Source organism: Leucoraja erinacea, chromosome 27, assembly GCF_028641065.1.
Source record: "Leucoraja erinacea ecotype New England chromosome 27, Leri_hhj_1, whole genome shotgun sequence".
Classification (NCBI taxonomy): domain Eukaryota; kingdom Metazoa; phylum Chordata; class Chondrichthyes; order Rajiformes; family Rajidae; genus Leucoraja; species Leucoraja erinaceus.
In genome coordinates, this window is record NC_073403.1 from 12,070,297 (window position 1) to 12,214,475 (window position 144,179).

Sequence of the window (144,179 nt, forward strand, 5' to 3'; positions counted from 1 at the left end):
GCTCACTGATCAGATGAGGAACTGGACAGATGCCCGCAACATGCAGCCTGAATTATCAGTTGAAAGTAAAAGTGACCATGAATAAAAATAGGTGAGAAACTATTATCATCTAATACATAAAGCAGAGTGAGTTTATTGATTAAAATCTTAATTCTGCAGATAGAATTTCCTCTCATGATATCTGCAGAATAAATATAAATGCTGCTCTTATCTCACTCACCACCATCTGCTATTCATTGATGATGTCCTGAGGTGTTTATTATTGACCTTCAGTGCTGTCTGTGTGGAGTGCGCATGTTCTCTGTGTAGCTCCATGGGTTTCTCTGGTCCCCCCCCACATCCAAAGGTGAGTAGGTTGGAAGGTTAATTGGCGGCTTGAAATTGTAGGTGAGTGGAATAATATGGAAGGATTTGATGGGAATGTGGAGAAAATAAAAAGTATTGGCGAAGAATTAGTGTAAAAACAATGGGTGCATGAAATGACGAGGGCTCAGTGGGCCGAAGAGCCTGTTTCATTTCTGTATGTCGTTATAACTCGAAGCAGATTGATACTGCTGCTGTGTAGGTGTATTCCCATATTTCATCCCACTACTCTTCATCAATAACAAAATCAGTGTGACCAGTGATCAATCATATCTAAAATGCTAATATTTCTCAGCAACACCTGATCGACAGTATCAGTACAAATAGTCATAGAGTTCACCAGGGCACAATGAGCTGATGATCAATTATAAGGTCTAAGATCTGGGTCTCAGAGGTTACCAGGAGCTGTTAACGCATGTGACTTCCATAAGGCTACACCACTTGACTCTTTATGTCAATATAATAAGAATAAGGGGGTCCTGCAGTAGATCGCCTTCCGTTCATCTAGAATTAAAATCAAAATACTGTAAAATTGCAGATGTTGGAAATCTGAAATCAAAGCAGAAAATGCTAGAACACTCAGCAGGTCACAGAAACAAAGTTAATGTCTCAGGTCTGAGACGCTACATGAGTAATATTGGACAATACCTTTTAAGCATTCATCTTGTTTTCGAAGGAAGCATTCGAACAAATGTGGAGGCTGTTTCTGTGGCATGGTGTTGGATAATACCCTTTGCAGTATCATTACTGTGAACAAAACCTTCCTAAAACTGTCTTTGTAGAATAAAAGCAAGATCAAGATGAAAATAATCATTGTTACATGGAAAGGAAGGTTTCTAAGTGTACGGCATTTGTAGCCTTACATCTGACTGCCTGCCCTTTGTTAGTGCCCCACAGCCAGCACTACAATTCTAACTTCTCTACCCATGCTGACTACACCTCTTCACTCTGTGACACATGCAGATGTTTTCGGGCAGGTGGCTGCTAAAGCTTCCTTTGTCTTGGATGGTCTGCGGTGTTTAAGCTGGACAGTCAGGATCACCAGTTATCCATGCTGGCTTCAGACTGCAGTAATGTGCTACATGGAACCACAGTATGGATGTCTAGCTGTGTGCTGAGTATAAGCCAATGGTGTACATAAACTGCAACGAGACACATTGGTCTGCTCAGTAAAAGGAGAGACACATTCATTACAAATGGGTAAACTAGGCAATGTTTACTGGTCTGACTATACCGGTTTGAGATTTCTGTTATGTTCATCCCTGGAGTGTGCATGTTGCACAACAGCTAGTGGAGAGGGAGGAGCAAACCAAAATTCCTGAGAGATGAGAGAATTGTCAAGCTGCACAATGCTAATAGACTTCTTAGGGATTGGGTAGACAATGCTGTTCTGATCTGCACTGATCCACCTTGCACTCTCATTGTTACAACATCCAGACTCTGCCAGGTCTGACAAACACATCCCACAGCCCAGCTGTCTGCTGACTGAATTTTTCAGAATACTCCTATGAATCAGCTCCCTGCTTTGGCTAAACAGCAAACTGCTTCTTGTCGAGACCAGCCATCACTCAGGGGAATGAGCAGGAGAGTTGAATTCACAGGCGACATCTCCCTGTTGTGGAGGACAGCAACCTGCTCGGAGCTTTATTTGGGTCACTCTGCATTGAGACCAGGGGCTCCCTCTGTGCCTCAACACCACAACTGCATAGCAGTCGTATGATGGGATTACTGCCAGATATTTGTGAGGAAAGGAGTGTCACCTCATGTGTGGACGAGTGCTACCTGACCTTGCACAAACTATGGGTTCCACCCATTCTAACTTCCAATGGCCAATCCCGAAGATGTCTCTTCCAATTCAGCATGCCCCCTCACCTGAGTTGCTCTTCTCTCACGATGGCAGCAGCTTCTTTCAAAACATTTCCATTTATGATGAATTGTCATCGACCTGAAGCATTAGCTCTGCTTTTCTCTCCTAGGTACTGTTGGATGTCTGAGCATTTCCAGTAATCTGTCTTTAGACTGGCACCTATTGATGTCAGGCATAGTGTACTTTTCTTCCACTATTTCTTCATCATCCCTTCGTCATTCTATGCCGCCTTCACCTCCTCCTGTGCCAATCGATGAACAAGGACTGGGAGACACAATGGAGGCTCTTCGAATATCCTGAAACAAAAAAAAATAACAGTAGAGAGTCAGCGGTAATCTATGCGCATTGTGCAGGAGGGAGCCACAACACAATCATTGATATAGATTGATTGTGGGACCCTCTTGTGAAAAATGGATATAAAAAACTTGCTTCCAGGGAGCCTTGAGGCCTCCTTGGCTTAGGCCTGCACTGTCTTCAGCTCTGCAAAGAGAATGCTGTCCTGCAGTTTGTGAGATGCTGAGCATAAGGTTTCCCTGTCTTCAACCACTTGTATCCTCAAGCAGAAAGGCAACACTTTATTATAACCAATTACAAATTTAGATCAGGGCTGCATCTATGGGGTTTAAGGGGAGGAGGGAATGGAGTTGACTGAAAGGGTTTCTGGGATGGTAATTATGGGGTTGATGGATAAGAGTATGAGGGTGACTGAGGATATGTAGGTAAAAGGACATAAAATGATGGAGTGACTCAGCAGCTCTGGAGAACATGGATAGTTGAAATTTCAGGTCGGGACCCTTCTTCATACTGGAGTCCGAAGAAGTCTCCCTTCTGAAGAAGGGTACCAACCCAAACCGTCACCTATCCACGTCCTCCGGCAATGCTGCCTGACCTGTGGAGTTACTCCAGCACTTGTGTCCTTTGGTGTAAATAAGCTTCTGCAGTTCCTTGTTTTTACATTCTGGAAAATGTGGGTAATTGTCATCGTGAGCGTTGGAGGTATTTAGGTGATTGAGGGGGGAATTTGAGGGGGTAATAGTGGAGGTGAAGGTAATAGTATGTGGGTGACTGAGGGGGATATATGGGTCAATAATTGTGGATGTGAGGAGTGGGGATATGTGGGTGACCTGGAGAAACTAGGTCAGTAAATGTGTGGGAGGAAGTGGTGAGGATATACGAGTGACTGATGGAGCATGTGGGTCAGTAATGGTGGAGGTAGAAGTGGGAGTTTGTGGGTGACTAACGGTGTACGTGGGTCAGTAATGGTGGGAGGTAGGGGTATGTGGGTGACTGATGGGGTATGTGGGTCCGTAATGGTCGGGGTAGATATGGGGGTATGTGGGTGACGATGGGGTATGTGGGTAAGTAACTGAAGGAAGAGGTTCTATGGTTACATGGGTGGTGATGGAGGTGGGGATAGGAGATTGCTGTAAGCAGCGTATTTGAGGAGGAGGTGCTAAAACCCTCACCTGAACTTCCTCATGGGGTCTCCGAGGGTCCCAACAGCACATAACAACCCCCTCCTGTTGTGGACTTCATCCAGTAATATCTCCTTATCCTTGTCTGTAAAATAAGGATATGGGGGGGGGGGGGGGGGGGGGGGGGGGGGGGGGGCACCACTGGCAGCTGCTGGAATGTCAGAGTTAACACCATGTTGGGAAATGCACTGTGCATTTGTACAATGATCATGATCCTGTTGCCATTGATGAAACACATCTATTTAATTTTGACATTGTATTTTCTAGGCACTGATTTCTTAAATTCTGAATAATAAAGAATTTAAAAGCATCACTGCTACCACTGAGCCAAGACTAATTCTGCATGACTGTTGCCAAAGCACCAGCTGTTTTATACCAGTCACTGCCTACTTCTCTTGCACAGTTGCTGGTTTTAAATTTGCAAACCAACCACGCAGATTCTGTTTTGGACTTCCACATGGTTATAAAAAGAGAATTTCCATTTATAAAAGGAATTTCATAACTCAAATATAAAACCTGAAGATGCTGGAAATACTCAGCGAGTCATGCAGCATCTGCAGAAAACAAAAAACAGTTAACGTTTCAGGTAAAAAATCATTTATGAGTTTGATCTAAATGTAAACTACATTCCCTCTCTACCACGCCTGCATTTTCTGTTTTAATTTCAGATTTCCAGCATTTCATGCAGTTTTTTCATTTTTTTCTTTCATGAATATGGTATATTTTACAACCAACAAAGAATGTTTGATGTATGCTCTCAATTATAAAAATGGCAGCCAAATTTCTCCCACCAAAATTCCACAGAAAACTATGTTTTTCTTAGTTGAGAGGCAAATTTGAAAATAAGGATGAATTATCTTGCTTTTCTTCAAATATTATCACAAGGGATCTTTAAGTTAATCTTGGAGTGAAGGAGATAGGACAGGTAAAATAATTCTTGGTTTTAAAAGGGTTCATTGAATGTTTATGATTTGTGGTTAATGTAGCTGGCCACAATGTAGAAATGTTGGCACCTGGCGACAGGGAAGGTATTCAGTCCAAAGAAACAGTCCAAAAAATACCAGGTCTAAGATGTTTAGAAGATTTCAAAAAATGTATTTCTCCCACTCCAATGGAAGATCATACATTTAAAGTAAAACCAACTCATGATTGATGTTATCTTAGGTTATTATGTTTACTAGGTCAGTCCAAGATCAGATCCAATGGTAAGGATTATATTTTGGGCACCAAATCTTAGCGAAGATATATTTGGGTTGATTACATTACAGAATTGTGTAGCTAAAAGATTTTGGCTGCAGTCCTATCTCCTCCCATCTCTCTCCCACCCAACCTGTCACCCGCTCCTCACCTGGATCCATCTTTTACTAGTTAGTTCTTGCCGCACCACTCCTTCTCTTTACCTCTCTCCACCAACCTTCTCTCTACAATATCAGTCCGAAGAAAGGTCCTGACCCGAAACGTTGTGTGTCCATTTCCCTCCATTGATGCTGTGTGACCCGCTGAGTTCTTTCAGCAGTTCAATTTTCAGTATTTTGCTGTAAAGTAACATTGGTCTCTAGGAGAACAAATTCTCAATAATAACAACATATTTACAATAAGTCTTAAGTATAATAAAACATCCAAAGGACTTAAATAGAGTGTTTTCACATGACAGTTAATATTGAACCACATAAGGGAATGTTAGGCTGGATAACGTTTAGGTAAATTTTAGGGAGCATGTTAAATGAAAGAGAGATTTAGTAAGTTTTAGAACTTGACAATTGAAGTCATGGCTGCAATATCAGAATCAAAATGATTAAATTTAAGGTAAGGTCAGAATTACTGGAAGACTGATATTGGAGGAGGATGGAGATATGTAGTGGAGAGACCATGAAGGACTTTGTAAACATTGGTGTGAATATTAAAATTGTTGTTGTTTTACTGAGAGCAGGAGAAGGGTTAGACCTTGAATGGCACATGGCGACAGAAGATGGGCAGTACTGTTGAATTAATGTAAGGTATTGGCGCATGGAAACTGGGTGGCTGGCTTATCAATATTTGGTGAAAATATGCATGGGTGAAGTATTTTAGTAGCAAATAAATGGAGGCACATTTATTTTGGAGATGGATGAAGTCAGGGATGGAATAGATACAGAGTCAAGAAGGGAGATCAAATCTCCAACTAAACTCTCCCTGGTTTAGGAGGAAAGAAGGATAGATTGGTGGCAAAGAAACAGTTTAATGCCAGGATGGAAAATAGCTCTTGCAGTCATCCAACTGCTCAACCGAAACACGGGTTTTCAGAGAAAGAATGGGCTAATTTATAGGCAATGGAAAAGTGGAAATATTGAGAGAAATTGTAGAGGTGAAACTAATGTGGGTAGTTTTGCACATAGGAATCTCTCTGCACCTATGGTGGAAAAAAAAATGTTTAGGGTGGTGGGTGGGGTACCAGCCATGTGGATTGCTTTTTCTTGGATGTTGTTGATCCTCTTGAGAGTTAATGGAGCTGAACACATCAGTCAAGTGAAGGGTAGATGGTGGAATGTCTACGAGGCATCAAGTGGTGAATCAGTAGCCATGGGATGCCCAGCCTTTGACCTATCGTAGTCACGGTATTTATGTACCTGGTCCAGTTTATGTCGATAGTGGGGGACATGATGATGGCAATGCTATTAAATGTCAAGGATAAGTTACAAATGGTATTTACGTCACTTATCATCTCATGCCAGAATGATACATAGGTCTTGCTGAATGTAGATGTGGGCTGGTTCATTTGCTTAACAGTTGCAAGTGGAATTAAGCATTCTGTAGCATATCCACTACTGACCTTATGGTGGAAGGAAGATGAACAATAAAGCAGCTGAAGATCATTGGGTCTAGGATATCATCCTGAGAACTTTCTGCAGTGATATCATGTCCATCACACACAACTATCTTCCTTTGTACAAAGTTATGACTCCAACCACAAGGCCATTTTCTCCTAGTTGTGATAGTGACAAGAAGACTATTACAAATTAATACCTAAGTGAGACCAAGTGCATACCAACAGGTTGTACCAGAAGGGCTACACACTCACATTACTCAATGTGAGTAATTAAGGGCATGCACATTTGATTATTTGGGTATAATATTTAAAGTGTCCCTTTGAAACAACCATTTCAATTCTTGTGAATACATCCAGGCAGATTTGAAATTTGGCATCTTCAATGGCAAAAGCCCCTTGCAATCTAATCCACTTCATGATAAGTCCATAGGTTGAAGTTGATTGCTCATGATATCTTCCTTCTTCAGTAAACAGGGTCTCAGTTTACTAACTTCAATATTTTTTGGATAACATGTTAAATGATTTAAGGTCTTTCTCAGGTAAATGTTAATGATCCAACAGCAAGAGTCACCCAATAGGTGCTCTCCCTCATGTTCAACCCAACATTTACCCTCAACCAACATTACTAAGGTATGGATCTGATCACTTATCACATTGCTGTTGGTTGTTCTTAGTTCATTAGTTGTTAAGCTCCTGAGGCATCCAGAAAGGTAGCAGAGATGTATATATAAATTTCTCTTTGAATTATCAAGTAATTTAACATAAATCTGAATGAGGAAGCAAGATTCATGGATGTACATTATGGAAAATTTCACTGGAAAACCAGACAATTTTGTTCAAGATGAAATGGATGTATTTCAAAGATTTGTATCCGAGTTAGTGTTGTTAAGGTATTTATAACACAAATTATGTGTCAAGCATATGTAACATAAACTGCTGAAAACACAAAAGCACTTCCAATTTCTGTCACAGATAACATTCAAAAATGAGTGTGATTGGAGAATCATCAATGTTCTTAGTAAAGATCCATTGAGAACTTCAGCCAACATTCTGTAGATTTTAAACCAAGAACCCAACTGCAATCTCAGGGTTATAAATGTCCCATGGAAATGTTTTCAAGAACTATTTCTATTCTGTTTATTCTTCAATCTACATTTGTAAAGTAGGTTATTTGGTCTTGTGGTTCACTGTGGTTTGGAAGACTTTGTATGCAAATTGACACAAAAGATACAAAGTGCTGGAGAAATGCAATGGGTCAGGCAGCATCTCAGGATGACATGGATAGACGACGATTCAGGGCAAGACCCTTCTTCAGAAGAGCCCAACGCTTTGATTTTATTTTGTAAATCGTCATCTGCAGTTCCATACGCCTGCAAATTAACACCGAGTTATCCACAATCGAACATTAAATATATACATATATATATATAAAGATGCAAAATGCTGGATTAGGCATCACTGGAGTACATGGATAGGTGACGTTTGGGGTTGAGGCCCTTCTTCAGAAGGGTCTGCTGAGTTACTTCAGCACTTTGGGTCCCTTTCTATTAACCAGCATCTGCAGTTCTTTGTTTCTACTAAAAATATATATATATAAATGGCTGCTAGGCCCTTTAGGATGTTTTAAATTGGTGGAGAGGCTACTGAAACCTAGCCTTCCTTTTTGAGGTAGAAAGAATATTGGGAGGGGGGTTCTCAGAAACACATTGTGCTGGGTTTGCACATTTTACCCCAAATGAAAAATAAACTGCCATAGATATCATGAGCCAGAAAATGCTGGAGTAACTCAGCGAGACAGGCAGCATCACTGGAGAGAATTAGCGATTTGGGTGGCAATCCCGATACCAAAAATTGTTAATTCAGTTGATAAATCTTATTTGTCCCGAAGAAGCACACAGATAGATCTGTGTCTATCGCAGATCGACATCCTCTCTTCCCTGGTGGTGGAGGAAATCAATTGCAGTAAGTTGTAATTTCAGCACACAAGGAGCAGAGAGTTGAGGACGAGCAGATGGCCGAACAGTGTGTAGGTGAGTGGAGCTGCTCCCCGGGTCAGGGCTACCGGGTGAGGAGAGGGGAGGGGGGTTGCTGCCTGCAATATCGCGAGAGAGAGATAGAGGAGGCACTCTGCTTTATTGTTGATTAACTTTTAATCGGCTCGGCGGCCGTTCTCCCCACCCCGAGAGGGGCAGGTCTGGGACATCCTCACATTAAGACCCTGGGCGGCGGGGGGGGTCTGTAAGTGAGTGAGTGGGGAGAGGGGAACGAGCCGGTCAGAGGGCAGGTGTAAGGTGGATGTGGTGCTCCATCCCCCGCCGCCAGCCCCGTTAAACCCTGACCTCCCTCCATCCTCGGGACACCATCGGGGACGGACCACGGACCGCGGCCCGCCTCCTGTCACAGCCCGGGCCACCCGCCCGCCCGCCCGCCAGCATCAAGGTAGGCAATCGCGGCGGCTGGAGAGGGCGGACGAGGCCTCGGGGGTAGCCGCCCCCTTCACCCCCCGGGGCGACCGCACTCACGGCGGCGGGAACAGCAGCAGCAGGTGTCTGTGTCTGTGTCCGCGCGCCCCCCCCCCCCCCGGGGCTGAGGGGGAAAAATCCGCCCAAAGGTGATGAGGTAGCTCAAGGCCTGAGGCCTGGCCGGGGACTGGGCTGAGGCGGCGGCTGGCTGGCAATTACGGGCTGGGAGAGGGGCCCTGCGACACCAACGGCTTCGGGGTGGGGGAGAGGGGTTATATTGTCCTCCCTCACCCGGTGAGGAGAATGATGAGGAGGGGGAAAGACTCGGTGCCATTTAACCATCTCCCTCCCCCCCCCCCCCCCCCCCCCCGGTCCATCCGCTGCCAAATAGTGGGCACGCACAGCGCACGCGCAGACATTGGGCGGCCGAGGGGCTGCGGGCACGGCGCACGCGCAGGGACGGCCCCGAGCTGACCGTTCGCCGCATGCGCAGTGGGCCGGTCTGGCGGGGCCGCGCGTGCGCAGTAGTCACGGTGGCCAAATCCCTGCGAAATAGTGAGTCCAGTGGGACCTGCTGCTGGGGTCTGGAGTGGGACTGGGGTAGCCTGAAGGTAAAAACCTCTAATACAGGTGTCAACAATGACCGCGGAGATGCTCTCCCTCCAAAACCCTGTGAAAAACTTATCAAACCCACTCCTCTGTGATGCCATCTCGCTCTCTGTCCCTACCCCTCACCTTTCCTGCGCTCCCTCCAGTCTGGTTCTGCTAAGTAATTTTATCTGTTGCGACATCAATATAGATGTAAAGTCTGGCCTATATATCGTTGGAAATCCATTCTTTTTATGCTTCCATACATTGTTTGAATAGAGTTTGACATATTAGTTTGCTTCAAGTACACTGCAGGTTATGCACAGTTCTGTTTTTTTTTTAAAGAATTTAAACGAGGAAAGCCGTGTCAACATTTCAAAACATACTTTCCCTGTTCCTATTTTTGGTTTGATTAAATCGATTCATAATTTGATGCTCAAATATCTTATAGTAATCAGATATGTGGTACACAGTTTGTTATTGTGATTTTCATTTACTGGAAAGGTGGAGGATTTAATCTGAACTTTACATGAACTGCATCTATATTTAGCAATGCCATGAAATCCTTTTTTATTTGCTCAATTATATATTGTACATGTTTCTTGGCTGATTTCACTGAATCAGACCTTATGCATTTGTGAAAGGTTCACCAACTGTTTATCGGTTACATTGTTGACATTAATCCCATCAGTAGAAATGGTGTAAGGATGAGAATTTGTGCAGAGCCAGTTCACTGATATTGTACATTAATAATTGTTATAGTTAACATTTCTAGAAAGAGAAAGACTATAATGCCTTGATGTATTTAAAACAATTGGTCCATGGGCACTACAAATGGTAGAGAACTAATTAGAGCAGTTGTATTTGCAGAGGTTTATTCAGCATTATCTTGTGGAATGAATGGAAAATAATTTTCATGTGAAGTTGTAACAGCTTTTTCCAGCCCTAGATAGATGAAATATTTCTCTCTCTCTTCCTTGTTTCAGTAGCTTGTATTATATGTTGCTTCTACTTGATCCACAACATATGTTGGATGCCTTTTATAATTTAGACTGACTCTGACCATAAGCAGCATCAGGTTTAATTGTCTATATATGAAGATTCCTTTACATTTCTATATAGTTAGTGTTTTAAATGGGGTTTTTTTCTTCCAGATGCTAAATACTATTCATTCAAGCTTCATGTTGTCGATACTTTTAACATAATGTGAGAAAACAAGTTATTTTTCATAAAGAAGTCATTGGACAAGATAATCTAATGGCCTTTTCCCAAGCATGACGGTCTTGTGGTTTTCTTTTTTTTGGGCATTTGCTGTTCCTTGGTATATAACCTATGCTTATTATTTCTTGAGGAAAAAAACTTCTGTAATTAGATTTCCACATTCTCTATGTTCTTGCGAAATATGTCCAAAAAAGTTGTTTTGGCATTTGTCACAAGATGAGGCCAGTGTTATTAAATTGATTGGGTGACAATGGACTGAAGTGAATTTTGATCTTGGAAGTTGTGCTTCATGTTTACAAGAAATTGAATCTATAAACTGGGTTCATACTGCACCATACATCCTGTATAAATCTGAAGAAGGGCCTCGACCCGAAACATCACCCATTCCTTTTCTTCACAGATGTTGCGTGTCCTGCTGAGTTACTCCAGCATTATGTGTCTATCCTGTATAAATCTCATCTATATTATGATATGATAGAACTTTATTTATCCCAGGAGGGAAATTGATCTGCCAACAATCATAAAAACACAAAATACAAGAAACATTAAATTAAAGTGACGAGTGGAAAGGATTGGGGATCTGCAAAGATTGGGGAGGAGGGGGGGGGGGTGGTGGGAGTCAGTCCCAGTCTCTGTCTACCCAATGACAGAAGGGGGAGGTGTTGTACAGTTTGATGGCCACAGGGAAGAAGGATCTCCTGTGGCGTTCTGTCCTACAAGTTTTAAAGAATTTTTTGGATACATTTGCTGGTGTTGATTGATATACTGGACCATTGTATTGAGGTTAGTTATGGTGTCTACTTGGAAAATGAATTTGGCTATTTATTAGACTAAGAGTAATTGTTAAAAACATCTTTAAAGGGTTTTGGCAGATCTTCAGTTGTAACATGCCATTTATTACTGTGTTATGTGAGGTGAGGTTTGCCAAATATAGTGTTGAGTCTCCAGGTTATGCTCCTCGACATTCAAATAACTTGATGTTTGTGCAAATATTTTCTTCTGAGACGAGATATGCTTTAATTCATTTAAATCCCATTTGTCCTCAATTTATGAGGGGTCCATTCAATAGTTGGGTAACAGTGAAGCTGTTCTTGAATCTGAGGAAATGTGTTTTCAAGCTTTAGTATCTTCTGCCTGACGGAAGAGGACTGAATGATGTGACGAATGTTGGAATAAACGTTGTCAAAATTTACCATGTGTTGGCACCATGAGTCATGTGATCATACACGATGTTCTAGCAACCATCATGGTCATGAATAAAATGTGTGAAATATTTTGAGATTTTTCTGAACATTTCCTGTAAAACTGTAAATTACATTTTCAGAATTATTACAGGTTGAGACCTTCAAGCTGGCAATCAGGGGTTCCTATTGTAATGCAGATTATAACATTTAGATTAGCGAAATTCTGCTCTACCATAATGCAAATATTCCTATTTCAAAAAAACATTTTATAACTGGTATTTTCTGGTTTTGGAGACAGCACTGAAGGACCGAAGCCCATTGTTCAAGGCGATGCCAAGGCTGTGGAGATAGGAAAGGAACATGATATTCCTTCCACTAACAGATCAGGTGGAGGGGGAAGGATGCTCTTGACTAAATCACCATGAGTGGAGCAAACCTGATGGATTGAAATACTTTTCCTCCCCTCCCCTCCCCCTTCATCTGAATTGTCTGATGTTCTTGATTGAAGTGAGAACAAAAGGGTGATGGAGTAGATACTGCTGTCAGGTAAAGCATAATCAAAGCGACTATTTTGATAAGCAGCAATAATGGAGACCAAGAATCCTCTGGAGATAATTATTTTTTTTAATATTTATATTTTGTAAACCTACTGCCCACTTCAACCTGTAGTAGGAAATAAAATAGCACTTTAAAACAATCTCTTGGAAGTGATGGGCTAATATAGGATTTTGAAGTTACCCAATGTACTGGATAGGCATATGGATGAGAAGGGAATGGAGGGTTATGGTATGAGTGCAGGCAGGTGGGACTAAGGGGAAAAAAGTTGTTCGGCACGGACTTGTAGGGCCGAGATGGCCTGTTTCCGTGCTGAAATTGTTATATGGTTATATGGTTATCTTCTGCTGGGAGAGGGAAAGTCCATGTAATTATTAACTGGTCTCTTAAATATCATTAATCATCACTATAGATCATACTTCTGGGTAAAATGTATATTTTCTAAAGAGCTGATTTAAGAACAGTCAGCTGATTTATGCCAAACAAATTGTGTCCAGTAGACTTTGTTGTAGAGCACAGTATATTGGCAAAGGATGTACTTACTGCTTGTGTGAGTATAAATTTTCCGAATGGATATGGGTTGTGAAAATGTGCTGCATGTGTCGAATGGTGATACCACCCTGGAACGGCATGGGTTAAAACATTTGTCAGAATACTGGTTAATAAATGTTATTAACAGGAGGTGCAAATATCCGAGTTCAGTGTCAGGATCATTGTTCACCTCAATGATCGGCACATGGCTTTAAGGGCATAACTGTACAGATGTGGCAAAAACAATTTGGATAACAGAAGGGTTGCTTGAAATACTTAGATGTCCGATGAAAGGGGAAATGGGTGTCGATGTTGAATAAGAATGTTGCCTTAACTGACACAACTTTTAAGAGATTGTGAAGTTAATGGACATAAAAATAGAATATGCTAGACTAAGTGGGACCCGTTGGTTCCCAGCATCACACAGGAGGGCTGGTCCCCCAGCGCAATATTCCACCTCTCCACCAATTCCAATATTGGTGGCTGTTGGGGGGGCTTTCTGGAACGTTAGTATGGGTGTTGTACGCTGAAGGGTCTGGTTTCCAGAGGGCTAGTATGGACATTGTGGGCCGAATTATTGGGCTGACGGCTCAGTCACTCAAGCCTGTTGTGCTGACAGCTCACTCACAGCTGGTGGGCTCGCAGTTGACTCACGGCTATTCCTTGAAATTCAATTTCAAGCAGGGTGCAAGGGCACCAAATTCAAGTGCAGTTTCATACCATTTCAAGCAGGGTGCAAGGCCATTAAAGACAGTGAGTCGTGACCTCTCCCTCCCCCATCTTGCAGAGACTGAACCACGCCCACACGTCTGGGTTTTATAGTCCCTCCCCCCAGAAGGGTGTGGCCTTCATGGCATGATTGACAGGAGAGAGAATCTCAACATTTTTAAAATACTAATAACTCTTATTTTTCATTGATGGGAAAAATCCTCGGCACCTGATGAGCGGAGGGGGACTGAGTAAGATGGCCAAAAATCACAGCCGTACGTGGTAGTGTTTTTTCTAAAATCAATATAAAGCGCAAACGGGAAGTGGTCAAGATTAGACTTTTAATTATATCTAATTAGGCAAGGCAACTCTAATTAGGCAAGGCAACTCTAATTAGGCAAGGCAACTCTAATTAGGCAAGGCAACTCTAATTAGGCAAGGCAGCTTGCTTCAGCACTTTCAAAAACAAAGACAAGGCAGCTTGCTTTAGCACTTTCAAAACCAAAGGCAATGCAGCTTCAGCACTTTCAAACCAAAACACACTTTTGCATTTTCAAACTACATTTTCAAACCACATTAAGGGCACTGATAGGTCAGTAAAACCACTCACAGTTTAGTAGACATGTGTTCGGTGTTATTCACAGCTCAGACTGAGAATTGCGACCTCTCGCTCCCCCCCCCATCTTGCAGAGAACTGAGGCACCTCTACACTTCCGGATTTTATAGTCCCTCAGGAAGGGGCGTGGCCTTCAGGAGAGAGAATCTCAACATTTTTTAAACACTAATAACTCTTATTTTTCATCAATGGGAAAAATTCTCTTGTCCTGCGCAACGAAGGGGGACTCTGAGTAAGATGGTCAAAAATCACAGCCGTAAGTGGCAGCGTATTTTCTAAAATCAATACAGGAAGTGGTCAAGATCAGACTTTTAGTAAAATAGATTTTACCTTTTGATGTAGGAGAGTTAAGTATTTGGGCTTACTGTTATAGAATATAGAACAGTACAGCCCAAGACCAGGCTCTTTGACCCACAATGTCGATACCGAACATGAAGCCAAGATGGGAAAGTGTCTCAACCCTAAACACCACCCATTCCTTCTATCCAGAGATGCTGCCCGTACCGCTGAGTTACTCCAGCATTTTATGTCCATCTATGACGCCAAGACCATCTTTTACCTACCCGCACATAATCCATATCCCTCCGTTCCCTGCATATCCATATGTCTATCCAAAAGTATCTTAAATGGCGCTATCATATCGGCTTCAACCACCACCTCCGGCAGTGCGCCCGAGACACTCACCACCCTCTGAGTGTAAAAAAACATTTTGCTGCAAATCTCCTTTAAACTTTGCCTCCCTCAACCTAAAACAATGTCCTCTATTATTTGATGGTCCAACCCTGGGAGAAAAGGTCTAACTGTCTACCCTATCTGTGCCTCATCATTTTTTCATAATCTACTAATGGCAGGCTTCCGTGAAAGAGCAGAGAGTTGACTAGATCAATCCAAATTATTAGTCAGGCCACTGTTTGAATGTGATGTCTTGTCTAGTTTTATGCACATTATGATAGGAATCATGTTAAGACCACAGCAGAAAATACTGATTTGAAGGAATTTTTATAGTGGAAATCTTCTTGTTAAAATAGTTTTCACTGCTAAACAAATTGGTACCCGAAGACAATAGGTTTAATAATTGGGAATAAAACAGAGTATAAATTTCCCCCTTTGCTCAAACCGGTTGCAAAATTGAAGAATAATTGACAATAAGCAGCAGCAAACAGGATTTATAACATCTCTTTTGAGAGAAATTGATAAATATTTAATAAAGGAGAATTTTTAAAGGGGCATCGAAGAAAAGATCAAATGAACAGGATTTGGTGGACTGCTCTTGTTTTAGTAGGCCCAGCAGCTTCGTTCTCCTGTAATATTCTCTGTGATTCTCCTTGGCCATGTTATATGACAGTGCAGACAGGAAGTGTGGCGTCTTAAGAAGAGGTAGGGCTCGACAGTGAAGGATGGTTAGACCAGTGCATGAAGTATTATTCGGTCCTGATTTTGTAATTATCCTTTAACTTTTGAAATGTCTTTGCTTTTCTTCCTCATAATCCTGAGTTTGAATCAATCAATGCAGACCTTCAGCTAAAACAAATGTATTTTACTCCCTGTCCTATTTCCCCTCCCCCCACCTCGCCCTCAGTGTCTTTTAAGGGATAAGGCTTTGAACCAGATTTTGTGTACGTACGTGGAATGTACACACATTAAACCATTGTAACAATCTCATGTGTATCTCTGCATCATATCTTTGCAAACCCGGTGGGAAATGAGCTTTCTTCTTTAAAAAAATCATTGCTCAAAATATGTACCTGATATATAATTTCAATGGTTGTTCTAAGATGGCATATATTCGCATAAAGGCAAATTCACAGGCACTTTTATGAAAGGCTACTTCCGATTAAGGCTGAAGGGCCTGATCCTTTTAAGGCGAGCCTGTGTTTTTGGTTCATAAATCTGAGCTCCAGTCCACTCTTCTGAAAACTGAATATGTCATTTCCAAAGTCTCCATTTTGATTAAATTTGAAGGTCTATTCTATAGAGCGTGAATTCAGAATTGGATGCTTGTCATGGCCACATGCAATTGTGATCTGTGTACTAATGGAGCTATTTCATGTAAATTTACTGTTTATTTCTTGAGAAGTAATATGCATTCCACAAAGCATTGCAAACATGTCTTCACTCTCTGGTACTTTGTTTGATACCTGCGAGTTCTGTTTGCAATTCTGCACTACCATTTCCAAGCTGACATGCAACATTTATTGTACTTTTTTCCCCTTGAAATGGCTCTGCTTAAAATTTGTTGTTGTTTTAAAAGTGAGTTTTGTTATTTTAGAAAATTGGTTTAAAACAAAAAAATAATTGCTATTTTATTTCTGTTTGAAGACCCCAATAGCCAGGTATTAGGTAACAAATGATTAGTATCATATTTTAATGTTTTACTATGTTGGCATATTAAAAATGTTTTATTAATAACTCCTTGCTGTCTGTTTTGCCTGAAACTTCTTTAAGTTGATACCTTTTCTTGTTCTACCTGTTCCCAGTGTAATTAACAGTACCTACATCTTGGAGAGGCAATGAAAAGCTAGCCATTCAGTTTGTGTACTGGTGCAAAAGTAAATTTGTTGCTCTTTTTTGGGTAAAAATCTCAAGTGTATTTTTTATTAATTTTAGTGCTATACACTGTTTTGCCTTTTGGACCCTAGCTCCTTTTGTAGTTGGAGTAAAGCTTCATCTAAACTTTTATGCTGTGCGGGATAATTTTCTTTTACAAATTCAATTTAACAGAAATAATAAATGTCCTTTTTTCTCTTTTCCCATGATGCAAATGTCTCAAGTGTGTTCATTATATTGAAATATTCTGCATGTGTGCTTACAAACCTTAACTTTAGGAAGGACATTTAAATTAGAGCTGCACGAGTCTAATTTTGAATTGCCATCTTACAATGGGGTTTTTTCTATTAATGAGCATCATTGCATTCTTCCTTAAAAGCTAGACCATGTGTATACTTTTTAATTTTGTTCCTTTTTGCTCATTATGTTTTTAAATCAATCAGCTGCTTTATTTGTACGTGGGGTCCTCCTGGACTTTTGTGATTTGCAGCAGTGAACACACTATTTGTTACTGTTTGGAAAGGTGCATAGTGGGAGCCTTGTTTCCTCCTGGAAAGGTGAGCTGCCCAGGTATGAATAGTACGGGAATTGTGGACTTGAGGATAAAAATGAGATTGTTGAAATTTAAACAGCTCCATTTAGGCTAAAAATAAACCTGGGCTGAAAATGCAAGCTGCCGTTATTTACTCATTTCATCTATAAGATGCTCTCCAATTTGTATACATGATGATTGTTGTTCAATTACGTCTGATACACTGACGTAATACTGCATTAACGCTGCTCCTAAGAATGCAGTTTGTTGATTTGGCTCATTATATGACCGGAAAACAAAACTCAAATCAGCAGGTTTCAGTTTAATCCAACAGTTGCTATGCCTGGCATGTTAAAACAAAGCAATATATTTTACTGATCTGCTTTAATAATGACAAAGGATGTGTTGTATTTTTAATTAGCAAGCAAGCACACTCCTGGGTTTGTGTTTACAACCCAGCCCAGTTGCAGAGACTAGTTCCAGAATTGCAACCCAAGGCGATGTGTTTTTTTTTGTTGGAGTATTGCAAAGGGGCTGGAGGAAAAAGTCTACCTTCAGAGGTTTGAAGTGAGGAGTTGAGAAATTTAGAATAAAAGGCCTAATTGTAGAATGGATGTAATGTATATCAAACATTTAACATTTTAATTGAATCCAAATGTTAGGATAGAATGAAATTGTGTTCCACTCAGCATGCAGTACATGTGCATTATGTTAAATGTGTAACGTAATACATTTACTCCATGCCAAAAATTGAGATGCTGTTTTAGGAAGTTCAGTATTCTGCCAATTGATTTTTGAATTAATACTTTAATCCAGTCCCTCAAATGCAACACTAGCTTGGACTGCGATTTCTCTGTGTAAATAAAACGTATATGATTTCCAGTTGTTCTCACTTTTTCTCCATATTCCGTCCTGAGTAGACATGCAGGTAAATATTATAGAAATTTTGAGTCATAAGCAAATGCTCTACTAAAAAACAAGATGTCATATCTTGCTTTTAAATAGAGAATTTTGGGGGATAAATATTATTTCTATTACACATGATTTCCTCTCTTATGACAATGTGCTAATTTCATTGAATTTATGCCAAATAATTTGGATGATTCATGGTGTCTGTTTTTTAATAAAAATCATACCGCAGGATTCATGGGTACTGCAGGTATCTTAGTGCATCACATATGAAGGAGTATGCTTGTGAACATTAACATTAATGAATATTTGGATAAGGGGAGAAACGATGAAAGACCAAAGTCCTTCTACATGTTTTATTTTGGATAGATTACCACGCCACTGATAATGTGCCTTTTAAATATTCCTTTAAGACCGCTCGGATTCTCCTTATGGTGGACTGAGAAACATTGCTCACCTGGAGAAAAGTAAGGTGATGTTTGTCAGTCTTGAAGCCTCATCCCTTGGTAGCCATGTATGAGGGCAACATCTTGTTAAAACAAAAAGCCAGTTTCTTCTGCACGAAACACTTGTTTACGAGTGTAGCCATCTTTTGCAATTTTAAATGGGTGGGCTTTAAATGTTGGCTGTTGAACTTTGGAATGGTGTACTGCAGATAGCAAGACTTGAGCATAATAATAACACCCTCATCCATGGGTTGCAATAATGACATGGTATTAAGGAGTAATAAGGTTAACAGGATCATCAAAATGTTATCAGATTGTTATCCTCTGTACATTTTTTGGTACAGGTGCACAACCTTTATCCGAAAGCCTTGGGACCAGCCATTGTCGGATTTCGGACTTTTCGTTTCAGAATGGAAGATTTTTAGCGTAGATTAGGTAGGTAGCCTTGAAAAGTCCACTGCCTCCTCCCTGACAAAGATTTTAGCATAGTTTGGAGGGATTTTTGAAAAACTGTCCTCAAATGGTCGTGAAGGTATGGGGGCGTCGCAGCATTCAGCGCGGCCCGCGGCCGGACGTCCCAGATGATATGGCCTGCAGCGCTGGGATTTTACTTGCGGCAAGCTCAAGTCCCTTCTTCCAACAGCGGAGCTCGCATTTTCACCACCGGCCGCGGGCGGCGCCGGTGGAGCTCCGACCCCGGCAACTCACCCCTGGCTCAAATCCAGCGACGCTCCGCGATGTTGTGTGTCGGCGGCCACAGCGCTCCGGAACATTACTGCACGGCGACCCGAAGGCATGCCGCTCCCCGCCTCTCCGACCAGGTAGGGGAACCAATTAAAGTTTACTTACCCCCCTCCATAAAAGCTTCCATTCTCAGACATTAAGGCACCTGCCTTTTAACATTGAGGACACTTTGTCAATGTTTTGCGCAGTACCAAGCTTTCGGTAACACCAGATTACCTGTACCAACTTTTATTATGTCTGCAATACTAAGGATTGCTGTCAGTGGTGCAAGATTGAACAAGTGGCAAATATACACTAAATGTTCACGTTATGTTAATTATATCCAGTTTGGTATTACTGATTATAGCATGCTGTCATTTCTTGGAGGATATGCAATCCTCAGCTGCTTTGCCTTTTGTGCATATCTTGAAGAATACGCAAACTAAAATGTGGTGAATCGTAATAACTGTGGGAGTAAGAAAGTCAAAACTGCTGGAGGAAGCGCAGAATCATGATGAATGGAGATTGGCATTATTTGTTTTAACGAAGAAATCTATTAATCAAGGGCTTGTACCCCAAAAATCCGATTGCCATATAGTGAAAATTTGTAAGTCCAAAATACCTGCATTTTCCGGGGTTTGAAACTGTAGCCTTTCGACTGTGCAATAAGATTGTTATTACCGCTACATTCTTCTAGTTCATGTGAGATTATATAGAATGCCCTGGTGATCACCTGGATTTTTTTTTGCAGAGGAGCACTGCTTATATCCTGGCTAGAATTTATTTTTGTTATCTTATTGTTGAGTTTCCTTTGTTTCATTTAGTTGTCAGGTTTTCCACATTACAGTAAATCCTTTTTATCATGGACATCGTTATAATGGCTCTCGGTTATTGCGGACCAAATTACCTACTTTAATCGCCAGGAGCACCACCGCCCTTGCTACTCTTAGGCTGGGCTGCTGAATCCACCTCTGCCCCTTCCAGGCTGGGCTGCCCAGGACCCGCAACGTCTCCCTGGCTGCTTCCAGGCCGCCGGCACACACAACTTCCTCGGCCGCTTTCCGGCCTCACCTGTCGCTTGACACTTGGTCCAACTGCCTGCGGACTATGACTAATGACTCCACCGATCCTCATCTCTCCCCCTCACCGCATGCAGTCATTTCAATGATAATCACTCACTCTGTTACAGCGGACAATCGGCAACAATGGACACCATTTTTCCCCATGGCCCACAGTGTTTACTCTATTGTAACAAGACTAGAAGCACCAGATCAGGTGGGAAAACATATGTGACATTCAAGAGCTGTAACTAGTGCACATTACAACCTTTTGTAATAATCTGATGCCTGCCTTTCTCCAAGATGGTTTATGCATGGCAAAACTTTTGTCAATTTTATGGCATGAGGGTTTAACTAAAGAGGACATAATTTGCTACCGTCGCACAGATAATTAGCTGTTACTTGAAAACACTTTAGTGTATCACTGACTCCCGCAGTACACGTACTGCCCCAGTCACAATGAATGTTTATCAATATATTTTCAATGTCTACTATCTGCCCAAGATCATAAGAAATTATAAAGAGTTGTGATCGCTGCTCAGTCCATCATATAACCCCCCCCCTCTCCCATCGATTCCATATACACTGCATGCTGTCTTGGAAAAGCAGCCAATTAATAAAGTAATTAAGGACCATTTATACCTCCGATCATTTTCCTTTCTCCTCTCTATCCGATTGGGTTGAATATACAAAAGCTTGGACATATGTATGACCAGATTAAAGAAAAGCTGCTTCTCTGTTATTATGTTCATGAATAGATCTCTTGAATGCTCAGAATGTATTCCTGATCCCCCAATCTACCACGTTGTGCCTCTTTTTATCTGCACTTTCTCTAGCTTTAATCATAATCTGCAGTGTTTCCTTTTTTCTTTTGCATTACATTCTACTCGTATTTGAAAATTACTCATTGTTTGATAAGTGATTGTAAATTGCCCACCGGGTATATGGCAGCCCTGCTGGCAGTCAGTTTCTTTTTTCATCTTTTTGTTATTTTTACCGTTTGCTAAAAGTTTGTTTTAATGTATTTAGGTTTGTTTTGTGTGTGGGGTGGGGTGGGGGGGGGGGGGGGGGAGATCCGGCGAAACTTTTTTTCAAGCTCTTACCTTCCCGGAGATGTGATACATTTTTCGGATCACATTCTCCGGGCTCTGTGGCCTACCATCGCTGGAGCTGGAGGCCCCTCCTCGGACTGTCGTGAGCCCCACCGCGTGGCGCGGACTTAACATCGGAGCGGATCCCTTGCCTGGGATCGCTCCCACTGCGGCCTGCGGATTTACTATTAAGGGCTCGCAGTCTCGGGAGAGGCTAGTCGGGAGCTCCAATGCCGCGGAAGGTTCATCCAGCCCTGACGCGAGGTTCAATTGCCTGGCGCGGGGGGAGCTGACAACCCCCTCGATGCAAGAGCTGAACGCCTTGATGCGGAGGGCCTGAACGCCGCCGGCTAAGGGAGTCAAGACCGTCCCGTCAACAGAGGGCTCGAGGCCCACGACCGAGGAAGACCAAAAGCAAGGACTTGAACTTTATTTCGCCTTCCATCACAGTGAGGAATGTGTAGGAGTCACTGTGGTGGATGTTCATGTTAAAATGTGTCTGACCTGGCCAGTGAAATTCCTCGTATGGTTGCAAAACATACTTGGAAAATAAAATCTGATTCTAAATGGATGATTTGCCTGTTTAGCACATAGTACTTCATTGTACCTCAGTACTCATGGTAAACCTATACCAGTAATTGGAGAGGTTGTCCTAGTACCGTGCTTTTATGGGCATGACTACTTGGACAATTTTTCACTGTGCCAGTAGATGCCAGTGTTTGAACCAAACTGGAACAGTATAGGGAAAAGGTTTAGAGAGTTATGGAGTGGAAATCTGCACAACACCCATGGTATTTTTCTGGTCCTGTAACCATTGTTGTCTTCGGTGCTCCAAGTCCTATCTTTATTATTCGGAATGAATTTAATTGTGTGAAATCAGATTTCTGTAATAGCATGACCTTGTGAAGGATTGTATGCTTGGAACTTCTGGTTCAAATGCTTCAGCCTTGGCGTAGCTCTGCCATTGTTAAGGATGGGAACATTCTTAGAGCGTCCTCCCACCACCTGTTAGTTTTTTCATGCCAGCCATCTCTCCTGAATGCTTGTAACAGGACAAGAGCTTTTATTTGATCATCTTTGGCTCATAAAAAATTGTGTATTGAATGCTATGTATACTCCAGTGTTCCAATTTCACCGGGCTGAAACCATTTAAACAGTATGGTTACTCCAGCACTTTGAATCTTATATCTATGCTCATTTCATAAGGTTTGAACTTGCAGTGTATGATACCTTAAGCTATCTTGCAAAAACAGCCAATTAAATGATGTAATTAAGGACCATTCGCACCCCTGGTCATTCTCTCTTCTCCCCTCTCATTGGAATTCCTTACGTGGGTAGAGATCAAGTTCGAAATAACTTTTTATTTTGAAGAACAGCATCTGAAGATCTATTTTCAACCATGACATTTGTGTTTTCTTTGTTGATTCAACCTTTCTTCCGTTGTAGTGAGTGCAAAGGAAAATTAACAGAGAACGGAGCCATTGTTTTCTCTCCCAGAGCTGTCATTATGGCTTCTGTATCGCTGATAGTTCCAGATCTACTGTAGAAGCGTTGAACATGGATTGGTAATGTCGTTTTGCACAGATCTGTAATTTGTAAATTAATGTTTTATCAAAGTTTGCCATGTGAAATCATCTGTGCAAATGCAACATGTTGTATGTGATGACTATTTAGAGATTTTTGTTTCGGTTATTTAGTTTTCCACTAAATACATGTTTGATATGCTGCTACAATAATTCCTGTTATAAAGTGGTAACCATGCGATATTGGTCTGCCCCAGTTGCATGATGTAGGCAACTGCTCTTTATCAGCTGTCTAAGTCTTTCGACCTACACTCATGCAATTCTATGCGTACTTTTTTTGTGAGAAATTCTAACTCTTTCAAACTGCAAATAATGAATTTCCCCTGGCATGTTTTGGAAGCCACGTGCTCATTTTAATTTCTGTAATTTTTATATAGAAGTAATGTGGAGTAAGTGTGATGCATTCACTCATTGCTTGATGATTTGAAAAGTTAAAAAGATTGGTAATCTTTATTTCGAAGAACGATACTTGAACTGTTTTTGTACATTGCAAAACATAACCAAGAGATCTATTTTATATTCACAGATTTATTTTGTGTTATGTTGGCATCAAAAGTTGGACAAACGGATTTTTTTCTGACTTTGTAAAAACCTGTAATTAGCTAAACATTTGAACTGCTGAGTGCAACAGGCAGGTAGCGGTGGTACACAAAAAAGCTGGAGAAACTCAGCGGGTGCAGCAGCATCTATGGAGCGAAGGAAAAAGGCGACGTTTCAGGCCAAAACCCTTCTTCAGACTGATCGGGGATGGGGGGGGCGGGGAGAAGAAAGGAAAAAGGAGGAGGAGCCCGAAGGCTGGGGGATGGGAGGAGACAGCAGGAGGGCTGAGGAAGGGGAGGATACAGCAAGGACTAACAAAATTGGGGTTGTATCCTGTGCAGAACAGTGATGATTAATTCTGAAACTTCATGATGATAATTTTGAACCATAATACTCATCATTTTGTTTAATGTTTCAGCTTTTTTTTTTGGAATGCCCCGTTTCATGCTTTGGTTCTACTAGGCCATGTGCGGTTTTACATAGTATTTTGTTAGATAGGAAAATTCTTGGTCACTATTCAATTTTCCTGCAAAATGTTTTTCATCCCCCCCCAAGTTTCCATTGGGGTGTAAGTGCCAAGAATGTGCTTTGGGCTGTTTTTGCTAAATTTATGAACTTATTGTGGTGTTAAGACGACTTTATCTGAGGATCAGTATGTTCTTTCATGATGGTCATCTTTGTTGCAACTTAAGAATGTGAGGGATGGTGTAAGAAAGGAAATGTGTCTGGTGATATACCACCTCCCCAGCAACCTATTGTGTTAAGGATATGCAGTGGGCAGAAAGTAAGTAAGGCAAAATACTTCTGAAGAAGGGTCTCGACGCAAAACGTCACCCATTCCTTCTCTCCAGAGATGCTGCCTGTCCCGCTGAGTTACTCCAGCATTTTGTGTCTACCTTCGATTTAAACCAGCATCTGCAGTTCTTTCCTAAACATACTTCAGTTTGCAGATGATTGAGCAATTTGAGTTCTTAATATGCCGTTGGCAGCAGAAGTATTTCATTTTCATGTTCCATCGCTCAAAATTATTTTTCCAGACATAACATCAAGATGCATTCATCATTTAGTTTACTTATTTGAGGTGTCTCACCCTGTGTCCTCCTTGCTGGATGAAGACTCGATAAACTTTCCCAACGCCCTGTTCCCAAATTTAGATTAAAAAAGCCAGTGCTGGAATAACACTACGGGTCAGGCAGCATCTCTGGAGACCATGGATAGGCAATGTTTCAGATCAGGACCCTTCAGCCAAATTATAGTAGGGGAGAGCAAGCTGGAGGAAGTGTGGTAAATCTATATTATACCTCTGCTCAAGTGTTTCACTTACTGTGGGGATAATTGTTTCTAAATGACACTGTTTGGCCAAGTGAGCAAGAAAACAAAAGGGAATATATTTAACAAGCCAACTCAGCCGGTGTTCCATATCTGGGAAGTGAGACTATGATGCTGTTATGCAGGGCATTTTGTGAAACCACACATGAAACAAATTCTCTCAGGACCCTAAGAAAGTACTTACTTGCCAGGGTTGAGAGTTTAAAATTCCTTGATGTTTAATATTGCCAATATCTGTTGTGGCCTAACCACATTGAATTGCGAGCCAAGTAGGCACACCAACGCCTCTATTTCCAAAGGATACCGAGGAAATTCAGCACATCTGTAATGACTCTTGCAAACATCTACTGATGCATCACAGAAATTATCCTGTTGGGTTGTATCACAGCTTGGTTGGGGAACATCCGTGGTCAAGCCTGCAAGAAATTGCAGAGTTGTGGATGTAACCCAGTCCATCTTGGACTGTTCTCCCTACCATTGACTTAATCTACACTTCACATTGTCTCGGATAAGCAGCTAACATAATCAGAGGCTTGTCCAATCCTGGTCATGCCTCGTCCTCTCCACTCCCTTCGGTCAGAAGATACAGAAGCTTGAAAGCATGCACCACCAGACTCGGGAACATCTTCTTCCTCTGTCATCAGGCTTCTGAATGGTCTTTCTATAACTGAAATGCTGAGACTATTTTCTGCACTCTGTATCTTTGCCTTTGTATCTTCCCCTTTGCTCTATTGTACTTGTGTTTGACTTGATTGTATTGATGTATAGTGTTATCTGATTGGATTACAGGCTAAACAAAGATCTTCGGTACACAAAAATGCTGGAGAAACTCAGCGGGTGCAGCAGCATCTATGGAGTGAAGGAGATAGGCAACGTTTCGGCCTGAAACGTTGCCTATCTCCTTCGATCCATAGATGCTGCTGCACCCGCTGAGTTTCTCCAGCATTTTTGTGTACCTTTGATTTTCCAGCATCTGCAGTTCCTTCTTAAAAACAAAGATCTTCACTGTAGACATGACAATAATAAAACCAAAAACCTGCAAAGTCATTGCATTGATTCCACAGATAAAAGGGTGTCATTGAGGAGGAGTAAAATTGGCCAGCACTGTGGAGTTTAGAATAATGCAAGGTGATCTTATTGAAGCGCAAACGATTCTTGGAGGATGGAATTCCTTAACCATCGGAATTTAGAGCTAGAGAGCACACTGTTGGACCTAGGAAGCTGCTATTTGAATGAAGAAAATCTTTAGATTTCTCTGTTAGATAGGGCCCTGGATGCTTAGCCTTTGACGATATTCCAGACAAATGATTTGTATACAGACAGACAGCAATCAAGGGATACGGGGATGAGGCGGTAACGTGGTTAATAGAACAGTATAGCACAAGAACAGGCCCTTTAGCCCACAATGTCTACCGAACATGATGACAAAACCAACTCTTATCTCCCTGCACATAATGCATATTCCTCAGTTCACTGCGCATCCATATACCTATCCAAACGTCTCTTAAAGGCCGTGATTGTATCTGCCTCCATCAGTACCCCTGGCAGCATGTTCCAGCATACGTCTCCTCTGATTGGAAAGCAAAATTAAAACGTGCCCCCCCCCCACATTTCCTATAAACATTGCCCTCTCTCCTTAAAGCTGTGCCCTCTAGTATGTGATGTTTCTATTCTGCAAAAAAGGATTTGACACTCCATCCTATCTATACCTCGTCATTTTACATACTTCTATCTGGTCTCCCCTCAACCTCTGCCGTTCCAGCAAAAACAATCCAAGTCTGTTTAACCTCTCGCTGTAGCTAATGAAGAGGATCAGCCATAATCTTGAGAAGCTGTATTGCCTACTATTTGTAGTCATGGAGTCGTATAGCAAGAATAAAAGGCCATTCAGCAATTTTTTTAGACTCAATCCAGCAAGTCTTTCTCTGTAAATCTTAACTGATAAAACATCACTGAATGCATGAGTAATGTTGACTGTATCGTAATCATTCAACTATAGAAAACCTTATCTCTGCTTAGATACTTATTTCTGAAGGTGCTTTGAAGCAAATTTATCTAGCTGGATATTTGTTATAACTGAAGAATGTTAATGCCCTGGCAATATTTTTCACCATGTGGTGGTGCTGTATCATTTTCTATTGACACTGCTAATTAACACTTAATCGTGGAAACATTTAATTTGTCATCATTTCCAAAAATAATTCTGAATTATGATTCCATTTAATTAGAAGCTATAACTTTGAAACATTTTTAAAAGTTGTAAAGGAAAGTTGGTGATATTAATGGATATTAGGCAGGGTACTTTCAGGTCCTAATTATGATGATCCTAAGGTTGGATGAACATCATAAAATAGATAACATGTGACTACAATTCAAAATTAATGTGGGCAGACATATAATCAGTTATCCTGTGTGTTTTATGGCGCCACGAGGAATCCAAGATGGCTGAAATGGTCTGTTTTCAGCAAAAGTAGTTGACACGGTTTCTTTAAATAATTCCATGGATGTTCTGTTTGAGATTGTTACCTGCAGTCCTCCAATCTAGATAAACATCAGTTTAAGAAAGAACTGCAGATTAAACCGATTTACGGACCGGGTGATGGGTGGGGAGAGAAGCAGGTATATCATCACTTTTTGTTGGTTTTTTTTCTGTTTTTGTCTTATGATTTCTTTAAGTTTCTCTCATTTGTTTTTATTTACCCACTCTTCGACTACACTTATTTGGTAGTTTAGGGGTTCTATTCTTACACATTCACTTTTTATTTCATTTTCTTTTTTTCTTGCTCTTTCTCTCTTTTTCTATTTCTTCTTAGCTAAAATTAAAATTGAAGCAGTACAATAAATGTATTTTGTCATATGCCGCGGTTTATACTTTTGTACACTGCTTCTAATAAAAAAAATTAAAAAAAAAGAAAGAACTGCAGATGCTGGAAAAATCTAAGGTAGACAAAAATGCTGGAGGAACTCAGCGGGTGAGGCAGCATCTATAGAGAGAGGGAATAGGCGACGTTTCTGGTCGAGACCCTTCTGAACAAGGTTCACCCATTCCATCTCTCCAGAGGTGCTGCCTGGCCTGCTGATTTAATCCAGCATTTTGTGTCTACTTTCGATTTAAACCAGCATCTGCAGTTCTTTCCCACACATTTCCTCCACAGGTAGGGTAGAACATGGCTGATGGGTAGATTGGGAGGTGGTTTGTTTTGCCTGATGCTTACAAGGGGGTTTCTGTGTTCTCCACTGAGTTCTCAAAACCATACTGACTGCTCAGTCTTCACTTGGAGGATTTTACAGATGTTAGTGGTATTTTTCCAAAGTTTTGAGATTCAGTATTCACAGGCTTTTAGGAGGGCAAGGATTACTGGTTTCTGATCGATTATGTTTTGTTCGGTTAGAGGACCTGATCTTCAAAATACCTTTTTAATCAATCAGCCATGATGGCATATAGAATGTGTGGCAAAGTTATTTGATGAGAGGGGGCTACTAAGTTATGGGTGGCACTCCATCTTTTCCATGGTCTTGTCATGAATCTCTGCTTGCCCCTGACTGACCTTTGACAATAAAGGTCCATGTGGAGACTTGGTCCATGTGGAGACCCAAGAGATTACAGATGCTGGAATCTGGAGCATAAAGCAAATTGGTGAAGGAACCTAGCAAGTCAAGCAGCATCTGTGAAGAGAAATGGACAGACGACGTTTCGGGTTGGGACCCTTCTTCAGATTCCTTGTGTACTAATACACTGTTGGTAATTTGGTAAATCTTCACATGTAGGCTCAGTACAATGGAGAGTTAATGAGCTGCACATAATATCATGTGCACATTCTATCCTATATTAACACTAATATTTTCGAACACGGGTCTTCCATGAAAACTGAGGCAAATTTTTATCTTCAATACTAAACTTATCTATTAACAGTGTAAAGTGTCAGTTTACACATGGCACCATTAAATTGGAAACTAAAGAGAATACTTAAAAATAGCCTTGATTTAGCTGGGATGCAAGTTTCTGTTAGTCTGAAACGAACCACACCATCAGAAACTCTAAAAGATTTTGAGGGGCTCAGACAGGAAGGAAAATGACATTGAGGATATTTTTTAATATTTGAAAATATTGTGACTTCGTCCCATGGGTATAAATTATGTTCAGTGATCTTAATAAGAATACAAATATTCAGCCCCAAATTTCACATTGCAGGTCGCTAAAACTACTCTAAGCTGGAACTATGCGAAATTCTGCAAAGAAGCTGGCTCTAGTTTGTTTGACTAGGTTGTTAATTTCCTGATCATCACAGGACATCATAAATTGTTAGTCCCTTCATGATGGTGGTGTCTGGAACTGTGGTTTAAAAGTGTGATACAGTATTAATAATTAAATATGCTATGGAAAATATAGGAAATCTGTTTTTGAGCATGAAGATTGGGAGATACAAATCAGTGAATAGTTAAATTAAATAACACATTTTACAGAAGAAAGTAAATTAACATTTTTTATTTCTCACATTCATCTCCATTCAGATAAATGGATTGACATTTCCTGATTAGAAAAATAGATTGCCCATTTTAAGTTTTAGGAAATCTGTGGAGGTTTATGGTTCACTACATTAATTCAAATCGGCGTGTGATTGGGAACTTGCTGTCAGTCAGTTGTATGGAAGTTTTGGACTTTGAGTTTGCTCGAAGGGTCCCGAAATGTGCATAGTCACAAATATGTGACTATGGCTGTTCCAAGTATAACTGCTGATTTGGCAAAAACTTCAGGTCCTATTTTTCCTACTCACCTAAAGCAGATCCCTATTTTGTGTGTGTGTGTACTTTCTAGGGTCCAGTTTTAACGTACTTTCAGCCACCCATTTTTAACTTGGAGGTTTGCTCCTCGTATTTAACCAGCAGCTGTTGACTTTGCCAACAACAAGTCGGGAGACTACATTTATTTGTTTGTGATATAACCAATTATGTAATGTCAGTATGTTCTTTTTGGGGACAATTTACAGCCTGCAACTTTGTAAAAGTACAATGAGTACATTTCTGTCTGCTCTCCACCACTCCCAAAATGCAGTGTGCGTGTGGATAAGTAAAATTACCATGCAGTTTATGTTTTAACCTGCAGTTTATGTTTTGAGCACGTAACCATGTGAAAGCAATCCTACACATTCTAAGGACAATTTACATTTTTACCAAGCCAATTAACCTACAAACATGTACTTCTTGAGTGTGGGAGGAAACTGAAGATTACTGAGAAAACTCACATGGCCATGGGGAGAACATACAAACTCCATACAGACTGCACCCAAAGTCAGGATCAAACTCTGGTCTCCGGTGCTGTAGGGCAGCAACTCTACCACCGTGTTACCCTGTGATGTAGAAATGTGAAGTGTGATGTGGAAATCTGTGTGCATTAATACGAAGCAAGCTGTAAAAAATTGTCCATGTTTGCAAATGGAACACAATTTTTCAGTAAATGCATCAAAATTCCAAAATTAGGTCAACAAATACTGCGTTTAAAGATTTTGAGAGCAAGGATGTTTCATCCCAATTAATTAAATACATTTCTAGCTACAGATGGCATTTGTTCGAATATCAAAAGTTGTAAGAAATCATGATTATAGAATCATGATTTGCTAAGAATATATTGGACCCCATAACAGTAATAATAAAATAAATGTAGTTGGGATACATTTTTGCCTTTAGCTCTTTCATTATGCTAAAGTTCAAGTCTTCAGTACTTGACAAATTATTTATTTGCAATTACGGTACATGTTTAAGTTTGTGCTTCAGATTCAGTTTATTGTCTTTGACCTCCTTGCAACAGTAAACCAGATTTCTGACCTATTGGTCATTATTGCCTAGCTGAATAAAACAAATGTTAATTGTCTACATAACTGCCACACCCATTATTGATACTGATGAGCAGGGTTGAATTAATGTCAATAATGTAGCATTGTACGCCGTGATCGATACAATAAGTTTCTTGGTACTTTCTATGTTACTGGAGTTTCAAGCTGTGAAGATACATTTTCTGCAAGTTTTCCTGTCCCTGAAACATTCTTGTATTAATAATAATAAATTTTATTTAATGGGCGCCTTTCAGACATCTCAAGGACACCTTACATAGTAATCGGAATAAAAACATATAATCGGAATAAAATAAGTAATAAAGACATCACAGAGACACAAATTAAAAACAGAATTCAATCCAAAAACAGAAAATCAAAAACACAGTGTGAAGATAGAGCAGCAGCAGCCAAAGCGCGCCAGCGTCCACTCTCTCTTCACGGCAGCCATCTTGGACACAGACTTACAGGATTACAATTAGACAAAAAAATCATCCCCCCACAGTGGATAGCACTGTGGGGGAAGGCACAATGTCCAGTCCCCACCCCATGTTCACCCCAAAGTCAGGCCTATTGAAGCCACCGCAATTGCCTCTACGGAGGCCCGATGTCCCTGGCCGTTCTCACCGGGTGGTCTTGCCCCGACGTCGGGAGAGTCGGCTGCTGCTACCTGGAATGGCCGCTTCCTGGTTGGAGCCCGCGGCTGCCGAAGCCAACAAGGCCGCGCCGGTTTGGAGCTCCCAGGCTCCCGATGAAAAAGTCGGCGCCGCCTCTCTGCACTGCCGCCTCTCTGCTCCGCAGACCCGCAGCCCGGAGATGTTGCTCTCGGCGGTCCAGCTCGCCAGAGCTCCAGCGCGGTGACCCAGGCAAGGCATCGCCCGCTCTACTCCGCTCCGCTCCAGCGCTGTGCCGAGGCCGAGGTGCTGGGCGGTCCCCGCCAGGAAACGGCACTCCAAGCCCGCTGGTAGGCCACGAGGACGGGTCGACGGGCAGCCCGGAGAAAAGGCTGCCACACCGACCAGGTAGGGACCTAGAAATAAAGCTGAATTGTTTAATCCATCTTTATATCATTCATCCCCAAAAATCTATTCCACTGTTCATTCATATCATGAGATCGGATTGCTACTTGCACCTATCTTGGCTCTGTAACCTTTTAATAATACATTAGTCTTCTGTGAGAGAATGTTCCAAAGCTTTGGCATCCTCCGTAAAAGGAATTCCAAACATTGTGATTGAATAAGTTGGTTCTGAATCGGAGAACCCTGCCATCAGACTATTTATTAAATCCTTCAATTATTCATATCATTCCACAATCAAAGGAACCTGCCTCTATATTGATTTTTTTGTAGATGGTGTTCTTTAATTTACAATATATGGAAAATTCAGACTTTTCATTATCTGAGACAATGAAAGATATGGTTACTTCTGCAGCTCATTGAACAGATTTCCCAATTTGGGATTTGTCAACGCAATATAAATAATTTTGTAGTCATCTCTATTCAAATGCATTGAAGGTAGACAAAAGCTGGAGAAACTCAGTGGGTGAGGCAGCATCTATGGAGCAAAGGGATAGACGATGTTTCGGGTCGAGACCCTTCTTCAGACTGATTCAAATGCATTGTTTCCTTTGTGGGCCCATTGGGAATTCCTGGCTTTATGCTACCTCCATTGTCAACTCTCAGGGCCCACAAAGTTTTTTCTTGTGAGGTGTCGAATTGAGTTTCAGCCACTGAGAATGTTTGAGGTTATATTTGTGTGTGAGGATGTTCAGCAGATTTGGCAAAATTGCAAAATTAATGCAAAAAATGAGACTGGCAGAACATGGAATATAGAAAAAACAATAGTAATGATCACAAGGAGCAAATTGACCTAAGTATAAATTTGTTTGTATTTTGTTCAAATGAAACGTGTTTAGTGTTTTTGTACAAGGTGAAAGTTCTTAAAATATGTGGCTGAAACCTGTGTTCCTCAAGGAGAAGAATACATATTCTTCAAGCAGAAAAATGCAGCCTTTTGAAGAAGGGTCCAGGCCCGAAACATCACCTATCCATGTCTTCCAGAGATGGTGCCTGACCTGCTGATTTACTCCTGCACTTTGATTTTTTTTAATTCGTCAAAATTCTGACGTGGGTTAACATTCCCCCAAACTTTGGCCTACAACTGTGGTCAGTTGTTTACTAACTTGAATTGGCTCCTGAATTGTACATTCCAGTTTTTGAATACCTGTTTCAGATTATTTGTATACCCTGTTCTTCCCATCTGCAATCATTTACAGACCTACAATCATTTGGGCTATCTGCAATCACCAGTGTGGAAGGATTTTGTATTTGTTCCTTTTGTAAGCTGTTCTTTTGTTTGCTACGTATTCAGGAGCCAAAGGTGTAATCGCTCGAATTCTGTCCATATAGACAATCAAAATGCTCCATCTTTCCACCTATAAAACATTTCTTAAAATGTTGCTCTGGCCAAATATTTATATTCCTTGTGCAATGAAAGATGTTAGAATTAAAGCTCAAGCATGCATGCTTGAGCATTTGCAGTGATGGAGCTGTGAATTATTAGCTCCAATAAAGAGGTGAAATATTATGAAATATAAATGAAAATCCTTTCATCTTGGCCCAGAGTGCAGGTTGTTTGTAGGCCTTCACATCGACTGTTGACCAGCTGTTTGGGCATGGAAAAATTCTAGACCAGCCTGTTGATGCAATACGTTTTCTAGCAGCAGTCACAATGGAAATTTTGCCTACATTTTCTTTTGTCTTGCCTGACTTCGAGGCTAGATGTAGTAATGCATCTTATCCATCTGAAATTTGTTTATTGGTTTGCCTCTGGACAATGTATTTATAAACTAAGTACAATTTTCATTCAGATTTCATTCCTGGACAGCACTGTAGCTGATTGCGAGCTGTGTTGTAGGTTTGGCTAATAGTTAATTTTGTTCTCATCAGGTCTCTACCATTTATACTTTTTCCTGATATCTTGTGTGCTGAGATTAAAATGACTAAATTTTTTTGTTTAAAATTGCACAACACATACCTCAAGTATTGGAGAAAGTAGTTCATTCTGTAAGGCTTTCAGATGTTTAAAGGCTTGATAATGTGTTTACATTTGTGGGTTTATTAAATGGAATTGTAAGCAAATCTAATTTTAGCAGGAGTAAAGACCAAGTCTATAATCAAATTAAAGGAGTAAATTCAAAAATCAGATATAATTAATTTAATGTTTCTCTTTGAGCAATGTAAACACCTCCATTACCTTTGGGAGATGCTAGTCTTTCCAGTAGCTATCATTTTGGTCTTTTTTTTTTATAAAGCAAAATAAACGGGGAAATCTGTCATGAGGGACTGAGTTAATAACTTCAAATGTAATTGGGCAACAATCAATAACTTTGCCCTGCTGGGTCTGAAGCTGTGCCGTTTCTTATACTTGAGATTTTTGTATTTTTATTGCCATTGAATATTGTTTTTGGTACAAATATAATTTTGTTTTTTTTATTAAACCAAGACTTGCCAGCAGCGAGAGAGAAATGTCTTTTTAGTATGTGTTTTCCGCCCTCAGTGGTCATCACGTTGCTAAGATCAGATCAAAATTGCATACAATGTGCAATAAAAAAGAATTGGAGATGTTAGTTTGTACCAAAGATAGACACAAAATGCAGAGTAACTCAGCGGGTCAGGCAGCATCACTGGAGAAAATGTATAGGTGACTTTGGGCAGGGACCCTTCAGACTGATTGCAGGGTGGTGAGGGAATGGAAGCAAGAATAAACTAGGATAAATCAGTGCTGGCAACAGATGACCTGGGGCAGGTAGGTTCCCTGTTCTCTGCTTGAGGCCATTTTATGTTGCCGTAAGAATGTTGGTACATGTTGGCTTCATCCCAATTTTCTTTACTGATCTCTTCCAGCGATCACTGAATATGTTTTTGCTTGCGTAAGTAGGCACACATTAAGATTGTAGATGAGCAGCTTGTAGCACAGTTGCCGTGATTTAACTGACATCAGAGTGTTCGCTTTTAAGGTCACAGCTCAAACAATTCCATGGAGTGATATCATTAGACATGGTGTAATTGCAGCTGCCTGTGAATTCCCAAGTCAGTCAGTGGGGGACTGTAACTATAAATTTGAGATTATGGGTTCATGACTTTTTTATTTCAACACAAAATTGTACCTGCAGATGTGTGATTAGCCATTCAGCAAATTTCAATATAAATTTCTTGTTAGTATAACATTTAACATTTGTTCCTCGCACACAACTTGTTCTGAATTTTTCTGGCACTGAATTTAGCAATCCATCATAGGATCTTGAGACTTATCATCAAACTGTCCTACTAAAACCATTTACTTACTGAAACTTCCTACAGAGCAAAGATAATTTGTGATTCTGAAACTTCTTCTTTGTGTAAGGAAAGATTTCATCCATTCAGTTGGTGTTTTTAATTTATCCCATGGTTCCCACTTTGTCCTGGATCCCAGTCTCTCATCCAATCTCTTTCCAGTTCCCTTTTCCCCAGCAGTGATTGTCTCATTTGCTATTTTCATTAGACTTTTTCCTATAGTTTGCAGCCCATCCAATTTGGTTTGCTGGTCACCATACTAGTTGATATTGAATAACTGTACACTTATTTAGATTTTCTGTTCTTCCTAATTGTCAGTATTCCTTCAAATAGGCATCCTCAATTGCTCCATCTGTCCCTTCATGTGATATCCAACTTCTTTTCTGTTTTCTCTTGCAAATTTTGGTGTCCATTTCTTAGTTTTGTGACAAATTTTCCAACAGATCTCTATGTCAATGTTTATAAACAGCTGGACTAAGAATCATGGTTTGCAAATTCAAATTCCAACATGGCAATATGAAAAATATCATATGCCTGTAGTTGAAAAAGTTGGATTGTTACGTTGGTGCATGAGAAGGTCTTGTGGTGTTTATCTTACCCGTGTGCTCCATCATAATAAGTGCCCATTTCCATTTTCACCTCTAACTTGCACCTCATTAACCCTCACTCTGCCTCTTAATTGAGCAGATGGATATGCTTTATGATTGTTGGGTTGGGAGGTGCTGCTCGGGTTGCACAATGTGCAATCCCTTTTGCTTAATTTGGTACTTATTGCCTCTTTTGCTTTTTGCCTTTGTGTTCCACATGCTGTTTCTAATAAGGACTGATTACCTGCTCTTGTCTCCTGTATTGTAGTATCTCCCTGTAAGTAATTGGATCCATCTTCAATTAACACATGCTTGATTAACTTTATCAGGGTTTTCTTTTGTGCTTCGAGTCCCAAGCCTCTAAATAGATTGAAATGGTTTGAAAAGAGAAATTAGGAGATAACGGCATTTTTCCTCCACAGTTTTCTGTGAAGAATTTGAGGAGAGAGAAACGTAAAAGCTTAAATAACCATCTTCTGCGAACTAACCAAGAAGTCAAAAAAGAAGAAATAATGTTAGTGTAATTAGTAAATCGAGATTTATTTTACTTTATAAAATTGTGGGAAAGCTGACATTTCAGGAAACCCTTTGGAATCATTACTACTTGCATATGTGGTTGGCCATATTATTTGCATTGCTTACATCCATCTGAATTTTACAGTGGACTGTCAAATCGAGAATGGTGTGCTTTAACTTGGCGCTTTCTCTGTTCTCTATTCCAAATTTGGCTCCAAAACAGTGGTACAATATTTAATTTGTTCGATGGAAAGTATTTCAGTACTTTCATCTGGGACCAATGGCCTTCTTAGCAGTTTTTATTTTGGGTCCTGCAAAATCTCTTGGCCACAGACTTTATTAAAACCTTGCTCTGAAAATAGCTACAAGACCTGAATAACAATGAGATGATTAACTTTATTTGACGTCAGGGTAACATTTGAACTAGTGGTATGGAGCCCAAGCAAAACTAAAGTTGAAAGCTCTCCAATATCTGAAGTCATACCTAGTTGACAAGTATGTGGTTATTTAAGGCAAGTTAATACTATTCCAAGCCAATAATGCTGGGGTTCACCAGGTGGTACCCTAGGTTCAACTATCTTCAGTTGTTCCCGTCAGTTATTAACTTTCTATTATAATATAAAAAATGGGTTGTTCACTATTATGATGATCAGTTCTGTGGCTGTATGCAGCTAAAACTGAAGTACTTTGGGCTCAAGTCAATAGCCACAGTCAAAATCTCCATGCGTAACAATCTCTCCTTGGCTTTCAATTACTTTCTTCCCATATCTCTCGCCATCAGAGCACTGATGGTCATTATTGAATTCCATCAACCATTCCTCCATCCAGATCCAGATCCTGCTGCAATCTTTCACAACCATCTTCACTATCTGCAAAACCGCTCACTTTTGTATCATCAGCAAACTTGCAAATCTTGCCCTGAATGTTTTCTTTCAAATCATTGATGTAGATGACAAAACGGAAACGGGCCCAGTACCAAACCTTGCCCATCTAAATGCCTGTATAACCTTTACCTCAGAATACTACCAGCTACACAACATACACACAAACAGGAGCGTGTCAATGAATGGGTGTGATTTAGCTCCTAATTTCACAGTTCCTTGCCACCACCAACATAGCACTAGTTAGGAATGTGTTGGAATGCCAGACAAATATAGTTCCAACCAGATTCGAGAAACTCGTACCTTCCAGGACAACACAGCCAGATTTTGATTGGGCTTGCAACCAGCACCCTGAACTCAGTCCCTCCACTGCTAATGCAATGCAACTGCATTGTGTACAATTTACAGGATGCACTATAGCAATTTGCTAATGCAAAACAATCTATGATTTTTATTATATTCAACATGGCACTCTCTTATACTCCTATTCTAAGAGTGTTTAAGAGAGCTTGGATAAATTCTCATCCAAATGACACAAAACAAAGGCCTGCATTACATAAATCCTCTGCATTTTAATGATGATCTTTATTATCGTAATGAGTTATCCTCCGTGTCCAAATCATGAGTGTCATGCTTAACTATCCTCGTCTTCTTTCCTCGGTCTAATAGGATTTGTTTTCCTGTCCTACCATTCCTTCTGGTGCTGTTCCGATCTTTTCCCATCCACCTATTTCTACTTTAGGTGCCTTTAGCCACTGTTACTAATCTTTCAGCTGCAGCTCAGCCCAGAAGAGCCCTGATTCATCAGCTGATGGAGAATAAGGTCTTGTCAGTGATCTAACCTCTTGGATTTTCTTTATGTCTGGAGTCAATGATGGGAATGCCAGAGCTACTTTAGACTTTACAACTGCTCTGCCACTTTTCTTCTACCAGCAGCGGTGGAGTCTTGGATGTGAGATGAAAGCTGTCATTCTGTGGGCATGACTGGGTCAGGCTGTGTGTCTAGGCTTGTGAATCAGCTCTCCCATTTAAATGTTCATAAAGGGAACCTTGCTGGATGTGGCTTTGCTATACCTGGGTTGACAGAATCATTCTTCTTGTATTGACGTGTTTTATCTATTTGAAGCTTTTGAGTTGTGCGTTAAGCCTTTGTGGGAAATATTACTGTGTCGGGTTACATTGGTTTGGCCTCGCGTAACCTGAATCGTTTGTAAGTTGAGGGTAGCCCGCTTCCCTACGTTTTAAAAACCCATCTGATTCATTAAGTCCATTTATGCCAATGTTGTCATTTCATAGTTACTTTTAACTGATGCTGGTTTACATTTCAGATTGTTTAATTATATGTATATAAATGTCCAAGCTGCTGGTTTGAAATGTGGGAATAATTAGACTGGGAATAATTAATTCAGTATGTTGACCATTGCCCTTATTTTGAATTTGTTTTGATGTTATGTAATTTAGGGAAAAAAATGATAGTAGTTGAGACCTGACTTTTTGCACTGTTCACTGATTACCTGAAAGGTGTAAAGGTGAGGTGTTGGGCCTGAAACGGGTGCAAAGATGTTATAAGGTGTTAACATGTTTATTTGCATACAGAAGCAATTTTTATTATGCCACTAATGTGATGATGAGAGCTGACTGAGGAATGACTGTTTTAAAGAAGTGAGCACCTGCAAAGTTTTGACTATAATGTTTATTCCTATTTATGTAGCCATTTTGACATTACGTGCTTTCCATAAGACTATATCAACTAAATTGTGTTCATTCCTTTTCAGTAGAAATGATGGAAGAATTGCACAGTCTCGACCCGAGGCGGCAGGAGCTGCTTGAAGCAAGGTTTACAGGGGTGGGAGTCACTAAAGTAAGAAACAGTAGCCACCTTTTGAAATTTTGATCAATGCTATATTTATCTTGAAGAACAATTTAGAAAATGGGAAAATGTCTTTAGAAACGGGAATAGTCCCCGAGGATTGGCGTACCGCGGATGTTTTTCCATTGTTTAAAAAGGTTCTAAGAGTAAACCTAGCAATTATAGACCTGTTAGTTTGACTTCAGTGGTGGGCAAATTAATGGAAAAGATACTTAGAGATAATATATATAAGCATCTAGATAAACAGGGTCTGATTAGGAACAGTCAACATGGATTTGTGCCTGGAAGGTCATGTTTGACTAATCTTCTTGAATTTTTTGAAGAGGTTACTAGGGAAATTGACGAGGGTAAAGCAGTGGATGTTGTCTATATGGACTTTAGTAAGGCCTTTGACAAGGTTCCTCATGGAAGGTTGGTTAAGAAGGTTCAACTGTTGGGTATAAATGCAGGAAAAGCAAGATGGATTCAACAGTGGCTGAATGGGAGAAGCCAGAGGGTAATGGTGGATGGCTGTTTATCGGGTTGGAGGCAGGTGACTTGTGGGGTGCCTCAGGGATCTGTGTTGGGTCCTTTGTTGTTTGTCATGTACATCAATGATCTGGATGAAGGTGTGGTAAATTGGATTAGTAAGTATGCAGATGATACCAAGATAGGGGGTGTTGTGGATAATGAAGAGGATTTCCAAAGTCTACAGAGTGATTTAGGCCATTTGGAAAAATGGGCTGAAAGATGGCAGATGGAGTTTAATGCTGATAAATGTGAGGTGCTACACCTTGGCAGGACAAATCAAAATAGGACGTACATGGTAAATAGTAGGGAATTGAAGAATACAGTTGAACAGAGGGATCTGGGTATAACCGTGCATAGTTCCTTGAAGGTGGAATCTCGTATAGATAGGGTGGTAAAGAAAGCTTTTGGTATGTTAACCTTTATAAATCAGAGCATTGAGTATAGAAGCTGGGATGTAATGTTAAAATTGTACAAGGCATTGGTGAGACCAAATCTGGAGTATGGTGTACAATTTTGGTCGCCCAATTATAGGAAGGGTGTCAACAAAATAGAGAGAGTACAGAGGAGATTTACTAGAATGGTGCCTGGGTTTCAACAACTAAGTTACAGAGAAAGGTTGAATAAGTTAGGTCTTTATTCTCTGGAGCGCAGAAGGTTAAGGGGGGACCTGATAGAGGTCTTTAAAATGATGAGAGGAATAGACAGAGTTGATGTGGACAAGCTTTTCCCTTTGAGAATAGAGAAGATTCAAACAAGAGGACATGACTTCAGAATTAAGGGACAGAAGTTTAGGGGTAATATGAGGGGGAACTTCTTTACTCAGAGAGTGGTAGCGGTGTGGAATGAGCTTCCAGTGGAAGTGGTGGAGGCAGGTTCATTGGTATCATTTAAAAATAAATTGGAGAGGCATATGGATGAGAAGGGAATGGAGGGTTATGGTATGAGTGCAGGCAGGTGGGACTAAGGGGAAAAAAATTTGTTCGGCACGGACTTGTAGGGCCGAGATGGCCTGTTTCCGTGCTGTAATTGTTATATGGGTTGAATGCCTGGACTTAGACAGGTTGGGAGAGTGGGCAGAGAAGTGGCAGATGGAATATAGTGTAGCAAAGTGTGGAGTCATGCTTTGTGGTAGTAGGAATAACGGCATAGACTATTTTCGAAATGGGGAGAGAATCCATAAATCAGAGGTGTAAAGGGACTTGGGTGTGCTGGTGCAGGATTCCCCAAAAGTTAATCTGCAAGTCGAATTGGTAGTAGAGAAAGCAAACTCAATGCTAGCATTTATTTCAAGAGGGCTTGTATACAAAAACGGGGATGTAATGCTGAGGCTCGATAAAGCACTGGTAAGGCCGCATTTGGAATATTGTGACCAGTTGTGGGCACCATATCTGAGGAAGGATGTGCTAGCTCTGGAGAGGGTCCAGAGGAGGTTACAAGAAAGTATCGAGTATCCCAGGAATGAGTAGGTTAACCTATGATGAACATTTGTCAGCACTGGACCTGTACTCGCTGGAGTTTGGAAGAATGGGGGGGGGGGGGCTCATTGAAACATACAAACATACAGATTAGTGATAGGCTTGAATAGAGTGGATGTGGAGAGGATATTTCCACTAGTGGGAGAATCTAGGACTAGAGGTCATAGCCTCAGAATTAAAGGACATTCTTTTAGGAAGGAGATGAGGATACATTTCTTTAGTCAGGGTGGTGAATCTGTGGAATTCTTATTACAGAAGGCTGTGAAGGTCGTCAGTGGATATTTTTAAGGCAGAGATAGATTCCTCATTAGTACCGGTGTCGGAGGTTATGGGGGGTATGGGGTTAGGAGGGAGAGATAGATCAGCCATGATTGAATGACGGATGGGCCGAATGGCTTAATTCTACTATAACCTTATGACTTAAGATAAAGTTTTATTTTTATTTTTTGCCCGGAGGGGCTGGTTAGTCTTGTACTTAAGTTTACCTCTGGACAATTCTAATTCTGACAAAGTTTCAATGCAGAACTTCATTATAGGCCCCCAGTATGCACCAGGTGTTGGATGAGAAATTTCTATCTATTTCCAAGCCAGGACAGTGTGGGACTTTTAGGGGACCTTGCAGATTGTGATGCACCTATGTGCTTGCGATTCTTTGGTTTGGCGAGATCCTGTTAAAATAACTTTGGTGAGCTGCAGTTTGAAATAGTTTATTGATCGTGGCCACAGTGTGCTGATGATTTGGACTGTGAGTGTTTAGGTAATGGAAGTGATCTAATTTAGCTGATTGCGGTATCCAATAAGGAAACGTCCAATTTCTCATCTCATGCAATAAACTCCATCTCTCACTCAATCCAGGCTGTCTGGAAAGTTCCTATTCATGTGTTATCCCTCACATTCCTAATGTTGGCATTGTGAAATAGGTTCTGCAACGCTGCTTGGTTATACCACATTTAGTGGAGGAATTTAATAGCATAGCCCAAGGAGGCTGTTGGCAATAACACTATTGAACGGCTAATGTTAAATTTCTCCATGCCAAAATCAAAATGAATGCATGAGTCATCCAGTATAGCAGGCTCTATCTGTTTAAATGTGCAATGACTGCAGTGTTTGAATATTTTTAAGGCAGAAGTAGATTTTTGATCAGCAAGGGTGAGAGGTTACTGCGAGTAGTGTTGAATGCCAAAGTCATGTTGCAGTCAGAAAGACCATGATCTCGATACATTGTGGAGTATGCTTGAGGGGGCAAGTGCTCCTAATTCATGTTTGTATTTAAGAAATTATGCTTATGAACATGGATCCTCATTGGCAGTGCTCAATGACTTTCGCAGAGTTCCCATTTTGAATGGTCTTGCATTCCAGCGGGGTTGTTGTGGGACTCGCTACTCGCTGGAGTTTTGAAGGTTGAGGAGGGACCTCATTGAAACTTACAGAATAATGAAAGGCATAGATAGAGTGGATGTGGACAGGATGTTTCCACTGGTTGGAAAGTCTAGGACTAGGAAGTTAATCTGTGGAACTCATTGCCACAGAGGGCTGTGGAGGCTAAGTCAGTGGATATTTTTAAGGCAGTGATAGACAAATTTGTGATTAGAACAGTTGTCAAGGCTTATGGGGAGAAGGCAGGAAAATGGTATTAGGAGGCAGAGATCAGATTGTATGGCGGAGTAGACTCGATGGGCTGAATGGCCTCATTCTACTCCTACAACATGAATTTGATCGGAACTGTGGGTAGGAGTAAGAAAGGCCTGAATTGCAGTCAGTTGCATGTTTTCTTTTCTTGCTGATGGATATTCCTGAAGTACAGAATTATTTATTACTTAATACTGTGACTCTCCTGTCCATCTTCTGAAATGTAGCAGTGTCCGGGTTCTTTGTTTAAGAAAAGGAATTGTGGAAAGAAGGCAGTGGATTAGTTATATCTAATCTGGTTTTGATTCTGAATCCATAAACTGTTGCTTATAAAGTTAGTAGTTTTATAAGCAACAGCTATCCCAAGTTTTAAAAAGTCACTCACACAGGATACTTCCACTCAATATGAACTATCACTGACAGTGACTGACGTGAAAATTACTCCATCATCTCTAGCCAGGAAACTTGAATGCTTTGGCATTGTCATTGTTGCCCAGAGTGACACATGAAGAGCGCAACATGGTGAAATATTTTCATGTAGTCTTTGTAGATTGTTATCAGAGATGAGTTGGTCTAGCATTTAGAAAGACCAAAGAGATGTTTGTTGACTTTGGGAAGGGAAAACCAAGGAATCAGTTACCTGTCGTCTTTGACAGGGAAATGGTGGAGAGAGTTAACAGCTTCAGGTTCCTGGGTATACACATCTCTGATCTGTCTTGGACCCAGCACATTGAAATCACAAAGAAAGCACATCAATGGGTCTAATTCTCAGAAGTTTGAAATTCAGCATGTCACTGAATGTTCAACTGAATTTCTACAAATGTGTGGTGGAAAGGGTACTGACGGGGTGCATTGCAGCCTGGTTTGGAAATATGAACACTCAGGAATGAAGGAGGCTGCAGAAGGTGGTAGACATTGCCTGGTGTATCATGGGTACTGACCTCCCCACCATCGCAGGAATCTACAGGAAGCACACCTTAAGAAGTTAGCAACTATCATCAAAGACTATCATCTTGCTGCTACCATCAGGAAGAAATTTTTGGAGCCCAAATCTATTACATCCAGGTTCAAGATCAGTTTTCTCCCATCAGGTTCTTGAACCACTCTGCACAACGCTAACCACAATATCACCTCTGCATTGAAACACTGCAGATTTTGAATTACTATGAGTGCTCTATACACACATAACTGCAGATGCTGGTTTACGAAATGGACCCACCACTAGAGTAACTGTAAGTTAGGCAGCATCTCTGGAGATCAGCGTAGGTGATTCTTGGGTTGGGAGCCTTCAGACTGATTGATTGTGGAAGGGGGGGAGAATGCTGGAAGAGTTACGAGGAGGGGGACAAATTTAGACAAATGGATAGAGCGGAGGGGGGGTGGGGGGGGGGTTGATTGGTATATGGATAAACAAAGCCCATAGATGGGAAGAAGGCAAAAGGCTTTGAGAATGGAGAAGATTTGCAAAATATGAAGCCGGAGGAAGAAATATAGGGGAATAGGGATAAAATGGATAGTAGCAGAAATGTGTGTGTGGGGTGTTGTTGGTAGGTTAACTAAAATTGGAGCACTCAGTATTAATTCTGCTGGGTTGTAGAAAACCTGCACTGCCGTTCAATATGGTCATGGCTGATCATCTAAAATCAGTACCCCATTCCTGTTTTTTCCCCATATCCCTTGCCGGAAATAGCAGAGGACCGCGGGTCAAAGGAGTTGGAGGAATTGAGTGAAATCCAGGTTAGTCGGGAAGTGGTGTTGGGTAAATTGAATGAATTAAAGGCCGATAAATCCCCAGGGCCAGATAGGCTGCATCCCAGAGTACTTAAGGAAGTAGCTCCAGAAATAGTGGATGCATTAGTAATAATCTTTCAAAACTCTTTAGATTCTGGAGTAGTTCCAGAGGATTGGCGGGTAGCAAACGTAACCCCACTTTTTAAGAAGGGAGGGAGAGAGAAAACGGGGAATTACAGACAAGTTAGTCTAACATCGGTAGTGGGGAAACTGCTAGAGTCAGTTATTAAATGTGGGATAGCAGCACATTTGGAAAGTGGTGAAATCATTGGACAAAGTCATGTCTGACGAATCTTATAGAATTTTTCGAGGATGTAACTAGTAGCGTGGATAGGGGAGAACCAGTGGATGTGGTGTATCTGGACTTCCAGAAGGCTTTCGACAAGGTCCCACATAAGAAATTAGTATACAAACTTAAAGCACACGGCATTGGGGGTTCAGTATTGATGTGGATAGAGAACTGGCTGGCAAACAGGAAGCAAAGAGTAGGAGTAAACGGGTCCTTTTCACAATGGCAGGCAGTGACTAGTGGGGTTCCGCAAGGCTCAATGCTGGGACCCCAGCTATTTACAATATATATTAATGATCTGGATGAGGGAATTGAATGCAACATCTCCAAGTTTGCGGATGACACTAAGATGGGGGGCAGTGTTAGCTGTGAGGAGGATGCTAGGAGACTGCAAGGTGACTTGGATAGGCTGGGTGAGTGGGCAAATGTTTGGCAGATGCAGTATAATGTAGATAAATGTGAGGTTATCCATTTTGGTGGCAAAAACAGGAAAACAGACTATTATCAAAATGGTGGCCGATTAGGAAAAGGGGAGATGCAGCGAGACCTGGGTGTCATGGTACACCAGTCATTGAAAGTAGGCATGCAGGTGCAGCAGGCAGTGAAGAAAGCGAATGGTATGTTAGCTTTCATAGCAAAATGATTTGAGTATAGAAGCAGGGAGGTTCTACTGCAGTTGTACAGGGTCTTGGTGAGACCACACCTGGAGTATTGCGTACAGTTTTGGTCTCCAAATCTGAGGAAGGACATTATTGCCATAGAGGGAGTGCAGAGAAGGTTCACCAGACTGATTCCTGGGATGTCAGGACTGTCTTATGAAGAAAGACTGGATAGACTTGGTTTATACTCTCTAGAAGTTAGGAGATTGAGAGGGGATCTTATAGAAACTTACAAAATTCTTAAGGGGTTGGACAGGCTAGATGCAGGAAGACTGCTCCCGATGTTGGGGAAGTCCAGGACAAGGGGTCACAGCTTAAGGATAAGGGGGAAATCCTTTAAAACCGAGATGAGAAGAACTTTTTTCACACAGAGAGTGGTGAATCTCTGGAACTCTCTGCCACAGAGGGTAGTCAAGGCAAGTTCATTGGCTATATTTAAGAGGGAGTTAGATGTGGCCCTTGTGGCTAAGGGGATCAGAGGGTATGGAGAGAAGGCAGGTAAGGGATACTGAGTTGGATGATCAGCCATGATCATATTGAATGGCGGTGCACGCTCGAAGGGCCGAATGGCCTACTCCTGCACCTAATTTGTATGTTTCTATGTTTCTCCAGTTTGCATATGTATGGCCTCCTCTGGTAATGGAGGAGGCCCAGGTTAGAATGGGAGTTAAAATGGTTAGCGACTGGGAGCTGCAGCAGGCTTTGTGGACTGTGCGCGTGCTTGGCGGAAAGGTCCCCTAGTCTGCGCTTGGTTTTGTTGATTGTAAAGGAGGCCACATCAGGACCACCAAATGCAGTAGATGAGGTTAGAGGGTGGGCATTTAAACCTTAGTCACACTTAGAAGGACTGCTGGGGTCCCTGCGTGGATTTGTGGATGGAGGTATAGGGCTAGGCATTACATCTCCTGTGGTTGCACATCACCGTGATTGCTCTACTTTTATTTTACCTTTTCGGTTTTTGTACGATCGTGACTAGTTTACTAAGTATAACTGATAATTATTGTATATTCAATTTTGTTGCTGCGTCTAATGTACTTGTGAAAGCCACAGCAAGTAAGAATTTCATTGTTCTGTTCATTTCTGGTGCTTATGACAAATGGTCTTGACTTCACTTTCATTGACAACAGATATCCACGTTTCATTACCATTTAATGATCCACCACTATTCGCAAGAGGATATAATTGCAGACCTTGAAGATAATCTAATTGATTGTGCCTAGCTTTCAATAGCATGCTCTTTCTGCAGCTTAATACATACGTTGTCCCATGTTGCTTTGCGGATAAGGATTCATTTTGAGGTCTGCCTCGTGTTGTTTCAAGCATATAGTCACAAATACAGGTCTAGGGTTGGTTCATGATAATGTGTCAACAACTGGCATGAAGTTACAGATTGGGGTTGAATAGAATTCAACTAATGATGTTGTGCTGTTGACTTGATAAATTTATGCTGTATCATTCCTGTTGTTGGGGTGGGCTCCGCTATAGTATCTTTGGTGTTAAGCTCCTCGGTAGTGTGAAGTGGTGCTGTGAAACTGGAGAGTCTCCCACATAGGTAAAGGTACATACATTAAGAGGGATTGGTATCCCTAGCATTAATTCCCTGGATTCTGAGGGGTCTCATGGCAACATATCAAAATGAGGAAAACATACTAAATATCACGTACTACCTTCATCTGATGAACCAGTATTCCTACGTGTTGAACATAACTTAGTCGGAGTTGTAAAGAAGATTCCATGGATCCCGCATGTAGAGACATGCTTTTGTTTCCACGCGCACTGTAATCTTCATTATATCACCGCCATTGTAATGAGGTGATGTGTTGTAACATGTATACTGGTGAGGATGAGTTAAAGTAGATCTTCCCCTCGACTTGGTTCCGTCAACACCCATCTGCATGCTCAGTTAGATGGTTCTATTGTTCAGGTCCTGACCAGGTTCTTCAGTAGCGTGGTTATCTAAAATAATTATTGGTAAGTCTTTCTAAAAATGATGTCTTGAATAGTCATTAGTACAAATTTGAAGGGCCTTTAGTTAATTTTCCTGAACTAAATATATTCCATTCTAGGGCATTGGAGTTAATATTTGTTATGAACAAGGTGAATTTGCAACAGATAATCATTGTAATATTAGTGTTTAATATTAGATGCATATTTAATAATGATGATTAAAGGATTGGGGGAGAAAAATCAGCGCTCTTTTCTTTTGTAGATACCAGTAAATGAGTCGTCCAACCAAAGCTTGTGTAGCTTGGGATCGCTAAGTGACAAGGAATCAGAGGTCAGTATTTGTACACTGTGGATGCATCATGGATGTATTGATTTGTATGTACGAGACAAGCAAAAGTTACATCATCTTTGGGACTCGTATTCTTGTCAACCTCCAAGATCACATTGAACTGACAAGTTGCCAAAGAAAACAGCATGTTTCTTGGACACAAATTCAAATTTAAATGGTAATTCCTTCCACCCCAGTGTGATGCTGAAGTCTCCTGCTTTAAAAATTTTTAATAAACTTGTTTGAGTACGTTCAAATCCCAACGTGCAAGGATATCTGTATGGTGGCTGTGGATTGCAGCTGATATCTGGAGCCCCCTTTTAGTCCTGTGCGGCATCTTTTGAAATCTGATCTTTAGTGCCATTATATGAAAGGAAAGTTTGTGTCATCAGCAAATTGAAAAGCAAGCCTGTGATGTCCAACTTCTTCAACTGGTGGAGTAAACTGGCTGTTTCCTGACAGTGAGTGACTGACCTCCTTTAACAGAATGAAGCTGTGATGCACCAGCAGATGCTGATTAGAGAGCAAGTTTAATTAGATTAGATTAGATATTAGATTAGATCCTTTATTTGCCATTCAGACCTTTCGGTCTGAACGAAATGTCGTTGCCTGCAGCCATACATGTAGTAATAAACAACAAAACACACAATAAACACAAATTAACATCCACCACAGTGAGTTCACCAGGCACCTCCTTATTGTGATGGAGGCAAAAATCTGAGGGTTACTGTCTCTTCCCTCCTCTTCCCCCTCTGCACTGAGGTGATACCCCACCGGGCGATGGTAAGTCAGTCCCGCGGATCACCGAGTTCCGTGAAGGGGCCGGTTCAGACTCCGCGGCCCGGAGTGGTCGAAGCGGACGCAGCTGTTGCCGCGGGAGCTCCGGAAAACTGGCACCAGCCTGTGACCTGCGAGCTCCCGACGATGTCGCCTGCTGGCCCGCCGCCAGAACGCCGTTCCAGCCCTGAGCCGGGCCGCTGCCTGAACGTCGCCACAGCTCGAAGACGGCCAGCCTCGCGTTGGTGAGTACTGGCTGGCTCTGCCTCCGGAGCCTCGAGATCGGTCGCAGGTTGGAGGCCGCCAGCTCCGCCATTAGGCCTCAGTGCAGACGGAGGCAGAGAAGGGGTATACGACAAGAAAGTCGCATTCCCCCGAAGGGAGAGACAGAAAGCCCTGTTTCAGCCCCCCCCCCACACACGTAACACAACCTAATAACCAAAAATTTAACTAAACAAGACAAAAAAAACAACACAAAAAAGTAAAAACAGCCGGACTGCAGGTGAGCTGCAGCCGTTCAACAGCGCCGCCACTTCCGGAATAATCCCAATACGACTTTTTAATTATTGATCAATTGGCAGCTTTTGGATTGTCCTTTATTTGAAGAATGTGTTCAGCCTATATGTTGCTGGTTGGTTGGTCTGTATGTGGTAATGTCTCCTCTTAATTCTCACTTTTTATTGTTCCCCATGAATTTGTGGGATGGTTATCTTAAACGTTTCTGTCATTTATTGAATTTTACAGACCAGAAACATTTAAATGTACTTAGGATTTGTTTCTATTTTTCCCCTAGACACCAGAGAAGAAGCAAAATGAGCAAAGAGCAAGGAAGAGAAAGGCAGATCCTTACAATGATGCCAATCAAGGTGAGGTGCTTTTCTGCTAGAAATTGTCCTTTACATATGGCATATTACTGTTAAAGCTCCCTGAGAATAAGTTTGATTTGGAAAATAACATGTTACCGATGAAAGGGATACCAGCCATGCATTTTGTTTTGAAGATATATTTGCATAGGTTGTTCTAATACGCCCTTTTCCTTACATTTACACCATATTAGTTTCTCATCCTTAATTGGAATTAAATTTTCCATTGGGAAAATCTAAAGCACTTAAAATGTCCCTTGTTTACATTCATAATTTGTATTTGTATATTACCCTGGCACAGAAAGAACAAATGTGCTTCACATAATCGGGCAAATATTTAGTGTGCTGCCATGTTCAATACAACAAGGAGATGCCTTTTTAAATACAGTGGTTATTTATTCCAGAGAAAATGATTATTTGATCTACTTTGTGTTGCTGAGTGAAGGTAACCAATTATTCCCAGGGCCCTGCTGTTTCATCACAAAAAACCGAACAATCTTCACCAATGATATTCAGAAATCTCAGTTGTTGAGATTTTTCCATATTCCCACTGCCCCTTGGTGCAGTTCAAGTACTTTATTTAGCAATAGAACCTAGAACCTAGGGTTACACAGAAAAGCTGGAGAAACTCAGCGGGTGCAGCAGCATCTATGGAGCGAAGGAAATAGGCAACGTTTCGGGCACCTAGAACCTAGCTGCTTTGACGAGATTAGGATTTACAAAACAATTATTTTTTTTTAAAAACATCGAAAACTGTGCCTGCCAAGAACCATGCAGGTAGTTCTGCTGCTTCCATAACGCTAATTGAATATAATACATTTGACAATTTAATAAACAATATTTATATTATGTGGCCCAAATTGGTTACAACAAGATTTCTGAATTGGGAACTAGAGAACCACTTAAATGTTACTTTGACATTGACAAGCATTAAAAAAACACTCATGGGGGAGGAAAACCATCTAGAAACAAAAACTTCTTGCAGTAATTAGACACCATTGTATTTTAAGAATGATTAGATTAGATTAGATTCGTTTATTGTCATTCAGACCTTTCGATCTGAACGAAATTTTGTTTCCCTGCAGTCATACATATAATTTAAAAAATGACAAAAACGCACAATCAACACAAATTTAACATCCACCACAGTGAGTTCACCAAACACCTCCTCACTGTGGTGGAAGGCAAAATCTTAAAGTCTCCGTCTCTTCCCTCTTTGTTCTCCCTCTGCGCCGAGGCGACGGCTCAAACTCCGCGGGTGGTCGCTGCCTCCGCCACAGCTCCAGGACCGAGTCGGGTCTCCGCTGCCGCTACCTCCGCCACAGCTTCGGGGCCGAGTCGGGTCTCCGCTACCGCTGCTGCTGCCGCTGCCGCCGCCACAGCTCCAGGGCCGAGTCGGGTCTCCGCTGCTGCTGCCGCCGCTACAGCTTCGGGGCCGAGTCGGGTTTCCGCCGCTGCTGCCGCCGCCACAGCTCCTGGGCCGAGTCGGGTCTCCGCTGCCACTGCTGCTGCTGCCGCCGCTACAGCTTCGGGGCCGAGTCGGGTCTCCGCCGCCGCCGCCACAGCTCCAGGGCCGAGTCGGGTCTCCGCCGCTGCTGCCGCTGCTACTGCTGCTCGGGCTGCCGCCGCCACAGCTCCAGGGCCGAGTCGGGTCTCCGCAGCTGCTGCCGCCGCTACAGCTTCGGGGCCGAGTCGGGTCTCCGCTGCTGCTGCTGCTGCCGCCGCCACAGCTCCAGGGCCGAGTCGGGTCTCCGCTGCCACTGCTGCTGCTGCCGCCGCTACAGCTTCGGGGCCGAGTCGGGTCTCCGCCGCCGCCACAGCTCCAGGGCCGAGTCGGGTCTCCGCCGCTGCTGCCGCTGCTACAGCTCCGATGCCGCCAGCTCCGCCATTAGGCCTCGGCGCAGACGGAGATGGGGATGGGGAATACGACCGAAGAAAAAGTCGCATCCCCCGAAGGAAGAGACCAAAGCATGTTTCTCACACCCCACCCACACACATATACAACTTAATAAAACAAAATTAACTAAAACATGACAAGGAACAAAACGAAAGAAAAAAAACAGACGGACTGCAGGTGGGCCGCAGCTGTTAAGCCAGCGCTGCCATCTTGTATCTTGTATCATTCAATGCAGGCACATTTCACCGTGCAATCGCTTCTAAAGATGCTTGCGCAATGAAATATTAAATTATGACCATATTGTGTTGAATATTTTAGCTTGCAATAGCAAAAAAAACATGGCTATTGAAAAGAGCATTTTGGTTCATGAAAATCCTGCGAATCAAACTCTCCAGCCCTTAACCCCCATTGACAAAATTGCTTTTGTATAATGTGCTTTTGTACATGATTTTCTATAAAGTGAGTTTTCTGAGAAATGCAACTATTGCTTTATAGCAGAACTATTTGTAAATGATGTGGCGCATTAGTGTTCTAACCATGTGAAATTGAAATTTGGTACATCTCCATAGATGCAATGTGTTCTATCTCTCCTTCAATGGTTTTCGACGTAATGACCTTGCGCTATCCTCCTCCCCATTCCCCAAATTAGAAGGAAAGGAGCATTTAAGAGAAGCATTGGAAATTGGGTTTGACAAACGTTGACCCATGCCAACACTGCTGAATGCCATGATGAGTGGAAATGGGACACTTATTCAAATGGTTCCAATTGCATAACTTAGAGGCCAGTATTAAAATTGACCACATTTGCTATTGACAATATTACTTGAGCTGCAGGAGCATGGACAATGTCCCCAGTCCCACAAAGTAACATTCAACTTGTGCCAGTCCTGCTACCCAGCCAAACTTGATGGGTCATTTTGAGTCTCCTGCCTTGGATGTCTTCACGGTCCCTTTCACATTCTCAGTTGTAAATTAATGCATATGAAATGAACTACAGTAAAACTCTTGATTACCTGGCACATTTGGTACTCTGGTACTGGACTAGCAGATTTTCCAGATTATTAGATGTTAATTGTCTTAATACCCCAGCACATTTTAAGTCCTATTTCTAGATGTTAGTGAATTAGGGGTAAGTATAAAAGGAGACCAAAGGCCCAGTAAGTGGCAAACGTATGCAGCAACTGTTACCTCGTGAGCCAGGTGCGAGACATTGAAAATTTTAAATAGTCTGTTGGTGGATTATAGATTTTTTGTTATATTGCTAGAGCAATTTGTGCAGATTGTTTCATTTGTAGAAGATTGGAAAATGGATTTCATCTTTTTAATTGTTTAAAGGAATTATTTTATCTTATTGCTAATACTTCTTTTGTTTCTTTGTAGGCAAAAATAACCCAAGGGGCCATAAAATTAGTGATTACTTTGAGGTAAGCCACAGAGTTTTTTACAAATGGTATGTCATTATATTACGTTCAATGCCTCATTGTTCACTTGCCTTGTCAGTATCAGGATAGGAATTGTGTGATCTGTAATTTTATTTATGCTAGAAATTGCATGCAGAGGTAAAGAAATTCAGAACAAAACCTGATTTAAGGCAAATAATAAGATGATGTGAACACTTTCATTTGCATATCAAATTGCATGAAAATTATTAATTTTGGCCAACCTGCCTATGCCGACCAAATTGCACTGGTCCCACCTGCCTGCATCTGGCCCATATCCCCCTAAACATTTCCTATCCATATACCTGACCAAATGTATTTTCAATGCTGTGACAGTAACTGCCTCAATGACCTCCTTTGGCAGCTCCTTCCATATCCCACCACCCTCTGTGTGGGAAAAGGTGTCCCTCAGATTCCTATAAAATACTGTAATTCCCCTCTCACCTTAAACTTATATCCTTTGGGATCCCCCTACTCTGGGTAAATGACTGTGAATTTATCTTATCTATTCCCCTCATGATCTTTATACTTCTATAAGATCACATCTCATCCTCCTGCACTCCAAGAAATAAAGTCTTGGCCTGCCCAAGCTCCCCCTCTAGCTCAGGCCATTAAGTCCTGGCAACATCCTTGTAAATCTTCTCTGCACTATTTCTGGCTTAACAACATCCTTCCTATAGCAGGGTGACCAACTTTGAACCAGTATTCCTAATGCTGCCTCATCAACATCTTGTGCAACCGTAACATAACATGCCATCTTCTATTCTCGATACCCTGAGAAATGCAACTATTGCTTTATAGCAGAACTATTTGTAAATGATGTGGCGCATTAGTGTTCTAACCATGTGAAATTGACTAATGAAGGCTAATATACCGAAGGCCTTTTTTAACAACCCTATCTACCTGTGACACCACTTTCAAGGATTAATCTATCTTTAATCGGACATTATTTGCATTAACTGGTGTACCCTTTATCCTTTATGTGCGTACTGTGGAGGCTTAATTGTAATCATGTATAATCTTTGACTGGATAGTACGCAAACAAAAGCTTTTCACTGCACATCAGTACGCATAACAATAATAAACTAAATTAACAAGGGCACTATCGACCTGACTTCTAGATCTCTCTGTTATACAACACTCCCCAGGGCCCGACCATTCAATGTGAAGGTCCTGCCCTGGTTTGACTTCCAGAATTGCAACACCTCGCACTTATCTGCATTAAATTCCATTAGTCATTCCTCCGCCCACTTGCCCAACTGATCAAGATTCTGCTGTAATTTGTGATAACCATCTTCACTACCTGTGATATCACCAACTTTAGTTTCACCTGCAAACTTAATAATCATGCCACCTACACTCATACAAATCATTGATATAAACCACAAGCTAATCGAGACTCAAAATGCCACCTATCCATGTTCTCCAGAGATGCTGCCTGACTTGCTGAGTTATTCCAGCACTTTGTGTCTCTTTCAGCTAGGATCTAATTGAGTGGTAGAACAGGTTTGAAGGTCAAATGAACCTTACTCCTATTTGTGATGTTCTTAAATTTCATAATGCAAATTCATGTGATGCTTTGGTTAAGAGCTATAGTTTGGAAAGGGGTTGAATAAAATTATCTTTGTGAGCTTTAGACAAAATGCAACTTAAGCCACCATCGCTGCATCAGAGTTGAACGCGATGGCCATATACACTGTTTAACAATGCATTTAAACTAATTGATCAAAGCCTACTGTTCGCAGGTTCCTAAATCTGTATCCTGCTATATTTGGTCAGACAGGCCCACCCCTGTTCTTCTCCCCATTGTACTTCACCCTGACTTGGACGTATTAATGTTCCATCATCCGTAGTTTAAATTTGATAGCTTCCTATTTAACAACACCATGATGATATCTTGAGGCAGCTGATATTGTTTGAACATGTGAGCTCATCATTGCTGCGTGCATCTAAAGAGGGCGAGTAAAGATCTGTTTTAACAGTGGTCATATATTGAGAATCAATATTTGATTGGATCCAGTAGTAGGTTTCAACACTTCCTTTGGCTGTGCTGAGTTGGGCTTCACAGCTACTTAATCCAGCATTTTAGAGTAGAATGTTGTTCTATATATGTTTCAAGAAATATATTGATAGAGCTGAGATCAAAATGAGATGAGGCTTAGCATTGTTGGGGAAGAAATAAAGAGACTATGCTGTGCTTGGAATATTCTAAGTACTTAGTCAATTTATTTTATTTTCTCTCGTTTTATGCAGGCATGAGGAAATACCAGACCATAGTTTGTTTTTCATGTTAATTTGTGCAGAAAACAATGGCTGATACTTTGGTGACTATGAACCACCAGTATGTCATCTGGTGCCTTGTACTACCCTAACCAACTAATATTTTTGTTTCAGTTTGCTGGTGGGAATGTCACGGGCACAAGTCCGGGACGAAGTGTGCCACCCGTAGCTCGTTCATCACCGCAACATTCCTTATCGTATTCATCGCCTTCTGTGAGTGCTATCTACATATGGGGAATGTCTTTAATAGATGAACAATGTTGTAATTTTAATGAAACATTTCAACTCCAATCATTTAAATGCTCTCCTATTATGACTTTGCATGGTTGCTTTGTCTAAAGTTTAGATATTGAGCAGGCCCAAGATTAAATTAGAAATTACTCGCTGGGCTCCCAAATCTTGTGTGCTGAAATTGAAAGAAAAACTCCAGGGTAAAAACTGGCAGAAGTGCCAAGCAGTAATTGAATGTGTTATTGTGAAGGCGAGCATATGGCACAGATTAGATAATAGTTGTTGGTCATCGGTGACTTCTGCCTCTTGAGTTCAGGGTTGAGATTTAGCTTGGTGGAAAGGTGAGATTCAAAAAAACAGTTAATTTAGGCCATAGTCTAAAATAACTCACTATCAATGTATGACCAGTTAAATAAGTACTTGGAACATACTAAGTGCAGAATAGTGTCACAAATTTTCCGCCCAAAATCTTTTGCTGAAAAAAGTCCAATTCTCAATCCACGGTTGAGGGTATGGAGGACTCTCTAAGTTTTTAACATCTTTAAAACTTGATGGATACAATATGGCGCTGAAAACGTGACTTTTCGTTGGTTTAGTTTAGAGATACAGCACAGAAACAGGCCTTTCGTGCCGGCCCTTCGTGCTGACATTATCACTATCCTACTCGCACTAGGGACAATGTACAATTTTACCCAGCCAATTAATCTACAAGCCTGCATGTCTTTGGAGTGTGTGATGAAACTGGAGCACCCGGAGAAAACCCAAGTGGAGAACGTACAAACTCCATACAGACAGCAAGTATAGTCAGGATCGAACTCGGGTCGCTGGCACTGTAAAGCAGCAACTCTACAGCTGCGCCACCCACTCTTGTGTACTGTTTCAGTGTAATCTTACTATTCTTGCTTTCTTGTATTTAAGCATGATTCAGCCTAAGTATGAGATTTTTACTGAGCCAAATGCAAAAAAACATTTCACTGTACCAAGTTAAATGTGACCATAAAGTAGCAATGAACTAGAAATAGGTTTGATTTGAAATGATTCACGTTCCTTGTTTTAAATCCGAGGTTCAGCATGGCAGCCCGTCGTCAGTGGGATCGGCCAACAACGAGCATTCCTGTAATTCCCAAAAGATCATTAACGTACAACATAAACAATCTCAGGTATGATTTGCATGAAAATGTGCAGAGAAAATATATGAGGATGTTGCCAGGACTCGAGGGCCTGAACTATAGGGAGAGGTTGAGCAGGTTAGGACTTTAGAGTGCAGGAGGATGAGGGGTGATCTTGTAGAGGTGTATAAAATCTTGAGAGGAATAGATTGGGTAAACGGAGTATTGGAATTGGTTTAAGGTGAGGGGGGTAAGATACAATAGGAACCTGAGGGGTAACCTTTTAACACAAAAAATTGGTAGGTATGGAGCGAGCTGCCAGTGGAGGTAGTTGAGGCGTTTAATAAACAATTGGACAGGCACATGAATAGAACAGGTTTAGCGGGATATGGGCCAAATGCAGGCAGGTCGGACTAGCGTAGATGGGACTTGTTAGTTAGCATGGGCAGGTTAGGCCGAAGGGCCTGTTTCACGCTCTATGACTCTACAAAACCGGAACTCAATTTAATTTCAGTTTTGAGTTTATCAGTTTAAGAGTCAAGAGGGTTTAATTTTCATATGCTGCATCGGGTCAAAGCAATAAAGTTCTTGCTTGCTGCAGCTTTACAGGCATATTAGGGGTGGGGTAAGGGGCGCTGCACTGGCAGCAGCCTCTGTCTACAGCCTGTCTGTTACTTCTGCCTTTTTTATTATTTTTAGTTAGTCCAAAGTGTTGTGTTGGGGGAAACTTTAACTTCCCTATGTGGGGGAGGGGGGCCGGGTAAGGGGGAAACCGTTTCTCAGTCTCTTCCTGGCGGGGACGCGACTATTTCTCCGAGTCGCGTCCTCGCCCCCCACCTCGCGGCCTACCAGCTGGATCGGAGCGGCCTTTCCTGCCGGGGACCGGGAACCGGACCAGGGCTGCTACAGCGGCGGCGCAGCGCTGGAGTCACCGCGGAGCGGGCGATGCCTACCTGGGTCGCCGTTGGAGCTCCGGAGCGTTGGGCCGTTGCTCCAACATCGTGGAGCTCTGGTGCGGAGAGCTTCCAACGCGGGCGGCGCTGAACGGCATCGTGGAGTCCTGGGGCGCCTTGCAGAGGGTCTCCAGCAGCAGTCTCCACCCGGCGCGGCCTGCGGACTTTGGAAGCCGCAGACTCCGGTAGGAGGGGGCCGACTCTGTGTCCACGCCGCTGAGGACGTCCCGCAGCCCCGACGTCGGACTTTTAACACCCCGGCGTGCGGTCCTGAACATCGGGCCGCCCGTAGCGGCAACTGCGGAGGGCTTGGGGAGGCCCTGACCACGGGGAATAGTGGAGGAAGAGACTGACTTTGGTGCCTTCCCACACAGTGGGGAACTTTGATTCTGCTGTGTGGGGATGTTTTATGTCAAACCCTATAGTGTGTTGTGTCCTGTTGATTTTTATTGTATGGCTGTATGGAAATTCATTTCACTGTGCCATCAGGCACACGTGACAATTAAATCTATCTTGAATCTTGAATCTTAAAGGCAATCGCAGAACAAATAAATATTCAGTTATTCTAAGTAAACCAGCCCACAATTGTGCCATCCAAAATTCATAGTACAACCTTAGTACTTTGGTGCTGAGATAGGGTTGACGTTCGATAAAAGTGGAATTGTCAGAAATGCAATGGGACCCAGGGGAGGGATAAATTGGGTTTAGTTTGGCTCCATATCCCCATCATTTTCCCAACCCCCCCCATCCCAAAACATCTGGTGCAATCAATGACTTACCAACTTCTGCCTCGCCTCTCTTCACCCTTCCCTCACACTTCTATATATTCGCTGTCTTCACACCACACTCAGTTCTGATGCAGTCTCGACTTGAAAGTTGACCATCCCTTTTTATCTCCACAAGTGGTGCTCAACCTGCTGAAGTATCAGTTTTGAGCTTGGATATCTCGTTTTAATGTGCATAAAGACAAGATGTTGAATTTGGGCATGAACAAGTTGAGAGAGCAAAATAAGGAAAGGAAAATAAACTAAAGGCAGACAAATTTCCAGAACCTGATTGGATTAATTTGAGAATGGGGAGGAGAATGGAGAAGCCCAAGAAAATTGTCATGACATTGTTTTTGAGTAAAAGTATTTGCTATAGAAAAGAAGATTGAGCAGAACAATCATAATTACTAAAATAGGTCACAGCTGGGGTAATTACAACATTTGGAGAGGGTACAATGTGGAAATCATTAAATCAATAATCTGAAAAACTTCACATCAAATTTTTCCAAGGCAGGGTTGGAATTTAGATTTAGTTAATCAGCAATTTTAAGGAAAAGCCTTACTAACAACCTTCATAAACCTTACACTTAAATCCATCTGATCCACTAATGTCCTTCAGCGATGCATATCTGCCGCCCTTGTCCTGTCTGGTCTGTATGCGTCTCCAGGCCCACAAATCATCGACTGATTATTCTTTTCTGAGGTTCCTCGGGCATTCAAGGACAATTAAGGATGGGCAGTACATGCTGGCACAATTCCTGGACAATAATTTAAAACAAAATGCAAGTGAGTGCACAATCAAGGAGGCAATCAACATAGCTTGAGCTCTATCACCCAAGATAAACTTAACCGATTTCTGTAAGTGTGAGCTTAAAAAAAAACATTTAAAAGATTGGGAAGAGAAAAAAGTTTGGAGAAAATCACAGGGATGGAATGGTGGCGAGTAGGCCAATGAGAAGTTGGTGGCATACTTAAAGAAATAAAATCTAATTCGATACCTTGAAGAGAGGTGGAATTGGAGTTAAGGTCAGTTCTCTGATCTAAATGTATGTGGATTGCCGAGTACCACAGCCATCTATTTGCAGATCACAGTTGGTCATTGATTGTGTTGCTGACAAGAGGGTATTGCGCTCTCATTTCTGGACCAACATTGAAATATAGTAAATAATTCCAAAGACCATAGAAAGCAGAGAGCTGATGAAAAGTAGAGCAATTTGCAGATTCTTCTAAAAATGAATAAAAGCAAAGAAGATAGAATAACAATCACAATAGTGCCTTAAACATTACAAATAGCGAGGAAAACTGAAGAATGTACAGTAATAAAACAAGAGGGAAATAAAAAAAGACACACAAGTTTGAGATTGGAAGGATCAATTAGGGTGTGGCCCAAATATGTAGTCTTTCTGAATATACATCAAAATCATGTTGAATAAATTCCAAGTGCAATTTCTATTTTTGATATGTACGTTATGACCAAGGAATGAGGTTAAAGATAATGAGGATGGGAACCATATATACCAGCTACATGGGGATGTTAATTGTAGGGCCTTCCAGCGGGCATGATAAAATCCATCATATTTTGTTATAGGTAACTAAATCACATGACATTGAGAGCAGGAGACAAGAGAGACTGCATAAGCTGGCATCTGGAGCAGAAGCAAAATTGCCAACAAATGTTAATAGCTAGTTATACCTAACATCTACATCATTAATAGACATGGTGATGTTTATAAACATCAACAGAGATTTGTTTCTGTCACTGGTTGGTCACATGTTGCCCTTCTAAATGCTCGACTGCTATCCAATTTCTTCAACCTGGCACTCAGTCAGATTTCTCTCAAGATCAATGACCTGGTTTCAATTCCAGTGTCTATCACAATGCTGGCAGAATTCAGCAGGTCAAACAGCATCGGTGGGGGAAATGCAGTCGAATTGAAGGGTCTCAACCTTAAATGTTGACTGTCCATTTCTCTCCACAATTGCTGCCCAAAGCCGCTGAGTTCCTTCAGCATTTTGACTTTTACTGAAAGAAGGAATTGAAAGACAATCATTGATCTTGCGAGGAGATGGGCTGACTGCCGGATGTGGGATTTGGGACAATGATGAAACATTTGGATGGACAACATGTAACCCACCACAGTCAGCAACAATCTTTGTTACACATGTTCTCCATGTTTATTAATGCTGCAGATGTTGAGGTAGTAAAACACAGATGTCAACATTTACTGGTGATTCAAAGATGGGTTAATTGTGTGGAATGAGGATGGAAGCATTCCACTACAAAGATAAATTAGGAGAAAGGGTAAAAACTGGACAAATAGATTTTGGTGCAGGCAAATATAGGCAGCTAAAACTGAGTCTAGAGTATATTTTAATGGTAAAAAGATTGAAACAGTAGAGGTCCAAGGGGGTGGGGTGATGGTGGCTACTTTAGTAAGAAATGATGTCAACAGCATTAAATGCAACAAACACATTTTAGTAGAATAATGGAATACATATCAAAAGGATGGTAGTGTATGGGTATAGAAATTATGCTCCAGTTAAAACAAGGTTAAACCCAGTATGCACTCTGGGAATTTCTGAGTACCATTTCTTAAAAAGACTGGATTAACCTTGCAGAGATGGCATAGATTAATTTAAATGCCAGGTGTCAAATTACAAGGTGATATTGCACACACTGAGTTTGCATTTACTGGAATTTACAGCTGGAGAGGTGCTATGGTTGAACTTTTCAAGATAATGTAGGAGTCTGACAGAATTCCTGCCAGGATGACCAAGAGGTGTAAATTTTTTATTTTATTTTTAAAAGGTAGACAGATCATGCAGGAAGAAAATTCTGAAATATTTCTACCTAGAAAAATAACATTTTGGAACACTGACAAAAAGCAGTTAATATGATTTGGGATATTTTAATTAAAAATAGTAAATAAATTGATTTTTATTAACCTGGAGTGTAAAATTGTATTAAAGGAAATGGTTTGGTGTGTTTGCAGACAGACTTCACGTTGGAAAAGCTCACTGCTTTGGAAAGCAACAAAAATTCTGATCTGGAAAAGAAGGAAGGCCGGATCGATGATTTACTGCGGGTAAGGTTTTTCTATGTACAGCAATGCAGTTTGACATCACATAACACCTTTACACACTATGCAAGCTGACCTAAAACTGCAAAATGAAAACCATTTTCTACAGAATCTCAAAAGGGAGCCAAAATACAAAACACCTTTTGATTCCTGTTCACATTTCTCCATTTGACCCAATGCCAAACCACTTAAGGTAGACGGTAACTCAGCGGGACAGGCAGCATCTCTGGAGAGAAGGAATGGGTGACATTTCGGGTCGAGACCCTTCTTCAGACCATGTCAAACCACGTATGGCAAGCATGGACTCTGGATTAGAACACAAATCTGGCTGGTTCATATAGTCCAATGGTCTGCCATCTTGGGTGTTTAAAATGCAGCAATTTAATTTCTGATTCTGTATTAGGGTACAAGGTGAAGGGCACATTCCAAATTCTGTCTGTAGAGAGAGTAGCCTGAGGTGTAGTGCTTATACATATGAAATATGAGATAGCATTAATGCACAGATTATTGTCAAATTCAGCAGAACTCCGAATGCCTGGCATTGCTTCCTAGAAGGCAAAACCAAGTGGCAGCTTAAGCAACAGCAAGGCACCACTTGCAAATTAGCTCTATCTACTCCAAACACTTTTGAAAAATTGCCTTCTCGGGCCTGCTATGTACTCTCAGTCACCGAGCCTGATGTCAAAAGATCGTTCTTGAGTTTAAGCACTCGGAAAGTATCCGGCCCTGATGGTGTGCCTGGTCACGTTATTAAAACCTGCATGGACCAACAGGCTGCAGTATTTGCTGACATGTGCGACCTCTCTGTCGTCCTCTCAAACAGTGCATTCAAGCTTTTAACTGCCAACTCTGGGGGGGGATAAAATGTTCAAGATGTCTTTAACCTTCTTACAACTGACCCTAAACCTATGTCCTCTAGTTTTAGATATGTCTGCAATGGGGAAAAGTTTCCCATTATCTATTGATGCCTCTTATAATTTTTTATCGCTCCCTGGTCCCACCAGAAACCCCCTATTCCACGAAAACAAACTCAGTTTGCACAGTTCTCCCTTCAAAAGTGAATATTCTATTTCAAGCAGCATCTTGGTAAATTGCCTCTGCCAGTGCAATCACATCCCACCCATCATTGTGGTAACCAGGACTGTATGCAATCCTCCAACTGTGGCCTAACTAAATGTTTCATAAAGTTGCACCATAACCTCCATGCTTTTATATTCCATGCCCCAGCCATTGTTGGCAATAATGATGGATTGTTGCAAAAACGGAAATAAATTAAATAATTCCCCAAACAGGCCAGTGCTGCCTTAAGAAGAGCCAGGATTCTCAGCTGGCAATTGTAGCTATGCAAATTCAATAATGAATGACTCGGTGCAAGGACAAATCAGTTTTGTGCAGCCCTCAAAATATTCAACAATAGAAAGACATACCAGAGAGGTCAAAAGGGATGCCAATAGCACATTTATCTTCAGCATAGTTGGGTCAATTTGCCTCCAGGGTCAGAGGCTAGGCAATATGAAAGAATAACCCCTGATGTTTGAGAGGAGGATGAGGCGAGTTGAGGGGTAACTTTCTTTCAATTCTGGTGCCTACTTTGGTGCTGGATGATCTATCAAGTTATACACTTTTTGTAATGGTTTGCTAAATAAGTTCAAAGGGCGCCTAGAAATGGACAACATTGCTGTTGAGCTGCGATATCACAAGCCAGACCAGTATGTTAATTTGCTTCGCAGAATGACATTAGTGACAGTAACAACAATCAAATAATTTCCTGTCACATTAGTGATTGTAGATTTTATCCCAGAATGTTATTTAATCGATAGATGCATGGATATGGAGGGTTTAGAGGGATATGGACAAAACAAGGGAAAATGAGAAGAGATCATATTGGTCAACATGGACGAGTTGCACCAAAGGGTTTGTTTCTGTGCTATATGACCTTGTGATTCTCTGACTTGAAATTCTCAGCAGTTCATTCCTCTGAATTATTAGTGCAGTAACTTTAACCACTATGACAAACCATATATTTAAATTTAAGAATGCTGGAACTGCCCCGAGTTTATATCAATATGTGAATGGTAAAATTGAGCTGAGTTGTGGTTTATGGAGGCATTAAAGACTCATTATATTCTCTGCAGTCTGGATGTTCCATATTTAAAATTTTAAGCATCTGCTGCATTTTGCTCTTGGATTGCAATGTTCTTTATTTCCATCGGATGGCACTAGAGTCAAAGCTTTTCATCACTTCAAGTGCAATTAGAAATTATTGGTGTACAATGTTTTTAATGAACCTCTAAACTAAGTGGGACCCATTGGGTCCCATGTTCACATGGGAGGGCAGGTCACCCAATGCAATATTCTACCTCTCCACCAATTCCAATATTGGTGGCCAGTGGGGGGGTTTCTGGAGTGCTAGTATGGGCTGAAGGGGCTAGTATGGAAATTGTGGGTTGAATGGATTATTGGGCTGGCAGCTCAGTCACTCAGGCCTGGTGGGCTGGCAGCTCAGTCACTCAGGCCTGGTAGCCTGGCAGCTCAATCACTCAGGCCTGGTAGGCTGGCAGCTCAGTCACTCAGGGCTGGTGGGCTGGCATCTCAGTCAATCAGGGCTGGTGGGTTGGCAGCTCAGTCACTCAGGGCTGGTGGGCTGGCAGCTCAGTCACTCAGGGCTGGTGGGCTGGCAGTGCACTCACTCAATCATTCCTTCAAAATCCATTTCAAGCAGAGTGCAGGTGACCACATTCGATTTCATGGCATTTCAAGCAGAGTGCAGGCCAGCAAATTCAATTTCATGGCATTTCAAGCAGAGTGCAGGTTAGCAAATTCAATTTCATGGCATTTCAAGCAGAATGCAGGCATTGTCATTAAGGGCTAACAAATCATTTATTGCAAGTACATTGCAGACTCACAGTTCAGTTGATTCACAGCTTAGAATCACAGTTGTGGACTCTCCCTCACGATCTTCCAGAGGGACTGACTCGTGTCCAGGCATCCGGGGTTTTATAGTCCTTCCCCCCCCCCCCTCCGCAAGGGGCGTTACCTTCATCGTGGTGATTGTCAGGAGAGAGGACCAATCAGCTGATCTTTTTTAAAAAATCAAGATTTTTTAGACATAACTTTTTTATTTTTCACCAATCGGAAAAATCCTCGGGACTGCCTCAGAGGAGGAGGACTGAGTAAGATGGCCAAAAATCATAGCGATATATGGTAGTGGGTTTTTTTAATCAATATACAGCGCAGGCAGGAAGTGGTCAAGATGAGATTTTTAGTTATATAGATGACAGTAGATAAGGGTGGTTGGAACTTTGATGTGGGTGGCATTTTTTTTTTGTTTTTTTTGTTTCATTGCTGAATACTATTTTCTATGATTCCCAAATAAATGAAACGTGGATCGATAATCATGTTCCTTGCTAGTTAATTTCCTGTGGTTAACAATCAACCATTAATTATGCCTATCGTTCATGAAAGATCGCGTGTGGTGCTCCCTTTCAACTCTCCAGGAGGTGAAAGAGTAGATTTGTTTGTACCAGTTCATCCACCCAGTTGGATTTGGTTATTTGTTGAACAAAATAATAAATATACAATGGTTAGAATTGGCCTATGGACATCATGTCCCTCGGACATAATGGAAGGAAATCATTTAGCCCATCAGATCCTATTCCCCCTCCTTTCTCTGTACGCCTGCAAATACTTATCTCTCATGGTTGTCCATCAGTTGTCAATTAAAGAAACAACACTGACAAAAACAGAACCAAGAAGAAACTCCACAGTCATGGAGAGTTTACAAACTCCACATAAAACAACACAAGAAACAGCTGTGCCATCATGCAACCATGTGGGAAATATCTAGAATGAATTCTCAAGAAGTAGAGGGAATTTTTTTTTAAGTCGGCAACTAATCAAAACAGTTGTATATCTTGCATTTTAACTTCATTTGTGCTGGTTCCTGGTGTTGTACATAACTAATTTCATCACCTTTGCTGTCAATTTTGCATTAACTCTCCATCATTTCAGGATAGTTACCAATATCCCATACGCCTACAGACTACAACTATCTTGACCACGTCATCTCCTGTTCTATTTTCCCAGTTTCTGACTCCGTTTCTGACTCCGTAGCATCTATTCAGATGATGACATTTTCCACACCAGTGCTCCTGAGATATCTTTCAATCATGGCGTTCCCTTCACCACAGTTGGCAGTGTTCTTAACTCTCTGCTCTCTTCTGCCCTCATCCTAGCAGCTAGAACAAGAATGTAATTTACCTTGTTCTTATCTTCCACTTTCCAGTCTCTGCATTGAACAGATTATCCTCTAATTTCTGTGAACTTCAAAACGTTGTGACCACCAAATAGGCCTTACCTTCCATTCTTCTTTCAAATAATGTTTTCTCAACTTTTCCCAAAAAACACTACTGACTACAGGTGCACAACCTTTTATCCGAAAGCCTTGGGACCAGACACTTGTCGGATTTCGGACATTTTCGGATTTCCGAATGGAAGATCTTTAGCGTAACTTTTCCCTCCCCCCGAGAAAATTGTAAATCATTGCTAGTCAGTGGAGGGACTTTACTTGCCCTACCTGGTCGGCGATCCCAACATCGCGGATGGGGATATGTCCGGCACACCCCGGCAACTCTAAAATCCAGCGCAGGATTCAATGACCGCCGACTCCCAACATTTGCGGAACCTTTTGCCTTTCTTCGCACCCATCTTCGAATGAAGTAGCAAATCACTTGCCTTCCCATTTATTTGGTAGAGCTACAACCGGCGCCGCCCGCATGGCCACAGCGCTGTGGATGCATGATGTCCCCTCTCCGACCAGGTATTAAGAATTAAAGTTTACCCCTTCAACCCCCCCCCCCCCCCCCCTTCAATAAAAGCCTCCAAACTAACTGAACATTTAAGCAATTTTACAGTGATCAGGAGGCAGCCGCTACAGTCCACCTGGGAGGCCGGGTCAAGTTTGAAACGCGAGCTTTGGTGTGCAGTCCTGGGAAAAAAATCCGGTTTTCGGAGTTTTTTGGTTTCCGGAACACCGGATAAAAGGTTGTGCACCTGTACTTGCCTTATGATATATTCCCACACAACTAAACAGGATTCAATGACAAACCTTTTGCCTTTCTTCACACCATCTTCGAATGAAGTAGCAATCACTTGTCTTCCCATTTATTTGGTAGTCATATCATGATGTCCCCTGTATTAGAGAAATTAATTGCAGACCTCATTGCAGGACACTTTTGTGATCATTCCACCTGGGAGGCCCTGAGTTACTTGTCTGTCACTCTAATTCTACATCTCACTCTCGCTCTGCCTTTAGGCTTAAGCTGGAGCAGTGTAAGCACAAGGGACTTCATCTTATCTTTCGGCTGGGCACGTTGCAGCCCCCAGCACTCGGCATTGAAAGCACCAATTTCAGATAACTCCCCTGGTGCATGAAAGGTCATCAAGCTGCGATGTCAACTCATTCTTTTTACACGGTCTTGTTCTCTCCAGCAATCTCTTTCAGTACAGATTTCCAGGAACCACATTGTTTGTATTTTGCATTAGCGTTCTCTTTCCCCTGTCATTATTCATTTCCTATTTGCAGATCTCCAGACAAATCGCCTGGGGTTAAGCTGACCCAGGACCAACAAGTGTCTTTCAGTTTCTCTGGACTCCTTCCTAGCAAAGACAGTTTTATTTTTCCACCCTAACTCTTTTATCCTACTTAAAGCGTGCACCTTCCAACTTTTTCTGATTCTGATTTAAGATTATTCAACTGGGGGAATTATCTCTTCTTGCCCCCAGTCAGCAATGGTCTGATGCAGCAGGTCTTCACATGTTCCAACCATTGTTTATTCAGCAAGTCGGTGGTAAAATATCACATCATTTGGACATATTGATAGTTTAATTACATGGGGAGCTGCTGGCTATTTTCTGTTGTACCTCAATGTCTCAGATCTTCACGTATAACCAAGCATGTTCAAGTGCAATGGCTTGTTGAAGAGATTGTGAATGCATTTCACATTGAGCCTTCTGGATTTATTTGAATAATACAACTGACTCTATGAAAAGGCATTTTATTTTTTAAATTACGTGTGAGCTGTCATTCTGGTGGCTGGATCGCAGGATAATATTACCTGAGGTCTTTTCATAGCTCGGATATCACTTACTGTTTGAACCCAGAAAATTAAATATGACCAGGTAGGAACTGTGGTCCATGAGTCTGTGTAGCAATCTTGGTCTGCGATGGTATGGTCTTTTGTCTTTGGGTGGTGAATTAGAATTTTCGCTTTTTATTAATGGCAATTCAGTGTGAATGAACTGATACAGGGTTACTAGGGAAATTGATGAGGGTAAAGCAATGGATGTTGTCTATATGGACTTTAGTAAGGCCTTTGACAAGGTTCCTCATGGAAGGTTGGTTAAGAAGGTTCAATTGTTGTGTATTAATGCAGGAGTAGCAAGATGGATTCAACAGTGGCTGAATGGGAGATGCCAGAGAGTAATGGTGGATGGCTGTTTGTCAGGTTGGAGGTCGGTGACTAGTGGGGTGCCTCAGGGATCTGTGTTGGGTCCACTGTTGTTTGTCATGTACATCAATGATCTGGATGATGGTGTGGTAAATTGGATTAGTAAGTATGCAGATGATACTGAGATAGGTGGAGTTGTGGATAACGAAATAGATTTCCAAAGTCTACAGAGAGATTTAGGCCATTTGGAAGAATGGGCTGAAAGATGGCAGATGGAGTTTAATGCTGATAAGTGTGAGGTGCTACATCTTGGCAGGACAAATCAAAATAGGACGTACATGGTAAATGGTAGCGAATTGAGGAATGCAGTTGAACAGAGGGATCTAGGAATAACTGTGCATAGTTTCCTGAAGGTGGAATCTCATGTAGATAGGGTGGTAAAGAAAGCTTTTGGTGTGCTAGCCTTTATAAATCAGAGCATTGAGTATAGAAGTTGGGATGTAATGTTAAAATTGTACAAGGCATTGGTGAGACCAATTCTGGAGTGTGGTGTACAATTTTGGTCGCCCAATTATAGGAAGGATGTCAACAAAATAGAGAGAGTACAGAGGGGATTTACTAGAATGTTGCCTGGGTTTCAGCAACTAAGTTACAGAGAAAGGTTGAATAAGTTAGGTCTTTATTCTTTGGAGCGCAGAAGGTTAAGGGGGGACTTGATAGATGTCTTTAAAATGATGAGAGGGATAGACAGAGTTGACGTGGATAAGCTTTTCCCATTGAGAGTAGGGAAGATTCAAACAAGAGGACATGACTTTTGAATTAAGGGACAGAGTTTAGGGGTAACATGAGGGGGAACTTCTTTACTCAGAGAGTGGTAGCTGTGTGGAATGAGCTTCCAGTGAAAGTGGCGGAGGCAGGTTCGATTTTATAATTTAAAAATAAATTGGATAGGTATGTGGATGGGAAAGGAATGGAGGGTTATGGTCTGAGTGCAGGTAGATGGGACTAGGAACTGTGTTCGGCAAGGACTTGTAGGGCCGAGATGGACTGTTTCCGTACTGTAATTGTTATATGGTTATATAGGGGAAAATCAACCAAGAGTTCTGCCATTGATGGTTAAATGTAAAGCTGTACTCAACAGTGCATGCTCTGTGCAAAGGTATTGCGAGTTTGACCTTGGTGTCCAAGTAAAATAATTATCAATGTTTTCTGGCTGGCTGGTCTGAACAATTGATGAGATTCCAAGGTGCTGCGATTAGTGCTCACTGACTGAATTGGCAGTTCAAGGAAAGAGATTTTAGGAAGCAATCCTGTTTGCAGAATACTTGAAAATGGTGGTGTTAGTTTCCCCCACTGCCTTTTGTCTGTCAGAAAGGCCGTTCAATCCATTTATCAGACTTTGGTTAAGGTGGAATGGCTGTATGTTAAACATGTGGCACCCATATGCAGCATCCCACACAAATGTGTTGCTTTGAAGGATGAGTTAGCCCCGTTGCTACTGTAACCAAAAACTCTCATTAATTTGGCTTGGGTGGAGTTTCACACTTGGTCAATGATTTAAAGTTGCTGCTTGTTTTACGGATGCAAAAAGAAAACTGGTCCACTGTCTGATGCAAGTTCCTGAGGAGTGTGTGTGTGTTCTGGAATTGACGGAACAAGATTAATCAGGCAATCTAAATTTAGGACAGCTGTCAACTTGTGCTGGAAATCAATGGGCACAAAGGGGTGACAGTGTTGTAAATGTAATAGTCACGGGCTTACAAATGCAAAACTAAGTTTGTTTAGCAACCCAAACCTGCTGTTTTGAACTTTTGAAAGGAACACTTTTAAGCGTGGAATGAGAACAGGCTGCAATTCAAAGGGTGATCTGTTGTGGGCTTAAAGGAAGCAGTCAGGAATATATGTAAAGTATTCTAGTGATGCAGGATTACAGAGCAAGGGGCTGTACCTCCTAGCATTCTGTTGATTATGACGAATAATCCTGACAACCACTTCAGTGTTTGTAGTAATTTACGGAAATGGAACAATCTGAAGTTTGGGCAGATGCAAGGCCAGTAACAGTTGGAGAATTGAATATGCACATGAATTGTGAACTGAGTAACATGCACTCTGCCCATGAACCTTGGGATCTGAGCTATGGGGCACGGTTCTTGCTGGTTAAATTCCTGTTATAATCAAAGCACCACACATTGACATGGGCGTTGGGTATCTGGTTTAAATAAAAAGTAAACAGAATATTTTCATATTCTGATGGTTTGACTGTTTTTGTTTGGTGTGGATCTTTAGGGCATATTTTTTGGTTAAGATCCATAGGATATTATGCCACAAACTAAGCTGCAGAAACATCAGTGTGCTTGCTATAGCTCTGTGAACAATGCATGGAACAGAAGTCACCAAGTGGTGTTAAGGAACTTCTGCAATTGCAGTTAGGAAGGGATTAAATGGATGATTGTCAGATTGTTTTCATTGGTATATGTGCTGTTAACATTTGTACTCTATACCTTAACTTTAATAATCTAGGCCAGTGATATTGAAAGGCAACATTTTTTTCCCTCTACTTTTTCAGCAACCATATTACCATATCTCACCTTTTTAATACAGCAATTCATGATGATTTTGTTTTGTTATTAAATCAAATTCCAGGGTGGCAATAAATCCTCTTGCAATTTTTTGTTGTTAATGCAGCAGTGGCTCATTGATTTTATTTGTGTTTCAGGCAAATTGTGACTTAAGAAGACAAATAGATGAACAACAAAAAATGCTCGAACGATACAAAGAACGGTTAAATAAATGTGTGACAATGAGTAAAAAGCTGCTAATAGAAAAGGTACTTGCATACATATATTGTACTCGTATGTAGGAGAATAATTGAGGAAACATTTTCACTACCATGTACAACAGACCTAGTCCGAGTGCTGCTCTAGGATTGGCAAGAACAACTTCATGCTCTGGAAATGGAAGGAGATTTGAAAATAAAACCCATCTGAATAGAAAGAGGGAGAGACTAATTGAAAGTGCTCCCTGAATCAGTTAACCACGAATCCTTTATCCAAGCAATCCAAAACCAGTTTATGAATTAGGTAATACTGGAGCAGAAGCTAAATTCTTATTTTCTATGATTCATAGTTTCAAGACGTTAAATTATTTAAATTGATATTTTGCATCTGGCTTCTCCATGATGAATATGAAGAATCTAATAGAATTGGAGGCAATATAGACGACATCCATCTACCTCATTCTGGGGATGAGAGAATTGTTCTATCAAGGGAGGCTGGACACAAGATCACAAGAAAATAGGAGGAGGGGGAAACAGCGATCAGCAAGTCTGCAAGCTTATGCCATGATTCCGTGGGGTCTTGGCTGAATCACTCTGCTCTCAACTCCACTTCAGTGCTGGTTCCCCGTAACCCCCAATTCCTTTATCTAAAATATATCTAATAATCTTGCTACCAGCAACCTTGTACAGCAGAAATTCCAAAGATTCACTGGTCTTAGAGGAGAAATTTCTACAAATTTTGGTTTTCAATGGCTGGCGCTGTATTTTGTAGCTTTGTCCCATGGTTCATGACTCTCCTAGTAGTGAAAACGTCTCACCATTTCTCACCTCCTTAAGTGGTCACCCCTCATTTTTCTAAACGCCAAGGAATACAGATCCAAACTGACTAGCCTCACTTTGCAAATAATTAGTGTGGTGAATCTCCTTATACTACTCTTTAGTGGGGGATGAGAACTGCGCAGTATTCTAGGAATGGCCTCGCCAATACACTCTGCAACTGTAACAAAACCATCTACTCTTAAACTCCAATCCCTTTGTAATAAAGACTGTCATGTCATTGTGTGTTTTAAATATTTATTGAACCTGCTACCAAGTGTTTTGAGCTGCGAGCAATAGAACAGCTAGATCCCTCTGATCTTCACTCATTTACATCTCTCCATTCAGATGCCCTTTTGATTCATCCTACCAAAGTGCATGACCTCGCACTTCCCCACATTAAACAGTGTGGAAACAGGCCCTTCGGTCCAACTTGCGTACACCGGCCAACAATATCCCAGCTACCCTAGGTCCCACTTGCCTCCGCTTTTGGTCCATACCCTCCAAACCTATCCAATCCATGTCCCTGTCTAACTGTTTCTGAAACGAGTTGGGATAGTCCCAGCCTCGACTACCTCCTCTTGCAGCTTGATCCATAGACCCACCACACTTTGTGTGAAAAAGTTATCCCCCGGATTCCTATTAAATCTTTTCCACTTCAGCTTGAACCAATGTCCTCTGGTCCTCGATTCCTCTAGTCTGGGCAAAAACAATCTGCATCTACCCGATCTATTCCTCTCATGATTTTGTATACCTCTATAAGATCTCCCTTCATCCGCCAGCGCTCCATGGAATAGAGACCCAGTCTACTCAACCTCTCCCTATAGCTCACACCCTCTAGTCCTGGTAACATCCTCTGAAATGTTTTCTGAACCCTTTCAAGCTTGACAATATCTTTCCTACAACATGGTGCCCAGAACGGAACACAATATTCTAAATGCGGTCTCACCAACGTCTTATACATGACCTCCCAACTTCTATACTCAATACTCTGACTGATGATGGACAAGATGTCAAAAAGCCTTTTTGACCACCTTATCTACCTGTGACTCGACCTTCAAGGAACCATGCACCTTTATTCCTAGATCCCTCTGCTCTACATCACTACCCAGAGGCCTACCATTTACTGTGTAGGTCCTGCCCTTGTTCGACGTCCCAAAATGCCACACCTCACACTTCTCCATATTATATTCCATCAACCATTCCTCCGCCCACCTGGCCAATCGATCCAGACCCTGCTGCAATTGTTCACAACTATCTTCACTATCTGCAAAACCACTCACTTTTGTATCATCAGTAAACTTGCAAATCTTGCCCTGAATGTTCTCATCCAAATCGTTGATGCAGATGACAAAACGGAAATGGGCCCAGGCACACCACTCGTCACAGGCCTCCAGTCGGGGAAGCAACCTTCCACCATTCCTTCCATGGAGCCAATTTGCTATCCATTCAGCTATCTCTCCTTGGATCCCATGCGATCTGACCTTCCAGAGCAGCCTACCTTGCAGAACCTTGTCGAATGCCTTACTGAACTCCATGTACACAACATCTACAGCTCTGCCCTCATCAACCTTTTTGGTTATGTCTTCAAAAAAAATCAATCAGACTGTCCCTAATCCGCCCTTGCCCATCCAAATGCCTGTATATCCTATCTCTCAGAATGCTCTCCAGTAACTTACCAACTACACATGTTAAACTCACCGACCTTTCGTTCCCAGCATTTTCCCTTCTTGAAAAGAGGCACAACGTTTGCCACCATCCAGTCTTCCGGCACCTCTCCTGTATTTAAGGACGACTCATAAATTTCAACCAGGGCTCCCGCAATTTCCTCTCTAGTTTCCCGCAATGTTCTCGGATATATCTGATCAGGCCCTGGAGATTTGTCTACCTTCAAACACGACAGTACCTTCAGTACTTCCTCGGCCGTAACCCTGACTGCTCTCATGCCACTTCCAGTGACTGCTCTAATTTCCTCCATCCTGCTGTCTTTCTCCTTGGTGAATACGGAGAAGAAACACTTATTTAGGACCTTATCCATCTCCTGTGGCTCCACACACAGGTGACCGCTTTGATTCCTGAGAGGTCCCACTCTCTCTCTCTCTAGTTACCCTTTTCCCCCTTATAAAATTTTTTGGGATTGTCCTTAATGCTACTCGCCGGAGCTATCTCCTGGACCCTTTTTGCCCTTCTGATTTCCTTTTTTAGTTTACTCCTTAGTTCCCGAAACTCCTCCAGGGATGCACTTGATCCGAGCTGCACTTGACTGATCTCATCTGTATTTCCTGTTGTTGCCCAGGAATGTTATTCATTCCAAACCCTAAATTAGAATGAAAGGGGATTTAAATGGTAAATATTTTTATTAACCTGTGTTTGTTCTCATTCAGTCTAAACAAGAAAAACTTGCATGTCGAGACAAAAGTATGCAGGACCGATTGCGACTAGGACACTTCACTACAGTCCGGCATGGAGCCTCCTTCACCGAGCAATGGACAGATGGTTATGCGTTTCAGAATCTTATTAAGTAAGTGTTAGATGTTGTAAGTTCTGAGCAGTCAGTAGTGTGAATTAAATCAGTGCCATTCATTACTAGCACACAAGTGCTTTCATCTTTTCCCACCTGGATTAAACCAAAACTACATTAAAAAGTGATAAACTGCTGGAGTAACTCTGGGATCAGACAGCAGCTCTGGATTATGATTTTTTTTTTTTGTACACCAGCATCTGTAGATCCTTGTGTCTCCATGATCTACAACATGTTAGTTTACTGCTCTGGCAGTGGATGTTTATTGTACCTGAAGCCATTTCATCATCGGACGTACACGTCCACCACTGATTATGTGGCAACCGATGGTCGGGCGCTTCCTTTAATCTGGACAAAATTGCGATAGCGCACTTGAAATTCCCCCAGAAATCCCCCCCTGGAAATGGAGCACCTAGGCTGAGTAAGGCAGCTGATCTCGGCTTCACCTCCGTGCTGATCAGCCGGTCTGATTTTCCTCCTGGGGCTCTGGAACTCTGGCCTAGCCAAAGCCAGCAGATCCGTTCTCGTAGCCGACTTCCACGGCCAATCAGCGGGTCAAATTTGTCCCCTCTGGCTGAGGCTCCAGCCCAGCCGGAGCCAGCATATCGGTACCCATAGCTGTCTTCCAAGACATATCGGTACCCATAGCTGTCTTCCAAGACCAAATTTGTGGGCCAGTATCTTGATGTAGGTGCTTCTGTAAACCAGCTCACCATTAGTTAGCCCTATTGTCTGGAAAAATGTTACGAGTAACATCATCTTCATTGCACTTTCATTTTATTTAGCCTTTGTCAGCAACGCTTACACTGCACCAGAAGTTGAGACTCAATTTTAGATTTTCAGTATGTATGTAAATTACCACTCACTCAGTAAACAAGTGCTTAGTTAATGGAAGCAGAATAATGTAACTTATCAAAGGTAACCACAAGAATGAAGAGATGATGGAGAATTTTAGGGCGGGGTGGAAACATAAAACAGGTAAAAACTGGATTCCTGCCTCTATTTCACTTCATATTACTGAAGATTATAATGTTAAAGGAAGCATCATCTGCTGATTTTATTTAATATGGATTTTCAAATGGAAACCATTGTGCATGGAAACTCCAAATTATCTGACAGATAACCGTGTAGATGCTCAATGATCATGTGATGTGTGTGCAGTCATTGTGCCGTATGTGTGGTAAGTTGAGAGCAGGGTGGTGTGGTATAGTTATATGGGTGTTCAGTCGTGAGTGATTGAGAGTGTACAATGTCATTGTATGAATGCTATATCCATGTATGAATTGCTTGTAGCCATGTGGCATATTACCGTGCGTTTGCGTTTTAAAGTTGCTGTTGCATTTCATATGTCCAATCTTAAATATTTTCTTGTGTGCTCCAGTTTCACCAGAACATTCAGTAAACCTTTCCCCTGAACTTCTGCCACAAGATCTAATGCACCCCTTTTAAAGCTTTGTAATTTTTGAACAGACAGCAAGAGCGGATAAATACGCAGCGGGAGGAAATTGAGCGACAGAGGAAGCTGCTAGCAAAACGAAAACCTGCAGCCATGTGTCAGATGCCACCTACAAATAATGAACAGAAACAGAGGAAAAATAAAGCAAATGGAGCAGAAAATGAAACGTGAGTTAGGTTACATGCAAATTTTAAATGAATTTCCGCTGTGCAGTCAATTTTTAGTGACCTATTAATGCCACTATTTAATTTGCCTCTTTATATATTCATTCATTTGATGGTAATACCATTGACACCACCAACTTTTATTTTCCATCCCTAATTTACCCACTTTGAACTAAGTAAGTCATTTCAGAGGACGGCAGTGTTTTAGAGTTGCATTTAGATTAGAACGATAAGGTAATTTTCCTCCCTTTCAAAATAAAAGAATGTTTGGAAAGCAACTGGATTTTGTGTTGCAAAAATCTGTTAATTTATTGGTCACTGTTTTCGATGTTATCTTTTTATTCCAGATTTGTTTGAATTCAAATTCCCCAGCTGTTATAATGTAGAAGAGGGCTTTGATTACTGTTTTTCCACCCATAATTTAAGGTGCTCTAACTACATTCAGAGAGTTCACGCTATTCTGATACCTCAGAATAAACATGATAAATAACAGGATTCCTTGTTATTCGACAATTGAATAGTAATTAAGTTGCTTAACCTTCTAGCCTGACTGAAACCGGTTTACTTTTTTTTGTTTGGAGGTAATGCCAGGAGGAAGTGTCTTTAACAACCTCTGCAATCTTCCATGGTGTTTCATAGGCCCTGAAGAATATAGCATTGCAGTTTTGATTTAATATTTAATTGGCCTATTTGTGGTTCGTTCACCCATGAAACCCAGCTGATGGACAAGGGTTTGACAATAACATGGAGTCACCCTAAGCCCTGTCCATTTCCATTTTGCAAGCCTTCAGTGTTCAGTGCATCATTTGGAATTAAGCCATCTCTTTCCATTGGCAATAACTGGTATTCTAGCAGCTCTCGCGGGCTTTAATAGAGCCCTTCAATCTGTTAGTTTATTTTTAATGGATCCATGATCACATTGCAAGATGCATCACTGAACCTGTGACGATCATGAAATGGATACCTCAATGTTTCTTTAAACCTTGAACTAGAAGGTGAACAGAGTATTCCATTCAAAAGTCTCAAGATTGTGCCCTAACCACTGATGCAGAAATGTGATACTGATAATCTATTTGTCTTTTTGTCTTGTAGGTTAACTTTAGCAGAATATCATGAACAGGAAGAAATCTTCAAACTAAGATTAGGACATTTAAAAAAGGTTTGTTTAGCCATCGTCTGGGTCTGGAGGTTCATGATGTCCTAATCCAGGATACATAAGGGAGTCTCAGCTTCAAAGTTGGATTCAAACAGTTATTTGTGGAGAGACAAACAAGGTTAATGTCTCGGGTCAATGACCTTTCATCGTTAACTGTTTCTGTCTCCGCGGATGCTGCCTGACTATTTCCAGAATTTCCTATTTTATTCTGGAATTCCAGCAGCTACAATATTTTGCTATTCAACCAGTTTGTGTTCTGTGTAGATAATTACAAACCTTCATCTCTTTGTGTCCTAAAGATGTAAATGCTTGCTCGAGTGTGGATGTATTCCTGCTCACATTATCTCTGACACTTGAGCCTAAATAATGAGTGTAATCAGTAATATAGCTAATCTTGTTCCCGTCTTAACTTCTGCCCATATGCATATTTTCCAGAACACCTAATAAATTGCTGCACTGCTGCTGGTGCTTGAGGCAAATGCTGCCATTAAAGTGAAGGTTCGGGCATTAAAGGGGAGGGTCAGGGAAAAAGCAATTTTCACAGTTCCGTCTGGGTCAGTGCGTTGTTTTAACTTAAATTTAAAATGGGTTATACAGACAACCTTTTGTGGTCTGAGGCAACTTGCACTTGCCTCAAGGTTTAATGTTTGTGTGTAAATGGGCTATTTGCTAAACAACTGCAGGCAGGATATTTTGAAGGATGCACAGATTAGAAGAGTAGGCGATATTGCCCTTCACAAAGGCTTCACTGTTCAGTAAGATCAACTAAACTTCTAAATCAACTCCACCATCTGTTCTGTCCCCAAACCCATCTTCTCTGGCTGCCCTTTTCATATAGATTCAAACAAGTAATTATTTGCAAGTGTCAGTCTGAAGGAGGCATCTATAGTCGACCGTAAAAAAATGCCGTTACATCTGACTCTCCGTAGTTGCCATCGAGTCATTTGCAATCAACAATTTGTAAAATGTATATGGCTGTATCTTAAAACAAATTTATAATCCCTTTCAAATTATTTGTAAATTTTAACAGGCAATTTTTAACACAATTAATTTTGTCCTTGCTGATTGTTGTTTTAAATGCTGTCTCCTTTACGTTAAGGTTTAGAGGGGTATGGGCCAAAAGTGGGCAGGTGGGATGAGCGTAGATGGGGAATTTTGGTTGGCATGGGCAAGTAGGGCGGAAGAACCTTTTACCGTGCTGAATTTCTCCAAGTACAGTGTCCATTGTTCTAAAGACATTGCATTGTTTGCTTAACCTGCATTTACTGATTTTATTTTTCGTTTCTGCAGGAAGAGGCAGAGATACAGGCAGAGCTAGAGCGATTAGAAAGAGTACGCAATTTACACATAAGGGAACTGAAAAGGATACACAATGAAGATAATTCACAGTAAGTTATCAGTGTTTCTTCAACCTTTTATGTATGCCTTTGTTAAAGTATAACTTTCTTGTTGTTTACGATACAAATTCTGAGAAAGGCACCCTACCGGTTGACAAGAATGTTATGTCTTTGTATTGAACCATGTGAAATTTGAATGAGATTTCTATCTAATATAAATCTTTTTATCCCCAAACATACATAAGCACCTTTTATCTTCAATTCCTTTTTAAACGTAAGGAATTGAAATGCCATCCTTGCCTCTCCAAACTGATCAACATCCACTCCAAAAGGTTGTGGGAATTTGTGGTAATGTGTTATATTTAAACTTGTAAGATGATAATGTGTGCTCTCCAGTATGATGTCATATTTATTAACTGAAGATGAAAGTTATTAACTTCAGATTGCTAAACCAGCAGCCATTTGAACCTTGACAAATGCATATTTAGCATGCCACATGAATATGAAAATATTTGTTCATGCAATTTCAACCACAAATATCTGTTGTATACATATCTGAAAGTGTTCTTGTTGCAGATTTAAAGATCACCCCATGTTAAACGACAGATATTTGCTATTACACCTTTTGGGAAGAGGAGGTTTTAGTGAAGTGTACAAGGTAAGCTCGTTTGATAAATAAATGCACAAAGTATGAAATATTGTGGGAGGGTAAAAATGTTTTCCATTTCAAACAACTGTACAACACATATTTCATTTATTTATATGGAAACTACAAATTGAGGGTAGATATCTGTTGTAGACTTACTCAACTGCAGACCTGACTGAGATCAGCCAAACACATTTCATGCAAGTCCATTTGGCCAGGACGTTTGATTCTATCCTTTTTATTTGATGTGATTTAACCATTTTTGCCACAGTTATAATTTTAGCAGACAGGTTCCTCTTTTCATTGATAGCTGAGCATTGGTTTCATAATGATAATGGGAGTGTGATTTGTAGCAGGTTGGTGTGCTAAACAGATCATCGCTCTCCCAGTATACTGCCTTGCTTATTGTATCTCCCTCCATTGGTCAGGTGAGAACAAAGCTTTTGTGCTATTCAGGGCATTTGAAAAATATTCTATTGTCACCAGTAGACTGACACCCCAAATATAAGGCTACATGTGGAATTTTTAGTTTTGGCAATTTAAACGAGGTTAATTATTAACTATAATTTCAGTTATTTTACTGTATTTTAAGGGAAAGAATAGAAGCAAGTAGTTGGAAATGGAAATCGGCTTTCTAATGCTAAACTGCATTAAGAATAGGTGCCTTTTCTCAAGGCTCTCATGACGAACTGCAGTGTCTATACATGAGAGGTTGTGCTGTGAACCTAGCTCACTTCAAAGAGCCTTTTTGGAAATTTGCAAAAATGTGCTACAGATCAGGTACTGCCAGACACACTAAAACAATAGGAAGAGGGCATATAATCCAGGCTATTTCCAATGGGTTTAAGATTGTTCAAACAAACATCCGTGAATGACCAGCAACTGGAACAAATCACACAGCTGAAGAGAAGTCAGTGGATTTAAAAGACTATAGAGTAGTGCAGAGAGGATTTTGTGGGAGGGGAAACATATTTCTTTCACGTGGCAAAGAGCCTAACCCAAGTAAGCAGTCATTTCACTCATTTCTGTGTGGTGAGAATTTTAAAGTGTCTTAAATACTGCATCAAGATTTACTGTTGATGTAATTTCTTCAAGTTTTGCCAGTTAAAAATAAAAATAAACTCTGCTTTAAAACCTTTTCAATAGGCATTCGACTTACAAGAACAGAGATACGTAGCAGTGAAAATACACCAGTTAAATAAAACCTGGAGGGAGGAAAAGAAGGAGAATTACCACAAGTAAGTACTAGCCTGAGTTTACATTAGAATTCTGATGCTATCCAAACGTCACCAGTGATTTTTCGACTAATATTTTTAGGAGGGCTGCTGCCTGAGCTTTTTTTGATCATGTGTAACCCAAAGATGAACTGGTTGGTAGGTTAACCAGCCACAGTAAATTGCCCCTCAAGTATTGCTGAATGGCAGAGGTGGAGGGGTTTGATGGGAATATGGAAAGAACAAAATAGGAGCATGATGGATGGCGTGGACTTAGTGGGCTGAATGGCCTGCTTCTCTGCTCTCGATATTTCTAAAAGGAGATTCTAAAAGGAAAGTTGATCCAAAAAAATCCTTTTCTAAACAGCATCCACACGCAGCAATGTGATGCAAACATATAATCTGTTTAAGATCATCACTTAACTCTCCTCCACATCTCCCCATGCTGCTATTTCCCACTCTTCTGGTACCATCTGTCACCAGCCCTCCTTATTTACATTCATTCATGATCATCTTGTCTTATCAGATTCCAGAATCTGCTGCCTTTTTCTTCACATCATCTCTCAGCCTCTGCTCCTATTTCCACCCTTCGCTTCCCCTACCTGACTTTTACTTGCCAATCAAACCCTCCTTATCCCTCCATCAATTGCTTACTAGATTTTTCCCATCCTTCTGCCTTATCACTATACTAACCACTTCCCCTCTACTCTATTAGTTCTGATGAAGCATCCCAACCCGAAATGTTGACTATTCGTTTTCCTTCACAGATGCTGAACTACTGAGTTTTACAGCAACTCTTTTTCTTTGCTCCAACAACTCCAGGACTCTATTGTGTCTCATCTGTTTTAGACTATTGCCTGAGTAAATCAAAGAACTGTCTTTTCAACAGCTCTGTGGAATCTATTATATCCATGAGAATGCGGGCAGGCTGTTGCTTTCATGTCTCATCAGAAAACCATCATTGCTGATTGTGTGGCAATGTCAGTATTCCAGTACTGCATTGGATTATCGCTGATTAAGTCTTCAAATTTCTAAGTACAATCTGAAACTACAATCTTTTCACTCTGGCACGAATGTTACGAGTGAGCAACTGAAAAAGGAGAATTAAAATTACAAGTCACATCCCATTAAAAGTTACAGATTGTATGGTTTTGATTGTAGTTCTTACACTTGCTGTATACTTATTGCCATTCAGATGATGAAAGTGACTTTTTGGCTCTCGGCACAAATAAAAGATATCACTGATTTTGCAAATCATTATGATTCATTATACAAAAACCTCTATCAAAAAGGTTATTCTATTCCTTTGTGCTATGTCGGGGTTCCCAAAGGTTTACATGAACCAGTTACTCATATTGATTCTTTGGATTTGCACAGTGACATATTTGCTTTGCCTGCTTCCCACTTTCACAGTTAAGAGAGCAAAAGAATTAAACCGTCAGATATTGAATACAGCTCACAATCTCAGGATATTCCAAAGGCAATTTTTTAAAGAATGCCTGGCTTTATAATGAGGGAATTTATCTGGTTTCGGATAGTTCTTGGAGTGCACTTCATTAATTTTTTTAACTTTATATTACATTATGCTCCTGGGAAGAAATTTGAGCTTGGAACATTCTGAATGCAATGGCTTATTCGCAAACAAAACGGGAGGTGATTATGGTACAGGCAACCCCCACATTATGGTGGTTTGGTAACAGAAAGTGAACCGTAGAAAATTCACAAATTTGAGTCATGAAATAAAATTTGCTCTCATAAAATTTGTGAAACAAAGTAAGTACAAAATTTAGATTGAGATACACGGAACTGTTTGGGGGGGAAAAAAATCTTCAACACTCATTTCTTCATGCAAGTGTGGATGATGCAGCTTTGTATTATGGGAAATGGCGAAATGGGCAGTTTTCTGAGAATGCCCCCACACCAACCACTTCGCCCTCCTGCATTGATTACAGACAAACCTTTGGATTGTCTGTAATCAATTGCTGATTTCTAGAAAATAACAGTATATCTTCAATTCAATCACAATCATATATTGTGATATGTGTTGCAGTTTAATTTCTACAACATAACTTTAGTCCCCCAGGTTCAGCCAATTAAATTCAAAGCGGGTTTATGAGTTGGTAGTTATTAAGGGATAGAATGATTCTTCGAGCATATCATTTTAATTATTACTTGAGCATAATGTGTCTCCAATTTTATTTATTTAGGCTTGTGGTCTCTTCGATTCTGCATTATTTTGCTACTGCAGAAAAAAGTTTTGGTTGAAGCACCAAGAGGCACATAAAATACTTGAATTATTTCCTGCCACCAGCTGTTAATCTGTTAAGAGCAGCAAAATAAATTAGATTTATGGTCTTTAGAGTTTCGACGAATGAGGGATAATCTTGAAACCTTAGGAGATCCTGAGGGGTCTTGACAAGGTAGATGTCAAGATGTTTCCACTAACTGGATAATCTGAAACAAGGGAACATAGTTGCAAGAATATGGAGCAGTTATGCAAAACTGAGGAATCTTGAAATTTCTTACGGATGGTTATAAATCTTTTCAAAAGTACTATCATTAATCTATTTTTAGAAAAATTATAATGAATTCTGAAACAAAAACAGAAATGCTGGGGAACAACCAATTTGAGGAAGGGTCCCTGACCTGAAACATTGACTGGTTTTTCTTTCCACAGACTGGTCGACTGGCTGAGTTCTTCCAGGATTTCTGTTCTTGTTTCAGATTTGCAACAACTACAGTTTTGTTTGTTTCCCATGCAATGACTGCTGTTATATGGACATCTGAAGTCTTGGTAAAACAAAATCACATCTGGCTGGTGATTAGATTGATGCTTTAATTGATCATTTACTTGCTTTGCTATCCATTCATTCGAGCCAAAATGGGAGCAGTTCTAGGTCAAAAGCTCTTTAGCAGTACACATTGATCATCATACTTGTATCAAATGCACCAAGTATTTCTGCTGCCATTACCTTTTAGCATAGTCATATCTAGATCACCCAACTCTTGGATAAGATTTTTATTTCTCAAACCTTATTACCAATTCCTTTAGACATTGGTTTTTCATCTGTCAAATGGGTCCTTCCCTTTCACTTGATTGAGACCTCTTAGAATTATCTTCATGTATTTTTTAATTATCTTCATGTCTTTAAAATACTCCATAAATTGGCCAAATCCAACCACATTGTAGGCACTGCCTTCAAATTGCTGTCACACAACTCCACTTTCATTTCACCCAGGCTTATTCTCTAAATCTATTGATGTCGACCTTTATCGTGCGGGATTTGCTGTATGATGATTACATAAGTCCTCGTGTAGATATTTTATGAACACTAGGTCTTTAAAACCTTTTAAATCATCATTAGCAATGTTAAACCTGCACAATTCACATTATTTTTCACTTCACCTAAGATTTCTCCACTTTTATTTGTTACATTTTGGGTATGTGCACGCTTTGGAAGAATTAAATTATAGAGATTATCTCTTGTTTCTTGATGCATAAAACATCTTAATACTGTTCAGAGAAGGTTAATTGTCTCATTATTAGATTTGTTAAATTTTACTACAGCAGTCTGAGCTGGTTGTCTAATGTTGCTGATTTTGTTTTCAGACATGCCTGCAGAGAATATAGGATTCACAAAGAATTGGATCACCCCAGAATAGTCCGACTCTACGATTACTTCTCATTAGATACAGACTCGTAAGTTTCTGTCTTCATTTAGAGTGAGATTTTGTATGTCTGTAGAATAAGATTGTCCTGCAGCCCATTGAAGTGTAGGGGCACTGACACTGCTTAGTCTGGGCTTCACTCACTGTTAGAATTGCATGCTGATGTTGAATATTCCAAATTAATTCAGAGTTTCATAATGCTTATAACAGCATGAATCACAAAAATATGAGGATGGGAAAAAAATATTAGCTGACACAATGTTTTAATCAGCTTTAAATCTTTTATTGCCGCGGTTAACTAATGGTTGTAAAAGTACAAGTTGCCCTACTTGCATGTTGAAGTCAAAACTATCTGCTGTAAGTATCCTTTACAAAAGGTTAGCAAAGGTTGCACAGTTTGTTGCATTTCAGAAGTGAATGATTGAGTTGGGTGTTATTGCACGCTTACTGGGGTACAGTGAAAGTGACAAACTTTTGTAGCGTGCTGACCATTCAGCAGAAAGACAATACATGATTACAATCGAGCCACCCACAATGTACAGATACATAATGAAAGGAATAACGTTCAGTGCAAGATTAATGCGGAGGCTCTCCAATGAGTAAAATAGTAGCTCAGGACTAGTTGATATAAGTAATATAAAGTGCATAAAATAATAGTTACATAAAGTGCTCGCTGTAAAGGGGCTTGGGAGAACATCCAGGTAGAGTGAGCACTAAACCAGTTTTGTTGAACTAGCTTTTGCTTAATAACATTAGGGCATTTTAATGTCATTATAGCAATACAACACGGAAACAGGCCATTCAACCCAACTCATTTTGCTAAGCATGAAGCCCATCTAAACTAGTTCCAATTGTCCACATTTGACCCCTATCCTTCTAAACCTCTTCCTTCATGGAACTATCCAAAAGCAGAGTGACCAAAATAAATACAATGCTCCAAATGCAACCTCACTTGGTCTTATTCCACCGCAACATAACATGCCAACATCTAAGCCCTGACTGTTAGAGAACAGTTTGTTAAAAGCCACCTTCGCAGCCCTGATCACCTGTGACGCCATGTTGTATGAAACATTTTCATAGTTGGAAAATCCAGCAGCATGATTTTCATTTGTGCCTTCCCAGTCTTGCTGTGGTTGGTAACATTTCTTGCTCCCAATAGACGTTTCAAAGATTACCAGGCCAGACGTTTCAGCTGACAAATTAAACTTATATGAGGAAAAAGAATATTAATTGAAGATGACTTCTTGCATTTCCATCAATGCATTGTTTGCTTGAATGTTTAAGTCGAGCATCATCCAGCCCCTGAAATGTTTAATTAATTCTATACTTGGGGTACATTCTATTGCTTTGAATGTCTCTCACTGATCAGAGTGAAACATGGGCAATGCGATAGCTGTGTAATCATGGTATTTAAGATCAGATTCACAGGTATGGGAAAAGATAATGGATTATGTATATGGTGTGATCCAGCTGATTCCAAATGAAGAAGCAGATGTCATTAAAATTCTTCTAAGCGTGTTTTAAAATGTGAGATTTGTGATGAATGTATGTATCGATCACATTCCTCAGGTTTTGTACTGTGTTAGAATACTGTGAAGGCAACGACCTAGATTTCTACTTAAAACAGCACAAGTTGATGTCTGAAAAGGAAGGCCGCTCCATCATCATGCAAGTAGTCAATGCTCTGAAATATCTGAATGAGATTAAGCCCCCCATCATCCACTATGATCTCAAGCCAGGTATGTATTTCTGACCAAGGTTAATATTGGTAATTGGCATTAATGTAGAGTATGACTGGGGATATTAGTTTCATACACTAGTCTAAATGCTTTACTGTTAATTTACTCCAGTAAATAGCAACATTGCAGTAATTTCTATTACAATTGTAAAAGGTTACTAATGTTTGAATAACAACCATTTCTATTGACTGTACAGGAATAAGGGTTGGGGGATTTTTTTTACAAAGATTGTTCTCTATAATTGCTCTATCTTTAAATTCCCTACGGATGAGATTTCAAAAATAAACTTGAGTTATACTTGCCTAATGCAACACTTTTGCAAATGCAAATGAAAATAAAGATGAGATGAAGAATGAAGGTTGAAAATGGGACAGTTCATTCTAGTGTTGTAATTATTCTAAGACTCGTGAAAGAAAAGACTGATGGTTGGGGTGAGAGGAATTGGTAGGATGAGGGTGAAGTTCCATTTGCCTCCAAACCTTTCCTATCAATGTACCTGTCCAGTATCTTTGCAAAAGGTTGGAGTAACTCCAGCGGAACAGGCAGCATCTCTGGAGGGAGGGAATGGGTGACATTTCGTGTCACGACCTGAAACGTCACCCATTCCTTCTCTCCAGAAATGCTGCCTGTCCCGCAGAATAACTCCAACTTCTTGTGACTATCTTCGGTTTAAACCAGCATCTGCAGTTCCTTCTTACTCGGTATCTTTTCAATGTCAGTATTGTACCTGCCTCTACCACTTTGTTCGGCAGCTCATTTCATCCGCACACAACCCTCTGTGGGGAGAAACCTGCCCCTTCGATCGCTTTTTAAACCTTTCCCCGCTTTCTTTAAACCTTTAAATTTGGACTCTTTTAATCTGGAGGGGAAAAGGGTAGATATTCACATTTTACTGCTGCCTTCCATTTTATAAACCTCTACGGTTGGTTCACCCCGTCCAACCCAGCCTCCAATATTCCAGGGGAATAAGTGTCCCCACCTCTTCTTATAGCTCAAACCCTCTCAATCTGATAACATCTTTGTAATTTTTTACATCCTTTCCACAGCAGCGTGACCAGAACTGTCACAGTACACCAAATGTAGTGTTGACAACGTCTTGTACAGCTGTAGCTTGACATCCTAACTCATATACATATTTCCCTGATTGACGAAGGCTACAATGTCAAATGCCTCCTTCACCACCCTGACTATATTTGTCGTGTGTCGATGTGTCGATTTGTCTCAGTAGTTAAGCAGAAAACCTTAAGGGCGATCTTTGGTTTTTCAAATACAATTACCATTTTTCCGATGACATTGAAGACGTTATATAAAATAAGTGTTTTGAAATAAAGTTCTTCGGAAGGAATGGGTTTAATTAATTAATTTAATTAAAAATGAATATTGCAGTTGCACGAACAAGCAGTCACTGAAGCTACAGTTGTATTACGATATTTTAAACATTTCTTAATCATCAAGTATTTAATTGTCATATGTACTAAAAACTGAACAAAGAAATTGATCATGTATGGGGGTTTAATGCTTTCACAGGTAACATTCTGCTGGTGAACGGGACAGCATGTGGAGAAATAAAAATCACAGATTTTGGATTATCTAAAATCATGGATGATGACAGTTACAATTCAGTAGATGGAATGGAGCTCACATCACAGGGAGCAGGCACATACTGGTGAGCTGGCAGTGAGCTGCCTGTTGACACTTCTCACACAAGCTCAAGTGTTTGAAGCTGAAGTAGCTTATTAGACTGAAACCTAATATAAATTGCATGTAATTTTTTTGTTGAGCTAGAAATGTCACTTACTGCCCTTCATGAGGCACTGCCTGAATTTTTTCTGTACCATTATGAACCATGACAGCAGGCGGCAAAGAATATTGTTAATGCTATGGTAAGGTGAAGCCTGACGTGATCAAACTAAATTATCATCAAGGACATGAAGTGACTTCATGTTGACTGCTTTTTTCTTTCTAAAACACATCATGAATATTTCATTTGGCATGGTGTGATGCACAGCATCAATCTGGGCTGGAACCTTTTTAGCAACAGAGTGCACCAATTATATTTTTGAAACCAGCTTAGGCTGAAAAGTCATTTTATTAGACGCATTCATTTGATGCCAGTTTTCTTTCAGAAGAGCTGAACAGTTGCTTTCTAGGGCACTGAAATAAGTAGCTGAAGATGTCAAATTTCAAGGCTGGGATTTCCAAATTCTTATTGTATATAGTCTCCTATGTTAATGTTTTTCAAAGTTATTGAAGGGATCTTAAAAGAGTCGACACAGGAGAAAGGTTGTTGGGATTTAGGCTAGGAAATTTACTTAAAAGTTAGATGGATGATGAGTATGATGGATTTCATGAATAGAATTGCCATGGTGAAATCCCATTTTATAAATTTTTGTTTGGACTGCATTTGAAGTATTTGTACAGTTTTGTTTGCCCCATACAGGAATAATGTGGAGGCTTGGGAGTGGGCGCAGATGAGGTTTACCTGATGCTGCTTGGATCAGAGGGTATAATCTAGAAGGAGGTTGAACAAACATGGATTGTTTTCTATGGAGTGCCTGAGATTGAAAGGAGACCTAACAGAAGTATATAAAAATGAGAGGCATAGATCGGGTAGACATTTTGAACCTTTATCCCAGGATGGAAATATCAAATATGGCATAGCTTCAAGGGAAGAGGAGACATGTTTGCATTTATGGGGATAGTGAGGGAGCATTTAGATTTCCTCGTGTCACCAGTTAGTGACTTGTTTTTATTTTTTGGAGATGGATCATGGAAACTAGCTGAAAATTGGGACAAGATTATTTTTGCTTTTAATGAATCTTTTCCGCTATCACACTGCAGTTCTTTTTTTATCCCACCTGTTCTTTTGATGTAATATTAGTGCACACTGATAGAAGTTTTATAGTTCATGCGTGATGAATTATTTTTATTCTCTTCCACAGTAGTCCTTTAGCACATTGAGCCTGTCTATTGCTTGTATTGTTTGCCACAGAAATGGTAACTTAATGTGCTCTAACATTTCTCTTGCTTGTTAGGTATTTGCCTCCTGAATGCTTTGTGGTTGGGAAAGAGCCTCCTAAGATATCCAATAAGGTAGATGTTTGGTCAGTGGGAGTCATCTTCTACCAATGTCTGTATGGACGCAAGGTAACTTCGAGTTCTTGTTTTTTCTTTAAAAATGTTTTATGTTGCACAGAACAAATTTCAGTTCCATTCAGTCTGAAGAAATGGTCCTGACCTAAAACGTCACCAATCCATGTTTTCCAGGGCAGCTGCTTGACACACTGAGTTGCTCTTGTTTTTCAGTTCCATGGTTGATTTGCACACTTACTGACATTTTGACAATCAAGATATAAACTGGCCTTGAAATCTGGGACAGTTGTCAAAAAATCAATTCTTTGTACATTAATTAGGAAAATAAAGACACTTTTACACACATAACTAAATTATGTTTTTTCAAATGCTTAATCCTGAGGTGAGGCTTTGCATATATAAAATCTTTACTCCTTTTCTATTATTTCTTGACCTGTCCTTGCTTCCCCATTATCCATGAGATCATGTAATCCTAGTATTGTTGACCTTTGTTATGTTCAGACCTGTGCCTATGAATGCTGTAGCAGAGTGTTTGTTGTACACTGGCAGTGACAATCCTATGACTACCAGTAAGTATAGTTTGGTCTTGGGCAGATATGGCTCTGGACTTTGGCCAAAGATCAAAGTGGGTCCTGAGTTTCAAATGTCCAGGTGCCAGGTCAGCATTTGTTAGGCTCTGGGCAGTGGCAGATAGTGGGTTAGGGGATGGAGCAGAAACGAGGAAACAGGGTGAAGGTCCATTTCAGCTGTAGCCTCCAGGGTGCTTCTGATCACCTTGCACTTTTATTCCGTGAAATCTGCCTGATGATGTTATGAGCCATTCCTTTCAAGATATCAGTGCTGACCTGGGGACTCCAGCATATATCCCATATCGTCTTGGTTTTACAGAAATATTGCTTCTTTGTATTACAATTCAGTGGGCCAGCAAATCTTCCATTTGGTTGCAAGAAGCCTTGTGCCATTCAAAACTGTTGGCAACTTTAAGGTTCCTCAACAGTTTCAAGATTCCCTTTAACCAACTCCTGTATCACCCTGTGCTTGTCTTGCACTAGTTAACTTTACCAAAGTAAATTCCAGTTGCCACATTGATATCCACTTAACCAATCCATGGATCCCTTTCTGTAACACGGAACTCTCATTCTCGGCATCAAACGCACTGCCAATTTTGGCATTAACTGAGTTCATCAAGAATCTATCGTTTGGCCCAAATTGTGAATATACCACAAAAAGCAAAGGTGCCTAGAACTGAGATCTGCTGAATTCCAAAACACACAGCCCTCCATTCCTTAAACTCTAGTCACCCAATATCCTAATCCTAATGTTGTTATACTTTTTCCTATTTTACACCAGACTCATCCCTTTCTCTGGCAAAATCATCTGAAATACCTGTACTCTTGCCCATCTTTAAGCTATGTTTCAGTAAGGGCCATTGCTCAAGGTGAAATAAAGGCAATGAACCAAGGGAACCAATATGCCACAGTATGACTAACTAGGCACTGCTAAACCACTTGGTTTCTTCTGGCTTCCAATCTCATTGCTTTGCCTAGAAAGCTCATTGGGTAAACCTTTACGATTCACATCCAGTTTTCTGCACTTCCTTCTGAAATTATCGTCGGTTCCCATTCTCTTGCTACGCTGGTTTAAATTCTTCCAACTGCATGCAAAATCCCAAACCCTGCTCTGTTGATGTCCAGTTGTACAGGTCCAGCTATTGTTCTTCACCATTTTCTTGTTGAATTTGTATATTTAGCCACGCTGCTTGATGCAGTAATACAAATTTCGCAAAAAAACTCGAGTAAATTGATATTGACAGAAAATACGAACATTCAAATTGGTGAAGCATCCTTATTTGTCTTGGTGGTAAGTGTGTAAAATATGCAAGATTTTACTATGGTGTAATAAAAGTTGTTCTAAATAAGGTGAAATTTGCCATATTCCTGGAGAAAGGGTATAATCGGAAAGCTGAAGAATAGCCAGGTCTGATGAAGACCTCGTAGAGGGTTCTGGTTCTCTTTCAAACTGGTGGTTCTGCATTATGCAAGTTTGGGGTTAAGAACAGAGGAACAAATCTTCAATTGATTAGTTTCAGATTTAGCCCTTTCTCCAGGATTGGTAAATTTTACCTTACCTAGAGCAACTTATACCACGTCTTACTAAACCTTGCATATTTTATACACCAGTACGATAAAAAGGAAACTTCTCCGCCTTGAATGATTATGAACAATAACTGATTTTGGTTTTTACATATGAGACACTAATGAATAAAGAGCTGAAAGACAACATAAAAGTGCGATATTATTCTCTCTTCTCCTTAGTAGAATTGATTAAAGGCAAATAATTAGCGAGTGCTTCTGGTATCTGTTTCACTTGTAGCAGTGTTTGAAGTTCGGCGGGCGGAGGTTCTGACATTTTGAGTGCTTAAAAAATATTTGGCTTCATGTGAAGTTTTTTTTTCAAATATCCCAAATGAGAAAGAGGAAAGCGAGTGCATTAAGTATTTACTGTCTTTGCACCATGTAGCTCATGGATTGGTACACGTTAGCTGCTGTTTTAATCTCTGGTGCTCACCTTTCCTTCTCCATTTCATAGCCATTTGGTCACAACCAGTCACAACAGGATATTCTTCAGGAAAACACAATTTTAAAAGCCACAGAGGTGCAGTTTCCTCAAAAGCCAGTGAACAGTGCAGAAGCAAAGGTAAGGCTGTAGTCAAAGGCTATTAATAATATTGCTATCAGACCACCTATTTTTTTGTGTTTTATAGTAATAAATAATCCATTTAAAATTTAACCACAAGTTTTGCTGTGCTTGCTAGTAGTATCTTGGCCTCAATATAATGGGATGTGTGTCTGTGATCTTGTAGCCAATGTATGGATAGGAAAAAATGTTGGGGATATGGGCCAAATGCGGGCCAATGGAACTAGCTTAGATGGGCAGCTTGAACAGCATGAATTAGTTGGGCTATTACCATGCTCTATAACCTAACGTTTATTTTCTATGAAGGGGAATCATATGTATGCATCTCCTGCGCTTTTTTCAGGAATACTTTTTTTTTCAATTGACGATAGCTGCTCCTTGATAAGAGGAGAGAGGAATGCAGAGTATTTTGCCCAGAGTAAGGGAGTCGAGGACCAGAGGACATAGGTTCAAGGTGAAGGGGAAAAGATCTAGAGATTCAAGATTTAAGATTCAATTTAATTGTCATTTGGACCCCTTGAGGTCCAAACAAAATGCTGTTTCTGCAGCCATACATTACAAACAAATAGACCCAAGACACAACATAATTTACATAAACATCCATCACATCGCTGTGATGGAAGGCCAAAAAAAATTATCTCTCCACTGCACTCTCCCCCTCCCCCCCCGATGTCAGAGTCAAAGTCAAAGCCCCCGGCTGGCGATGGCGATTGTCCCGCGGCCATTAAAGCCACACAGGGTGGTGCAAGGTCGCACACCGGGTCTTGGTGTTGGAGCCCCCGGCATGCGCTCGCAGAGTCCCACAGCCATTCCAAGCCGCGCGGGGCGGTGATGTCAGGCCCCGCTCCAGGAGCTCTTCGACCCCGCAACTCGGGCGGGAGAAGTCGCCGTTGCGAGAGCCCTGAAAAGCAGTCTCTCTCCCGGCTCCCGGGACCCGCGGGCTCCTGGTGCCGCCGTCCACCAGACCTGCAGTTGAAGCCTCCGAATCTCCGGAGGCCAGGACGCAGCAGCAGCAGCGCTCCTCCACCGCTCCACCCACTCCGGACTCGGCCAGCCCCGCGACGGTGACGGTGAGTCGTCGGCACCAGAGGAATAATAGGAATCTGAGGGGTAACTTTTTCACACAAAGGGTGGTTGGTATATGGAAAAAGCTGCCAGATGAGGTAGTTGAGGCTGGGACTATCCCAACTTTTAAGAAACAGACAAGATACATGGATATGATGGGTTTGGAGCGATATGGACCAAGCGCAGGCAGGTGGGGCTAGTGTAGCTGGGACATGTTGGCTGGTGTGGGCAAGTTGGGCCGAAGGGCCTGTTTCCACTCTGTATCACTCCATGACTCTAAGAACATGCCAGGGACATTTACTTGTTCACCCCGTTTTGATGCATTATTCTTCTTGGAACTCAGACATAACTAATCCAAGCAGATGGATTAACTTGATCCACTGTGCCACTAGGATATCTGAATCAGTGGATGCAATATTATTGATTTTTGTCTTTGGCTGGTAACTTCATAGAGTAATTATTTTTTATATACTTTAATCATAATCATACTGAGGTATGTGCTTTGTGAGGCAAATGTGTTGAAAGGCTTGAAAGTTACACCTGTATTACAAAATAAAAATGGGCAGTCACGTAATGCATAACAATTATGATTTATACGGTTGGCATAAGTGAGAGTGATTCGGGCGAGTAAATTTAAACATTAAATCATTGAAATTTATGGGGCAGTAAAAAGCATCATTTGATTTTTTTAAAGGATGTATTTGTTTTAAATTAAAAATTTGCATGGAAAGGAGAAGTTTCTCATAATGTGTTAGTTATACTTGAGCGGATAGCTGATTTGAACATGATATTGATGCTTGTATTTCGCAAAGGGACAATATCTGGTCCTGCAGCCTGGCATTGACAAATAGTTCCATAGTAAATCTTTTATGGAATTGGTGTCGGTACCAACAATTGTCATTATGGCATAAAAGATGCGATGAGAAATAATGAATTTATAAGCTGGAGTCTCTGAATAATGATAGCTTAGTGCCTTGAACTTGGGAAAGTTAACGCTGTATTGTCCTGTAAAACCTATAAATCATTGGCATAATATTTGCTGCACAAAAACTGGTCACTCTTTATCTACGTTAAATTAGTTGGCTTGGATGCATGTTCTGTTATTTTATAAAGTGTATAACAGAGGAGTCTGGAACAAGTTCAACTGTGTTTTCTGTAAAACTAACGAAGATTGGGGAACTGAATAAAATCATATCTTGCTGAGATCTGACGTTCCTCTTTGGATAATTTAAATGAGCATATGGACCAGTAGACAATAAGACTAGGAGGTACAGGGCAGTAGTAGTCAGTATTGTTTAAGCAAACACTGAGTAGTCTCCAGGAAGCAATCAGTTAATCCGGACTCAACCCTGAGAGATGCCTATATCTTGGCTCATTCTCTAGGTCATCTGGTTGTCCAGGTTCGTTCACAGAAGTTAATGGAAATACTGTGGAACAAAATCTTTAATGCGAAGAAAGTCTAGACTGTGTACTATGGTGTTAGCATGACCTATTGGGCATTTTTGATCCAGGCTTGTGAATGAATTTGTTTTCATGGATTCTATCACCCAACTTACACTACAGGAAGAGTGGCTGACATAACTGCTGCCATGTCAGCTATTCCTAAATATGTAATGTCAGAAAACATGTAATTTAAAAAAAAGTGAAGACATAGTAAATTTGATAATTAGGCAATGAAGAAACCAGAAAAGCTGTAAAGGAAATGCAACTGATTTTGTATGTAGGCTGCAAAAACAATGAATACAAAATTGGTACAAAATGAGATTGGATTGCAGTTATGCATAATGGACATCTGACATGTTTTATTTTTAATCTGTATGTTAAGTATCTTATGCATGCTGTCAATTCAATTTGCTGGCAGTGACGATTTTGACAATTTTTACAGTGACAAAATTGGACATTTGCTGTTTGCAAGAGTTAAAATCTGCTTTCCATTACATCACTTTCTTTCCTGCAATGCACCTTTACTGTATTGTGCACCCATCTGCCTTTCATGTTCAGACCCAGTTTACAGAAGACATTACATTTCTAAAGCACCATGAGCATAATCGCACAATTTCACCTGAGACACACAGCAGGCAGCCTTCATGGAGGGGAGACGGGAACTGTTTTACTCATTCAAAGTTGGAAACAATGAGATGGATGCTGTGGGGCTATGACAGCTATATAAGGTGCAAGAAAGACATAAGGTGTAAGAAAGTCTGAAGAAGGGTCTCGACCCTAAACATCTGCCATTCCTTTTCTCCAGAGATGTTGCCTTACCCGCTGAGTTACTCCAGCATTTTGTGTCTACAGCTATATAAGGATTAGTTGAATCCAAATTCACTATTGTTGCATAGGGTGATTTCATGGAAGGTCACTGGAGCATAGATCCGCACCCACGTGATCGAAAATCTCAAGTGGAGGACATGCTAGACATCCGGTACATGTTAGTGGATGGGGAAAACACGCACTTTCCCACCCGTTAAAAACATAGAAAACGGCCAGGTTTTGATCTGCAATTTATTGTGCCAGTCGGGGTGACCGTGAGGCACAGCTACCTAGATTTACAGTCCAAAAAAAGATAGAAACTAAGGTAAATTAAAGAGGGAGCTGAAGGTGCCAATCCAGCGGAAGTGAACAGCGGACATTGGCTGTGGAGATTTAAAGGTCCAAAATATCGGGAATTATCATGTTTGCTCGCTGAATTTCATCAAAAGTAAGTCAATAATGCCTTACTTTTGATGAAATTCAGCGAGCAAACGCGATAATCAAAACCTGGCCGTTTTCTATGTTTTTAACGGGTGGGAAAGTGCGTGTTTTCCCATCCACTAACATGTACCGGATGTCTAGCATGTCCTCCACTTGAGATTTTCGGTCACGTGGGTGCGGATCTACGCTCCAGTGACCTTTCGTGAAATCACCCTATACCAGTTCCTTCTTCTCACTGCCTCTTATCGCTTGCCACTGTTTCTTGCTTCCAGATTCTCAATTGCAGCCACTACCTGACACGCTGCTATGCTCCTTTTGGCGCTGACTTCATGCTTATTCTTGACTGTGGCTCCAATTACCATGCACATGACGGCTCAAGCTTCTGTATGCTCTCTTCATTCCCACCCCATGCTGGCAAACTGTCACCAGCTTGAAGCATGCTTGCTCACCCTCCTCCTCCCATACCCTTCTTTGAGCTCTGTTCACATACTTGTCCTCTCTTCAGTACAGAATACCCCCGCATTATGTTTTGGTGTTGAATTTCTTCTTGAATGCTATGTTGTATTTTTATTAGTGTGCTGCAAGGACATCTGAATTTCCCCTGAATAAGGGGATTAATAAAGTCTAATCTAATCTAATTATGGCAGTTTGGATCATGGACATTCACAAAAAGTACCATCAATCTAAGATGCAAAATAAACATTTGCTCTTGTGAAACTTGAGTGGAAAATAAATGACTCAATAAACACAATGCAAAGGATACAACAAATGTTGCCAATTTCTCCTGTCCTAATAACCCCACTGTTTATCTTTAATCATTTCAATGTATTTTGGATTTTACCAAGCTGACAGCTATAACAAGTTCCATATATCTTTAAGCCATTTTATTGTCTAATGAGAAGCAAGCAACATGGGATATCCACCTGTATAAATGCATTGAAGCAAACCATGGTGGGAGATTGCAATCTTCATGTGGTCCGCCCTGTTTCGACGAATGCAATCAACCTGGCGTGCACAATCAAATAAGATCAAATAGAACGTTGTCCTACAACTTTAGGCTGTGCTTGCCATACGCGAGAAGAAGAAGAAGCAACCCATAGGATTTGTAGACGCAAGGAACTGCAGTGCTGGAGTTTTTAATAGGACACAATGTGCTGCTGTAACTCAGCAGGTCAGGAGAAAACCCACACAGTCACAGGGAGAATGCAAAACCATACAGAAGACACCCGTTATCGGGATTGAATCTGGCGTCACTGGAGCTGTGAGGTAGCAACTCTACCACTGTGTTGCTGATGGGCAATGAATGGCCACTTTCTGCAGTGTGATGTTCAGGGTCCATTTAGCAGTATCTTTATTTTCAACCGTCCCAAATTACTGGCTCTTCATCTAGTGTTCAATTTACTATGTATATTTAGCTTCTTGACACTAAACTCTGTACTTCAAAAAAATATTGTGTGCACAATTTTTGACTTGGATTCCCAACGGTATTAAATTAACCAAGTGCTTATATAGAGAGAATTGCAAGTACTCTTACTATATTACATAAATTATTTTTCTTTTATCTTGTTGCAGGCATTTATCCGACGCTGTCTGGCATATCGTAAGGAGGATCGGATAGATGTTCAGCTACTTGCCAGTGACCCATACTTGATGCCTCATATAAGGAAGTCGGTGTCCAGTACCAGTCCAGGTGTGGTTGCCTCAACATCTGGATCATCAAATAACAGCACTTCAATCTGAGCATGCAGACTATCCATGTGATAGTACGTTGAAGAAAAGAAGTACAGAATCCATGCTGGTGATGATTTGTACCAGGTGTTTTCTCCGTATGTCCACCTGTGGGGAAGAACGTCCTCGCGGATTCTCCGAAGAGAGAGAGATGGACAGAGACTGCGTTGCTCCAGGCGGAAAGCAAGGAGGCGATGTCAGAGGCTATGAATCACGGACCATGACTGATGGCTGCTAACAAAAAGGACAATGATGAGAATCTGCATCCTGCTCCCATGTCCCTTGGCAGTAGCACAACCTTGAACTGAAAGTAGCTTTGTGCTGGAAGAGAGTGAACAAGATGGGGTTTACCTTTTTAAATGTCCTTCCTCTCACACAAACTCCCACCCCTTCTCCCATATCTGCCCATCAACTACCCAATGCCCAAATTGGTAAAGTGAATTCAAGTTAAACATAAAAAAAACACTGGTTATTGGACTGCTCCAGTTTTTTAGCCTGCCTCTTGGTGGCAGTGGTGTTCTTTGAGTTTGTTACAAATACAGTTCTATTGGTCTTTAAAGAAAACAGACCTTTCCTCTTCTTCCCTTGCAGTACTGCGTGCGTGCACACACACACACACACACACACACACACACACACACACACACACACACACACACACACACACACACACACACACACACACACACACACACACACACACACACACACACACTTTAGAGGTCTGATTTCTATAGCTTTTTCTTGCACTGTTCCTGTAGTATTTTATTTTTTACCTGTGGATTTTGACACAGACAACACTAAGTCTTTGAAAAATCTGCTGCAAAATAAGTATTTTGATGCTGTGCAGACATCTGCTTTTTCGGTTGTTTTCCTTCATCTTGGCAGTGTTTTAATATCCCTCTTGTTCATTCATGTCCTTCGCCAAATTTTGCTTAACTTTCTTTCAAAGGATGCATGTGCATTTTGGTTGCCAATTTGTATGGTACATTCAGTATTTGAGAGGAGCACATTGTTGTGTTCAAATGTCGGTTTCCACCTGAACTATTTACATTTTGGGGAGGGGATAGTAACTGAGGATTTTCAGCTGAGAAAAAACAGATGTCTGACTTTTAACAAAACTAGTTGTATTATCTTTTTAAGTAGGAAGCCTTTCAGGGTTTGTTTGTTAATGGTTCAAGAGGAGTGGATTTAAAAAAAATAAAATGCTGAGCGATCTAGCTTTGGACAACAAATGTTGACATGTTAATTGGCATGATCCCATGCTTTCCCACAAATGCACTGGCTGGGTGTTAGTGACTAACTGACCAGTTAAGCTGGTAACTAACTACACAGCTCTGTGTTATTGGTCAATTCTTGCTGAGTAAATTCTTACCCGATCCTAACGCTGGGGCAGTGGTTAAATGCATTTAGTATTCATGATAGTTTGACAATAGACTTTCCTTAATATGATACTCAAATCTTTCTTTATACTCTGACTTTGAGGGAAAAAATGGAAATTAAAATGTGAATACAGAAACATAACTTGCAGCATAGCAGTAAAATGTGGCAACAGGTAGTCGGGTATCATGGAATGTCACAGAAGGAGTACATCGGGCATGTAATGTCTATGCCGCCATCCTTTATTTGAGCAGTTTCTTTTTGTGAAGTGTACAGGCACAATTACACAAAAAGTGTACAGGCAGCGCATAATTCAAAAACGCGTAAATTAAACATATATATTTAAAACGAGCTTAAGTATGAGCCCGTCATTTCAAAAATCACTTAAATTCGATTTTAATATTAATTAAAACAAGTGCATTATTTAAAAATTAAAAAAATAAACAGGTAAATTTGGAAGGTGCCTGTACTTTATTTGAAGTATAAATACGATCCGCGGTGCTGTATAATGTACACGACACCGTTTGTAGCAAGTGAGCCCAGGTTACAAATAGAGGGCACTGCTAATTATCAGATGTCAATGGATCTCAGCAGACAGATAGTCCAGATTGTCAGTAGACTTGGCACAAAGATATTTCAGCTATCTAATTTAACAGGTAATCCCTTTAACATGAGACCAGCTTTACCAAATGAGATGGGGACTACCCCATCATTGGCCTTTACAAACCCCTTGAGATGAATGATGGAGAAAAGGTTCTGGACTTGCAGTTTAGGAAATTCAAAACCCCAATTCCACATCCTTGCATGAAATATTCCATTATTAACACAATCTGAAAGTGGTGTTAAATGAAAAGCTCCAAATGCTGCTAAGTATTTCGTTCATCTTGGGTGTTTCATTAACAATTAGGTGATAATAAAAATGAGGGATTACAAATACATTAACAATTCCAATTTTTTGTGTAGGCTTTGATCTTGCCTTCATCAAATTTGACAACTACATCAAGTTTGTTTATCCAATCCTGCCCAGAACATCCTATCCTTGCACCTAAACGTTTCTCTACTGTCTGGGTGAAGGACATATATTTGCAAAATACACTAGATCATACTTTACCTGGTAGAATCTGCTTCAAGATACAGGTGCAGGCGAAATGCAGTTTTTCGAAAACTCTACAGATTAGCCAAGTAGCTTCTGTGAAAGGATTTGGCAGCAAGTAATATTTCCTTCTATTGATCTGCCTTGAAAACAGAATGTTAATATTACACATTATTGGATATTGGAACTGGTCAATGCTGTTTAGTGATTCATCTCCTATGCACTTTTCTCCAAAAATAATCAATAATTGCTTGTGTGTACTAGACTTAAGATTCGCGGGAAAACAAGGTTTTGTCATCTGAGGGCATCTTCTCGACTTTAAGGTATATCTTGGAATGGCAACCTAATTGCTGTTGAATTATGGAAAAGTCTTTACTTAACCTATAGATTTGGGTTAAATTAATTTACATCAATTAATAAAATGTCCTCCTATTTTTGTACCTCCTTGCCCCAAAACCTCTAGCAGCCTGTAGTACACATGTTTTAGGAAACTAAAATTCTAGTACTATCTGAGTGCATCCCTGTCCAAATGTTGGTTGCTGGCCCCGCAGAGATATTGCTTGCACAATATCAAAGATGAGGAGTGCAATGGAAGCTAAAGTGTTCCGTACAAAGTAGCTGAGTCAATCATAATGGAAAATGTTGTCAGTAACTCGAAAAGCTGAACTCTGATTTTGTGGCAGTCTTGTGTTGCAACCATGTTTAGGTACTTGTTTGAAAAGGAAATTGCAGTAGTTTTTTTTTGTTGATCTGCAGTAACCAGCCCATATTTTACAACAGACTACGCGTCATTAGGGATTAACAACACCGGGGTTGTTGTGTGCGCTATATCTATTGAAGGTTTGTTGCAAGTTCTCATTTACCCATGGGATTCAATTTGGTGACCTACTTTCATTATTTTAGATAACTGACTAAAGTGCTCAGGATTCTTTTTTTATTATTGACTGTCTGAATTTCTACTCAAAGAAGCCAAACCAGTAGAAATTGGATTAAATAAATATCAAAAATAATTGCAGATGCCTGAAAGCTGAAATAAAAACAAAAGTGCTGTATACTTTCAGCGGTTCAGGCAGCAGCCTGCTAAATGTTTTCAGTATTTTCTGTTTTTATTTCAAATATTAATATTAATGTGGGTTATATTAATATTGTAATCCTGAAGGAAAGACTGTGAATATCACTAGCAAGCAAGCAGAGGTCTACTTTGCACATTGCACTGAGTTTGCAGTAGATGGTGATATCCTTGATGTAATAACAACATCAGGGAGCAGTAATTTGTAACTGTAACCATTAGTGCAAGATTCATGGGGCTGCATTTTAATTTCTCAAGTTTAGAAATAGTTCTGTCTATTGGGGAAGGGGTGTTGTAAGGAGGATTAATGATAAGTCGTATATTGAACTCTTATTGAAAGACCAAGAGCAAGTGCGGAATCCCGATACCTTGTCAAAAGAACAAGAGTGCAGCACAATCTGGGTTACTTGGTTGTTTTATCCAGTGCATTGATGAATTGCTTGAAGAAATTTGTTCTACCCTGTGATCATTAATCCAATGGATAATGCTGGGGTTTTGTCAGTATGAATAATGAGCTTCAACAATTTCTAACAAACGATGTGGCTTTTTTCCTTCCAAAAGGAACGGCGCTGCAGACATTAATGTTAGGAAGAGAAAGTTGCCTCGGCATAAATCTGGCAGGGAATGATGTCTGTATTAAACATCTGCAACATTTTTCCTGCACTGAACAAAATTAAATTGACATTTTAACAAAACGAGCAACAGTTTTGGTCGTTGCAACTGAGAATTGATGCATTGTCAGAAATGGAATGCAGCATGAGTTTGCAGGTGTTCCTTTCTGAGGCTGGGGGAAGGAGGTGACTATTACTTTGTGCAATGGTATGAGTGAGTTGGGGAAGAAGTGTCACGTGCAGTCATTGAGAAAACTACACATGTTAAATGCAAATAGGTTCACTGTACAGGACTGTTCTTATGGTTTGACCAGTGAGTTCCGTCAGCTTTGGAGTGAAATCAGATAAATCTTTGAAAGTGATCGTTAGAACAGCAGCACCTTGATAGGGTGATTTATATATTGCCTAATGCATAGGACCTCCCAAACAATAATGGTGCATTATCCATTACAAACCATGAAATCTCTACTTGTTAAAGATTATAGGAAGTTGCTATTCAGTGCATTTCTGAAGTAGTGTATAGTTGCTGCAGTTCAAACATTTAAACAAATCTTCAGAAAAATAAATTATCTTTACCCTTTTTGAATGTGCAAATTGGAGCGCTTTTCCCCAAAGGGAGGAGATTTCCACTGTAACAACAGTTCTGTTTATTCATGTGCCAATAAATATCAAAAGTGTTCACTGTTCTTTCAATTTCATTGCAGCTTGAGAAATCTTTTAACAGGTTATAAAAGTTGATCCATGTCATATATCAGTTGTGATATTTGGATTTGCTACATTCTGCGACAGCTCTGTAACAAACAAAATTTGGGCAGGTTTCAGTCCCTCTCCAGGAAGTTGGATCCGATGGATTTTTTTTTCCTCCTCAGAAAAAAATGCTTTTACACAAAAACGAGGTGACTCCTTCCCCCCCCCCCCCCCCCCCCCCCCCCCCCCCCCCCCACCCCCCCCCCGTTTTGATTTAAAAAAAAAAAAACTGTTTTAATCCCATTGTTTTCCAATGCAGATTAATTTATAGAAAACTTGGTTGGTTAATTATTTTATATGTGCGAGTTTGTATTTCCATTTGGAATTTGGTTTATCCCAATAAGTACACTGCATACGAGTGATCTTTGGGCAATTTCTTCTTTCCATGCTGCTCTTTTCTCTGCACCCTTTACCCAACCTCCCCCTCCTCCCCCAGCCACTATATCCCACAACTAAATCACTCAGCAGCATCCCTCTGTGGCTGAGTGTCATTCAGCAGTTACACATGCAAAAATTTGAGTTTAGATGTTCCTTTCAGTTTCTTGCATTGCAACTAGTTAAAACACTGTGAATAACTCCTGGTTTGGTAAACATTTCAGACCAGCTTATTTCTCCCTGTGGTTCCTCTTTCCAACATTTCTGGGGTTTTTTTTTTTTAAAGAGAAAATAAATTTATACAAATGCCTCTATATAATGTATATTGTAGTGGTATGATGACAAATCTGATTTCAACTGTGTGAGCCTCTTCTAGACAACAGCTTTACTTTAATGTACAAAAGAAACAAAGTAAAATGAAGGGGTAAAATTAAACTGGTACGGATATTTTCTTTTGAATCAAAAGGAAGTTGCCGCAGAACCCCTATGAGTATGTGTCACTGAAATACATGCTTGGCTAATAACCCCAGTCTGGTGACGAGGGTTGCTGTGTATATTTCAATAAATTGTATTGCTTTGTGCAGATACCAAACTGCTAGATGTCCATTGATAGCTGCTGAAGTGTAGAAATTGTTTCTTTTATTCATCTGCTAATAAATTGAATCTCATTAAAAAAAAAAATCTCAATGTTTTAGAATTTTTTCTTCTTCTCTTGTCTGAAATGCAGTTGTAGCCTGGAGGGCCTTGGGTCCTTTATTTTGACTGGGAATTGGAATAAGACTGCTCTGGGTACATGTCCAAGCCAAGCCCAAATATTCCAATGTGGGTATTGGGAATGTAAACCAAAATTACACCATGGCCAAATTCTTTATGGATGGATGTGCTATGAGGTTTGTGCATTCGGTGTGTCTCTATGCAAGAATTTAAGTTGGGGTTCGCTTGCTAGTTAAAAATAAATTAAATTAAAAAAATGTGTTCAAAATATGTTGCAGACAGATTGTTGTGAAATATACCTTAATTTTAGTGGATTGTGAATTTGTTTCCCCACATCTTGACCTCGATGTCCCAAAGGACTTTACAGCCAAGACTTTCTCTTTGTTTGTTTTATTGAAGGAAACATGGCATTCGGTCTGTATACAGCAGAGTCCAATCCAGAGCAATCAAATCATTTGTTTATGTTGTTGCTTTGAGAGATGAATGCTGGCCAGAACACACATAACAGATTTTTATGACTGAGGCTGGTCATAGCAAAGCCAAAATGCTCCGTGACTTGGATTATTTTTCAGTAAAAGTAAACCAGCGAGAACATCAGAGTTGGGTTTGGCCTACAGGAATGTTATAGCTTCCCCTGTCCTAACAACTTGCTTGACCCTACACTGCACCAAGAATGAAAGAAATAGGGACAGGAGGTGACTATTTGGTCTGTTGCTCCTGCTCTGCTATTCAACATGTTCATGCTGAACTTTTATCTTTAAAGCATCTTTCTTTACCATCCCATACATATCACTTGATCCCAATAATATCCATAAATCCATCAAGGTGGATTTATTTGGCATATCCTCAACTTGCCATCCTGTGGCCTCTTGAATGTGTTAGGCAATTAGTGATGCCCTCGGGTCAGCTTTGTGTGCTAAACTCATGCCAGTTCAAATTGAATAGTGATTAGCCTGATTCATGTCACTCCGGATCTTTTGTAACCAACAAAGACTACTTTCTGTGAAGATTGCATCCAAACTCTTGTTCCAGAGGTGAAAGGTGGTTTTTGTTTTTGATACAGTCGACGCAACTTGATGAAGTTAAAAGTTGTACACATTGCGAACCTGTCTCCAGCTTTTTTGTGTCCCTTCGATTTTCCAGCATCTGCAGTTCCTTCTTGAACACCTGCTGAGACCTGATGGTTTTGATCTTCATTGTAGTCTAATAAAGTCCATGTGTTCTATGGAGATGTAGGAAACTGCAGATGTCGAAATCTTGAGCAAAACGGTGGTGGAGGAACACGGCAGATCAGGAAACATCTGGGGAATGGACCCCTCTTCAAGATCCTGATCCATTCCATCTTCAAATACTGTCTGACCCACTGAGTTCATGTAACTTTTTTTTGCTCGTGCTCGATAATCTCATACTAACAATACAATTTCAGACCCAAGTCGTTACTAAGCAAGAGTTCCAGAAACAGTTAATATCAATACTCTGAGAAGTGATGGGGTCAATTTGAATTTTGAACGCAAGTTCCAAGGCTAAGTGGTAGTCATCAATGGTAGGTCAAAAGACAAAGTTTGGATATCCTGACCATTAGAGTAACATTAAGTCTCAGCAATGTATTTCTGTCGCTGAGTTTTTTAGTTCATTTCCTATTATTTATATCTGCAAGTTCATTCAGTTTAGATATTAGATATGTAATAGTTTAATTGGCAAGAAACCAGAGGCTCATACGATAGCAAAGATAAACATTAGTGGTGGACCTCAAATAAACTTACATTTTCTGATGTGCACTATTCCACATCTATCAGTTTATAAAAACATTTTTTTAATAGATCCCATCAATTGATCTATTTTCAGCTTCACAAGCAGTGATTTTCTGACTCAAATGTTCGCCATGAGATGATAATTCTATGTTCTGGTAATCACTTTTCCAAATGAATTACAGCAATGGCTTGTAAATATTTTAAGCATTTAAAAAACAGACTTGGAGTGTTTTATTTGTGTATTAGTAGCTACGAGGCTACCAGAGGGATTTTGGTTGGCCCACAGCACATGTAGTGCATGTAAACTAGTGCAATCTCACTCATTGTGACTGACTTTCATCCCCTACTTTAGATACTTGTTTTTTTTTGTGTGTGTCCTTTCCTCTCCACTTTATACAGACATTCTGACCTTTTGTATTTCTGAGACCCCGTAAGACATCCAGTGGAAGTCAGTTCACACAGCTGAGATCAGAACTGGAGGCTGCAATCAGTGCCTAACGTCAACATTCCTCATTGGCTCCAGTATTCTGTTTCCTCTCCCTCCAATTGAACCCAACCTTTGACCTGGCATTTTTCTGACATCAAGTCCTGGATGGATCTGGTCTTGCTGGTGATCACACTGGGTAAGAGTATATCTCCTACTTCATAACAGTGAAACTCCTTGCTTTGTAGAAACAAATAACTCCAGATGCTAATTTATGCCAAAGATAGACACATAGTGCTGGAGTAAATCTGTGGGTCAGGCACATCTCTGAAGAAAAAGGATGGGTGATGTTTTGGGTCAGAACCCTTCAGACTGAAAGTAGGGTGGGGGTGAAGAGCTGCAGGCTGAAAAAAGACCAAGATCAATCAAGGCTGGCAACAAATGACCTTGGACAGGGTGGTGCCATGGTAGACCCATTGTTGGTGAGGGAAGGTGTGATCTCAAGTAAGAATTTAGTTGTTCTGTCTGGGACATGTGACGATAAAACACTCTTGACATTGTGATGAACTGGTTAATGAACCAGGGTGGAGGAAGGGAGCAAGTGGGGAGGGGAGTTATGGTAGAAGTTGCTTAAAATTAGAGAATTCAATGTTCATAACACGATTGTGAGCTCTTTGTCTTCTTAGTCTACTGTAGATATTATTGTTCCGCACTGCCCTTTTCATTAAACAGCTTATGCTCTCACAAAATCTCCAGTTGTAGCCCTTAACCAGTTGATACCACCTCAATAGATGGCATACACTCGGGGCCGGATTTAGATGAAGTGAGGCCCTAAGCTATTTCACTTGTGAGACCCCCCCCCCCCCCCCCCCCCCCCCCCCAACTAGAGGACCATGACTACCCAACAGTGATAGTGCGACACTTTTAGAACCTACTGTATGTTGTCATTAAACAGTTGGTTTTAAAATACATATTGGATTCGCTGCGGATGCGATGCCTTACCTGGATCGTAGTTTGAAGTTCTGGAGTGTTGGGCTTGCTGCTTCAACATCATGGAGCTGCGGGTTGTGGAGCTCCCAGCCTCGGGCCGCGCTGATTGTAACATCGCAGAGCCCTGGGAACCCTTTGCCGAAGGCCGCCAGTGGGAATCTCCACCCAGCTCAGCCTGTGACTTTGGGAGCCACGGTCTCTGGTAGGAAGTGGCCAATTCGGAATGTTCTCCCGATCTGACGTCAGATGGTGACCCCCAAATGTAATTGTACCAATGGCCATCGGGGGGGGTCTAAGAGGAGGGGGTCCGTTGGAGACGGGGAAAAGGGATCATCACTGGGGGCGAGAACTCCTTCCCATGGACGAACGCTGTGAGGCGGAGGTGAAGGAAGAAGAGCTCCAAATCGCGGCGGGCGTGGAACTTATTGAAGTGGGGATGGAGGGGGACAAAGATGAGGACCAACCGTTCGGTATCTGAGAGGGGGAGGTCAGGGGGGGATGGTGAACACACAACAGGGATGGGGGTTGGGGCCGGTGGAAGGCAGGTGAGTGGACTGAGGCCAAGGCAAGGCTGCAGGCAAGGTGACGGCTGCGGGCTGCTGGAGGGCGGTGGAGTGGCCAGGGTCAGTGGGCAAAGAGTAGGAGGACCCGGTGGGCGGATGGTCGGTGAGGCAGCGAGATGAGTAGGGCCCCCTGCATCTCGAGGCCCTAAGCTTAAGCTTGTCTAGCTTATACGTAAATCTGGCCCTGCATACATTCTCATAGATGGCACATGCAGTGGAAAACCAATGTCGCCTCTCTACATGCAACTGGTGTCATTTGCCAGCATTAAAGCTGCACAAGAGTCTCCCGAGTCACGTTAGTGCATTAATACACCTGACCTTATGATCTTTGAAATGAAATCGAATGAAAGCATGTCCAGTACAAACACTCCCAATATTCTACATCAGAATCATGGGTGGAAAGAATGAAAAGGGAAAATTGTTAAAACTGCCACCCCAGATGAAATGCATGCGAGGATTCTTGATGATTGCAATTACTGTGGGGGTTTTTTTAAACAGACAATTCCAATAATGGACTCCTTGGAGAACCCATCTGCACAACACCCAATTAGAAAATAATTGGTATTGTTCATGGTGGTTTGAATTATCTTTCTCGATACAATCTTCGTTCATTTTCACTTCTCGTTGGGCATCCATCTCTTGTATCTAATGTGACTAATTCCTCTATAATACAGCCCACTGTGAAGAAGAAATAAACTCTCGGCGTCCTGCTCCGAATAATCCATGCTCTTACTTGCCCAGCATCACACCCATTGCTGAGTGGTTCGGGGTAATACTCTACAGGTACATCATGGATTCCAGAAACCTGTTACCCGGCACCTATGCCCAACACGTCAGTGAAGTGAAGTCTGAACCCTATTGAGATAGAGCCTTTCTTATGGCCGTGCTGCTAGAAATGTCCCCCATCTATTTAGCAGGTGAGGCTGTAACTGTAACCTGGCGTTTTATTGACGTGAGTGGCAAAGTGATGCCGGGCGGAGACGAGAGATTACAGATGATGGGTTCTTGAGCAAAACACAAAGTGCTGGAGGAACTCAACGGGTCAGGCAGCATCTGGGGAGGGAGTGGACAGACCGACGTTTCGGGTCGGGACCCTTCTCCTAAAGCTTGACAGTCGACACTGGTTGCAACCCACCAGCAAACAAAAAGAGGGTGTAGATGTGGCCAGTGGCCTCATTGCAATCAAACACCGTAGGCGCAAACTGTACGACCATCCGCTGCCAATTCCTGACATTCTGACTGCCTTCACACACAGCTGTTGGATGCAATTGCCTCGTGGCCATTATTATTATTATTATTATTAAAAGCAGATTTTGCTCCTGTAGTTGCATTTAAAAAAAAATAACGGGGGAGGTAATTTGCATGGTGAGAGAGTTTTTCAAAAAATTGCAGAGGAGGCGGCTGGTTGTGCGGGATCCGAGTGGAGTGGCGGTGGGGGCTGAGCAGCGGCGCCCCGCTCTGTGCTGACGCACGCTGCCTGCCTCTCCTCTCCTCTCCTCTCTCTGCTCTCCGCTCCCACCCCGTGCTCAGTCCGAGGCGGAAGGGGCTCCGCTCGCATCGGAGCCGCGTCCCACTCTGTTCCTCAGCTCCCCCCTCCAGCCAGACAGAGCAGCCATGGGCGCCCGGCCCCGCCGCCAACCCCCGCTCGCCGCCCTCTGCCTTCTGCTAACTCTCGGCTCCGCCAACTCAGGTAAGAGGGAGAAAGTTTTTCATTCAGACTTTCCGCTGCCTGCCCGAGTAACGGAGAGGAGAGAGGAGAGCGGGCTGCCTGCTTCCTTTATCTCCAGGAGAGTGGACCCGGCCGCTTCTGATCCCACTGGCGTCCGTCCTGGGGCATTTGATGCTCCCTCCATTCAGCTTTACTAAAGTTTTGTCCTTGTTTTATTTTGTATGTGGAGTGGGGTTGGTTTAATGGCTGTAAACGGAGCAGAAGGAATGTCCTGAACTGAGTGAAAACAGATGTGTGTGTGTGTGTGTGTATAGGGGGGAGGGGAAGAGACTTTGGGGGGTGATGGTGGGGGGGAGTTGAGGGCGAAATGTTGCAAAGTTTTGCACAGACGGTTCTTTAATAGGATTGTGTTTGCGGTGTGTTTGCACCCTGTGTAATACACATACATTATCTGGCACCCACCCCCTCCCTGACTCCTCGCTCAGCCCCTTGCTGTGGACCCCTGTAAAGGGGAGGGGATGAAGTCGGCGGACAGGAATGATTGGACAGCAGGGAGCTGATTGTGTGGATCTGCGGGGCTCCTGTACAAATGGATCCTCCCTCCCTCTGCTCCCAACTGTTCTCACTGTGAACTGTACCGGGATTCCCACTTGGGAGTGGACCGGTGAAAGATTGGGAGAGGGAGTTCCATCTCGGTAGGACGGAGATGAAGTTGAATTTCCATGCTAGCGAGTTTGAAGCGAAATCCTGTGGTCTTTTCAGTTGTGTGGAGGCAGACACTATATTTTGGCACCAATTAAGAGACAGGATGCAAAAAATTAATCACTTGTAATTGTATTTGGGTTTTTTTTTCTCTGGATATTAATCTGGTGGTTTGCCTCGTGGCGTCTAACTGGAGCAAATTCTGGATTTCCCCAGAACATGCAGGCCGGGTGGCATCTGCGGAGAGAGAAACAAAGTCGATGTTTCTGATTTAATGACTTTGCATCAGGACCTGTTTAAGTAAGAGTTACAGATGCTGGAAAAATCGAATGTAGACAAAAATGCTGGAGAAACTCAGTTGGTGAGGCAGCATCTATGGAGCGAAGGAAATAGGCGACGTTTCGGGTCGAGAAGGGCTGCCTCACCCGCTGAGTCTCTAGCATTTCTGTCTACCTTTGCATCAGCACCTGGACTGTGTGAATGTTTTCCAACGGAAGATGGGCACTGAATGCTGGAATAACTCAGCAGCTCAGGCAGCATCTCTGGAGAAAAAGGAATATGCAACGTTTCGGGTCGAGAAGGGTCTTGATCTGAAACGTCACCTATTTTCTCCAGAGATGTTGGTTGAGTTACTCCAGCATTTTGTGTCCATCTTCGGTGTAAACCAGCATCTGCAGTTCCTGGTTTCCCATGCAAGGCGAGAACCTTGCCCTTTACCTGCAGGTGGTAGCTGGGCTCAGCCACCAGCTAATGAAGAAAAACAACAGTGTCTATTTACTGCCCTTCCTCAAGATGCTCCAGAGTATATTCAACCCATACTTTAAACTTGCAGTCACCATTGTAACATAGGGAACAGCAGCCAAATGACCTGCAGCAAGCTCCTACACACAGCCGTACTACACATGGCTGGATAATTTGTTTAGTAGTGTCGGTGAGGAACAATCAGTTTAGTTTATAATCTCCAGCTGCATTAGCCACTGTAAATTCACCATGGTGTGAGGATAAGTGGTAGAATCAGAGGGGAGTTTGATTTATTGTCACGTGTACCGAGGTACAATGAAAGGCTTTTGTTGCATGTGAGCTAACCAGTCAGTGGAAAGTCAACACATGATTAAAGCCATTGGCCAGGGCACTGGGTTGAACTCGCCAACATTCTGCTGAAGCCGTGCAAGTGTCTACTGTGCACTTGAGGGGATAGTCAGTGGCCCTGACTGTGGGGATCAGACTTTTTTATTTCTGCACACGTCTTCATTTGATTTTCTTTAATTCCACCTCCGCCATTCCCTATTAATTGTAAACGATGTGTGAAATCTATTCATTTCCAGAATTCCGACCCACCCCCACATTTCCTTTCGGTTTGATAACCTACAGTCCAGAATATTTTGTAGCCAGGATCCTGTCTCAGTGGTTTATTGTCACGGGGACGAGGAACAGTTGCGGATGAGGTAGCTGAGAATTGATCCAGTGCTGCTCTGACCTAGTCAGTTGCGGCAGAGGCAATTGCAGAGGAGGAGATTTTTTGAACCATCTGTTGCAGAAAATGCACACTCCCTTGTATCGGTGCACATGCACTCTTACTCTGGTTGTAAAGCAAGAAGCAGGAACCTGTACCAAAGCTGCACGCCACTGTCCCACCACCTTATTCCTTGGTTACTCCAGATTCCAAGACCCACTCGTGGCACATACCTGTGGTGGGGAACACAAGTGTGTAGGAAGGCGCTGCAGTTGCTGGTTTAAACTGAAGAAAGACACAAAAAGCTGATTCCCACACTGACCTTTCTGACCCGGGCCTCTCCCATTGTCAAAGTAAAGGCCAAACGCAGATTGGAGGAACACCAACTCGTATTTTCCTTGGGTAGCTTACAACCCAGTGGTATCAATATTGATTTCTTTAACTTCAAGTAATTCACCTCTCTCTCACTCTCCTCCCCCTCTCCCTCTCCCTCTCCCTCTCCCTCTCCCTAGCCATTGCACTAGTTTCAAAGTTGACATGTTGAAACTAATTTTCACCGAGCCCACAGCCCTGTTTCATTGTCATAACGTTTTATCATCGTTGTCTCTCTGTAACACTGTCCATATCTCTTTCCCCTGACTTTCAGTCTGAAGAAGGGTCTCAACCAGATACGTCACCTATTCCTTTTCTCCAGAGATGCTGTCTGACCCACTGAGTTACTCCAGCTTTTTGTGTCTCTCGTGGGGAACACAAGGGCAGGTCGCATAAACAAGTCGAAGACTACGAGTTACTCTCTGGAAAGGGATGGGTAATCTGAGATACCTACAGCTGTTGAGCAGGTTACTTATGACCTAGTTTGATGGCCATCTCAGACTGGATCACAGATTCACAAGCCACAGCCATGGGTTTCAAATGTGCAGTCTGGAGGTAAATAGTTAAACAGATTATCTCGTTCTATATCGGGAACAAATTTAGGTGAAAACAAATCACTTTAACTTTTAGCTCTAGTTGCAGTTCTGGCACTCTGAGATTAAATCTTCACTCCCATAGTCCACCACGTCTCTCCAACTCTTTGTACTCCAGCCAAACCGAAAATCTATCAATCTCGGTTTCTGGAACCCGTAGGTCCCCCTCACTCCCACCCCTGCCTTGCTGACAAACAGATTTCAGGGAATGGCATTGTTACAAATTTTCATTAACTGTTCGGATTTTTTTTTAAATGCTCTCTACTGTTAGCTGTAACCAACTGTGCTACGACGTTAAGGTCGCGTCTCCTTGTCTTGTACTCTCTCGTCAGAAGAAAGGGTCTTTCTCTGCCATTTTACCTTCATTGATCGTTATAAACTCCTCAATTATAGCAGACAAACCTCTCGACTCAGACCGATAAAAGTCTAGATGATGCAATCTTTCCTTGTGAGTTCACAGTTTTGCTCAGTGCAAGATGCAAGTACTCTCACACCATCTGTAAGACATCCAGAGCAGTGCCTGAATTGGCCACACATTGAAGGCTATGAACCATGCGCTGGTAAATGAATTGGTACAACAGGTACATGATGATCATGAACATGGTGAGTCAAAGGGCCCGTTACCTTGCTGGATGGCTTAGACTGCACCCGATCCAAGGATTTGTAATTGTAGAGTTCACATCAGGACAACGGCACCTAGATATTATCTAAGCTCTGTAAAATCTGCTGCCCTTTTGAGATGAGGGTTAATGTTCCGTTTGCCTTTTAAATTCCTTTTACATCTGTTCTTCGGTCTTGTAATGAGTTCTGCACTTGTGCTTTAAGTCCCTCATCTCCACTGCTCCTGACTATTTTGAACAAATTCTGATCTGCCTGCCTGGGGTTCAAAGATGAAAAAGTCACAAGTTCACATTTTCTGTTATTGAACACCATCTGCTGCATTTTTACATACTGATGTAATCTACCCATGTTAGAAATGTATCCTATTAAAGATGTAGTCCATTTCTTACACACACAAAGTAGAAACTCAAATTTGGACAGGATTAAAATGATCTGGTCGACCAAGACGGGACAAATTGATTCCTACAGCCTTTGGACAGATGTTTGGAACTAGCCAAAGCCGTTCATCCTGAAAGCTCCTCCACATGTGGAGTCGGGTGTAATTTTCACTGGAAGAATGGAGTGGAAAAGAGCGCAGAGTTTCTTGCCAACACAGGAAAAGGAGTGGTCGATGGGGAAAGCTTTCACCAGCCACCCACTTGCTCATCCCATTGCGCACAGACGTGCCTGCAGACCACCTAGTGTAAAAATTCAACCCTGATCTTAATTTTGGATTAACGAGTCACTAAGCCAATGATAGGAAGAAAATGCAGATTGCCAAATCTAAATTTAGAAGTTGTTCACCTCATGACACAGACTGAAACTTTAAAAAAAATACAATTATAATTTCTTCCACAAACTTTAACACTATAAACATCTTGAACCAACGGAGGGCTAAAGACCAGTTTGTCTGAAGTGATCCTCTCCCATGTAATGTAGGCCCTTGGCATTACCCGACCATACCTCACCAGCCATGTCTACAGAGCCCAACTATACCCAGCAAATAAGCCCCTAAAATTGACATGATTTCACCTATTAGGAAAGGAGTAGTTCATGTAGCCCTTGAATCTGGGCTCCAATGGGGCCTGTACTTGCTGGAATTTACAAGGATAAGGGGAACCTAATTGAACCTTAATGAATAATGAAAGGCCTGGAGAGAGCGAATGTGGAGAGGATGTTACCACGAATGGGGGAGTCTAGGACCAGAGGCCATAGCCACAGAATAAAAGGACATACCTTTAGAAAGGAGATGAGAAGGAATGTCTTTAGTCAGAGTGTGGTGCATCTGTGGAATTCATTGCCACAAATGGCTGTGGAGGTCAAGACCATGGATAGTTTGAAGGCAGAGATGGACAGATTCTTGTTGGTTATGGGGAGAAAGTAAGGGAACGGGGTTGAGAGGGAACAATAGATCGGCCATGATTGAATGGTGGAGTAGACTCGATGGGCCGAATGGCCTAATTCTGCCCCTATGACATGAATTTATTATTTGTTCCATGAGTCAATAAGTTCAAGGCTTTTCTACCCTTCATACCTTTGATTAATAAAGATTTGTCACAGCATCTACTATCCTTTGCAGAAGAGAATTCTGAACTTTTACGACCTTTATAAACAATATTTGGTGTGACATTTGACACTAACTCTTGGGCTACTTTCTTCCATCCTTCCCGATAGGGTAAGTCTGGAGTGACCACTCCCACAACTAACTTGGTCAGCCTTGGTGAAGTAGTGGCAGCTCAGTGTAGGAGTCACCCTGACTGTGGCTCCAGAGCTGGTCTGCAGCATCTGGCATCTACTATCTGGGCTCATTAATTACAGGGTTGGATTATCTGTTCATTGACATTCCACAGACATTGCTGCATCCAGGAACAGCCTCCGCTGGAATGCAACTGTACAATTCCTCAGTTGACCTCCAGAACCAGGGCAAGCAAGTATAAAATTAGAACCATTTTGGAATAAGGCAGGGAAATATTATGTGAAATCACGGAAAATTGGAACTGTGGAAAATTTTAATATTGAGGCCTATATATATATTTTTAGATGAGTGTGCCAAGCATTAGGTATTAATTGAGGCAGAGATTAGAATCAACTCCCTATTAGATAACCATCCCTCTCCTTGACTATGTGGAACCTAGCCTCCCGATGTCAAAGACTAAAGTATCTATGACCATTGTTACTATAGCACATTTGGATGATCTGTCTTGACTTTTGGTGATCTCCACCCAGTCTGTGCTCGATTCACCTTGATCTACCTGAAGTGTAGAATTAGGTGAGAGCATTGGGCACAGCAAAGGTTATGGGACCAGACGACATCTATCTGTATGTAGTACCGAAAGACTGCAATTCTCAGTCACCGCACTGCTAAACAAGCTCTGAATGCAGTTACAATGCTGGCATCTACAATTAGTACTCGCAGTGCACATTCCTTCACTGGACATTTACCTTGCTCGGGAATATTGCCATATCCAGTGGTGTCACATTCTCTCACAAAACATCTTTACCAACTGAGAGATTTTGCCCATTTCTGAAGAGAGATGTGTGTGAAGTTTTATTGGCTAGAGGGAGACATGCTTAACTTTTTAGCCCAATGTTTGTTTGTCCAGTACGAAGAATACCATGATTTACAGGGGTATTTCAAATACACTAGCAATAACTGGTGGATAATACATTGGAAAAGGGACTCAGTTGTTTCCATTCCTGCTCAGAAGCTGTTAACTGGTATGTGTTGGTAGTTGCTGACAGCTACCCTTCCCCTGGTCCTAATGCCCATTCTCGGTGCGTGGATGTGGGCATAGTTGTTCTTTTGCCCATGAGGGAGAGGGAGCGAGAGAGAGAGAGAGGGAGGGAGAGGGAGCGAGAGAGAGAGAGAGAGAGAGAGAGAGAGAGAGAGAGGGAGAGAGAGAGGATCTGTTCTATGTTGATTACTGGCTGTGGCCAACAAGAATGGGCATACAGTGTGACCAGCCTCTGTATAAGGCCAACTAATTCCATTGCCATTGATTGAGAGGGACACACCATGCTGTTTGTAACCACTCAGTGTGGCTGAATTAAAGATCTCCACTGAAAATAGAGTTCATCCCAGTACCCTGAACGGCAATAATTATACCTTAGCTGAAGTAAATGTAACTGTCACTAAAGCAAATAATCTGGTCAACATTGTTGGTGAATATGGCTGTGTGCAAATTGATGGTTGCATGCCTATATTGCAGAAATGTTTCTAAAATGGTTGTAAATTGTGATGTCCTGTGGTCCCCAAAGTCTCTGTAATCATGCAAGTGCTCTTTATTCATTTTAATCTCTGGACATTATGTCTCTTTGAGGCATGCCCACAGTACCACTACCCCAACAAGTTGACCTGCTCGCCTGGGGCATCTTTTCCAGTTGTTCAGCATTGTACGAAAGTGTGCAGACAGCACTCTGATTTCTCTCCCTCACTCCTTCCCTGTGAAACAGAAACAGAAATGCTGGAAGAACTCTGCCAGTCAATCAGCATCTGTGGAAGGAAAAAAGCAGTTAACATTTCAGGTTGAGGTCCTTTCACCAGAGCATCTTTGTGTCCTGGGCCCTACCCTCCCTGGTGTTGATGGGAGTTGTAGACCCTGGCGTGACGAGGCAAGACTTCCGTGAGGATCACCATCGCAAAAGAAAAACCCAAACTTTTCAGATGCTGTAAATCTAACATTGAAACAAAATGCTGGTGATAGTCAGCAGGTCAGGCAGCATAAGTGGAGAAAGTAGCAGAGTTAATTTCAGGTCAAGAGAATTTCAGGTCTGAAGAATTTAACTGTCCTGTTCTGTTTCCTTCTCCAAAGATAGTGCTGAACTCTTCAGAGTTTGGAGCATTTTCTGCTTTAAACCCCACCCCCATCATCCAATAAATAGTCTTGCCCAATTTATTAAATGCAACCACCTTTCTCCTGAATTGTCACCTGCTTCCTTTCCCAAGGCACCATGTAAGTTCAAGTTCTTACACCTCGACCAGATTTCCAAACACCTCTCGCTGGTGATTTGTGATTCATGCGTACTTTCAATTTAGTCGCTGCACTCTTCCAGGATGTGCTGTCCAAACCCAGACTGTTGGTTGGTTCTCTTCTCTTCCATTCCTTCTCTCCAGAGATGCTGCCTTTCCCACTGAGTTACTCCAGCATTTTGCATCTACCTGTTGGTTGGTTTGATGGGCAGAATTGTTGTCTATGAAGCTAGTGTGCGCTTTTGCTATTGATATTATCACATGCACCGAGATACTGAGAAAAGTTTTGTTTTTACATGCTATCCAGCAAATCATTCTGAACATGAGTACAATAGGTGGTGCAAAATGTGAAAGGAAACAGGGTAAAAATATAGAATTGCAGGTATGAAGAAGGTTTAGATAAAATAGTGCGATCGGAAATATATCCTTAGCATGAAAGGTCTATTCAAGAGTCTGATGATAGCGGGGAAGAAGCTGTTCTTTAATCTACTGCTTTCAAGCTTTAGTATCTTATGCCCAATGAGATGGAAGAAAAGAGAATGACCAGGGCGTGAGCGGTCCTTGTTGTCAGCTTTCCTGAGGCAGTGTGAAATACAGCTGGAGCCGATGGCTGGTTTGTGTGGTGGACTCGGTAGTTCCTTGCAGTCTTGGGTCGAATCATTTCAATCTGTGATGCATCCCGATTCGGTATGTTCTATGGTGCATCTGTAGAATCTGGAAAGCGTCGTTGACCTGCTAAATTTTCTTAATCTTCTGAAGGAGTGGAGATGCCGCTGTGTTTACTTGACTGTAGCATTCATGTGATTGGATATGATGGACAGGTCAATATGATGGAGATAGTTACATTGTTGTAAAACGGGGCATGTATTCCACCCTGTTTCCTGAATGGGAAGCTGCTTTACTTTGCTAACATTGAGGAAAAGGTGTTGTCTGTGTGCCATGTTGCCAGAGTCAAGAGTGTTTTATTGTCGCCCATCTCCTTCCAGCACTCCATATCATCAATGTTTGATATCCTACCCACAGCGGTAGTGTCATCTGAAAACCTGTTAATGAAGCCGGAATAGATCTCAGCCACACAGTCAAGATTGTATAGAGAGTATAGTTGAGGATGCGGTCTTGTACGCCACCGATATTAAGGATTATCATTGAAGATGTTTTATCGCCTATTCTTTTTGCGTTCTATGTGTCACAAAGTCAATGATCCAATCGCAGGTGGGGAAATGGCGAGTTCTAGGGCCAGGAGTTTGGAGAAGTGTTTGGTTGGCATTGAAGATGGAACTGACCCAGATCTGATCTCAACCCTCAGCACCATTACACTGAAGCTGAACAGAAACTTTGCCTTTCAGAGTGCACCCCACAGCTTCTAGCATCAACAGTGACTTCCACTGTCACAGATTATAATCAACATATCATTTAAGGAATGTCTAGACAAACCTATGAATCACCAAAACATAGAAGGCTGTGGATCAACTGCTGGTAAATGGAGTTAGTATAGATGAGGCTTGTTCAGCATGGATGTGGTGGGACGTTCTGTTCTGTAAGATTCTGTGATGTCAATTTCTTCTAATATCAGCCATTGATAGAAAATTTGGCTAATGCCATTCACATCTCTTCAGACCCAACTTTTGTTCCCACCCCACCCTCTGCCCATCCCTTGCACCATCAGTCCCTATCAGATTCTCTCCCGCCTTCCACCCACATCTCAGTGACCTTTCCTTCCTTTCTTCCACCGACCTGCCCTTCTGAATGCGCATAAACATCCATTTCTGAGGACTTACCAGACTTGCTTCTGCTTCTGATCTTCACAGATACTGCAAAAAGTGGACCATTTCTTGCAAATCGGCTGCATCCACAGCGTCTGGGCTGTGCATTGATTTGCTTGCCCGCACTTTCCTCCAGAAGTTCACAAATGGAGGGAGAAACATTATTTAAAACTTTTCAGTCATTCGAGTCAGGTTGACCAATGTGTTTGCTAATGTCAGCTGAAATAACTGAAATCCTGTTATATGGATGTGTGTAGAATGGGGCTTAATAAGATGACCATCCAGGGTGGAGGAGGGGTGGTGGGAGGAGGAGAAGTATTAAATCTAGTTTATTGCAGTGCATTAATTGATAATTTTGTTGTGTAAGGGACTTGGGGGAAGAGTAATCATAATATGGTAGAACTTTAATTGAGTGTGAAAATAATAACATTCAGTCCAATACTAGGGCAGTGGACCTGAACACAGGACACCATGAAGGTAAGAGGGAGGTTGTGGTTGAAGGAACAATATGTTGAAAGGTGTGATCATTTAAGGAAATGCTGCATAATTTGGAGAGAAAAAATATTCCATTAAGACACAAAAATCTAGGAAATGTGCCCAAAGGAGAAATTAAAGGCAGTGTTAATTCCAAAGTGGAGACACTTAATGTTGCCAGAAACAGCAGTAGGCTTGAGGATTGGGAGCATTCTGGACCTTGGCAAAGGAGAACCAAGAAATTAACAAAGAAAGGCAAAGAATGTGAGTGTGAACTGGGAGGGAACATAAAAATAGGTTCAATGGTATATAAAAAAACTTAAAGCGCAAATTTGGATCCTTCAGACAGAGACTGAAGTGGAATAAAGAAAGAGCAGGAATATTAAATAGCTTCTTTGGGATTTTAAATTCTGGAAGAAATCTTTAATAAAAAAAACTGTCAGAAATGCCAGAGAAAGGAGGATCGAGCAGGAATGGGGCAATGAGTAATAGAGTTCTTGAAAAATTGATGAGAACGAATCCCATGTCTTTGCACTCTCCCGGTTTGTAAAAAGTGGTGGTTTTGGAGACAGTGCACTCTTTAGATTTTGGAATTGTGGATTCGAAGGGTAGCAACTGCTGAGTCCACCGTTTTACGAAGGGGAAAGGAAATGGAGAACTGTTGATCTGTTGGCTTGAGGTCAATGTTGGGGAAGATGTTGGAGTTTGTGGCGAAGGGTGTAATAACAGAAGAGCTCAAAAGAATAACAAGATTCAGTAGAGTCAGCGAAGGTTTACGAGATGGAAGTCACGTTTGACTAAACCATCGGAGTTCTCTGGGGATATGACCAGAAAAGTAACGAAAAGTAATGTCCCAACGGCTCCCCGTTGAGACAGTAAGACCTGGAGCGGGGCCGTACATCGGCAGGCGCGGCGTCAAAGGCCGTGGGACTTACCATCGCCCGCCGGGGGGGCAATAACATTGGGAGAAAAATGGAGAGCAAGGGAGAGAAAAGACTTTGCCTTCCGTCACAGTGAGGAGGAGAATCACTGTGATGGATGTTTGTGTGAATTGAATTGTGTGTGTCTTGTAGAAATTGTTTCTTTTTGTATGGCTGTAGAAACAGAGTTTCATTTGAGCCTCATTGAGGTTTGAATGACAATGAATAAATATTGTATATTGTATTTTGTATTGAAAGGAAGAACAAGTTGATGTGGTTTTGTTTAGATTTTCAGACAACTTTTGATAAAGTCCCACACAGGAGGTTGGATTATAAGGTGAGAACATACAGAGATAGACTTGTAATATATAGATGAAATTTGAGAGAATTGGTTAATGGACAGAAAATATAAAAGAATCATCTTTGGGATGAACGGCTGTGACTGAATGGCCACAGTTAGATCATTACTTGGACCCCTCTATTCACAATCAATATTTGACTGAGAATTACTTTCCTTTTTTTCCACCCATTCTCCTCCCTCTTATTGACATGAGTTTGGGTTTGTCTGGCCTCCAACTGCTCGATTGAGTTGTAGCTTGAGGAATGGTTTGAGATGTTTTCAGTCTTCGACCTGGCAATTGGCACTGGCTACCCCCAACTCTGGCACAGTTGAAAGGAGCGAGCATGGCCCTGGTGAGGTTGCTTTGGCTGATCAGCGCAAGCAGTAACTAAGCAGAAACAAAAGGACAATGAGGATGTTGCACTGGAACCTCGCCATGCTTGTCTGGCACAGTTCCAATCTCCTAGTACTTTGGTTTGGGACCACATGAGACCAGTGGTGTTAAAGAAGCTAAATCTTTCTGATGTTGGAAATCTGAAATAAAAGGCTGGATGCATTTGAAGCTTAACCGCATCTGTGGGGAAGGAAATGAAGTTAACGTTTTAGGTTTCTGGAAAACACGTATGGTAGAAGCTTTAGAGCAAGTGTTGGGGCATGTAAATGGGGTGAGAAAGCAGATGACAGACGGAAAGTGTGTGATGAGGTGAAATGAGTAACTTAGACAGTTCAAGACAGCTAGATCCAGAAGGCATGATGTAGATGTTTCCAGCAGGGTACAGAAACCCACCAGGGAAGCCTCCTTCTGCCCAGGAATATGGTACCTGTGCGGCTTTTTATGCTTGTTTTAGAACCTGCATCTTAAGGGGAAACAAATATGAATGTTGGAAGTTTGAAGGAAAGGATTCATCTACGTTTGGCACGGCATGGATCACTCACAAATAGTCAGCACCATTTTGTTCCGAGGATATCCTGTCTGACTAATTTGCTAATTTGATTGGATTTTTCAAAAATATAACATAATGTATGTTATGCGACGTGGCCAGGTGAAAGTTGAGGTGCTGATGCAGGAGCTTGCCTTGGGCATTGATGGAACAACACAAGATGCTCAAGGCAGACGTCGGACAGGGAGTTGTTGGAGAATTGAAATGATGGGCGACTGGAAGCTGCAGGTTGAATGGAGGTGTTCTATAAAATAAGCACCCAACTATCTCCAATTCTGAGAGACTGATGCGGTCACATATGGAGAACAAATTTTAGACAGTGCAGTGGCACAGATGGTAGAACTGCTGCCTAACAGTGCCATAACGCTAGGCTCAATCCTAACCTCTGGTATTGTCTGTGTGCACCTGTGACCACGTGGGTTTCATCCAGGTGCTCTGGTTTCTTCCCACATCCCAAAGACATGCGGGTTTGCAGGTTAATTGGCCCCTGTATTAACTCCCTATACACTGGCATCAGCCAATCATCCTTGTCCCGCCTGCAATTGGTCCAAAACGCCGCAGCGAGACTACTGACGGGTACCCGTAAAAGGGACCACATCACCCCGATTCTGGCCTCTCTCCACTGGCTCTCAGTACGCTACAGAATCAACTTCAAGCTCCTCTTATTCATATACAAAGCCCTTAACAAGCTTGCCCCCACCAATATCAAAAATCTGCTAACCTACCATTCTACCTCCAGGTCCCTCAGGTCGGCAGACTTGGGGCTACTGACTATCCCGCGGTCTAGGTTTAAGCTCAGGGGTGACCGCGATTTTGCGGTTGCAGCACCTAGACTGTGGAACAGCATCCCTCTTCTCATCAGAACTGCCCCCTCCATCGACTCCTTTAAGTCTAGACTTAAAACCTATTTCTACTCACAAGCGTCTCTTGAGGTCCTCTGAGGGTGCGCTGTAGATATGTATTTATGTATGCATTGTTAGATCTATGTGCCACTGTATGTAGCATGGTAGTACCTGCACTGATATAAAGCACTTTGGTCAATGAGAGTAAATGTGCTATAGAAATAAAATTGACTTGACGTGACTTGACTGGAAATTTCCCTTAGTGTGGAGGAAGAGGTTGCAAAAGTGGAACAACATGGAATTGGTGTGAATGGGTCATCAATGTTCGGCATGGACTCAATGGGCTGAAGGGCCTGTTTTCATGCTGTATCTTTCAATCAAATGAAGCTGCACACAGACAAGAGTGAGAGAAAACAAGAGACACAGAGTAAAGTTGATGCAAAGCACTTCTTCACTAAGCGCAATGAATCTTTGAAATTCTCTCCTCGATGGATGTAAAGGCTTGCCCATGAGATTTTTGGGAGGGAATGTCCAATGGTTTTAATTTCTCCCAATCCCTCTGTTTTTTCTAGAAGTTGTTTGCAACCAAATGTTGGCAGAGGTGGGGCCCACTGCCCCCCCGTGGAGACCTCTCTGTTTGAATGAGTACCTGAACCAATAAGCTTTCTAGGAAGGAGATGAATGCTAGATCGAGTTTCTTATTCTGGGCAGTCGGGAAAGAACCTGCATGTTTTCAAGCTTTTATGAACACAAGATGTTCCATACAACTTTACAGGCAACAGAGTGTTTTCACAGTATAATTGCTGATGCAGTTTGTGGGTTATGGCATCCCATTCCACACAATGAGATTTGATAAAATTGACTTCAAAGTTATCTTGATGAATATAGCCATGATATCAGCAAATCACATGAGTTTCACAATTGAGCTGCGGGGTCTGTTTTACATACTCGAGAAAAGGCAGATCCTCAGTTTGATGCCTCCATAGAATGATAGCACGTCCCAGTAGCCCTTCCATGATGTTGCCTGATTCTAAATCAAGCATGTTACCCCCTCGGCTCTGGTCAACTTCATTTCCTGCTTTGCATCCTCAGCTGGTGCCCGGCAGGTCTACAGGGCTGCAAGCTCACCCCTACTGGCCAATAACCCTCAACAAAATGGAAACTATGTTTGTCTGGGTTAGATTTGGTTCAGAACAGTGAAGTGTGTAAGTTCAACGTGGGTTGTTTGAATTTGAGATGGTTGGGTACTCTTTGTACTTATTCCACTTTGTCTGGATAATCGGAAAGCAAGTATTGCCAGAATATATTGTTAGTTCCTCATTCAACAGAGCAATCAATTCAAAAGCTAGGTACAAATCACTCGTTTCCTGTGGCACTTGAATCATTTCTAGGGCACATTGACCAAAGCTATCAGGTTTCTTTTCCGCACTTTAATGGGGTTCAATTTTTAAACATCAGTTGGTTAGTGTGCTGACTTTTACTGATACCCACTCTTTGTTTCCAGATTTTATTACCAAGTTGATAACTGACAACTGTTGTGGTGGCCTTTTTGAAAACGTAAACACTGTTAATTTAGATGGTTGAAGGCAGACACAAAATGCTGGACAAGAGTCAAGAGAGTCAAGAGTCAATTTAATTGTCATTTGGACCCCTAGAGGTCCAAACGAAATGCCGTTTCTGCAGCCATACATTACACACAAATAGACCCAGACACAACATAATTACAATTTTACATAAACATCCATCACATAGCTGTGATGGAAGGCCAAAACAAAATTATCTCTCCACACTGCACTCTCCCCCCCCCCCGATGTCAGAGCCAAAGTCATAGCCCCCGGCTGGCGACGGCGACCGTCCCGCGGCCATTGAAGCCACGCCGGGTGGTGCGAGGTCGCACACCGGGTCTTGATGCCGGAGCCCCCGGCGTGCGCTCGCAAGTACCTGCGGCCATTCCAGCCGCGCGGGGTGGTGTAGTGAGGCCCCGCTCCAGGAGCTCTTCAACCCCGCAACACGGGCGGGAGAATTCTCCGTTGCAGGAGCCCCGAAAAGCGGTCTCTCTCCAGGGAGCCGCGGGCTCCCGGCGCCGCCGCCCGCAGACCCGCAGCAGCAGCCCCCGACTCAGCAGCGGCATCGGCAGCAGCAGCAGCAGCAGCAGCAGCGTTCCTCCACCGCTCCGGTTTCGGCCAGCTCCGCGACGGCAACGGTGAGTCGGCACCTGAGTCCCTGGCTTCTTCCTGTTGGAGGCCGCTCCTCGTTGCGGCCTCAACGACAACGGAAACCCAACGAGAAAAAGGTCGGGTCTCCAGTGCAGGGAGAGATTTAAAAAGTTCCCCTCCCACCCCACCCCCACCCCCCCACACACACACCACAACAAAAAACAACAAAAACTACATTAAAACACAGACAGAAAATAATAAAAAACGCGGGCAGACTGCAGAGGCCACTGCTGGCCAGAGCCACGCCGCCTACCGGATCTCTGGAGAAAAGGAATAGGTGACATTTTGGGTCGAGGCCCTTCAGTCTGAAGAAGGTTCTCGTCCCGAAACTTTTCTCCAGAGATGCTGCCTGACCCTCTGAGTTACTCCAGCATTTTGTGCCTATCTTCGGTGCAAACCAGCATCTGTAGTTCCTTCCCACACTTTGAAGTTCATTGTTGATGAGAGCATTTGATTTGGAAGCAGGAGGAGGTGCCTTATCCCTCCTTCACACTCCACTGTTCAATGAGGAAATAGGCATGTTTCGGGTCGAGACCCTTCTTCAGACCCTTCTGAGTCCGAAGAAGGGTTTCGAGACCCGAAACATCACCTATTTCCTTCGCTCCCTCACCCGCTGCCTCACCCGTGGAGTTTCTCCAGCATTTTTGTCAACCTTCGATTTTCAAGCATCTGCAGTTCCTTCTTAAACACCACTGTTCAATAAGATCATTTTACCTCTGTGCTACTTTCTATGACTAACCCCATCTCCCTTGATTCCCTGAATATCAAAGCCCAGTCAGATTCTTCACCAGTTGTTAACCAGGTCGCAACCTACTCAACCCAAAGAAGGATCTTGACCCGAAACTTCAACATTTCCCCCCTTCCCCCCTCCCACATACTCCATGACTTGCTGAGATCCTCCAGCAGTTTGGTTCTTGCTCCAGCTTTCAACGTCAGCAATGTTGTGTTTCCCTCTTAACATACGGCAAAAGTTCAGGCAGGTAATCTGACCCCACTATTGTCCCCAGGGTAATTACAGATGGACAGTAAATGCAGTTCTTGCAAGCAGTGGCCACATCCTCTCAACGAATTTCTCAGGTTAACTGTTGAAACTTCTTGGGATGTTGAATCTTAAGCTTCCTGTGTGGAAAACTGTGCAGCTGGAGTCAGGTTTCACATGCAGATTTATGAACTGTAAAAGCTTTATTTTAGATCAGCTGAGTTTGCATCTTATTTTTTGGCTAGAGGAATGTGGGGTCAACTAGTTTTATTTTGGTTGAGAGGCCTTTACATTACATAGTGGAATGCTGTGGCTTCGCCATCCATTCTAGCGGAGACCCAAGTTTACGTCTCTCAAAGAATATTTTGATGCCCATGAGGCAGTTTCTCAAGTGAGCCCGTTTAAAAAAATATGAGAGCAGGGCAACGAGCGGAGTACTGTACGTGTTGCCGACTGCGACTGTCATGAAACAGACCTGGAGTTTAGTTATCTTTATTCTTGACTATAGCATCACATGCAGGCAGAGGAGATTTGTCAACTTGGCAAAGATAGACACAAAGTGCTGGAGTAACTCAATGGGTCAGGCAGCATCTCTGGAGAAAAAGGGTGGGTGACCTTTCGAGTCAGGACCACTTCATGTGTCATGTTCAGCGCGGACATTGTGGACTGAAGACCCTGTCCTACGCTCGACTGTGTCTGTGTATCTTCTAATTAATTCTAAATGGGTTCCAATTGATCCCATGGATGCAGTTCATGTGCTGTCCTTGGATGTTTCTTCAATATTGCTGCAGCTATTGGCAGTTCCTACGATGCATTGGTCCCAAAGGCTAAATTATTTTCTTCTACCTTGACAATGTTTTGGCTCTAACATAAATGAAACCATGATCCATTTGGGGGGGGCACCATTTACAGGAGAGAGTTTCCAAGCAGAACAGTTATAGCCTTGGGGTGTCCAAATTCCAGCTTTGCTGCTGCTCTGTCTGGGTAGAGGTTGCAAAGAATGTCCAGCATGGAAGCAAGCTGTTCAGGCAGCTGAGTTCATGAGGTCATAAGGGATAGGAGTAGCATTAGGCCATTTGGCCCATCAAGGCTACTCCGCCATTGAATCATGGCTGATCGATCTTGCCCTCCTAATCCAGTTCTCATTGGCCATCAAGTACCAATTACCACTAATCCCACATTGATCCCGTTATATTCTCGCCACATTCTCACCTGTTTCCCCCAGGTTTAGAACTTGCCTGCACACTGGGGACAATTTACAGAAGCCCGTTGACCACCTGACCAGCATGGAGTAAGAATGCATTAAAACTGATTTCAAGATTATGGAAGCTTATCTACACTGCAGTACTGCATTCTAGAGCCCACAGTAATTAGCCCAGAAGCCCCTGGAAATGGAAACATGTTATTCTGTCAATTGGAAGGAAAATTGGAGTGCTTGAGAAAGGTACCACTGTACAATGACTTCAAACAAACCAACCAAGATGACTGCTAGTTTTATTGAGTAATGCAGTATGGTGCTGTATGTTTTATACCTCCTCAGGTATTATGCATTATCCATGGAGGAACACCCCTCCCTTAGCTTGGGCAATCAAGATTAATTGGTGGTTAAAGGATGGTCCTCCTGAGAGCGAGTTGGATGCCTGCTCCAATGTCAGCTCAGTTGAAACATGAAGTGGTCAGCTACATGGGGCTTGGGGTCAGGCGTATGTATTTTGTCATCTTAGTGAAGATAAACACAATGCTGGAGTAACTCAGCAGGTCAGGCAGTCTCAGGATGCCACCTGTCCCATCCTTCCCATAGATGGGGTTTAGAATGATGCTGTAAAAGCATCATAAGTGCAGCATGATGGCGCAGCGGTAGAATTGCTGCCTTACAACGCTAGAGACCCAGGTTCGATCCTGACTAGGGGTGCTTGTTTAAACCGAGTTTGTACATTCTTCCCGTGCCTGCATGGATTTTCACTGGGATCTCTGTTTGTAGGTTAAGTGGCTGGGTATAATTGTAAATTGCCCCCCTGTGTGTGTAGATAGTGTATGTGTGTGGGGATGGCTGCTCGGCGTGTACACGGTGGGGCCTGTCTCCACACCATATCTCTAAAAACTAAATTACTTGTTTAATAATAATAATAATAATAATTTTATTTATAGAGCACTTTAAAAACAAACATAGCTGCAACAAAGTGCTGTACATCTCTAAATCTGTTTATCTTATGACGTGCCGCATACTGGTATGGCTGGCTTGTGAACCCAGAAACTTGTGGCTTTGTGTTGCAGTTCAGGAGTAAAACAGAATGTTTGCTCCAGTGAATTGCCAGGGGTGTGCCTTATTGTCAGAGGTATCACCTTTTTGAACTGACATTCAAACCGATGACCCATGAACCTCCCAGGGGGATGTAAAATATCTCCTGGCACAGCGTTGGGAAACAAAAGGAGTTAATCTCAGTGTCCAGGAGCAGTGTCCTCGATCACAATCAAAATCACTAAAACAAGGGGCTGTCAATTAACTGTTCCTGGGAACTTGCTGTACACAGAGATCCTTAATCAGCCAGAATTCCTTTGGGATGTTCTGAGGTATTGAAAGACATCAAATAAAAGCGTGTATTTTATTGTCCGTCTGCCTTGCAGAGCTGAAATGTTGTTGGTGGTTTGAAATGTATAGTAAAAATACTGGAAGTACTCAGCAGGTACGGCAGTATCTTGGAGAGATAAATAGAGTTGACATTTCAGGTCAACAACCCTTCTTCATTTCTCATGAGAAGATACTGGGGCTATTTTCAAATTGGCCGTTTCCTGCATTCTCCTATTGTTAAACACCAGTGTAAATTTGAATGCAGTATTTGGCTGCCTGAACAACTCGCCTGTCCTGCTGCCCTTCGAAGATCCTCCCAGCCTCGCACTATCCTTCATCCCTCGCTTGGCCCACCGTCCTTTGCATGCCTGCCCTTGGTGCAGTGTCTTGAGTGGCACTCCCTGCTCTTTACATGACACCAGGTGCACGTGCCACAGAGTGTGGTGCGTGTGCAGTCAGTCATAGTCAGTAAGACTACCAGTAGTGGGAAGGCTGCTCCATAGGCTGTTAGCTCTGGAAGGGAGAAACAGCAACAGAGCTGTATGAGGGTTTCCTGCTTTGTTTCATTTATTTATGTTGGGGCATCTGGGCATTGTCATGAATTATTGCACATCCACAATGCAACTTAGGAAGGTGCTGGTGAGCTGCCACATTGAACTATTGAAGGTGCTCCCACTAAACATCTTTGACCTCGTGCCAATGAAGGACTGGTAGGCTGTCACTCCAGGGGAAAGTGGACACTTGCTATTGGGATGGTGGACATCTGACCCATGCTGGGATCAGTGTCGTAGCACGACCATAACTTGGGGAAATGGAGAGGGTTTCAAACCAGGCAGTGCACACAAGGCATCAAAGTTGGATTCAAAGAGCAGAGAAACTACCTGTACTACTATTTTTAGTAGTTTCCATTTTTATTTCAAATCTCTAATGCCTGCATTTTGTTTGCTTTTTGATTTCCAGAACATATCTCTTTTTAACAAGATTACGATATCCCAGCCACTGTAGCACTTGAACTGTCGTTGCTGTGGCAACAGCCTGTTTTGAACTTTAACTTGTGGGTCTGCCTGTCACCAACAAGGTTACTTGAAGATTTATGATAACACAAGTTGAAACATAATCAGATCTAATAGCCTCCAGATACAAATACGAGACAGCTCAGCATGAGGCTTAGGAAAGGATTCCTCACCCAAAATGTTAACTTGCACAACACACAGATAGGCAAATGGATATGCAGAGAATGGAAAGATATGGATCATGAGCAGGCAGATGAGATCAGTTTATCTTGGTATCATGTTTAGCACAGGCAATGTGGGCTGAAGGGCCTGCTCCTGTGCTGTGGTGTTCTATTCACAGGATGCAAGAGAATGTGGACTCAGCCCAGTCCATCATGGGCACAGCCCTCACCACCTTTGAAAGCATCAGGAGGCACGGTCTCAAGAAGGCGAAATCTATTATCAAGGATCCCAGTCGTCATGCCTCTTCTTACTGCTGCCAGTGGGGAGGAGGTACCAAAGCCTGAAGTCACACACTAGGCTCATGAACCGCTACTTTCCTACAACCATCAGGTTGATGAACTGACCTGCACAACCCTAACCACATCTCAGCAACACTAAACACACCCCTGCACAATCATGGACATTTTCCAGTTGTGTTTTGCGCCAACGTTTTGTTTTTGCAATGTCCTTTTATTTTCACTGGCATGCAAAATCTATGTGTAATTTATGAATCATTTACATTTTTGTGAGACTATGTGCCTGTAATGCTGTTGTAAGCAAGATGTTCATTGCACCGGCACCTGTCCGTTCTTGTGCATATGACAATAAACTTGACGACTAATTTTTCCTTTCTTCCTGTCCATGGCACCCTCTCTCCCTCTCTCCCTCCCTCTCCGACCGTGGTTAAACCAGACATATATTGAAGGAAGCATCAGACCAGCAACCTGAACTGTGCAGAGATGATTACTGACGCTCCGTTGAGAACATTGGCCGTGACAAGTTTGAAGAACTTCAAACTAGCAAAAGGATTTGAGTATAGGAGCAGGGAGGTTCTACTGCAGTTGTACAGGGTCTTGGTGAGACCACACCTGGAGTATTGCATGCAGTTTTGGTCTCCAACTCTGAGGAAGGACATTATTGCCATAGAGGGAGTACAGAGAAGGTTTACCAGACTGATTCCTGGGATGTCAGGACTGTCTTATGAAGAAAGACTGGATAGACTTGGTTTATACTCTCTAGAATTTAGGAGATTGAGAGGGGATCTTATAGAAACGTACAAAATTCTTAAGGGGTTGGACAGGCTAGATGCAGGAAGATTGTTCCCGATGTTGGGGAAGTCCAGGACAAGGGGTCACAGCTTAAGGATAAGTGGGAAATCCTTTAAAACCGAGATGAGGAGAACTTTTTTCACACAGAGAGTGGTGAATCTCTGGAACTCTCTGCCACAGAGGGTAGTTGAGGCCAGTTGATTGGCTATATTTAAGAGGGAGTTAGATGTGGCCCTTGTGGCTAAAGGGATCAGAGGGTATGGAGAGAAGGCAGGTACGGGATACGGAGTTGGATGATCAGCCATGATCATATTAAATGACGGTGCAGGCTCGAAGGGCCGAATGGCCTACTCCTGCACCTAATTTCTATGTTTCTATGTTTAAATCAAACACATCTGCCACTCTATGGGTTTATTTAAATGTGTACCCATGCTATGTTTATCAAGACGCTTTTTACCACTGGCCTGCTTAGTTTAATGACAACAAGTCTCATCCTGTTCTGCAGTGTTTCTACATTGCTGCAGTCTATTGTGGAAGCAGTAGCTTGATGTTTGTCAGGACCTCTGTGTTTACACCACTCAACCCAGCTCATGTTGTCCTGGTTCTCGTAATTGTGCTGTTGAGATAAGGAGGTGAAGAAATAGGCAATGTCCTTGTGTAAACCAAGCACAAGGTGAAGTTCATCTAGCTTTAAGGGCCTGTCCCACGAGCATGCGACTCCATGCGGCAAGCGCGACCTAACGTGGCCGCTTGAGCCGTATGGCCTCGCGGGGTCGGTCCCACTTCGATCGCCGGCGCCGTATGGAGTTGTGCGGAGCTGGTCCCGACATCGCGCGGAGCTCCGGAAAACTGACCGTGTTCAAAAATTCCGCTCGGCAACGGCCTGCCAGCCCGTAGCCACCTTGACGCCGTACGCACCGCCTCGACGGGCATGCGCAGCGTCTCGACACCGTACGCAGCGTCTCGACGCCGTACGTCATGCGCGGACTTCGCTCGAACTTCACGTCACTCACTCGACCTCCGCGCGGTCCCCGCTGCCGGTTTGGTCGCGCTCGCCGCATGCAGGCGCATGCTGGTGGGACCGGCCCTGTACCGGGATCACTCGACCTCCGCACGGCCCCCGCTTCCTGTTTGGTCGCGCTTGCCGCATGCAGGTCGCATGCTCGTGGGACAGGCCCTTTACTCACACCAGCAAGCATGAATGGAGTGATTTTAGAGAAGAGCATGCAATCTCACACTTGCCTGTTTCAGTGTACAATGATGCTTGTCTTTTTTTAAATTTATTTTTTTATTTTTATTAGAAGCAATTGTACAAGAATAAAACATTCGGCACGTAAAATTATACAATCATTGCACAGCTTCAATTTTGACCTTTTAACCTGAAAATGAAGGAAAAGAAGAAGTGAGAGAAAGAGTGAAAAGTGAAAAAATAGGACCCCTAGACTACCAAAGTAGTGTGGCCAAAGAGTGAATAAAGATATAAGAGGAAAAGAAGAGAAAATAAAATAAAAGGGAAAAAAGAAAAAAGTGGAGATAAAAAGCCCCTCGCCCCCCACCCACCTCACCCAACCCAACCCAACCCATAGTTGGATTTAATCCAAATTTGTGTTGCACCATACTATCCTTGTAAGAATTCGGTAAAGGGTGTCCATGTCTTGAAAAATTGATCTTGTTTTTCTGCCAAGACAAACCTAATATTTTCCAGATGTAGTGGCTTGGACATGTGTGTAATCCACATCTTTACAGTAGGGACTAATGTATGTTTCCAAAATTTAAGTATTCGTTTTTTCGCCGTTATCAGGCCATAATTAAGGAAACGTCTTTGAAATAATGTTAGCTCAGAACAGACTTCTGACGTACCTAGAGTAAGCAATTCTGTGTCGGGGTCCAATTTTATTTTAAGTATTTTAAGTAATGATGCTTGTCAAGGAGACCGCTTTTTTTTTTCCTTTAAGTATTCCTGCATGAAGGAAGGATAAATAAACTCCCTGAGAAAAAAATTAATGTCAAACTTACTTCCGAAGTTGCGCTTGCAGAATGGGAAGGACTATTTCTTTCTTCCTCTCCTTGCGGGTAGGATGAATTCTAATGTCTCTTTCTCTTTAACCTGCAAAGTTAGAAGTGGCTGAAGTAGGGTGTCAAACTGAAACTAGACACAAAATGCTGGAGTAACTCAGCGGGAAAGGCAGCATCTCTGGATAGAAGGAATGGGTGATATTTTGGGTCGATTTTGTGTCTATCTCCAGTTCCTTCTGTCTGCTCTTAACGAACCACTGTTCACTTTCAACACTCGCATGCCATTCATGCTTTCTGCCTTTCTGAGCAGCTTCATTCCTACATCGCGCTTGATTGAGAGCATGCTGCTTAATGAGGCTGTCATATTGCTGGTTTCATATAACCATATAACAATGACAGCACGGAAATAGGCCATCTCGACCCTTCTAGTCCGTGCCCAACACGCATTCTCCCCTAGTCCCATATACCTGCGCTCAGACCATAACCCTCCATTCCTTTCCCGTCCATATAACTATCCAATTTATTTTTAAATGATAAAAACGAATCTGCCTCCACCACCTTCACTGGAAGCGCATTCTACACAGCCACCACTCTCTGAGTAAAGAAGTTCCCCCTCATGTTACCCCTAAACTTCTGTCCCTTAATTCTCAAGTCATGTCCCCTCAGAGTTTATTGAAATCAACACTTCTCAGACATTCACATTTGGCCAGCATGGTTTACTGCTAGGCTTCTAATGTAGGCAAATGTTGCTTTGTTGCCCAGTACTTGTATACATTAACTTTTAGTGTGATGGGCTGCAGTGTCGGGACAGTGCAGTGTTTTGGGTTGAACAACAAGTGCCCAAGGATGACTATGTTTATCCACAAAGGATGCCTGGGTGTTTTTTGACTATGTTGCAGGTGCTATATGGATACAAGTCATGAGTTAGCCGAGTTTGAGATTGGGCCACCTGCCAAGGATAGGCCTCTCACTAGAAAAGGAAACACTGATTCCATCATTCTATACAGATGAACCTTCTCTGATCTGAGTCAGTCAAATAACACAGAAGCAGGTGTGTTGGAGTAACTTGTCCAACCAAATGCCCAATCTACGCTAAGCCCTCTAGCCATGTTTGACCCAAAACCCTTCAAAACGTTCCTATCCATGTACCTGTCCAAATGACTTAACAGCCTGAACGACCTCCACTGGAAGCTTGTTCCACATAGCACCATCCCTGTGTGGAAAAGTTGCCCCTCAGGTTTCTATTAAATCTTTCTCCCCTCACCTTAAACCTATGTCCACTGGTGTAAAAGACTCTGTGCATTCACCCTATCTATTCCCCTCATAATTTTATACACTTTGATACGATTACTCCTTGGAGCACAGGCGGCTGAGGGGTGAAGTCCCAAAGGATAAAGTCCAAGCATCAGGCTTTCCCAAAAACTTGGAGGTTTCTGACTGAGCCATTTTCTCAACTGCATCTTGTATTATTTTAGTTAATTTAGTTTTCGAGACTCAGTGCGGAAACAGGCCCCTTGGCCCACCAGGTCCATGCCGACCAGCGATCCCCACACACTAACACTATCCAACGCACACTAGCGACAATTTACAATTCTACCAAGCCAATTAACCTACAAACATGTACGTCTTTGGAGAGTGGGAGGAAATTAGAGATCCCGCGAAAACCCATGCTGATCACAGGGAGAACGTACAAACACTGTGCATAGTCAGAGGCCTATCCTTGGCAGTGGCCCAATCTCAAACTCGGCTAACTCATGACTTGAATTCATATAGCACCTGAAATCATGATTGAACCCGGGTCTCTGGCGCTGTAAGGCAGCAACTCTACCACTGTGCCACCCCTGATCTAGTATAGACCAGTAATAGTCTAATGTACCCTGTTCAAGATGGTGGTACCATTGCCAGTTTTGTTGTGACATAATGTGATCTGCACCACCTGACAATGCTCTAACTAGTTCCTCTTGGTTTTCGTATGGATCCTTGGCACCAATTTCATGATGCTTTGATGCTAGGAGTGATTGCTGAGATCTTTGAATACAACATCAAACAAAATACACCCTGAAGCAGGTCTCTGCACATTGTGGATATGCCCTTTGGCAAATTTGTACATAGCAGAACTGGCAGCAGGAAGGGCAGTTGATTTCTCACCAGCATTGCAATGAACACACTTATTCCTGTGGAAAGTTGCTGATTTTCCCAGTAGGCATGGAGGACCTGAATCGGAATTTTGTTTGTGCTCTGTCTTATCAAAGATGTAAGTGACTTGACCACCCCGCAGTTCTAAGTGGGAATGTTGTGCAATATCGATACAGTCCGACTACAGCTCTTATTGCTGACTCAGTGATTTATTTCAGACATCTTTAACCTCTCACTATTCCATTCTGAGGCCCCCACCTGCTTCTAATAGACCACTGAAGATAGCCGCAAAATGCTGGAGTAACTCAGCGGGACCGGCAGCATCTCTGGAGAGAAGGAATGGGTGGTATTTCGGGTCGAGACCCTTCTTCAGACTGGTAACAACTATCTAGACTACACTTCTTCCCCACCCTGCTTCCTGCAAAGAATCTATCCCCCTACTCCCAATTCCTCTGTCTACACCGCATCGGCGCCCAAGACGAGGTGTTCCATACTGGGTTTTCTTTTTAGCAGTCTGAAGAACGGTCTAGACCTGAAATGTCATCCATTCCTTCTCTACAGACATGCTGCCTGTCCCACTGAGATACTCCAGCATTGTGTGTCTATCTTTGGTGTAAACCAGCGTCTGCAGTTCCTTCCTATTCAAATAGACCACTATCAACCCAGTGCTGAAGAAAAGTAAGGTAGTGCGCCTTCATGTCCATCATCCACTGATGCTGACGTCCACCATCACAAAGTGCTTTGAGAGACTGGTGATGGCACGCATTAACTCCAGCCTCCCAACATATCCTTGATCCACTGCAGTTTGCTTACCATCATAACTGGTCCACAGCACCTGCCATCTCCTCCCTTGCCCTAAATTCATCCCTAGAACAACTAGAAAACAAGGACTCCTACATTACACTCGTATTTATTGCCTACAGCTCTGCCATAATCCCATCCAAACTCATCTCCATATTTGGGGACTTAGGAACAGCTCCCCCCCCCCCCCCCCCTCCCCTCAGCCACTTATTCCTCGATTTTCTTACCCACGGATCTCAATCGGTGAGGAAAGGTGACAACACCTCCCCCACAGTCATTCTCAACAGCAATGTCCTGCATTCCCCCACTATACTCTCTACACACTCATGACTGTATGACCAAATTCAGCTCTAATTCCATCTACAAGTTTGCAGACTAAACCACTGTGGTGGGCCGAATCACAAACAATGAAGGGACAGAGGAGAGGAAGGGGATAGAGTTCTATGGCATCAATATTACCATATTACCATACGGCCAATGAGCCACACCAATGCCTCTACTCCCTGAGGAGATTGGGAAAAATTGGCACATCTTCAGTGACTCTTACAGTCTCTTGAGGCCATGTTCCTCAAGGTTACATTGGGCATTGTTATAACAGTGCAGAAGGATACAGACAGAAAGGTCAGGGTGGGATCAGGAATAGACGGGGCAGGCAAAGGGCAGCTTGGAGTCACTCTGGCGGACTCAATGTCAGTACTTTGCAAACCTGTCGTCCAGACTATGTTTGATTTCACCATTGGAGAGGAAGCCATCTGCAGCCTGAACATTATTCAGAAGGTTATTGGTGCAGCACAGGGACATTGTATATCTGGGGCTGGAGCGAGGCACTGGAGTGGGTTCCTATGAGGCCGTGTTTATGAAATTGGCGCTCTGTTCCAACCAGACATTTACTACTGAATTACAAATCCCACAGGAGGAAACAATCTTGCAAGTTTTGATAAGGCTGTGCCATGAATATAAATGTTTTCATTGTTGCTGTGACAAAGAGGTCTAATTAATGAACATTGGATTGAATGTGGTCCTTCTGTGGAACATTTTCTTATTCATTGAACATCCAGATTAAACAAACATTAAGGACTGCCTAATCAAAGCGAGGGTTTCAGCAACAGATGAAGCTGAGCCAAATCAATTACTGAGCAGTAGGTGAAGTTCTCTACATTACAGGCATAGCCACTGAAATACACGTGGCATCAAGGTTGCAAGTACCCCATTTCCCTTTTCATTCGGCTGCCAGAGGGCGAGGGCCAGGACATGGTGTTTGTGGTCAGAGTTGAGATATTACTTTGTTAATATTAAGGAGGAAGAGGTTTTAGGTGGCACAGTGTAGAGTAGTTGCCTCACAACTTCAGCGACGGGGTTCAATGCTCACCTTTGGTGCTATCTGTGTGAAGCTTTGCACATTTTTCCTGTGACCGCCCGGGTTTCCTCGAGGACGTATGAGTTGGGAGATGAACTAGCTGTTGTAAATTTCTTCTCCTGTATAGTTGAATGATACAATCTGGGGCTTTTGGTGATAATGTGGGGGGGAATGAAATTGGATAGGTTTGGATTGGTGCTAGTGGCTGCTCAATAGTAATTATTTCCATGCTCTAAGACTTGTAAGTTTCTATTTGAATACAGCTGGTTGGCATTAATGTCCTTGTGGAAATAGACACTCTTTGGAGGTCCACTGGTTGGCATTAATGTCCTTGTGGAAATAGACACTCTTTGGAGGTCCACGGATCTGGGAAGAAAAGCTTTTGTGTATGATTCTTCTGTCACAACTAGATAAATACAAAATGGGGCAAGGTAATTGTGGACTCAGAGTACTAGCAGTGGCAGAGAGGTGTGAGAGGATAATATGGTCAACCTGATTGAGAAGGTTGAAGAGAGATGCATCTCTTGAATCATAATCGTATAGGTTGTCGTAGGTAACTTCAATAAGAATTGTTCAGCACTGTGGTTAGGGCAAGAATCTATTTAGAGGAATTCGGACAAGTAGTTGTTGAAGAAATGGACACAGACACAGAAGGCTCAAACTGTTCAAAGATACTGGAGGGAAAAGGGAGATTGGTGATGAAGTGGTGGTTTGCAGGGATTTAAAAGGTACTGTTTTAAGAAGAGAGGTAGATGAGCATGGCAGACAAAGGAGTGGAGCCGGTATCTGAGAGGACTATTACAACATCAGCTAACTTTGGAATTGGCAAGGGAAGATAGGTAGGTGTTCAGTGGTTTAATGGGACAGGGTCAAAGGGACAGAACAGGGGTCTCGTGAAGAAATGATATCACTTCATTATTGTGAAATCTTGTGTTTTCTACAATAGAGGCGACATCTCAAGGGCTCGCTGGCAGTTATTTGTCACACTGAAATGATTAAATTGCTTTTTTTTTGTGGAAAAGTTGAAGGGCCTGCTTCTGTGTTGTTTTTCTCCGCGACTTTATGACTCTTAAGGTTGCTGAGTGTTTATCTAAAGGTCCATCATTTTAGTAACGAGATTTAAAACTAGTCAAATCTACTATAATTTTGTGTTTTATTCTTGGAGATTTTTTTGGAACATGTAATTACTGGGATGGTTCACACTAACTGTCTCTGGATTTCCTGCCCAGATAATGACCTTTATGGAATCTATTGCAAGTACATCATGACGAGAAAGTCCAGTTGCTTGGTTGAATGTTGATGGGGGAAAGTCCATATTGTTGCTCAATCCTATCAACTGCCTTTCTCAGTGTGTCACTTGGCATGGGAACGGGCCACTCCAAGTCCTCTCTGACCAGCAAGCACTCAGTTACACTAATCCCATGTCATTCCCTCCAGATTCCCATAAGCTTCCCCCAGATTCCCTCGCTCACCAGTAAACTGCAGCCAATTAATTGACCAGCCCACTCATCTTTCTGGGATATGCAGGGCACCTTTGTTGTCACCACATAGACATGAAAACACCACACACTTGGCTAAATTACTTCTGAATCCTCCATTATACTGGCCTTTCACAGTAACTCATCTCTGTTTTTAAAGTTATTTAAAAAAAAAACAGCCCCATCTCACAGCCTTACTCCAGCACTTTGTGTCCTTTCGAGTAAACCAGCATCTGCAGTTCCTTGTTTTAACCATGTCTATGTATCTCCCCCATTATTGCAAGGTACATGGACCCTACTTGAGGTAACAGTAACCCTTGTAATGGCATCCAGTGTATTCCCCATCTTCTCTCATTTCTATTATATCCTGTAGACTCTGCTCTGTCCTTAAATCAAAAAAGAGCGGCAGATGTTGGAAATGTAAAAGTAGAAAAATGCTGGAAATGCTCAGCAGGTCAGGCTGCATCTGTGGAAAGAGACACAGAGTTAACGTTTCAGGCCCTCAGTGGTACCTCTGCTGAAGGCTGTTTGATCTGAAACGTTAGCTCTGTTTCTATCCCAACAAACGTGATCCAACCTGCTGAATCTTTTCTGTTTAGTCTTTGCCCTGCAGCAGTGGTTTAAAGAAACTAATAGCAAGCAAAATCGTTCGATTCCAAGTGTAAATTCTTTCAGTTGCAGGCTTCTAGACCCCACAGATCTGAGTCGAGTTTTAGTCGCCAATTAAATCAGAAATTCAACCTTCGCCCATCACCCGCGCCTTGTTGAGATTTTGTCCGATGGGATTTTTACTATTTTGCAACTGTGTTTCCAAGTCAATCGAATCCCAATTGACATGGCCAAATGATGCAGTGCTCCAACACACCCAAGAAAAACTTTGGAATTTTTTTTATAACAGGTTATTTAAAACTGAAGGCAAAATTTTGGACTGGATAGGTACTGGCAGAGGATTAGAAAGTAGCAAATACTTATTGGAGGCACCATGTTGGGGTGGGTATTAAGTTCTGAGAGAGTGCCTCAGAGGCCAGAGTTGGAATAATTTCCATCTTCAACACTTGGTTTAAAAAACTCTGTAAATTGGAAAATGTTGGACTTGAACCCAAACTAGGAGGCAGGAACAACAAATGTGTTAGACTAATTACATAAGTGGAAGAAAAAAAACCGGCATTAAATCTAAAGTGGGTGTTACATGTATGTGTTGTTGAATAGTGCTAAGAGAGACCTAGAGATTTTTTACAGATTCCACCCCAACCCGGTTAATCTCTGTACTGCCCTGACAAACAATTAAACAGGCCTCTCACCTTTGTCAGGCCAGTAGTAGAGTTCAAGCTATAGGAAGAAACAACACCAACCAAGGATCTGAAACGTCACCTATCCATGTTCTTCAGAGATTCCTCCTGACCCACTGAGATACTCCAGCACTTTGCATCATTTTTTTTAAAGAACGAACAGCTATCGGATCACCACTCAGCCCCTCCACTGCAGGGATAACAATCCCAGTTTACCAGTGCAAGATATACACTGGATCACACATCCCTGTGCTTCGTGTACACAGCCCTGGACAATGTAGTGTATGAATGATTAGACATGTAAACCAGCTATTGGCAACTGCAACCACTGCTTATATTCATATCTGCTTTTACTCTAGTAAAATGACCAATTCTGTGGAAAGTTATCAAACCAAGTATGAACTGAGGTGGTCATAGAGGTATACATCGTGGAAACAGGCCCTTTGGCCCAACTTGCCCAAACCGACCAATGTCCCATCTGCACTGGTCCCACCTGCCTGCGTTTGGCTTGTGTTCCTCTAAACCTGTCCTATTCATGTACCTGTCTAAATGCTTCTTAAACGTTGCAATAGTATCTGCCATAACAACCTCCTCCAGTAGCTCGTTCCACACACCCATCAACCCTTTTTGTAAAAAAAGTTACCCCTCAGGTCCCTATTAAATCTTTCCCACCTCACCTTAAACCCATGTCCTCTGGTTCTCGATTCCTCTACTCTGGGCGAGAGACTCTGTGCGTCTACCCGAACTATTCCTCTCATGATTTTGTACACTAGTTAATGAGATACTACAGCAGCTAGGAGGTAGGTTAAGAGAAAGTTTTTAGGAAGCAGCTTAACGAGGTAGAGTGAATTCCAAAGCCCGAAGCCTTGACAGCCAAGATAATGCAGTGCCTGAGGAATAGATGATTGTGGATGGAATATGTATGTGATGCCTACAGGGATATTAGACTCGGAGATGGGCATGAAGTGTAAGATAATCTATTTGAGGTCTGTTTCATGCTGTTGAAATCTGAGTTGTCAATTCCTCAGACAGGCCCTTCCGTTTAGTTCTGACGATATTCATTTTTGATTTGCAGATGCCAATGTATTTCTGGTGTACAGCGAGAAAACGAGGAGTTGCCTGGAGAGCCGGGGTTCCAGCGTGGCACTGGCCCTGACCTGCAACGAGAGCTCCAGCCACCAGCAGTGGAAATGGGTCTCCAGGCTGCGCCTCTTTAACCTTGGATCCGAGCAGTGCCTGAGCACCCAGAGGAAGAACGAGACTACACCCACCCTGGGCATGACCGAGTGTGATCAGGAGTCCGCCCAGATGCGATGGCATTGTAACAGTCTAGGGCAATCAGCTCAGCACCATTCTGAATCTGCAGCCTGAAGCCAGCGCCTCAGGGCCTGAGGACCTGTGGAGGATATACAACACCAATGACGACCTGTGCTCTCGACCCTATCATGGTAAGGTCTAATATCCTCAGTACTCCTTAATCCCGCATGAGTCATGTTCATTTAGCGTTTAGATATGAATCAACTTCTAACTTGGAGATAAATTGTTAATCTAGCTCCTTTACAGTGCCACGGTTTCTGGATCTTGTAGGCATATAGCTTCCCTGTCCCTGGATGATAATAGGACATTCCCATCATCCCCCCTTCTCCTCTTGCATTTGGCAGAAGATTAAAAAAAAAAGTGCGAAAGCATATACCATCAGATTCAGGAATAGATTCTTCCCTGCTGTTATCAAACTATTGAATGGTCCTCCTCTAAACTAGGGTGAGGTCTTCATCTATCAACCTACCTGAATTTTTGAAAATCTGAATTTTCTTTCAAACTTAAAGTCATAAGGCTATAACATTATATTCATCACTCTGGTATATTTCTCCTTGCGTTACTAGTTGTACTTGTGTGTGACTTGATCGTACTCCTGCATTGTATGATTTGATTGGATAGCACACAAAGTTTTTCACTTACATATGACACATAACAATTATAAACCAATACCAAAAATGGCACAGTGGCACAGCCTCTTATAGTTTTATTTATTTCTATCAGGAGTCCATTCAACTTCCAACGCTCCAGAAATAAAACAATTCAAATCTGACCTTGTATCTCCTTCTAACTGTCACCATCTAATCATCTCCTAAACATCTCGTTCTGCCACCATCTAATCCAGGCAGCATTCTGTTAAGTCTCTTCTGCACCATCTCCAAAGCCTACAAATCCTTCCTGTAATGGGACAACCAGAACTGCACCAATAGAGCCAAATGCAGCCTAACCAAAATCCTGGTTTGAATGCAAAAATTGGTTATACTGGTGATCCATTTGTGTTTCAATAAGCAGGTCATTCAAAAATCTACAGTGTGCAGATGAAATGTCAGAACACCTTATTTTTAAATTAATTACTTCTATTAAACAATTAGCATTGTTCTTACACACACACACACACACACACTCACACACACACACACACACACACACACACACACACACACACACACACACACACACACAGGGGCGGAAAACCCGGGGGGGCCAGACTTAATTATTTATACAATACAAAAACTTGGGGTGGATGTCCCCCACCTCTAAAAACATGCCCCCCCCCCCATGTTTTTTGAGAGGTGGGGGACATCCACCCCAAGTTTTTGTAATCCCGATTTTAAAATCTCCGCTTTTAGCGCTGGATTGAGCCTCCGAAGCCTCGCGCGTGAGTGTGCGCATGCGCGCGTGGCCGCCAAAAATTGTGTCCCCGTCCCCTCCATGTTTTGATAGCGAGTTCCGCTCTTGCACACACCACCCCCCCCCCCCCCCCCCCCACACAAACAATTCGCAGCATCCTTATGTCCTGAAATTCCTATATAAATATATATATATATATATTTGAATGTCAGGAAATAAGGATGATGTAATTTTTCATAATCTCTATAATGTATAAATAATTAAATAAATCTACGAGTTTCAGGAAATAAGGGTGATGTAAATTTTCTTTGATGACCCTCCTCTAAGTATTAGCTGCAGAGGGACGGTGATGGGACGTTTAACCAGATGCTACCATAATGTAACATAATTATTGTTTCCAATTGGCCTGATCACATGAACCATGTGAACAATCGTGTCGGTGGCGAATACTGAGATTGTGAGGAGGGATTTGGAAATAATACATATTTTTTTAAATGCAGATAGTAAGTAATCCTGCAAGGATTAATAGAGTGTCTAGAGAAAATGTTGGTCCCATCGAGTGTGAAACTGGGGAATTAATAATGGGAATTAGAAAAATGACAGCAATTCCAAATAAATACTTTGGATCGATTTTCAGGCAAGAAGGCATATGACAAAAAAAAAAATCACAGTAACGAGAATCAAGAACTATGGGGAAGGAAGTATTTAAAACAAGCTCTATATTTGAAGAAAAAATACTTGCAAACTGATGGACGCTTGGCCAACAGCCTTGGGTCAAGGAAGAAATGGCTGCAGATTTAATGGATGCATTGGCTGTAATCCAGCAAAATTCCTTAGATTCTGGAAAGGTCTAATAGGATTAGAAAAATCCCATTATTTAAGAAGGAATGAAGGCAGAATGCAGGAAATTATAGCACTGACATCTGTCATTGGAAAAATGCTGGAATTCATTATTAAGGGAGAAAATCATAAAACAATCTGACAGAATTATGGTCTTCTGAAAGCAAAAATGTTTTTAACAAAGTGACTAGAATTTTTGAAGGATGTAACAAATTGTGTGGATAAGGCAACCTCAGATGACACTTTTGAGCACATGAGTTTGGGAGTTAATATATTGACATGGATTGGGAAAGCTAACTAGCAGCATACAGTTGTGATAAATGGATCATTTTTCCAATGGAAGTCAGTAACTATTGGGGCTATCAGTGTTGGAGTCTCAACTATTTATTATTTATATCAATAACTTGGATGAAGGGGTCAAATGTACTGCAGCCAGAAATTGCCAACAATACAAAGATAGGGACGCCAGCAAGTTGTGAGAAAGATATATCAAGCCTGCAAAGGGATATAGATAGGTCAAGTGAATTGGCAGGAACTTGTCCGATGGAGTAGAATGTGGGAAAATCTGAGGTTATCTACTTTGGAAAGACGAATCCACATTTTTTTTTTGAAAGCTTTGTGATACTACAGAATATTGTGATATAAATATTCTGTGTGTCCTAGTGCATGAAACACAAAAGGCTAGCGTGCAAGCAGTCATTTCTATTATAACGTTCAATTGGTTGTAACGTGATGGATGTTTTATGAAACACTATTTACATTACTGCCACTTGGTTATAGCACAGTGATGTTTATATATCTGCTTTGAAGGCAACTATAGACTTGTACTATAATGTGATTTTCTATAACACTAGGTTTTTTAGGAACTTAACTATCGTGTTATAGCAGAACCATCTGTATATCAAGTAATTAGGAGGGCTAATGGAATGTTGGTCTTTATTTGTGAGGGAAATGGAGTAGAGAGGTTTTCATGGAACTTTGCAGAACATTGTCGAGACTATACCTGGAGTTCTGTGTAGTTATGACCTCCATATTTAAGGATGAGAAAGTTCACTGGGTTGATACCTGGAATGAATGGGTTTCACACATGGAGATGTTGAGAGGTTTGGACCTTTACTTCGAGTATCGAAGAATGAGAGGGGTAAGAATGAGGGTGGCACAGTGGTGTAGTGGTAGAGCTGCTGCCTTACAGCGCCAGAGACCCAGGTTAGATCCTAACAACGGGTGCTATCTGTACGAAGTTTGGACGTTCTCTCTATGATGGTGTGGGATTTCTCTGGGTGCTCCGGTTTCCTTCCACACTCCAAAGACGTACTGCTTTGTAGGTTAATTAGCTCTGGTAAAAAATTGTGATTGCTGGTCATCACGGACTTGGTCGGCCGAAGAGCCTGCTCCCGTGCTGTATCTCTGAAGTCTAAAGGTGACCTTATTGAAGCGTCTAGCATTTAAAACTACATGTGCATGGGGAGAGAGGGGGAAGGTTGCTTGAAGCCAAGATTGGATCAGCTTGGATCAGTACATAATATAAGTTTATATAGGAAGGAACTGCAGATGCAGGTTTAAACCGAAGACACAAAAAGCTGGAGCAACTCAACGGGACTGGAAGCATCTCTGGAGAGAAGGAATGGGTGACGTTTTGGGCCGAGACCCTTCTTCAGACCACATAATATAAGTTTATCAGTGTATAATTGGATATCAATTATTAGCTATGCTAGATATATCAGATCAGACATCAGTATACAAAATAATGAAAGGCATAGATAGGATGACTATTTCCCAGGGAGAAAATGTCCAACACTAGAGGGCATAGCTATAAGGTGAGAGGAGGAAAGTGAAATGGAGGTGTACAGGGCAAGTTTTTACACAGAGTGCTGGTAGCCTGGATCACATTGCCAGGGTTGGTGGTGAAGGCAGATATGATAGTGGTGTTTAAGAGGCTTGGGGATAGGCACATGGAAGTGCAAGGAGCAGAGGGATATGGATCATGTACAGACAGATGAGATCAGTTTAACAAGGCACCATGTTCCACATTGAGGGCTGAAGGGCCCTTCTTGTGCTGTACTGTTCAAGGTTCTATGTTCAGCCTCAATCTTATTGTGAGTCTGAATGGTTTGCTCCAGCTTTGATTTTTATACACTTTTCTTTTGTAACAGTGGTAATTTTATACATTGTTATGTGAGACGAGTTCTACCTTAAACCCAAAGATACGTAACATGACCATTGTTGAATCTCTCAGTTATATGCTGTTTGATGTCTGACCTGCCAGGTGAATTAGTTGCAGCAATACATCATGAGGTTCACATCCAGTAAATAATAAACTAACTAGGAGGTTATTTCCTTCCAGGATTCCATAGCTCCATGTATAAATTATCCACACCAGCTCATTAAATCTCAACCTTATAATTTTCATGTTTAGCTCTTTTGTTAATGTGGGGTCTTGAGTATTTTTGGAAAGTTGTTTGTTGTATCACTAAAACCAGCTGTAATAATAAATGAGGCATATCTGTCTGTGATCATGTTGGCAATCACAGCCCTAGGCTGATTTTCCAGTGATAGACATAAAAAAAGCTGGAGACACTCAGCGGGTCAGGCAGCATCTCTGGGGAAACAGAATAGGTGATGTTTTGGGTCAAATAGGGTCTTGAAGGGATAATATATATATATATAATATTTCATAATAGAAAATACATCATATTTTATATACTATATAAACGTCACCTATTCCTTTTCTCCAGGGTTGCTGGCTGATCTACTGAGTTACTCTAGTTTTTTCATGGTCATAATTGATAGGAGCAGAATTAGGCCCTTCGGTTCATCAAGT

At 41.8% G+C, this 144,179-nt stretch overlaps 2 protein-coding genes across 7 annotated transcripts in view; both read left to right on the forward strand.

Annotated features, from left to right (window-relative positions):
- The first annotated feature begins 8,062 nt into the window (after nucleotides 1-8,062).
- Nucleotides 8,063-101,459, forward strand: LOC129710218 (serine/threonine-protein kinase tousled-like 2). 6 transcript variants are annotated; one of them, XM_055657041.1, is made up of 21 exons: nucleotides 8,063-8,541; nucleotides 39,056-39,141; nucleotides 47,713-47,781; nucleotides 49,349-49,421; nucleotides 52,696-52,739; nucleotides 55,149-55,247; nucleotides 56,336-56,425; nucleotides 61,088-61,180; nucleotides 70,340-70,450; nucleotides 73,600-73,736; nucleotides 75,207-75,359; nucleotides 76,449-76,515; nucleotides 77,803-77,900; nucleotides 78,426-78,507; nucleotides 79,642-79,733; nucleotides 83,320-83,409; nucleotides 84,948-85,117; nucleotides 86,645-86,783; nucleotides 88,153-88,264; nucleotides 90,800-90,907; nucleotides 96,236-101,459. In XM_055657041.1, the coding sequence occupies exons 1-21, from the start codon at nucleotides 8,523-8,525 to the stop codon at nucleotides 96,401-96,403; spliced, it is 2,100 nt and encodes a 699-aa protein (XP_055513016.1). In that variant the 5' UTR covers nucleotides 8,063-8,522; the 3' UTR covers nucleotides 96,404-101,459. The 6 variants fall into 6 exon arrangements, with proteins under 6 accessions (XP_055513016.1, XP_055513015.1, XP_055513014.1 ...); XM_055657040.1 differs by having other exon boundaries at nucleotides 8,066-8,541; nucleotides 39,059-39,141; nucleotides 56,330-56,425; XM_055657039.1 differs by having other exon boundaries at nucleotides 8,067-8,541; nucleotides 56,330-56,425.
- Nucleotides 101,460-106,967: 5,508 nt separating this feature from the next.
- Nucleotides 106,968-144,179, forward strand: part of mrc2 (mannose receptor, C type 2) — a 146,770-nt gene continuing 109,558 nt past the window's right edge. Inside the window, 3 exon segments of the mRNA XM_055657046.1 lie at nucleotides 106,968-107,798; nucleotides 138,927-139,183; nucleotides 139,185-139,299. Of these exon segments, the coding sequence (XP_055513021.1) occupies nucleotides 107,723-107,798; nucleotides 138,927-139,183; nucleotides 139,185-139,299 (448 nt within the window). The 5' untranslated portion in view covers nucleotides 106,968-107,722.

Coding starts and splice junctions, on each gene's coding strand:
- LOC129710218 (XM_055657039.1), top strand. Junction 83,410..84,947: donor TTCTCATTAGATACAGACTC/GTAAGTTTCTGT, acceptor CACATTCCTCAG/GTTTTGTACTGTGTTAGAAT. Junction 86,784..88,152: donor CAGGGAGCAGGCACATACTG/GTGAGCTGGCAG, acceptor CTTGCTTGTTAG/GTATTTGCCTCCTGAATGCT.